The following is a 106,894-nucleotide window of genomic DNA, read 5'->3' on the forward strand; positions in this document are numbered from 1 at the left end:
ATCAGAAGAAATTGGAGACCTGTACACACATAAACTTTTTATTAACTTGTTTTACCTAACTGAAGCAATTTGATACTAGAAAATAAATTGGTATTTATTACTCAATTTCATAACCCTCGAAAGATGTAACTGCCGATTATTTTGACAAATGTGGTCATAAATTAGATTTATTATCTGCATACTGAATCTCACAAGAACCAAGAAATACTTCAGTTATGTCTAATAATAAGTAGCCTACACATGACAAAAACATTAAGATCTAAAAGAACTCACTTTGCGCATGGGGACAATGATGAAACACCACTGTCACTCATACTTTCAGCAACATTGCATGTGAAATCTTCAGTTGATGTAATGACCGGTTGTACCGGCAGACACCCGGCATAATCATGGTCACTCTGAACATTTTCCGCATTGATCCAATTTTGAACAAAATCATCTGCATCAGTTATACTTGTAGACATATCCTGGAGAAAACCACAATGATCACCAGTGAAAATGCCAAATATTATTGTAAAATTGAATTTTTTTTAACCAGATTAAGATAAAGCCACTAGTACCAATTTATGAGATATTATCAAATTACTGAATTATAGCACTATGCAGATATGTGGGAATAGGAATGCATAAAGGCTATCTGAAGATTGAAAAATCAAGGAATCTTTTGGTAAAACAAAATATTTCTAATCTACCTGAACATTTGTTCCATCACCATAATTGAAGTTTATATTGACATCAGCACAACCACCAAACAGTTCTGACAAGCTTGCATCATCAAGGTAATTATATTCGCCATTTTCAAGCAGATCTAGATCCATGTCTAGTACGGTACTAGTCTACGGTATCTGCGTAACAGCTTATGTTTTTATTTAAAGAAACTGCAAGTAATTAAAAAAAAAATTGTTTTTTATATGTCTCCTCACTAATGAGCAAATGCTGTAATGAAGAGTGAAGTTAACATTATAAAATCTCAGAATCTATACTATCTCTGGATGTTTGCATTTCAGCATTTAGTTGGTTTATTTCTGTATTTGTTGTTCTTGATTTTTGGTAGGTCTGAAGGTTGGTGAAAACATGGTTTATGTATACTGCATAATTCTCCATTTTAAATTAGTGTATTTCACGGTACCTGGCATACGGAGTATTCAAATGAACTACCGGTACCGTACTCATCTAGTCTACTTCACACTTTCCAGCTTTTGCTGTATCCCTGACTGCTGGATTGCATGACAATATTTCTTGTATACTGTACGTTACGCGATAACCTGATTGCAGGACTGCAATATCAAACAGTATACCGTACTGATATATGCCTTTCTTTTTAGAATGGAAATTGACGTACAGTGGATACTTGCACGTTAACCTTTATTCCAACTGTCCAACGGAAAATCTAAGTAACGTTATCTTATATAGAATTATAGCAAATATACCATTAAGGTTCATTGATCTTTAGCAGATACGGTAGATCTTGCTTTCGACACCTCCAAATATTCCTAAAGCAGTAAAGCAAGACCGTCTGTTGGCTATCAGGTTACGCCACGTCAACAGTAAATCTCGTGACTAAAGTAGTGTTACCCTACAATATAAAGCAGTCGGTATATTAAGCTTTAAAGATAGCATGAATATTTTGGAGAGAAAAACAGTGGATTACTAATACTATGAATGTAGCGCCAACCAGATATTCGTTTTCTTGCCAACTGAAAGCGAAGTTGGTGACATTCTTATCGACGGGGAACATAACAAAATTTGTTATCGTGACTAGCAGTGCAATACGAGTTTCAGACTTCCAACAACTCAAATTTTACGTCATAAAAGAGAAAATATGAAACATCCTACAAGAAACCGGAGTGCCAGAGTAGACGCGTAACCGGACTTTTAAATGGAAAAGAATTGATTTGGGGAAGGATCAAGCCCTCAAGAGCCAGGACAGATTATTTAAATATGATATTTAGCTGACAGAATAACTTCGCAAATTCGTAGTTTGAATCCAGTTATTTGACAGACGTACGTTCACAAAATTATCGATAACTTCCTTGACATAATAAACAATAAAATAAATATTGCCTTGAAATGCTGATTAGCCCCCGATGTAGTCGCAGGTTGCAAAAACAGTTGAAAAAGGGGGGCAGATTTGAACACCGATTTTCGTGATAATTTAGTTCAGTTTCATTTCATTTTGGATTTGTTAGTCCAAAAGGACCATGGCAAGTATCACACTAGCGACAGTTCTAGCCCCATTGAAAACGGCACACACGGCGTTTTCTGTAATCGATCTAGGATAGGCTATATTAGTTATGACAAAATACTTCTCAGTGATTTAACCGACATACTGAGCCAATTCAAATTTTCAAGTGTTCCGGTAGATTCTGAATAGAACGGAGGATATATATCAGTGGTTCTCATCCTTTTACGGCTCGTGGCCCCCTTCCGGAGGCATTTTGCACTCGTATTATGATCAAACATTTCGTACACACAAAAAAGTGAATACACCTAGTCACTGAGGTAATAAAACTGGGATGAACGGGGAATTTTCTTGCAAACGAAGTCGCTTTTTAATAAAAAATTATTAGCCTTGTGTCGTGGCCCCCCTTGAACTGCTTCCTGACCCCCTTGGGGGGCCGCTGGCCCCCGACTGAGAACCACTGCAGTATATAGAGAACTTGCACGGATCATGTGACTTTGTTTACGCCGCCATTTTGGACGGCAAAAAAATAAAATCTATCATCAATTGCCATAGGGTGTTGTTTTCCTAGTTACCAGGTAATCTATGGTACTCTATTATTTAGTGTGAATAGTTGAATAGATAACTCAAGTTTAACGCCGGTGGTCGTGCAAAAAATAACCAGAATTCGCCATCTAGGAATACGCTCGCCACCGCATCTTTGAAAACCCTGGTAGTTTCAGAGGTTCCAATCCCATGCGGGGATAGTTTAAGTGCGAGAGGATTGCAGGACTTCTCCGACTGAAGGTAATTCACGTAACCGCAGGTCGATTACGACATCCTCCACCATCAAGACCATGCTTCTGAAAACAAATAACTGGCTAACTAATCCAGTGATGAGCTGGAAAAATCATAACAACCGGAACGCACTTAATTCGCAAAAACGACGCAAACATTTACAGAAAGTTGTGTCTGTCCTAAGATAGAGCCGAAGAACTGCAAGGAAATATGAAGGAATTATCTGAAATATGTACGTGTAAAATTACAAGAATATTCGTAGCAATGGTACGTGGGTTCAAATGTACGAGAACCAGAATAAATTTCCATGGGGTCAATGGTCGGAAAAAAATATCAATTCATTTACGACTAGTGCTTAAAGGTTGGTTGAATTTGATAGTACTACCAAAGTCGGTCTATGACCTCTATGTGGTAGGAGATGGATATCTCACCACTTGATTTGTTAGATTTTATGAAAACTCCACAATTATTACAAAGCTAGTACAGGGTCATGATATTGAATGAATCTGTATTCATTATTTTACAGATATAATATGAATGTTACCATGAAATAGACGGGATGGCAAAGTATACGTTGTAACAAAACCACAGTGGAGAGACTCAGAAAGACCTCAGCTTGTATGGCTTGATATTATATCAGTATCCATTTCTTGATGCTAATCATGATGGCAAGTAACTCGTGATTGCTGTGGATTTGAATCGGTGAAGATAAAGTGTCCAATGTGCTTGAATGAATACGACTTCTAAAATACTATTTGAGAGGGGTGCTACATAAGCTTATTTGCAAATGGTATCCACGGTACCCAAATGTACCACACACTGTTAGAGTAATTATAAATTATATTTGAAGAAAAAAACAAGTCAAAAATGTATTTTTAAAAAACAATTGGTTTTATCTGCAGATGCCAGGTTTATATTGAGGTTGACCATTTCAAAGCTAAATTTTCCTGATTTGGACTTCCTTAGTCAAAAAGGCACACTTAATTCGCAAATTTTTGTAAATGCGCACAGTAGACTAATTCGTCTAATGTTTTGATTCCATAGACAGGAGGTTGTGGATAGGTACTGCTTTGGATGGGATATTTTTGCTTATAAATGCATATTACGCGTTCCACATAAATCTTTTTTTTGCTCAGATTATACGACTGTTTTCAAGGCTGCAACTTTTTTTTCTTTGGTAAACGCGGGAATTTTCAGTGTGGTATGCATGCAATAGAGTCACTAACATCAAAATCTCTATCAGCAAGAATAAGATCACCAAGAAATAACATTTCATAATTTAGGGTAAAAAATGTATCTACCTCCACAGCTTTTTCAAATGAAAGATAGGTTCCATTATCTTTGAACCCGCGTACATTTGAACCCGTACATCTGAACCCGTAATTTGAACCCAGAACAATTGCACCTGTATACTATTGCACCTATGGACATTCGCACCTACGGACATTTGAACCCATACATTTCCACCCATGGATTTTAGCACCCGCATATAGATTGAACCCGCGGACATTTTAACCCGTGTACGTTTGCACCCGCGTACATTTGAACCCATGTACATTTGCACCCGCGGACATTTGAACCCGTGTACGTTTGCACCCGCGTACATTTGAACCCATGTACATTTGCACCTGCGGACATTTGAACCCATGTACATCTGAACCCACGAACATTTGCACCCGCGGACATTTGAACCCATGTATATTTCCACCCACAGACATTTGAACCCACGTATATTTGAACCCGCGTACATTTGAACCCACGGACATTTGAACCCATGTATATTCCCACCCACAGACATTTGAACCCACGTATATTTGAACCCGCGTACATTTAAACCCACAGACATTTGAACCCACGTACATTTTCACAAAAAATGTTTGCCCCAACGGCAATTTCCAGTCGCAAATAATTTTTATGTTACAGGCGCAAGCTCAATATTCTAAATTTCAACACTGTTTCACTTGTAGTTAGTTTTGGTGTATATGCATTTACCCGCTTCTACGAAGCAAGCATTTTTGAGTGTCATTGTAGTCCGAGGGATAAACGTCTCTTAACGATATAAACAACATTGTTCTGCCAAGGTCTTTTTTCTTTTGCTGTTTTTTTTACATTGACATTTGTAAATCCTTATCTCATTCGTTAGCCGCGATCTCCAAAACAGACGATGACCTAGAAAGCGGTATTTCGTTGAAATACCTGAAACCAGGGCTAATACGGAATAAATATCTCACAGACCAATGAGGGTCTTACTAAAACTAGCTTTACAGTATTATTTTCAGTGGTCAACTCCTATAAATTTGTTCTGAAAATATTGCACCGAAAACGCCTACTATGATATCCCGCCCAGCATGAGATTTGGGAGCTCTGTGGCCACTTCATGTTTTCTTGCTAGCATGTTTACAAAATTGTTATATGTATGCATACACTACCACGCTTTACTGTTGAAAATTAGTGTTGTCTCAAATCAGGTTTTGCCATTTTTCCTAAAATCATTCTATAAATTGAATACTATTGTCTGTATATAAATAAATAAACGCACAGATTCTTCGTTTCTAAGAAAATATGAAATAAAGACAATGAAACTATGCCATTTTTGTAACAACATGTTCATAGCCAAATGCCAGTTTTATTGAAGTATTGTTTCATTAGAATGTCAGAACAAAACTATACATAGAAATCGTAAGTCATGTAAATATGTTGAATATTCGAAAGTGAAGAAGTTTTAAAATCATTATCGGGGCCAAAAATGGTTTTTGCTGTTTACACTATTTAGAGTAAATCGAACATATTCAGCATATAGGGTCTGTTAAATATGATATTGCAATTTACAAACGACGTCATAGGTTACGGATTACATTTATTTCAATATCTCAATAAAGTTATCACTCACAAATTTGTGTCGAATGGGCGATCAATTTTGAGATAGAGTAGCTATGGACGTTTTACAAAATGGAAATTTATCAATTATGATACAATAGTTAAACAACAAATCAAAATAATGACGATAAACGAAATTTTACGATATCACGATCAAAGTCAAAATCAAATAGACTGCATTTGAGCTATTGAATGGAGATACCTCAGCTTGTCGGTTTCAGTTCCATATGAAAAAACTTTAACTGACAACCTAACAGCAAGTTGTACATACTTTGATCTTTGGTGGGCCGTAACTCCTACATGCGCATTTGCCGCAGTCAGTTTGTGTACCGCAATGTCTTTTCGTAGGCCATTCAGCAAACCCCATATACTCGGATGTTTGCATCGGAACATTCCTTGTAAGGCGTTGTGAAATCCTTCTACAGCGTTTGTTGTTCTTGGGGCCGAAGGCATTATTTCAATCTCTTTGGCATAGTTCCACAATCGAGGGGGAAATCTTGCTTCTCTTGGACGTGAACCCACTTGAGGTCCACGAATGTAGGTAGATTCAAAATATTGCAAAAGTTGATTGCATTCGGGCGAATCTTCGAAGGTGTCGCAAAGCAAGGTGAAGACTTCGGCAACCTCGTCAATGGGAACAAAAGCCAGAGCTGCCAAACTTCTAATTTTCAGATTGAAAGAGGGTAAACATTCAAACTTCTCTCTTAATCCGATAGAACCAACTTTTCGAATTATAGCTTGTGACAGGTGAAAATAACATCCTTTAATATCGGCCAGAGGAAATAGTGCATGGAATGCATTGATAGCTGGTATTTCAAAATCAACAATGATTTTGGTGGGGTTAGCATTTGGGAAATTGATTTTCAACACTTCCAACATCTGAACGTATGTTTCTTGTCGCTTGTCTCGTAATAGGAAATATACGCATGGTGGATAGGATGCGCCCACTTTACAGTGAATTGTATACAACTGGAAGAAAATATCGGGCACCACATCAAATGTACCGTCGCCAAGATATGTGTCACTATCTAGATGTGCAAGTAGTGATCGATCTCCAATGGCCATTATCCGATGACGATCCTCCGGGCCAGTGTCATGCAAAATGATATCTAAATATTCGCTCGGAATATCAAAGCTTGCACTTGTAGGATTCGTACGTGAACAATTTTTCTGTCGCCTTACTCTGCGTATATTGGCCTCCAGAGTCGACTTGCCTGGCAAGCGCATTAGTACATCTGTTGATCTATTATTCAATACTTCACCTAAAATATATCTTGTCGATGTATTTGATGGTGTTGATGCTGCTTCTTTTAATGTTGCACGGATGATCCCAACTTCAGTCTTAATGCTGTCGCCAGAATGACTGTGATATCCTAGTTCTTTTATTACATTTTCACCGATCGTAACAACAGTCGATTTACATCGAAATTTCTTAAACTGACGGCAGCGCCAATGAGTAGCATCTGAAACCCGATCATTTCGCTTACAATATTCGTGGCCTTTGTAAATCAGTAGGTCATTTCCTCTCGTGGTCTTGGAAAATGTAGGCGCCATGTTTCCAACTTATTTTCGCAAAGGGACTTGTCATCTTCGCAGCTGCAACGTCCTGAAGAAACAGTTTGGAATTGTCTGCGAGGGAAAAAGGGCATTGATGCGAGGAAAAACTTTGCGCGGGATCGAACTATCTGCGAGGGAAAAAGGGCATTGATGCGAGGAAAAACTTTGCGCGGGATCGAACTAACACATCAATTAAAATCCTTGCTCGCGCTCTTCAAGAGTCGTCGACCGTTCAAAGCACAAATCATACTCCCCAATTTTGGCTCGCATTCTCCAGCGAAACATTTTGTCCATTGAGTCTTATGATATCGACAATTGCGATGACAATGACAGACGGAGTATAATATAAATATATAATATAATTTAAATATATAGAAAATAGTTGTAATAAAGCCTTCGAGTATATAATCGAGAATTCCATGGTGTTTTCGCAACGTATGCATTTGGAGAAAGAATCCTAAGTGTACCTTCCAATCCTATATACTATAGTATATAGAAGGGGTGGCCAACGTTCTTTCGACCGCGATCGACTAAAATCTTCAAAATAGATCGCGATCGACTGATCGGTAATAAAGTCCCACACAAAAACGAATGGGCGCTGGATATGCAGATAACTGCACACACGCATACAACAAATTCGCAAAATCGACACAAAATTTGTATTTTTTTTTTGTTCCATTTGAGTTGATTCAAATATTTTGTACCCGGAGTAAATGTGTTTCATTATTTATTTAAGATTTATTCAAATCATACAATTCAGATAAAAGGCGCGACTAATTTTTAGTCGTAAGTGTTGAAAATTCTTCAAGAAACCTTGCCAGGTATTATCCGAATAGCGAAAAATAAATATTCTCAAACCATGAATGTTACATGACTGCTCAAACTTCAGTATCTAATTTACAATTTCCTCCAAACGCGATTCTTCGCTTGCTTAGAATTAGAACAAATTGGGCAATAAAATTTATCACACTACTCTTGGAGTGAGACAATAACTTTCGCATACTGCCGTTATTGTAGAATCGTTTGTCAATCTGGACCAGGGTTAACAGATCCCAGTGATGAAAAAAAGCCAAATCAAGACAGAAAAAGCCAACAATTTTAACAAGTACAAAAACCTCATGATTTGAAACTCCTAGCACAATAGTGGATTTACACAGTTCGCAATATGCTGATTTAGAGCCAGCAATTGATTTAGTGAACCACATCAAATGCTAAATCCTAAAATTTATAGTTTTTGTTGCTATAATGACGATTTCCACCTCAGCAGTCAGCACGATCAAGGGTTTACAACTAAGAAGGATTTTTGAATGGCAGAATTAGAATGAAGGCTATATCCGGCATAATACAGTCAAGATGACATCTACATAAAAAATTTAGAAACATCAAAAAGCCAAACGGACATTCTGACGTCAAACGTGTTTCAAAGGGTGACCGTACATTTGAACCCATGTACGCATGGACATACAGGTGCAATTGTAATGGGTTCAAATGTACGTGGGTTCAAATTTAATAGAACCGTTTCAAAGAAGCCAAAATCGTGAATTTTGTCGAAGAAGCCATTATGGCAACCCTGGTCTAGACACGCGATATACATTTTTAAACCTTGACAGCGGAAAAACTTGCATTTGTCACGTGATAATATGCTTTAATGGGCTTGCTCAGACTCAAATACTGTATGTGTATATTGTATTTTACGCATGTGAAGTACTGTATTTCCTGTTACAAAACACACAACTGGTTCGAGGCAATTTTGGGGGATATTTGAGGCATTGTTTGGGGATATTTCAAATAAAATTCACTCAACATCAGACGCGATCGACTGCTCGAGACGTGGCGATCGACCGGTCGATCGCGATCGACATGTCGGCCACGCCTGGTATATAGCATGAAAGGATAAGGGTGTATATGTAAAGACGCTAATATCCCTAAATGCAAATGCCCATGGGTGTAGATGTTCATGGGTGCAAATGTCTGTGGGTACAATTGTACGCGGGTGTAAAAGTACGCGGGTTTAAATGCATATGTCCGCGGGTGCAAATGTACATGGGTTCGAATGTACGCGGGTGCAAACGTACACGGGTTCAAATGTCCGCGGGTGCAAATGTCCGTGGGTGCAATTGTTCGTGGGTTCAAATGTACATGGGTTCAAATGTACATGGGTTCAAATGTCCGCGGGTTCAAATGTCCGCGGGTGCAAATGTACATGGGTTCAAATGTCCGCGGGTGCAAATGTACGCGGGTGCAAACGTACACGGGTTCAAATGTACGCGGGTGCAAATGTACATGGGTTCAAATGTACGCGGGTGCAAACGTACACGGGTTCAAATGTCCGCGGGTGCAAATGTACATGGGTTCAAATGTACGCGGGTGCAAACGTACACGGGTTCAAATGTCCGCGGGTTCAATCTATATGCGGGTGCTAAAATCCATGGGTGGAAATGTATGGGTTCAAATGTCCGTAGGTGCAAATGTCCATAGGTGCAATAGTATACAGGTGCAATTGTCCTGGGTTCAAATTACGGGTTCAGATGTACGGGTTCAAATGTACGTAGGTTCAAATGTGCTGTCACCGAAAGATATGATGGCTTGAGGGTTAATTTATATCAAATTTTCACGGTGTTATGATGCTTCTAGTAAAAAATGGGTTTGGGCGGCTGCTTTTAATTAAAGCGGTAGGTCTAGTTGAAAAACACATTAAATATTAATGCTAACAACTGCAAAGTGATATTGCAACGCAAACAAGTTAACAGAATCTGTTGAAATTGTGATAGCAATGCAAGTTCTTTACAAAATAGTTTTAGAATATCAACCACAACTTTAAAATTTTGACTGTGGGCAAGCCAGTCGATGGAAAATTACAAAAATTTGAGTTTTTCTTTCAGCTGTCCAATTTGACAAATTTCCAACTTTACACATATCACTTCCACAGAATTTCTGTTGCTCATATTTCTGTTCCTCCTGTTTTTCATTTATTTCGCTAAGAATAGCTAGCTTAATTTTCCAACACCTCATCCCTGCCTTTTGCCTTTCTTCAAAATCCATCTTTTTTCTTTCAACTATTCTTTCCCCCTCTGGGAATGACAAACATTCAATATTGATGGGACATAATCAGCTGATAATGGATTATCGTTCTTATTTCCTGAAAATAAATTACACACTAATCATTATTTGTACAGTGCCAAGTTTGTGTATGTCGCTAAGAGCTTCTGGTTATTTTCTGCATGACCACTAGTGTTAAACTTGATCTATTCAACTTTTCACTCTCATTAATAGATTACAAGCTAACTAACGAAACAATGTCTTCTGACCATTGATGAAGATTTCTTACAAATTAGAAACGCAAGTATGCCTACCAATAACGATAGTTTGTCCTATGTTTTCCATTAAAATGACGGAGCTTATGAATATTTAAAGAAATCAATAACGGCACTTCATCACCCACCACCAACGAAGTGCTGTCCCCAAACGCGAGCGAGATGTCTGGGACACCAACCAGTTCTCCCAATAGATGATATCCACCTTGCGCGACGTTCCGGATCTTTTGAAAACAATGGAATATAACTGAAGATCCATTGCGTTGTTTATACGTACAGCTCAATACGAAATAACTATGTTTAACAGCCCAGCAAAACGGAAACGAATAACGCGACTTGCAACTGACAGGAGCGAGGTGTGGACGTTTTTGTTTTTTTGCCGTACAAATTGGCGGCGTAAACAAAGTCACGTGATCCGTGCAAGTCCTCTATAGTTGAATTTATACCACCCAGAAATGAAATATTTGGTATAACAATGCGTAGGCAAAGCTAAATTCTGGATGTAAATTATCTGGCATTGAGATTCCAAGTTATGTCAACTGTGGATATTTATTATGACTTCGGCAAAAATTTTTTGTTTATTTTTGTTTTTTCAAAACAGTTACACTCAGGGATATTTGCATCCACGTACAAAAATGGGTGTGCAACAACTACGTATCATGTTGCGATCTTAGTACGTTTTCCAACTACACACGAGTTCATTCATTACGCGCTCATACAAAACCTCGGTATTATATATCATTGTAACAAGACGCCAAAATAAACTATTTGAAAATAAATCAAGAATATGGATATCCTTGCCCAGTTTCATTTTTTGTGCGTTAACGTCAAGTACAAAAAGACTTACTAGTATATATATATATATATGGAAATTACTCGTTGGTGGAATTGATACTATCACTAAATACTGATTAGGATTTGCATCATTACTTAACTATAACAGCGTGAACCAGATGCGACCTGGTAACAACGAAAATTGGATTTTATTTGTCTTTCGAGGAGTTGTATTAACGTCAAAGCTGGGATTACTTAGGTTACCTTTCCCATTATCAACTTTTTAATGGAAATAGTTGAATATTCTCAATCAAATGGATACTTATGAACACGTGAAGCACAGAATTAGAGTCAGTTACACCAATGTGAATATATACAATCAGTAGGCGCTTCATTGGTTTTTTTTTATTGTCTTTCTCAATCTCTACGTCGGGTAGTTTTACGGTTAGTTGCATATAGAGAAAGCACATCGTCAAGTAAATAAAAAATTAACTCTGTCACTTCCGAGACAGTTGCAAAATGGGCTGTATTGAGGCCTTTATTTCTTAGTTTTCGTACGGTTTTGGGTTTCGAAGTTTTACCAAATGCAAAGTCTTAAATCCTCAACGGAAAGTATTGATAGAATAGTTGCGAGTTAGTCATTTGTTTCTAGTGACAAAGGTACAGTTAGCCACAGATCGGAAACAAATCATTGTTTTCGGGAATCTGTATAGGAGGAAAAGAACTACATAAATCAGAAGTTGTTTTGAGGAAAAACATATATATACATACATACAAATTTCGTTCAAAAGTAGTGATCTATCTAATGAAAGTAAAAACTTTTAGGGAATTATTGTAGGATAAGTCGTATTTTGATGATCTGGTTCCATTACATTTGAACCCACGTACATTTGAACCCCCGACAATTGCACCTGCATACTATTGTACCTATGGAATTTATTTTTTGTATTACGAATATAACCCTAACCCATGGGTTTCAGCACCCGCATATAGATTGAACCCGCGGATATACACATGGGTTCAAATGTACGGTCACCTGATGATCTATGATGTCTATGTTATATCCATAAATATACTCAAGCATCCTGAACAGTTGTGTGTTTACCCACGAGCAAACAACTCTACTGTTTTCCAAATTAGCATCTGCACATTTCTATCACTGTGTGCGTGTTACACACATCACGAAGCTCAGATGTCGCTCGATAGCTTGCAGAAGAGGGATGTTTTTATTTGCATCATGCGACCTTTTCATTTTAAGACCAGTGGTATGAATTACTGAAAAATGACATGGCATACTCAACGCAATTGGTGAAACAGTATGTTCTATATTATATACAATTGAATGACTGGTACCGGTGGCAATTAATGATGACACTCCAGTTGCCCCAGTTTATTTATCTTTCACTCTGTCCTGCTGTCCAAATTGGGTGTTACCATTTTATATTCACCACGCGTACCACTGGATAATGTCACAAAATTGACTCCTAATTCTAGATTTACATTTGCAACAAGATCACACAAACAGGAAAACTATGAAACAAAGCAAGTTTCCTTCACTGCAACCACCTCGGGCAAGCAATAAAAATAGACCATGCCCTATTGCTCGTAGTAGAGCAGCAATAAATTCACGCAAAAAATTGCCTAAATTCACGAAGCAAGATAGTCTCACATGTGTGCGGGCATTCAATAATGAGGGGTTGATAGTCATTATATATATATATGTTTTGCCAAGTGTCCGATCAGCTAGATCAGGGTGGTCCAAGGTTGCGAGGTTGGCGGGCCGCAAAAACTTTTGAAAATGTCTCGCAGAAAACCCAAAAGTACTTAAAACATCGCGAATTTACTCACTTTAGATATATTTAAGAATAAGATTTTACAGTTCTGATCAGTTTTCTGAGGAGGATATATAAAGCCTTTAGTTATTTTAAAATTGCTTGCCGATAAATACCGTGGTATATTCGGTATCTTTTCTTGTGTTTGGTTTTGTAATGTCTTGAAATTATTTTCTTTCGTGACAGATATTACTTGAAAACACACCAGACACTGTAGTTTAAAGTTGTTGCGGGCAAGGAAATACGTTTCCTCCCAGTTTACCTCGGTCACCTTTTTTCACACTGATGGTATGATGAACTGTTATATTTGGCCAAGTTTATTACCTGGAGCAGACCGCAGGTTCTATCGTCGAAGAACAACCAAGTCCGTCTAAATTGAGACTCCGGACCCAGCTAAGAAAATGGATCGCGCGGCGCTAAGTCAGCTCCGCGGTTCGTCACTGCTGTCAACATAGCAAACGATTGAAAATCGAGGAGTGTTTTTACTAAAATAAAGACACAAAACGTTTCTCCAAATGCGGAGTTACTTGACGCGAGCTTAAGGTTCTAAGTTTAGATGAAAAGCGCGACTCATCTCATCGGCTTGGTTCTGTCTGCACAAGACAATTCATTTTCCTGCTACCGATCACAGGTAGTCATTCCCCTATTGGCGCCGTCTTGGCGTTTATAGATACAAAATTGAAATCCCTTGATTTTAACAAACATTAATCCCGACATCGGGGTTAGGAAAAGAGCTATTCCTAGTTGAAATAGTTTATAAATAACTCAACAATTTTCTGCCAATAAATACAAATATCTGCCAATGATTTAGTGCACGCTAAAGTTGTTCTGCGGGCCGCAGTTTGAACTACCCTGAGCTAGATCAAGGATGCCCAACCCGCGGGCCGCATGCGGCCCGCCTGACTGTTTTTTGTGGCCCACCCCATAAGGTTGTAAGCAGACTTTTGATGTTTTTACTATGTTCCATATCAATATATAGGTTAAGTATGTTTCGTGGTTTTGGTGTGATTATTGCTGTCATCTATCTGCATTCGAATGCCGGTTCTTATTCTTACGTATGTGTCAAGTCTTGCACCCTGGTGGACATCAACGTAAGTTTTTCTTATTTCTCGCAAAACTGTGCGTTCTGTTCAACGAACTCGAAAGATATTGTGCTATCATTGAGGACGAACGCTGAGCGCAATTATAGTCACAAATCAGTATATATCGACTATTCGTTCAGAAATCTTCGTTATGTTACTTCATTAAATACTTGTATTGGTATTGGCGCGCATTATGTCATTTAAACATTAAAGCAGTATCATAGCTACTGAAAATGAATGAATAAAAATACTAACACTCAATTTCGACGTGGTGTGTGTGTTTCTTGCGTGGTCCTCAAAAACCCGCAAGTGTATTGTGTAATGATTGAATCTTTGAATCGGTCGCCCGCGAGTGTTATGTCCACGCCCTGTTTACCAGATTCGAATATCAAGCCGAATATTAGAATAGCAGTATATTATTGGAATATTCGGCTTGATATTCGAATAATTTGCCAGCCCTACCCAGTAACTGGAAAGCAATTATTAATTTGATTATGTTAATAAACTCGCCTTTTATGTATTATGTAATTACCTACATCGAAATCAGAACTTATCTGGTATTATTAATGTTTGGTACAAACGTTTGCGGCCCGCGATTGATTTCGTTACGCGAAAGTGGCCCGCGAGACGGAAAAGATGGGGCAGTCCTGGACTACACGGACAACTCACCAGGTCTATCTGTAGTCGAGTTGTCTCTGGTGAGTTGTCCATGTGTAGTCGAGTTGTCTGCCTCCAATTTCACATGTCTCGTGACAATGATCTACTCTTCTCCATTCAATTGCAACATGAATTGAAATACTTAGTAATCCGTTTCATTCCCTTCTCCATTATTGAAACAAAATTCAAAAAACAAGCCCCGCTTCTACCAGACAGCTACGAGTTAGTTCAGTGTCACCGCGCTGTGTTACGGTACCGGAACTGCCCTATCTTTAGAAGTTCCTATCTTGTGACAGCGTGAACTGAAATTGCAAGATGGTCCGAATCACAACTGTAGTAACACCAACGATCCGAGTCACTACTGTAATATAACACCAAGTACGGCACTATTCGCCATTCACCATCTCCAAATCTTAACAAAGCAAGGATTCCATTACGAACCACCGACGCGTCCGCAGAACGTTCGGTGACGTCATAGCAAACAAAAACAAATCTCACAGAGCCAACAGAAACATTTGAAATAAATAAAAGTAATAGCCTTCTGGAGTAAAATTTCATCTTCAACCACTAAAAATTTAAAAGCAATTGGTCCAGTAATCAAAGAGAAAAGCGACTTTTTAGATTTTCCACTAGGTGTCCAAAAAGTGTCAAAGAACAAGAACAACAACATAATATTGAAACGATCCATAGGTCCACTACGTGTCCAATAATCATCAACGACGAGATGCCCAAGTTAGAATATAGAAGTGAATCCGCAACCAAATATTTCTTGATTGAAAAAGCGGCATTATAAAATACTAAACATAAAACAGAAAGCGCCATGAGTTTTGTTTTGGGATGAACCGCGGCAGATTAAAAACCCTTTATTAGACATTGCAAACTTCATTAATTCCTTGGGCCTGAGGCACACCTGCCGTGTTATAAAACTACAGACTTGAAATAAATTTTACTCAGTGGGATTTTATCGCAAACTTTGATTTCTCTAACAGTAATTTAAAATTGATCGAGTTGTGATGGCGCGGAGTAAGAGTTGCAAGGACAGTTCATATTGGTCTAATTTGCAAGAATATAGATCTAAACAAAATGTAATCGGGAAGTTTACAACACATTTTTATGTTCGCGGATTGCCGTGTTTTTGGAGTAGTGTTGCTTTTTTTTATCGACGCAATAGCAAGTTAATTTATCACAATTAAATAAATAAAACGACCATTTTGAACATGTATATCGGTCATGCATTGAATATTTTATTCAACCATTGCAAAAACTATTACATATCCGCTGGAAAAGTCGCTCTTTTAACGAGTGACGTGATCTCAACAATTGACTCAGAAGCCGTACCGCGGAGATTCTAGGGAGATATATATGTATTTTTGATTTACTAATAATAAACTTCACATGCATTTCCATTGTACTAAATTAAATATACTTTCTGGGATTTTAAACCAGATCTTTCTAACGACGATAACGAATTCGCATGAGCGCAATATATATCAAAACAAAATATAACGTGGTATTTTAGATCGGTAATGAGTTCATTTTGGCGTGAGTCGCCGCAACCGCGTGTTACCTTGGACACAAATGAATTTAAATAGAGAGACATTTTCAAATTATTGTAGTTGTCATGGATTGAATATTACGAGACAGAAACATTTATTATACCGTGGAAATTTTTTCTTAACGAACATTAGACCGTTTCGGGAGCTGTTGCATGAAAATTTCCGATTTTGTTTTGTGACCTCTCACACTCATACTATATCCGGAATCTGGTATGCGTTTCGATGTTTGAATCCGCCTTTCCCGCTAACAGACAGCGAGCGGCCTTGCAGAGCTATGAGATGGTATTGATTTTGGGGGTTGAAACTAAAATTTCACCCATTTATTTCTTTTTTCTACTTCAGGCTTTCAACGGGACAAACCACTGTCTGGTATTTTTTTTTGAGCTTTATTCCACTGTGAAATATCGGCGACGAGACGTGTTTTCTTAATCGCGACGTGGGATTTGATTCCTATGGGGGAAAATGCACTGGGGTTCTGTGGGACATGCTCCACTGGGCAAAATGCGAAAATGTTTTATCTACCAAGTGCTATATATGCGAGTTCTAGAGATGCGTTATGTTTTATGTAATATAAGGGTATATATATATCTTTTGGCCCATGCCCCAATATGGAATATATCCTATAGATTCCCAAATATTTCGGAAAAGTGAGTTATTTGCTTTCGGCCGGAATTAGACATATTTCTTGTTAATTTATAAATGTTGGTTTTGTTGTTTTATTGGACGCAGTTAACAGCTTGGTGATTGAAAAAAAAATTACACTTCCGTTTTTTGTTCTTTTTGAACAGAACTCAAAACTCTTATTTGATGTTTATGGCCTTTTAACAAAGAATCGTCGAAAATGGAAGTTTCAAAACTCATTTTCAAATGATTGAAATTAGGCATAATCCAAAAGTAAAGCAATGAATTTATTTTAGATTTATTTTTAGAATCTGACATATTCAACAAGTAATTCTACAGTGCAGAATCTTTAGATACGCGTGTCTCGTGTACAAGTTTCGCCAAAATGGTTTTATTTTGCCAATGCAGAAAAATTGTTTAGGAATTTTTTGGATAGATATTTATCCTTAAATGATAATAAAGGGATCCTCCATTGATAAATACTCAATACTAAATAACAACCAGCTTGGCTTTAAAAATGAACATTGCGCATCTCACTCTATTCTAGATATTGTCAGTCAGTATAATAACATTGCGGAGTTGGATTAATAGGGTGCAGTGTGTGATGCAGTACTGTTGGATCATGGGTCGGCAACCTGCAGCCCGGATACGGCAAACAGGGCGAAATCATCTAGCCCGCGACATATTGATTAGTCATTGCAAGAATACGATTCGCTGTTTCTTCTTCTTAAATTGTAAATTTAATCATTTCATCTCGCGTTTTTATTATGATGAAATAAACCAATTTTGGTCAGATCATGAAAGTGTGCGGTTGTGAATCATTAGTTGATTATGAATCATATGTTTTATCAACGCAAAACTAGATTACTATAAACTTATGGATCATTACACAGGGGAAAATGCCATGTTTATACTGACACAATTTGTCACGAAAAGGTATCGCAAATAATATTTTCACTGATGAAACAGAGAAATTTTTCTCAGACACAAACAAAACTTGTGAAGACTCTATGAAATCAAGCTTTGCCATAAGTGAGATGATTGCGAAATTGTCGCGTCCTTTCGTTGAGGGAAGATGAGAGTTAACAAATCAGCCTTTCGCACACGACTAACGGACGAGAGTTTGTATGCTGTCTAAAGACCAGCAAACCAACGCAAAATAGGGCTAAATATCGAGTTTCTCACCGCTACAAAACGGTGCCAAATATCCAACACAAGTAAACGAATATGTTTAATGTCTCGCTTGGTATAAGATTCAAGGGTAATTTCAACAAATATATTCAGATTTACTTTGTTAATTTTTGTATAACAATTTTGTATATAATTTGTTAGTTTGCGGCCCGCGCCGTCAATAAATTTTGAAAAGTGGCCCGCGACATATTTTGAGTTGGAGACCCCTGCTGTAGTGCTACCGCTGTACGAATTACGTTTGTCGTTTTATGTCATAAAACAATTTTCGTCGCAATAAAACTGATGTATATATTAACATTTATTTCGTCAAAGAAAGGAAGGGTTAGCGTGCCTGCCCTATAAAAGTGGTTTACCTTTATTAGAGCGACCCAATTTTTTTTAAATAATAAATTTTGGTAAAAAATAATTTTGTTACTTCCCACAAATACAAATAATATTGAGTAGGCTAACCCTTGAATACTAAATATAAAATAACCAATACAATTTACCAAAATATAAAACCTGTAACGTTTTGATTTTCAGATTTTAGAATTTTCAGACGACCCGTCTTTAACTTTGCTTAGCTTAGATAATCAAAGGATTCTATTTTGGAGGTAGAACACTGAATCAGAAAAAAACATTCAGGCAAGCTCAAAGGTCGTGGAACGTTTTGTAAATTTCGAAACGTGAGACCAGGTAATAAAATATTTGTATCGTAAATATGAAAATTTATATAGGATATATATATATTTTATACGTGAGGGCGCGATAGAAATACAAACAGAAGACCGTCAACAATCGCTTACACGAAAGTTCACATACTAAAGTCTGCAATATTGTCCACTTGCCCATGCGTCGAAACGTGCATATATATAAGTTTTATGATCACATCAGCTTCATGTAATGTAAATAAAACTTCAAATTACTTAAATCTGGATAGCTTTCTCTGGTATGAAGTTCGTTAGCGAAAACTCGTATACCGCCCAGTACATTCTGAGCCCCACTTTGGTTGATGCACACCCAAAAGGGAACTGCGGTTACAAGACAGGTTGCGACACGTGAACATATATATAAATATATATATGAATTATACTGTTATGTCATAAACGTTGTAAGAGCAGCATATCATTGGTTCCTCACGACTTCCCTTCCCCGGTAAAAATGTGTTTTCAGTTTTGTATTTTGTTCATTTCGTATGTTATTTTTCACTGAATGGGAAAAAATAAACTTGACTATGACTCATCGATGAAGTTATCGATGAGCATACTGTTATATTAGAGCATATTGGTATATTATACCGTAGTACGATAGTTGTTATAGTATTTTACAGTGGCGGCGCGTGGTCATTTTGACAACCGGGGCAAGCTACTGCGGGACCAAGTCACCCCCATCTACGGGGACAGGATGAGCGCTGTAAGTTCTCCCATCATTTTATGAGTATAAAAACCATTCCATCGGTAACAACCAATCGGCAAAAGTGACAATTTTTAACGATAAGAAAGTGTCTTTAAAACCGGTCCAAGTCAAGGGATTAATAAATATAGACATAGTTTATTTTGAAACCTCTTTCAAAAGGAAAGGCAATATTTACCCAGATAAATACAATGACATATTAACAGAAACTTCGGGAAGGCAGACAAAACCTAAAATAAGGTTTAAAACGTTACTATGAAGAAAGGAAAGGTAATGCAAAGATAAGGACATGCGTCGCTCACTCATAGATATATATGCTGCTAGACTTCTACTGCTTGACAATATATGCAACACGCCGCGGTTTCTTGGAAGCAAAATGCTCAATAACGCGCTGATTAAAGTCATGCATCCCAGAAATACCGTCTCTGTGAATGGATAAAACAGCCAAGGAATTTAATCTATCTTGCTTCATTGTGTTTCTGAGATACGTTTTAATACGCTTCAGCGTGCTGAATGTTCGCTCTGCGTCGGCGGAAGAAATAGGCGTCGTCAAAATGATGTCCAGAATTTTGCAGACGCCGCAAAGGTAGTTTTATCTATGAGGAACCCATAGAGCGCGCAAGTTGATGTGATGTTCAAAAAAGTTTGATTGGTGTATATACATCGCAATTCATTTTCCAATTTACCCACGTTTATCATGGGGTAAAATTTGGAGACAGTAACCAACAAATGGATGGGAAATTGACGTGCAAATTTTGAAAAATTTTTGGGGTTCATCAAAGAGAACGCGGCAAGGTGTTCAGTGCGCAGACGATCGCCTATTTGATTCACCAGAATGTCACAGCATTCCTCTGCAGACAAAATCAAACGCTGCGTTGTTTGCCCGCGGCGTAAAGAAGCACTCCATGTGTCGTCGTATTTTATTGTTTCCCGGATACAGCATCGCAGAAGTCTGAAATACACGACTGCCCAGACGCTCCATCCATTAGCCTTGACTACAATGCGCCGTATAATACATCCACGTGATAGAATATTGTGGAGAAAAAAGCGAGAAAAAAGGGTAGAGAGGGGTATCAAGACACATATTTTTAATAACGAGGTTAAATTGGTGTGCATAACAATGTAAAAAATGCGCATGAGGAAAATCTTCTTTTATATAAACTTGAACACCATGTTTCGACCCACTCATGACTGCCGCGCCGTCATAAGTTTGAGCTATCAATTTTGACTTCGCGTTGTAAAGCTGTAACACTTCTTTCAGTACAGCCGATATCCCGCAAGCCGTGCGATCAACGATTGGTACAAAGCTGTGAAATCTCTCGGTAGGTTTACCATCTTTCACAAACCGAAAAATCACAATATCTCAATTTCCAGAGCCAAATGTTGTAAATAAATTTTATACATTGAGTCGAGCAAATCATTTTGGATATCCTTAGATGTCCCTTTTGAAACAGTTGCGGCATCAAGATGATCTCTCAATACTGTATCTAGGGATGCGGTGTATTCCACCATATCCAAAAATACCCCTCTATTAGAAGAGCCAGCCCGTTCATCGTGCCCACGGAGGGACAGCTCGTGACAACCAATGAACTTCAAAACATCTATCAATCGACCGAGAACATGGCGGTTTTTCTCGACGTTTTGGTTGTGCCGACGAATAGAAACCGCGCGTCCTTCATCCAACTATGCTGCAATCAGGGATGGCCATTTCCGAATACTAAACTATTCCGAATACATTCTAAAATAATGTTTTCGAATCTGGAATTCCGAATACATTCTAAAATCGAAAATAACACATTTTGGTTTTAGTTGATTAAAACCCAGTAAATTAGGAAATAAGCTTCAATAGAAATATCAAAATGAAGCCACAGACCAACAGTATATGTACACAAAGTAATTGATAGTTTATAGTTATTAATAAAAAATAATAGCAACTTGTGACACAGTCAGTTTATTAAAATTATTCACTTTGTACAAATGACCATATGAAAAGATAACCAAAGAGTTGTCTGACGCTTTCTATCATTGGTACCATGATATTACGATAATAGTCGAGTCTATTGACAAAAATACTACTTGTATTCAGATAACTGTGTGTATTTTCTGAGAGTAATAAAATTTATTGGCAATACAGGCAATAACAATCGAAAATCCATTATGCCTTTGAAAATTCTAATATTTAAGCCTAGAGTATTCTACTACCTACCAGTATATTTGTATATAAATTTATGTGAACCATATTGTTATTATGTGTAACATATTGTTGTGTTTGGAGTTAGAAATAAATTAGTAGAGAATAGATGACCACCACTGCCAGTGCGCAGCCAGGATTTTCGAAATCGGAAATTCTCATTGCCGCCTGTAACACACACCGCGATTCCGCGCTCGTTAAAAGAGCCGTCTTCTTGTCAGCGTATAATGATCATTCTGTTACGTAAAATATTCAATCCATGACAACTACGAGATTTTAAAATATCTATATATAATAATTTAATGTGTCCAACATAACTCGCGGTTGCTTCTTCTTACGTCAAAAAAACATTACTATTCGGTCCACGGCAATCTGTGACCTAAAATTACGAGATAAACTGCCTGATGTATTTCATTTTAATACGTATTTTTGCAATCTTGACAACTCGTTATCGCCGTTAGAAAAATATCAAATAATTATATAAAATCCTGTTAAGTGTAGAGAATAATTCATTTCATACAATGAATATACATATAAAGTTTAGCAGTAAATTAAAACTACATATTCATCGCCGCGATTATGCCACCTGTTAAAAGAGTCGACTTTTACAACAAATAATATAACAACGAATATATATTTTTCTGTCGTGCAAGGTGATGAATTCGTGACCGACACGGGCATATTTAAAATGTCTTGCTCTTATTAATTTAATTGTCTTCAGTTTAACCTGCGGTTGCGTCGACAATATAAAATCCTCACCACTCTTATATACCATTGCAATCCGCGGCCATAAAAATAAAAACGCGAGATAAACTGTCCGATTAAATATTGTTTTATCCGTATTTTGCGAATTCGGCAAATATTTAGATGTACTTGTTAACAGTGACTCCGCTCGATCGAAATGCTCAAAGTAAAATATCTCAGAGTAAAATTTATTTCATCACAATAAAATTGAATGAATATACTTTAGATTAATTATATTATAACATTCTCACAACCAGGGAAAAAGTCGCGTTTCAAACCCTGTATCGTGTTAACCCGAAAATATTCGACGGCAATTTAAAGTAATGGATAATCAGGCAAATCCCGCCCTCAATTAGTGACGATATGTTTCTAAACGCCGACCAATCATATATGTGTTTATTTTCAGTATTTTAAATTGCCGCTTTTCAATCAAAAAGTTGCGTTATCTTCAAAAACTCGCCGCCGATGAACGTATTTACCAGATTCACAATTCCTTGCGCGTACAAAAATAAGATGAAGGTTATCGTTATCGTGGAACAAATTTGTGGAAAATTTTCGTTTCAGAGAAAATAACACAATCGTGAAGCGGTTTACGGGCCTAAATAACACGTTACGCTGATGAGTGATGAAAACAATCACGCGCAAGTTTCTATCGAGAATGTTTTCATTCAACGGAAACGTCTTGAAAGCGGCGTTGAAAATGCGCGACGTCACACAAATATCCGATATTCTTATGAACGTGAATTCCGATATTCGAATGACGAGATATTCGAATACATTATTCGAATTGGCCATCCCTGGCTGCAATATTAACATTTCCGAATGTTCGGTATTTTACCGCATTGTCCAGATGCTCCATAGAAGATTGATGATCCCTGGCACGCTCAGAAAGATGTTTAAGATCTCTAAAACCAAATTTACACCAACGTGAGTCACGGGCGGTAGCAAAAAGTAGGCAATAAAAACAAAAAAGTGCATTTTTGTCCTGGCTGTAACACAACCATTCGTGTTTTTTATATTAAGTTTCTGCGCAGAATGTACGCCGACGCTTTCCTCCGTCATGGGATTGTTCCAGTGAACAACTTTTTGGTTGATAAGGCCCAAGACGTTGTACCTCTAATTTTTGTTCCAGCGGCAGCTGCGAAAACGGAGTGCGAAGTAGTGCATCAACCTTATTCATTATGAGGTCTAAGACTAAGAAATGCGAAGCCGGAAAGAAGTGAGGACCTCAAAAGGAATGTGGAAAATCGAAAGCAAATGGACTAAAGGTCTCTAACTGATTCAAATAGCGAAACAAGCGACAAAAACGAAGGCGAGGAAACCATCAACTCTTCAAGCAACCAACGAACGAGAAGGAATGCGTGAATATGTCAACACGTTGTTGTAAGAAACGTCGGCATTGTGTCGTCATAATTTCGGGGCTAGCCCCGATGATTTAGTAAAAGAAACAGAAAACAAACGCGGCGAGTGGAAGATAAAAGAGAGAATACGATATACAATGAGCAACCGGGGCAAAATCGGCGTCGCCCCGTCGACGTTCGGCGAAGGCTTTGCGAGCGAAAAATGAACCATGTCGGGAGAATATGGCCAGTGTAGACAGTCTGTGCAACCGATATTGAGGTATTTTTCGAATATTTTTTATTATACCGAAAAAACAACCGGGGCATTGCCCCGGTTGGCCCTATTGACGCGCCGCCACTGGTATTTTATTTGTATGAATCAATGTCGAATTTATTGGATCTTCGCTCTTGGGGGAAACCCTTATTCTCATTCGTTCTGTCTGTCTTTGTATCGAAGCTGTAGCGTCTTAACGGCTTGTTTCACGCGTGGGTTATTCTGTCACTCTAGGTATGTGCGTTTCACCATAGTTAACTGAATATTATGTTAACTATGGTTTCACCGAAAGTCCGGATCGATGTTTTGTTTCCACGGCAGCAGCGAAAAACGCGCCGATCGTTGATTTTCGACATTTTCTCGTCAACTAAGTCGAATATTAAAATTCCGAGAATGCTAACCTCTGCGGAAGGACCGTCTTACATCTCGATAGTCCCATTTTCCTATAAATTTTCGCCATTCGTCAACCAAGTCGAATATTAAAATTCCGAGAATGCTACCCTACCGGTAGGGCCGTCTTTCATCTCGGTCGTCTATAAACTGAGAAAGCCTTAGGAAGTTTAGTGAACATGTTTTATTAATTAGCCACAGCATAACTTTATAACTTCAAAATGAACTCGCAGTCCCGGTACAATGGCGTCTCTTTATTACCGGTTTGTGAAGTAAAAAGACGCGGGCCTCAAGCAATGGTGGAAATCCATACTGCCATACCGTCTTGTTATCAACTTTTATCACTGAAAGGTTAGCATGTTTTCATGGTCACTTTGCATCCGCGGGTCAATGGTTTGCCATCCCTGCTATGTGCTATACGGAATAACTTAGTGTATATTGCATCCTCTAAATGATTTAATGATGCAGTAGCAACACCTCTGTGCTGTAACCATCAATTGTACAGATAATAATAAGTATGTGTAGCGTACCGGCAGTCTATGTAATAATTATCCACGTTCAGAATATCTTCCAATATGATCTGACGTCAAGTTTCCTCTCAATATTCATTTCAATTTATACTATTTTGTTCTATTTATCAATTATCAATCTTAATAAAACCAAATACTCCAAAGAAACGGAAAGCATACAATAAAAATAACAAATACCAGGCAGTAAAATGTAAGAAAGCAATATACACAATAAAAACACTAAAAATAAAAACGGCCCCTGAAACTGAAGACAACTCTCAACAGAAGCCCAATGACCCCCAAAATCCGGCATATTTACCAGCCACCCATAACCTGCAAAACAGGCCGAAAACAACTCACGACAGGCATTCCAGAAGACCACAAACAAATTCCACATGCGAACAACACATGAACAATACCGATGACAGCCAACTCCACGACAAAACCAAAAACACAACACCAAATGAACTGCAATGGCACTGCACTCAAACAACAACATCAGCCCACTGCCCAGCACAAAAACATCCAACAAATCCCAATCCAACAGTCACAAAACCAAAAACAAACATCCCCGATAACCAACCGGAGACCAGAGGCACTCCCACAGACACTAAACACCAAAAATCCAACCGAAAACAACCACAACGCCGCAAACCACAGCACAGGCCAATAGGACACCCAAAAAGGACAGACCGACAGTGTCACAGCGCCCCCAATGTCAAAAATACAGCAATAATATAACAAGACATCATTTTATAGGGCTGGGCAAAATATTCGAATAACAAATCGAATATTAACATATTCGAATGGCATTTTACTATTCGAATATCGGGTACCACATAATCTGCGCCGCTTCACTTGGACACAGAACGTCTCTGAACCGATCGTGAATTGCGCGAGAATTCACTTACAACGCTCGCTAACAGACAATTTTGAAAAATCGTCTTTGCGTTGTGGTGTTATTTGTTTTCTTTGCGTTTCAATCGTTCATATCAATTCCCTATTTTGCAAAAAAAGGTACCGGACACCGTTCCCTAAATTTAGAAACGTCAAATCAGATCAGGTTAAAATAACGGTCACGGTGACGAAATCAATCAGCGATTATGACGAAATTAACCAGTAAAAAAAACGCTTTGTGGCCGATTTTTCAATGTCTTTATTAATTTTCAAAGGGAGTATCGACCGACGTTCTGGACCTCCTGATGTGTATAAAAAATATTCGAATTATACGATTCGAAAAAATATTCGATTTTGCCCACCCCTACGGATTTAAAAGATAAAATAAGGGTCGTAAGTCACATATATAAGATCGCACTTGACGTAACGAAGCATGCGCAACTGGTAGGGATCACACCACACGATTCACCAATAATTTGACGATATAAATCACCTTGAAGTTTCAAAAGCCGTCAGAGAGAAGCTAAGTTTTATTATTGAAATGTGTGAATACAAATATTTGTCCCAATGAATGTTTGTATTGTTATCGCTTCAATCCACTTTTGCAGAGGTAAAAATTTATCGGATATCATCACATACGCTTTACCTAGTTGCATTTCGGTTGCCGTTGATAAATACACCATAAACCGGGCTTAAGATTGTTGTTTCGCCATTGCCTTATCATCACTCGTCTTTTAGTAATCCCGCATCATCAATGACAAAACAAAGGTCATCTATATTCATCTTGTCGTCATCATGCAGATGTCGATGTTATGGTGTAACGCTGTAAATTTCGTTCCACAATCGCTCGTCATACAGTCATAGGAAGAAAGCTTAACTGGAGGTCAAGAAATAAGTATTTAACCTGAAATATGATTGTTGTTGAGTGTTGGCTGATACAGGCACCGTTAATGATTGCACATGTTACAGGTATCGATGCAGGCACGCTGTACTCCGCGCGAAATTCAAACGTAGTCTACGATACGTGACGCATTCAGTTACCGTCGATCAAAAGCTGGTTATCGATAAGCAAATAACCAAAAAAATACATGGGAAAATCGTTTCACATTGCAGCATTGCCGAATCCTACCTCTGTACGGTACTTCAGGATCCTTTCGGATTTGAACACTTGCAGACTCGGGCTTTGAATCTCCTGTAATATGAATTAAGAGGGAACCATTTTTTTCAGTCTAAATACTGGAATACAGCAATAGGTAATTTAGACTACTTAATATTCATTTTTGCAAGTTTCAGTGGAAGAGTGGCTATTTCTGTATTCTGGTATTTGCTTAATGATTCTGTTTGATGGTTTTCCAAAGCAATTAAGATACTGTTTTTATTGGCATCTTCAAGTATGCAAATATGGAATATCTGTTCTGACATAAAATAATTGCATACAATCGAGACTGAAGGAATTCAGAATTGTGGAATTGACATGATTGATTGCTTGGCAACGACGCATCCTTAGACCATCACATTACATTTCGCAGATTGAATGATTTAAAGCAGCAGTTCCCAAACTTTTTATTCATGCGGCGCCTAATTACTGAATTATCAGAGAAAAAACTGAGAAAAATTGCTGCCTTCAATCAAATAAATCTCAGTTTTGTTATCGGTGACGAGTACTTAATGCTTTTTAAAGTTTGTAAAAATATAGGCCCAAAGAATAAAGGCAATGTCAACTCTTCTTGCCTTTGAAATACTAAATAAATCACTCATGCTCGCTAAACTCGGTACCGCACATAAATAAACTGCAGCTCATGAAATTGCAACAAGTATTGTCTACCTCTATTGGTGTGTGACAATAGAGACAGACACAACATAACAGACATACAAGTCAATGACATAGGAAGGTAAAATAAATTCATTGATTCATCTGTCGACACAGCATTTAAAATAGGAAACACTTGAACATTTATAATTAATACAAGATGTAAAATATTCAATTGTATGTTAGTTACCGTATGTTTAACACAATTCTGTTAATATTCGGTGGTGCACTTCGATGGTTACCTACAACTTTGCTCAGAGACCACATTATTTTCTCCAGAGTATGTGCCCTTGAGCAAATTCCCATGTAAAAATATATATGTTATATAAAATTTTTAGAATACAAATATATAGGGTAGACTTGTGTTTTAGATTTATGGAGCATTCAAGACATGAACGCAGTTGGCTGGGACCAACAATTTTGTTGTGCAGCTATGGGTTTTTCACGTATATCAAACCATCAGAACCGTACATAACTCCATTTCTTATGGTGAGATTATGGTGCTCCCGAAGTATGCGAACCAAGTTGGCGGACATCGGAACGTAACACGGGTAACAGGTTAGGGTTAGGCGATAATATTTTTCCCATTTTCCCTTTTTTTAGTCCTATTATCAGTTCGAAGACTAGCCAAGAGCCTCTCGTAGTATTTATACCTTAAATTATGGCCTAACCCTAACCTAGTACACATATTACATTCCGATGTCCGCCATCTTGGTTCGCATACTTCGGGAGCCCCGAGATTATTTACTATACATGCTCGGGTTTAATTTTTATATGACTATTTCATGCATTCAAACTGACAAAACGCATCCACACTGCTAAATTCCAAATTTCCCGCTGATTGGTTAATCATCCTCAGTCATTACGACAATAATGAATGCTGGATAAAATATACATGTATCTTGGTTCTGATTATATGTGATTTGTCATATATGAATTTACATGGAATAGAATCAATGTAAACTTTTTAGAGATATTCAATATATACTGCCCTTCCAGATCCAGATACAAGACATTTTTGCAACCACAACTGTTTTGTAACACATTTAAGTTGTGGATCTTTTCATATGGCCACTCTTATGATTTATCATCAACTTGTACGATGAACATGTTGCTTCAATTTTCATTTTATTCAATTTTGTGATGGTTTGGATTCGTTGTGATCGTCCGAGTGGTCTTTTTTGCATCATTGAATTTTTGTTTTATATCAGATTTAGTTGGTTCTGGGCTCTTTTCGTACCAAATTTAATTAGTTTGTTGCGACATTCTTACAGGCATCATAATTTCTTCTGTCAAGGCATTAAAATGATAACACTGTGTAGCAAAATCGTGTTTCTTCCTCTTCATATCAGGAGTATGACTGGTACTTTTCCCAAACTCCTTATTTCAGTTTGATTTTTTATTTTTGTCCAGGGTCCGCACAAGAACCTGTCAGCAGAGGAAATTGTAAATCAGATTTATCCAGTTTGGTCTTACTCTTACACTGTGTTTCTTGTGCCGATATTTCTTCTGACGGATTATCTGAGATATAAGCCAATCATTGCTTTACAGGGTGTTGGGTATGCCTCACTATATTTAATTGACTATGGACAACTTTTTAAGTTTTACTTCATGCTAGGGAAGTTCTTTTTTGCTAAATATAAATGTTAATACTGATTGCCTAATGTCTAACTAACCAATATTCTAGGTTAATAATAATTACTACTTTTTCTTATTTTGAGCCATTGAAATGAATATTTTAAATCTTGAAATATATAGCTAATAAAATTTTTACTCATTACCCAAAAAAAATAAAAATTAAATGAATAATATGAAATATTTTTTAAAACTTCTAATCTCAACACAGATATCAGATTAATGTGGTGAAGGTAAACTTACGGTATCTCTTATTTCGTTCATTTTCTATATCTTCAACATGGTAGTATAAAACCTATTTTTGCCGTCCTGGAAAGAATGGCAATTTTTTTAATAAAACATAAAAAAATATTCCTAAGATAATATAATTTATATGTGCTGTCCTGGCATGTGATTTCAGATGCTGCTGCTATCTTGACTCAAGAACATAATATTATAAAAATCTATTTGCTCTCATTCACAAGCACTATGCTTATCTTAGGTATACTTTATCATGGTTTGGAATTCATGTGAATCATTGAAATGTGTGAAACCTTCAGGATAGATGCAAGCACAAGGCGGCAACCAATTCACTTTATTATAATATATTCTAAACTTAAAATGTATTTGATAATTCTGGTCGTCTCGGACGTAGTTGTTATTTTATTTTGTATGCATTGTAAATTGCAATATTATTTGGTCTTCTTTTGGCGGGACCCTCCGAATCATTATTTATTTTTTCACATAGTTTTCTAATGAAAATATAAATAAAATATATTCATTATGGCTTATAACTATTTCCCATATTCAAATTCTAGTAATATTAAAGTTCACTTTTACTAAATATTTGAACCCTTATGCCATGATTTTGAGTTCCGCTACCATGAAACTACATTTGGGCTGATGTTAGTTATTATACAAAAAAAAAACAATGACTGGCTCCTCAGCCTTGGATAAACTGATGTTTTTCTCATAATTGAGTGGATATTAATGAAAATTATTTGCAATTTTTACAGATACATAGGATGCTGGCTATTACTTGTTTTCTCTGGAGGAGTTCCTCTCATGCAACTTATGCAGGTGTTCTATGGTCTCGCAACTGCTTGTGAAATAGGCTATTATTCATACATATACAGGTTGGCAACTGCTTTGTAATGTCATATCTTGGAAATGCTTGCTTCGAATGCTACTTTTTGACCTGGGATGAAGCCCAGCAATTAGTAGTGACAGTTATTTATGCTGATATGTAAAATATCACAATATTCTAGTAAATGGTCAAACCTGTTGCAAAACAGACCAAATGTTGGGTAAGAAAATATTATATATCCACAATCTTCTACAATAATAATTTTGAAATATATCTAATTTACATTATTTCCACTCAGATTGGTGCTGCTAGAGACCACTACCTGCTTCTGGTGTGTTGCATGTTCGGTAATTAATAATTCTCAGGAAACTTTTGTCAGAAATTTTTATTTTGTCACAGCGTTGTTGATGCCGAGCATTATCAGAAAGCAACATCATATGTGAGGAGTTCAACTCAACTAGGTCTTTTTCTTGGATCCGCACTTTCACAGATCCTAGTTTCAGTAGCTCATATCGATTATATTTATTTGAATGTAATTTCTTTGGTGAATGTTTCTATTGGATTCATCATAGCTTTGTTCCTGCCATTTCCAAAGAGAAGTTTGTATTTTTATCGTAAAGCAGAGCCTGTTAAAGCCAGTGTTGCTGAGAATGTGGACGAAATCGATGAAGGTGACATTACTGTGATACCGCCAGTTACTGACAATACTCAAGTGAGATATACCTTATATTATAACTTCAATGTCTTTTTAAAACCTTTCGGTTGCATACCGGTAAATGTTATATTTGACTAATAAAATATGTTAATATAGTATTGATCATCTATTGTGTAGATAATGACCTAATATTTTGTTTCTTATCAAATCAACGAATGCTTACTGATACCGAAAACTTTTAGCCTGATTTTGTTGAACATGAAGCTGATGTCCAGGAGTTATCGTCAGCACCTTCAGGATGTTCTCGTTGGAAATCTGTAACGTATCTACTTCTTGAAGACCTCAAACATTGTTACTCCTCACCTCAACTCTTACGTTGGTCTGTATGGTGGGCTTTATCAACTTGTGGTTGGATTCTCGTGGTTAATTACATTCAAAATTTGTGGGAGTTAATCTCGCCAAGTCAAGGACATGAATCTGAAGTATACAATGGTGCAGTAGAGGCTGCTGCTCAGATTTTGGGTTCGTTAAAATTTTGTGGGTCTAAGATTTCTATTCAAGATTACGAACGTACATATTATTCACTGAATAACAATTAGTTTTGATTTCCTTCTGCCAAAATAGCAAAACTACAGCTGTTGTTCCTCAGATTTGAAAAACATTGTCTATGGTGTGACCTACAGAACAGTCTGATAAAATGTATACAACTAAAAAATTGGGCAAAAGGAGATTATTGAGGCAGAAGGTATAAATAAAGGTGTAGGAAAAATGTAACACTACATTAATCAAAGTTTATTGCTGTTTTTCCATTTATCATTTTTACAATAGTGATAAGCATGAAAGCACAGGTACATTTAATTGAAAGAAATAGAAAACTATCATATTCACTTGCATGTTTAAACTTGTATAATTTAAACGCATAGGGGGGGGGGGGGGTATATTGAGCATATGGGGTTAATTGAGTACAAGGTATAAAAACCTCGCTAACTTTTTTGTATGTTGAGTGAATGGTTTGTACTTTGTAGCAACAATAGTTCATATCCTATGCTTCCATTTCATTGCGTATAACTCACTTGCCTACTAATGATAAAATTGTTTTAGATGTTTGTATGTGTAATTTTTTTTGTTCACGAAAAAAATTGTTTTGGAAACTTTCACGTGACACTTTTCTGATAGTATATTTTAAACTTTTTGTGATGCCTTTTAGTACCTTAGTAAAGTCTCTCTTTGCCCCAGTAGATAATTTTTGTGTAACTCATTGACTTTTTGTTTCATTGATGTTTGAAAAAATCGAGGTAAATTGAGTCTGTCGGAAATTTACCGTGGGGTAAATTGGGTATATGCATAAATGGCCTCTCCCACTGTAATAACACAGGATTATGAGGTTCTGTGTGACTATTTTGAGCCCTAACACTTTTTTGTAGCCTTTATCATGTCAATCTTTCAATATAGGCTTCTATTTTTCATGAATATGAGTGTAAATCCACAATGGGCAATCGTAGGATTTTGAAAAAAGCAGTTCTTTTCTTGTAACTAAAAAAAAATAGTAAAAGAAAGCTGTGGACAAGCCAAGCACAGAGTCCTACTCCACCAGTAAGCTTAGTGCATTTACAAAGGCTTTAAGTTGACGTAATCACACTCACTGTCATCTCCGAAAACATGTAGTAATAATAAAAAAACAGCCGCCCCAGATAAAGAATTCAGGCGAAAACTATATAATGTCAGTTGAAAGTATATACCATTATACTGATAGGATAGACTTAAACGGATATGATTGGTAGAAAAAAGAAAAGCAGCAAAGAGAAAGATCATAATATTAGTTCAGAAAAGCAGTAACAGAGTCAGAATTAGATTGGGCTTTATTGACGATGAGACAGAATATGAAACAGAATTCTCACATTGTACAGCTGATTATAACAGAGGACTAACTATAAGTAGCATATTCTGACATTAATGAAATCAAGACCTTGACTGGCTGGTTGAAATACGGGGAAAGGGAATTCCCTGGCCAAGTTGTCCTCACCAATGTATATAAAATGAACTTTGTATGATACCAATGTATGAAAGAGCTCAAAGATTTTGTGTTAGATTTAACCCAAAATAGGAACATAAAAAGTATCTCTATCAAGGAAGTTGTTGGCCAAGTCAAACCACCCATTTCTAGTCCATAGTGAACTCGTATTTAAACTAAAAGCCTATTTGTGGTAAAAAGTTTATGGAAACCATAATCGCGATCTATCATACCAAGTTTAAAGTGATGTCAGATAATTATGTTCCAAGGTTTTTGTAATTACTATTTTTTAAAATAAACTATATGTACCCAAGTTTCTCATGAAGGTCTTTGATTTGGTTCTAGGGCTTTCTTAGATTTGATTTAACTGGTAGATGTCAGTATACTCAATTATCCTCGAAAAATGAGGTAAATTGAGTATACTGACTTCCAAAAAAAAATTGCATTTTAAGGTGACTTGAATACATTGAATAAGACTCAAACTGTTATGCAAGGAAGTACAGGGTCAGAATGTTACAATGAAACCATAATTTCACGGAGAATCGATTTCACTCAGATTTTACATCGGTTCAAATGTCAAAAACTACTCAAATAGCCCCCCCCCCCCTACTGGGATGATGAGAAAAATGATCAGAATTAAAAACATTAATCCATGCAGTAATCCTTCACGTTCATTTGTTAACCTTGGCAGCAGCAAAACTTGTCGTAATGCTATGCTCTATTGGACTTTCCCAGACTCAAATACTGTATGTGTATATCATATCTTGCGCATGTATCGTATTTTTTCTGTTTTTAAACACACAACAGGCACTGCATGAAACTGATTCAAGGCAAATTTTGGGGGTATGTTAATAAATACATCCAGCATTAGATGCAGTCAACCCGTAGATCGCGAATGATGTGTTGGCCACACCTGTTCTATATGATATAACTGTGAGATCTAGAACAATTATTGACATAGTTTTGTCAGATTACCCACAAGGTATCTTTTTAGTGAATAAGATTTATGTCAAATTTTGGTGGGTAAATTTAGAGAATTGTCATGCAAATTACTATGGGATTGTATTGTATATATACTATGGGGTTCGCAAATTATTTCAGTGCATGTGGCATTGTTATCATTTCGCTATTTTTAACATTATCATATTTTTCAGGTGCTGGAGCTGCTTTTTCTGTTGGTTATATGAGGGTTGACTGGAAAAAATGGGGAGAGATGTTCTTGGGGTGGGGTTCCGTTATCAAGTCTGGTCTTCTCCTTATCATGTACATGACAACTGATATATGGATTTGCTATGTTGCATATATTATTTTCATCGGACTCTACAACTTTGTCATCACTATTTCTCAGTAAGTATGAATGATTCAGTGTATGTTTTATTCATATTCAATCATTTACTACAATATCTTTTTTAGTTCAAAGAGTGAACTAATTTAGGTGCTGTTAGTTCATTCATGGTATTTACTCATTTCCTGTTATTACCGGTACTTATCGATCTTGATCGGTAAGTATGTTGATAGCAGTGTTAACTCTAAGCGAATTATGAGTGCGAAAGTGCTTCGCAGTCGAAAAAAAAAGTGCGAAAGTGCTTTTGCCGATTTTAACAAGTTAGGTGCTCTAGCCTTTCATATAACCCATTTAAAATGGCATAGATACTCGAAAATGCGCTCCTCCGGTTAATATTATGAATTAAAGAGAAGCCTTTCCGTTAACCGAGTTCCCTTTAAGCGAATTCATGTTTAATTAAAACAAGCGAATTCATCGGCAACAAAAGGACATCTGCTAACACCTGCCGCGAACAAAATTTTCATGCAATGTATCATGGTGTCAGTTTCTTACTCGCGTGAACAGCAAAGGCTTTCACATTTGTTACTCCTTCCATCTAACAGACAACGACGTAGGCTGGAAACCATATTAGTTACAGGGTGGATCATTTGCACAAATCCCCGAAAAAAAAATTTAAATAGCAATCAACTAATTAGGGTTAGGTGCGCTGGAAATTCAACTTTTCTTTATCCCTAAACCTAATCTGATAATTATTAATTTGTGATTTTGAACCACTTTGAAAGTCGCTACCCGCTGTTTTAAAAGATAGGTTAACCTACGTTCCCTCCCAAATATTACGCAGGATACTCCCCTGTTTTAGGAGATAGGTTGACCTACTTTCCTTTCAAACTTTTTTCTCCGAAATATTACAAAAGATCACTTTGAAAATCCTCCCTTTCATGAGCTAGCGTGACCTAATTTCTCATTTACATTTATATTATACTATTTCAGAGCTTACCCAAAGACAAGTAATTTTTAAATGTCGACATGCCTTGGTTTGCGTGCGAGTTAGTTTAAATCAGGCAGAAAGCATCATATATTGGCAAAATGTTTGGTAATGCCATGCACTTTCAGCATTCATAAATAGCACTCTTTGTAATGCTGCTGACCTAGTATCAAATATTCGCATCACAACGCCACTTGCGAGGTTTCCATATATTTCAATTACACTAATAGGAACGATGACAAAGAGTTTTCTTTTGCGAAGGTACACGAAATATAACGAGGGTGATTCTTGAAAAAAACATGAATATAAAAAATAAACGAATGATATGATAATGGATCCCAAATAATTTTGAGAGTGTCTCGAAAGACCAATCCATTTGATAACTAATTTTTATTCGACCACATGAACGCTTATATACTCATTCTCAGATATCGGACAGCCAGTCGCGATATTCAATCGTTCATATGCACAAATCTCACATTAATAGTAATTGCTACCCACGTTTGTAAAGTTTAGAAATCAACAAACAGAAAATAACTTATCCTAAAACACAATTAAAATTCAGTCGGCAATAAATTCGTCGCCAAGACGATGCCATACAAAACAAAAAAGATTTGGTCCCGAGATTTACGTTAGACGACTGCAAAACGACATTGTATTTTAAGCAGAATGTAAAACAATCAAATTAAAAAACGGGAGTTACGACGCCATTAACACATCGTGTGTATTAAACTTCCCTGGTAAGTACTTTGGTAAGTACTATTATTATTGTACTTATACACCTGTTGGAGTATTTCGGACAATTTCGAATTTAAAATTAATGAAAACCCGGACATATAATAAAGACGCAAAAGTAAAATGAACATTTATTGAAGAGGTTATTATTTAAGAAAGACAACATGATCGTACAATTCCGCCCAAACTTCGATGTTCGCATGTGAGATGATAAATAAATACTTCCCTGTATTCGATCAATTAACTTAAGCGTATCGTTGTTCTGCCAACAAACAGCCGTGTGCAAAATATTTCCGTGATATGCTCACAAATATTCTCGATATTATTATCATACCCTCGCGTATGTACTTTCTATTAGCTCTTTAGTGATCCCTTCCATCCTTGGCCAAGTCATGTTTCGAATATGTGAACATTTTATTCGACCATACATGGCCGGCGGGATGTTAAAATTGTAAACAAGAGAGAGGTAAAATCAATCGCGAATTTCGTTATAACGGCTCGTTTACGAATTGTTGCGCCTGTTATCGTCAAAAATGATTACATTTGTTGTATTTTGAGGCATTTAAGCAGTAATAATTAGGGCATGACATCATCAAAATCGTCAAGTGAGATCTTGAAATTGCAAATTCCGTAAATAAAATTGTGAATTACTCGGTTACGAATTCAGCTTCAATGACCGTCGGGGTATTGTTCTGTTGAAAATTATAATTATACCGATGCGACTGCAATTTATATGGCCGCACTTGGTGTGGCGGGTTTATTAATAGTGTAAAATAAATTAAACGAATATCAATTATAACCAAGCCTGTCAGCGTGTTTATTTTCTGTGGGCAAGAATCGTAAAATACCATCTTGAGACAAATTCACTTCCATTATAAAATCTAATTTTTCAGTTATTATCGTCATACAAATAACGTGTGGCAACTTTTTAATTTATCGTCGACCAAAAAACCGCCCCACACTCGTCCAAACGTATGTCAAGCTTGACCGACAGGAACAGATACATCGACGACTTTAATTAGGGAAAATATGTATTTTATCGGGAATGCAAAATAAATGTAACAAAACGCATTTTTTTTTGTGATATAACTTTGTAATTTCGGAAACGGATTGCCGTGAAAGGTAAAATTTGATCTAAATTAATCGCAAAAAAGTTTTATTTTAAATGTAACAAAACACATTTTGCGATATAACCTTGTATTTTCGAAAACGGGTGTCCTGAAAAGTAAAATATGATCTAAATTAATCGCAAAAATGTTTTATTTTAAATGTAACAAAACACATTTTTCGCAATACAACTGTATTTTCGGATACCGGGTGTCATGAAGAATAAAATATGATCTGAATTAACCGTAAATAATGTTTCAATCCAAATGTATCAAAACGCATTTTTTGGGATATAATTTTGTATTTTCGAAAACGGGGCGTCATGAAATATATTTATCTAATGTTTTATCTATCGTCTAACTAACGTCTGGTACACATCATTTTCGGGGAGAACTCTAGTTCGCGAAACGTCATTTAATTTAAAATAGAGAATGTTCCACGCATTCCAAAACGGAAAATCACCAGTAAGTCGACAGGGATTGAACCCTCCGGATTCAGTATTCTATATCCCCGTGTCAGAAATTTCTGAAGATTGGAACAAAGAACCCGTCAAACCGCCGCGGAAGAAGGGGAGTATTTTTTGCACTAATAATTAGGGCGTGACATTATCAATATCGTCAAGAAACTGGTGAATTTTCAAATTCCATAAATAAAATTGTGAATTGCTCGGTAACATTTTAGCTATAATTATCGCCGGGGTATTGTTTTGTTGAAAACATGTTGAAACTTGAGGGAATCAGTTACAATTAGCGCCTGACCTCTATTAGGCACTCGAGCACTCGAAAAAAAAGCACTCGAGTCCAATCTTTTTAGCATTAAGTCGCTTACGTAAAATATCCTGTAAAAGAAGTGCTGTTCATTAACCTCATCTCGTCTTATGACCACGCAGAAATGCCTTTATTGCCGAATTATTCAATCACTATTTTAAATCAACATTCAGGATTGGCACAATTTCAGATTTGTGAAGTTTATCACCATAGAAAAACATGAGAAAGTTAATTATCGTCTTAATAAATATCAGCATCACGGTATCGACAATAATATTACCATTCGCATAAAATTGGGACTGTAAATTTACAAATCTTGATAGGTAATATTAAAGCCAACGCAAATGTTAATTTGAGTCCTCAATGTCTTCAACAGCTGTTGCCGATGTGAACAAACGGATAAACCCGAAATATAAAACTTCGATGTCCGCCGACCCGCAAGAATTTATATTTGTAAAAAAGAGAGGGCGGGAATATAGATTAACAAAACCTGGATATCGCCGCCAAAACGATCGGTGACAAGAACAATTAGCGATTACAACGGAATTAATCAGTAAAAAGGCTTTGTTGCCGATTTTTTAATGTTTCCACCAACGTGTTTCCACCAAAAATATTTGTTATTCGTTAAAAATATTCAAATCAATAAAATATTGAATTTTGCCCACCGGTACTCGCATATCAATGAGAAATAGTTGTGTAAATATCGCAAAATGTCACATGCTTTCAACATTGTGATTACAATAAAATGGCACTTAATGGTATTTTGTGAATTTGGTGATTTTGCAAATCTGTGACATGCTGCTAAAAGTTTCGTCTGATTTGAAAATCGTGCACTTTGGTCACAATACATCCAAAGTGACTATAACACTTTACTAACACTTTTATAGTCATTTTGAATTCAACGATATCATTGATAGTCACATGACCACTCTCGTTGAAAGAAACGCACTGTGTAGTATTCCAACATCTGGTTTTAAAGACGCCGAGCGTTTTTGCGGGAGAAGCGGAATCGGTGTGCTTGTATAATAATCATATTATAAACAAGAATTTTGCCCTTAATGCAAAAGCTTTATCTCCTATGTCTGCATCTCATAGGTTAGAATTCCGGTAAATATCGTTATGATATGCAGAATTGAGTTACAAAAGTACTAGCATGTTACTTATTTGTCACTTTAATACTCGAAAATATTTGTTAACTTTGAATTTTTATTCCATTCAAAATCGGAAAAAAGTGCTATTTCTCTTCAAAATCGGAAAAAAGTGCTATTTCGCAGTCCCTAAAAAAAGTTGCGAAAGTGCTTCGCAATTTTCGCAAAAAAGTGCGCTAATAGTGAACACTGGTTGATAGGTATTTGTCTGTCTGTCTGTCTGTGTGTTAGATGCACGCGATATCTCACGAAAGCGAGGTTCAATCTGCTCCAAATTTTTCATGTGCATTCATCTTAGCTCGGATCAGAAGCCTATCGATTTGGATGGATTATGTCGTATAATTAGCGAGTTATTAATTAATTAGTGATGGGACGCACGGTGTCACTATGGAGTAAGACCACTGTTTTGGGGGATCCCCTAACCTTCGATCGATAAGTCTTCGGTTTCCAACCGAATTCTAGTTTTGAGCTTAGTGAGTCGCACAAGATTACTTTTATAATTGTTCTTATTTACTTCTTAAACAGTTTGTGTGATCAACAAATGATGAGGCAATCAATTGTCAAGTTCTATTGTTTTTTCTGCTGATGTCATCCTTTTTGCTTACTTGACATACTTATACAATTGTGTTAAAGATCAATTGCTCATAGAATTAATGTGCTTGCTCATTAGAAATTCAATTCTGTTCATTCATATTCATATATATATATTGAAAAGTCAATTCTAGTTGCATTACCACAAGATACGTCAAATACCAGTTTGCCGAAATACACTTGAATGGTGATTGGTGATTTACTTATGGAAGATTATTTTAAATTTTCACTTTCCGTTATTTTTTTCTACTCAAATTTCGGGAAAATTAGCATTATATTGAAGGGTCGAATAATCTATTCGAATAGTAGCATGTACTGGATTGACAATGAATTTTGTACTATCCTGCGAATCTGCATCACTCAATTTATCTGGCGCAGATTATGACTCTCGGGCAGGGGTGCACAACCTGTGGCCGTGCTGGTGTGTGTGTTACCTCAAAATAATTTGTTTTATGTTGGCTCTTGACTGCTGGTTATGGAAAATCATAGCAGTACTTGTGTCTGAAATGGAAATAAATTAGCAGTATAATTAGAAATTAACATTTGTAAATATTCTTTCATATCTCTAAAGCGGGATATGATCAAAAAAGAAAATGTTCTTCAATTCGAGATGAAATTAGATTTTTTTTCGGCGTTCATGTAAAAAAAATACTATTGTTCGAAACCTGATCGCAGTGACGTGACTAGTTGAAAACAACGTGTGCATAAATATTTATTTCAACATCGGTAATTGTGACGTATCTTCCAGAAATTTAATTGTTGAATTTTGATGATTCACGATATCCAATTTTTTTTATCTGTCGCGGAATCGTGAAACAAAAGTCACGGTGATAATACTTGTAAGACCTTATTCGGTTTTAGTATTCACTCGTATTTGATGACCACATCAAGCTTACCAAAACAATCAATTTGGATAAAATTATCCCCGCATAATTATTGTCAAAAGTACGAATACTTTAATTATTCATGAAAAGTCCTGTTGTCGATGATTTCTTAGGAACTTGAGCGCGTTTGTCTGATTAAACGGCACAGTTTTGCAAGAAATGAAAAAATGCTATTCCGATGTTCGCTACGGCGAAAGAATTATTGATAGTCGTGATCTGCGGGGCGATAATAATCAAATGCCTGCAAAGTAATGACGAAACGCTGACGAAAAACATCAACAATTATAATGTGATAAGCAAAGTGAAAATTCGTTGCGCTTTCAAAGTAAAAAATCGTTGCGCCGTCAACGACCTCTTTGGCTTCACAGTAATTTCCAGCGGAAGTAAGTGTCGACCCTGAGTGCACTGGCTTCCTTCCGACTGTATATGAAACCCGAATATCCCACATTCATTAAAATTATCCGGTTCGATAAATGTACTATCCACTAAAAAAATTTATATCTTAGATTTGGTTGAATTTTACCATTTCATGAAAGTTTCAGACGCAATTAAATGACATCAGCTCTAAAAAGACCTTGATCCCATTGGCTGACGTATACCTTTTACAAAAGCGTAATGGCGGTGATTTATACACGAATATTTTTTATTTCAAAATCTGAGTCCTTCAAATTTTAGAGGTTCAGATAGCCGTTGTCTTCCAGAATATCTCTTCCATAATATTAAGTTACCGATTTTTTAAATTACTTTAGATTTCAAATTGCTGTCGGATTATCCACTGAACGCTTCGCCTTGGTATTCGGAATGAATACATTTTTTGCAGTCGTGTTAAACTCATTGTTGACCTTGATAATTGTTGACGATGCTGTATTGGGACTGGATGCCAAAACTCAATTTGTTATTTATAGGTAAGTTTTGTTGTTGAACTTTCATATATCTTTATAATATACTGTATACATAGACATCAATATAACAGAATGTTTAGTTGGCTGATAATTTATTTGGATGAAGTAATAATGTGAGCCAGTTTTCTTCATATATAAAATGAAGTTTTTATGGCTCGTTTCATGTAAAATAGTCGAGGTGCTGTTTAGATGAATTTTAATGTAAGCTTTATGACAATCTTATTCAATATTTGTTCGCCCATTTTACATCAAGTTGTGTAAAGGAACTGAAACCTATGGGCAGGGGGATATTTACTTGGCTAACACAGACAGTCCCCGAACTCGTAATAAAGCTAAAATGAGGAAAATCGAAATGAAATTATGCCCTAACCCAGACATGGGCAAACTGCGGGCCAAATCCGGCCCATTGGGTAATTCAATCTGGCCCGCCTGATGCTGTCAGAACCAAACTAAAACCAAATTTTGCTGTTTTAGCAAAAAATAGATTAAGGAATTTGTTGGGATTGTGATCAAATTGAGTTTTGGCATGGGGCTCATCGTTTTCCTTTGCATTTGTAACATCATAAATATTGTCCATAAAATGTAACTTTAACTTCATACTTACATGGCCCGCCAGTCTAGATGGGCAAAATTTTTGGCCCCCGTTCTGAAAGCCTTGGTCATCCCTGGTCTAACCCTAACTTCTTCTTCGGGAGTAACAATTTATTTATATGCATTCAAGTTTTTTCTCAATTAAATCTTATATACAGTGGTTACTTCGGTGTCATTGCCATCACATACTTGAGTCATGGCATCTATGATTTATGTTGTAAATCAAGACAAGATACAGAAGAGGAACCGGTTTCCAGTGAAGAAATCGAAGATCGACTGTAAGTTGAACATCTTTACGAGGGTCCTCATCCACATAAACTTTCTTTTACAATATGATTAATCCTAAATTGCTTACATCTACATTTATGCTCTTTTAATTTGACATTCTGATTATGCCAAATTTATGAATGGATAGTCAATAGTGAAGATTTTGATTCATAATGACCAATAGTGACTTTAATGATTTTCCATGACGGTATTGTCGAATTTGGGCCACATATTTAAAATAATTAGTTTAACACAAAGAGTTCATTCAGACATTTTGATGTATGTGGAGGAAGATACATTTTGAACGATTTGAAATTGAAAATAACCCAATTTGTATCATAGAGAACTGAATATCTTCATACAACTTCAATTTGTTGATAATACAATCTTTATTGAATGAATATCATAAGTTTAGTCGGTTTGCTTTTTAGATTGTCAGCAACCGATTAACCAGCAAAAATACCTTAAAGAGAGGTTATGGCCAAATGTTTGGGGTGCAAAGATCTGCATACCAAAATGTAGGTATGGCCAGCTATCTGAACAAAAAACGATATATTGGCAAATGGTTGACGTTAAATTCAAAAGTAACCGTCAGTATCACCACTTTAGCATTATTGCAATGCTCATTTACCAAGTGTACTTTTTGTATATTCCAGAAGCCCAACCTTATGAACTTTTGATTGAAAGGACCATGTGCAATATTATTCAGAGTATTGAATAATGAGTTTCTCATGGTGTGTGTTACTAGATCGCTAATAGCTACGTCATATAGCACATTTTTTCCTCTAGATTTTCACGGCCATATATGATTATTTTATTGATCAACTCTGAAAATAACCGTCAGTATCACAACTTCAGCACTATTGCCATGCTCATTTATCAAGTGTTTTTCTTATTTATTCCAAAACCCCAACTCTATGAACTATTGAAGAGATCATGTGCAATATTATTCCGAATATTGAATGGGGTGTGTTACGAGCTCGCTTTGAGCGAAGTCGTAATGCACATTTATTCCCATTTTTTTTTTCTTTAGACAATATCTGATGATTTTATTGTTTACATAATCTGTGATCGATTTGTTCCAACGTACTAGTAGAATTGCCAAATTGTCATCTCTGTTTTTCTTATCTTGTTATTAGAATGTGTTTGGTAGCAGACGAGTAGTGATTGTTTGTCAATAGAATGCTTAGTCCAACGTTTCCCAACCGGAACTCTTTTGGGGATGATTTTTGCTTTGTATTCGTTGTAGTGTTACTGATATTCTTCAGTTTTTATTATTACTGTAATCCTTAACGGTATTTACGCATAACACAAGCAAAGTATACAGTTTATGCATGCTGCGGAATGAAAGAATTCCATCAAAGGCAAAGTGAGGAATTGAACATAAAAGGTTGGAACCAACTGACCAAGGCCAAACACCTTTATAATATATTGATAGTTCGTTAATGCCTTTGTCATTTGCTCGGCATTTAGTGGAATTTTAATCCATCGATTGCTACTGGAATTATTACAACCTATCTCGTGCATATACAAACGGTGCTCAGTGTAAGATTTTTAGGTGTTTTGCGTTGATGCCTTTTCTGATCTACATTTTTTGGAGATTAATGAGCTTGTATTATGTTTTTGTCTCTTGCCTAATATTAAAGAATCAACACTTTGAACTCTGAAATCATGAAGTTATCCAGTTGGATATGTCAGCAATTAGCCATTATCAACGATATCGTGGGTAGATAAAACAAGAGCGCGATGCTCTGATATAAAGACACTGATGGCAAAACAATACCGGTATTTGATTATCAATTCGCCATGAATCGTGTGTGTTACAGCAATGACATTAAACAACATGATAGGCAACTCTGACGTCACTCCATAAGACTACAGGCAAAACATTGTATTTCATGATACGCTCCAATGCACATATTTCTCGTCGCCTTTCGCGTCCGTTTTCCGCTCGCTTTTGCTACTCGGCGTCTTTTTTACATGTAGTACCTGCCTTTTTGCGCCTGTAACGAAACAAAATAATCTCTATATCTAAGAAGTTTTGCTTACTTGGAAAGCTGGAATAACAGGCAAGCTGTAAAGAGCAATTCTGGACATCATAAACGTTTTTTTTATCAGAGAAGATTACAAACGCGATAGCGGAAAGTGGAACATTTTGCAGATAATGACAAAGTTCAAAGTTAGTAATTTTAATGTTTGCGCTTAATCATTGAAATTTCATTTAAAGAGGGTGTCATACAAAACTGTGCTGCGATACAATTCCATAACACAAAGTTTGCACCTATCGAACTTGCTTTTGTAGGTGAATTTATTAGACATATTACATATTCAGTTAATCGTAGGTAACATTGCTGGTACATAATGCATCGTAGATAGGTTTGTTTAAATTTAGGAATTTAGCTCATAGCCCACTAATTAATATTATCTTCTATGCAGGAGGTTGCAGGGCTGAATTCAACTTGCAGCCTTACCGATCACCTGACGATGCTCATTTAGTTTGGCTCGAGCAAGTCTTCTTGAAATGCTTGTGTGGATGGAAACTACCTATATTTTTTGCCTTCCTCCGATTTTAGACAAATTTATTCTGAGGGATTTCGCATATAATTCTCACTGATTGTTGGCTGTTTATAATTCCTATTGATTGTGAATTCTGATTATAACAATGAGTTGAAAATTTTTTTACCTAATTTACTGGCACCTTTTTCTTGTCAATACTCCAAGCTGAGGTATTAAACATGACAATACATTTATGTCATCTGGAAGCAAAATATGCACACTAATTAATAGTTTGGCACATTGAGATAATACATCATGACAGAGAATACAAGTTAAAGATATGTATGACCATCACATGGTAATTAAAATTAAAAAAAATTAATAGGGGCTGTGGAGTATGGAAAGTTCAAGACAAAGAAAAGAACAAATGTTCATAGCTCATGAACTCTCAATTTTGCCTCCATTGCTTTGTGAAGGCCAATATATTTCGAGTGGCTGAATTGGTTTACCTTTATGATACCAACGATTTTGTATTTAATATAGCGAGATTATTTCAATTTAATTGAAGTGATATAATTTCCCAAAGCAATGCTTGAATCGTCTAGAATAGATCAGTGGTGTCAAACTCATGGGTTTTCGAGAGCCGCATTGCATTTTGAAAATTGTAAAAAGAGCCGCAAACAGTTTTTGATAATGTATACTTAAAAGATATTTTTAAGATAGTTTTAGTTTGTGACATATATTGTGATGCAACTAAACAGTTGGATTAAGTTTTATTATTTTCTTCAATTTCAAATGCAATTACATATTAATATTTGCATTCCACTATTATTGCAACATTTGCAAGTTACAGTATTTATTATAAAAAATCGTAAAATTCTATGTACAACCATCAAAATCATTTTTGAACAAGCTTTGAATAAGGAAAGAATAATACATACACTAAAAATAACTTAATCTAAATTTATGAACCTAAAATTAACAAAAATACTACAGTATAAACTCAATGTTTTAATAATTACATTTGTCCTGGCGTTTGGCATCTTTTTTGTGTCACCAGCATACTAAGGCCAGTCTGAAATGATTTTATAGTACCAACTCTAACTAACGAGGCCACATGATCATGGGTTTATCTGGATCTTTACGAATGTTTAATTAATTCCAGTAACGCAAAAAAGTTACTTTTATCATTTCATGTATAGATCAGTAAAAAAAACAAATGACAGATTTTTTCGACAAGACATTTCGCACTACATTGCGTGGCATAGGATTGCTTGAATTATTATTGATATTGATTTTTAGTAACTAAGTCGTTGTATAATTATATTAATATACAAACACATGGAAATTTTCTGTTCGAAGTTGGTCTTCGAATTTGTCATATTGACTGCTGAGCTTATTGTGTTTTTTGATTGTATTGACGGAAATATGACAAATTAAACAATGTGCTTCAGAATTTTGTGAAGAGCAGAAATGTTACAACTCCCAGTTTCTTCGAAAATGCCACCTTCTTCATGTACTTTGCGTTTAATTTAATTACTCAAGTGTTTTATTCAAGTATTCTTTTGCTAGCTTGATGTGTATTCTTAATTGGGTCAAGATGTGGACAAAAAAATTAATATTCCAAAACTACTTTCAGTAAATTGTTTTCTGTGTGAATAATCAATTTCACTTTAGAAGGTTTGAAAAATCTATTACATTTAGATAAAAAAAAAAAAACTTCAAAAATACTATTACAATTATTGTTAAGCGTTCGAGGGCCGCACTGGAAGTTCTCTGGGGCCGCGAGTTTGAGATCCCTGGTCTAGATTGAAGTTGTTCAAAAAATATATGATAGTATTTTATCATGAATGATGATTATACCCCTTCCGGAATTTCTTCTATAGTACTACCAAAAGTTGATGAACCAAATATAACACAGGTGCATTGAGGTACCCGTAATCCTCATTTCCAAAGCTGTTTTAAGTATGTCTGGCGTGTTTTGTGCCTTTTTACAAATAAGACCGCTTATGCAATCTTACGCTTTGGAATTTTTAGTTATTTTCCTCAAGCCCTGCAGGATGTGGGGGCCATACACAACTCTACCGGAGGGTCAAATGTCTTTGCATGCCTCCATAGGTTGTTTTTCTATTGCAATTTTCTATTTTCAATTGCATTATATTTCTTGGAATCAAACTGTCACTGATATGTCGCCAGACTTCTGATATCTCCCCGTCTGCTATAGTTGTCCTGTGAATAAATAATAGGAAATTGAGATTAGACGAATAGTTGAAAGTTTTGCTTTATGTCGGCTTAATTTCTTGATTGATATACTTACTATTTCTGCTATTGCCTCTTGTGCTGCAAGAGTCTCACAATGCTTAGACAGGTTTGTCCACAACTTTCACATCTGAAGAAAGAGAGGAGATTTATTAATTTTCGTTAAGAATAAATAAAGCAGTCTATATGATTCAGAATGGAAAAGCTAATAAATCCAATATCTCATGTTTTATTTAAAAAATATTTTACTGAATTTGGTATATAAACCAACTAATAAAAGGGTTTAGTCATAAAATTACAAGCATTCGTGGCTCCAAATACTTGAGAAATCAGACTATACAATATAGACCGGTATGAGTGAAATGTTAGGTGAACTTGTTAACACTTTGATTCAATACGCAAATAAAAGTGAATGCGTAATAGTATGTTACAATGAGCAGCAATCAACAATGAGTATATATCCTCACTGATTAAAAAAATCTAACTGGAGGTGCATGAACTATTTGAAACCATAAGGGGTAAGTAAATATGTAATTTCGGCAAATGGGCAACTACGTGCCGTACTGAATTAATAACTTCGTAGTATTTGACAAAGGCTGGCTTTCCCACATGTACTTAACAGTGCGATGCCCGGGTGTGATATACAACAATAGTATTCACCATACCTTTTACCGATTTCTTTTTACCCCAACTTTCAAAAATATCATTAAAATCGACAACAACTGTCAAAGCAGGCACGAACACCATTCGTGCTACGCCTTGAAAGCAGCACACATCCGCTCGTTTTCGTCTCGTTAAGTATGTGCATTGGAGCGTGCTATCGAATACGATCTTCGGACAAAAATGCCGGAGTTGCGCATCATGTTGTTTAATGTCATTGGTTACAGTAACCTATCTGTGGCTGTGGGCCTGTTTATTATTTGCTGTTATTGTTTATTTCTGAAAAATCTGGTTTGTTGAGAACTGATTGATTTCATGAACGGGAACAGCTGTTTACATCTATATTTGTTCCCAAGCAGTGATAAGATGTAGCAGGCAAATTTCTAGGGGGCCGCATGGGCCTTTAGTTTTTGCGTTATTTTTTAACGTCCTGTGTATTTTCATTTGTATTCGGATCATGACGTCATTTATTGAGTATATCGTGGAAAACTGATCGAAGCTGATGATAACATGGACAGTCAAACGTCAGATCTGACGGATATTTGATAATGGATTTCATTAAAGGGGCGCTCAGTCGCAGAGTACAAGTTCACAAAGCACATGGATTTTAAAAAAACTCCATGTTTGTTTGTTGTATTCCACGCTCGTTATTTTCTTGTATAGATGTAGTAGAAGTTGCAGTCTATGTTCAACCTCCACACCGAAGTATTTGCGCCCGAATTATCCTTAGTGTATTTTTTTTTCAATTTTCTTCAAAGTGTTGTTTGGGGTATCTGGGCACGTGCATCAGCACGTTTTAAATCTTTTTTAGGTTTTGCCCACTTACCTGAGTTCCCGTTTGTTTGCTTTGCCACGTAGTGCGTCATTGTTTTGTTGTAACAGAAAATCGAAATGAACTTACTTTAATTTTCTGTGTGATAACATCTCTGTGGCGTGGTTCCGTGGCCGCATTTAAGCGATCTCGTCAGACTACCTGTCTAGTTTCGCTTTCATTCTATTAGCAGCAAAATGGTTAAACAGCTAAATACGACAAAGACTTGACCCAATTTAAGCCTTCCGTATCAAAAATGCTTATATGTTTTACAGTATATCTGCACTATTTGCAGTAGTTTTTAAAGGAGTGCAAAACAAAAATTCCGTTTAGGTATCATATTATATATTCATGAATGTATCGCAAAGAAACGATTAGTTGTGAGCCTAACGCCCCTGCAATTAAAATTATTATCTTCTTTGAGTTCACTTACTTATGTGGACATGGGTTTTCTACACTTGACTGCACAAATTGATCCGGATCCCGAGATTTAAACTCCTCTCCAAATCCCGATGTCGAAATGATGTTTGTTAAAATCTCGAATTTTGATGTATGTATAGGCTAAACGTCAAGAGAGTGACAATATTGGAATGACGTCCCGTGATCCATACAAGGAGAGGCAGAACCCAGCCGACGTGAGACGAGTCGCGCTTTTCATGTCAGCTTCGCATCTTGAGCTTTATGTATTTATTTTAATCAGGACACTCCTCCTTATAAGCATGAGTCGTGTAACAGTAGTGACAAAATGCAGAGCTGACTTGGCGCCGATCGAGTTTTTTTAACTGGTTCCTGAATCCCAACTTAAACTAACTTGGTTGCCTATTGACGGTAGCACTAGGCCTGCTTGCGCTGCAAAATATAAAATTAGTGAAATTTGATAATTCATCACAAAATGGATGTCAAGAGAAAAGTGACAGACATCTTTCTTAAAAAAAAACACCCATGTAATATATCAATAGGTTGATTAGCAAGGTGAACTGGGGTTGCCAACTATGAAAAGTTTCAATAAAGGACATAGGGTGCTCCCGAAGTATGCGAACCAAGATGGCGGACATCGGAACACAACATGGGTAACAGGTTAGAGTTAGGCGATAATTTTTTTCCAATTTTTCTTATTTTAGTCCTATTATCAGTTCGAAGACTAGCCAAGAGCCTCCCGTAGTATTTATACCTAAAATTATGGCATAACCCTAACCTAGTACACATATTACATTCCGATGTCCGCCATCTTGGTTCGCATACTTCGGGAGCCCCGGACATAGATTACCGTCGTCATTTATTTTGTAACTTGCAGGAAAGAACAATATAAAACAATGAGATAAAAATTAAATACAAGCTAAAAAGATATATATATATATTTAAAAAATCTTCATGTGTTTTTTATTCAATAGTTATTTAACATTGACCCAAACAAGCTCTAATTTTCCAGTTGCATTAGTTTATAGTTGTTGAAGTTATATTTCTTCTAACTTTATGCTGACTTAGCAATTGTGGATCACGTTTTATTTTTTCCGAAAATTCACGACACGTGTTTTTCAAGTTAACCGCTTGAACCCGGCAAGCCGGTTTACCGGCTTGTTTGAGTACGCTCTGTGCCCCGGCAAGCCGGTTTACCGGCTTGTTTTTCGTGTCGGAAGGAATCAACTTTATGATCTCGTATCTCAAGAACCACAATGAGTATTTAAATGAATTTTATATTGCATGAAAGCTTGTTACTGGGACTAAATATATTGTAAATATCGGTGCTCTAATATACGATGTTTCAGTAAAATTGGCAATTTGAAAGTGCTTATGAAATTATTGTATGATAACAAATATTTAATATAAAAAATTTCGACTTCCTGCCTAAATAGCCACATATTCAATCGGCAATATATGTGGAGAATTTGAATAGCTTTTTATATACGTATCCAAAACGATTTTACGATGAGCCATTCAAATTTTATGGCCAAATATATTAGATTATCTGTAGATTTAACAGCGACGCTGCGTCAAAATAATGTTCTCATTGAAGAGAGGCTACGTCTCGTCACGCACAACTTTACGTATATTACGCAAATGCAACTAAACGTGACGATATCCGCAATTACGTTACGTCGAGGTGTTATTATTTAAATGTCCGCAGGAAGTAATTAATTAACCCGATGCTACGCATTCAAAATTCGCACTACGCCTTGACTGCCCGCTCTATCCCCATTAAGTTGTGGTTACATATACGCAATATGAACAAGATTGTGATTTTATTAGCAAATAACGGAACAATAAAGACCATGAAAAATGTATGTACATAAAAGTCTGCTTGCTAAAATTTTTAAATTGAATATTGCACTTTGTTGTGTCCGGAACAATGAAGAACATGAAAATATTATGCAGATAAAAGACACATTCTAAATCCAATATTGCACTTTGTTGTGCCAGTTATAACAATGGTTGTTGGTTTCGTTACCTATACATAGGTACTCATTACAGTATTTGTACTTATATACTGTCTCGCATCGTTTCAGCAACGCTTTGTCTTTAGCAGCTGGATTAGTTTTTTGGCAGTAATGTAAATTTTGCTGCATACGACGCATCTATTATTAGAACTGGCGTTTTGCGGTAGGGTATCTAGTTCTGGCGACGCATATGATCTTGTTGGAATAAGAGTTGCTCTTTCTGCATTATTAGTTCTCTCATATATTGATCCATCCACATGCTTCGCCTAACATTCGTGCAATCAGATATTTTGATCTGCAGAGCAGGCAAGTACTTCTTTTGGTTGATATTTGAACAAATACTGATGGGCGAATAAAACATTATCCACGTGAAATATTATATGACGATATTAACTTCCCTTCGCTATTACTGCACGCATTACTCGAGGTCGGTACTTCAATCCATACAGGGTTAATATCATATCGAAACTCGGCGACCGATGTCCCGCTGAGAACGTCGTCGTGAAAGTTATCTTGCGCATTTTGCCACGCAATACGTTTCGAACGTACTTATCAACATCTTCATGACGATAGTCACGTGATCGGCTTTTGCGTAGCTACGTAATCAGTGCGTCATGGCCGTTTATCGAAGTTTTTCACCCGACACAATGATACACAATTAAATATTTAAATATAAAATTGGTTATATGGCAGCCACAATAGTAATTCGAATATCAACAAAAAGCTTATAAAAAACTCTTTATGAACATCAAATATTGGTAGTATATTTTGTACCAAAATAACAAAATTTCAAGTCAAAACTCACATACATGCAGAAAAATCACTGTTAGATTAGGGTCAATTTTATTAATTTTGAGAAAATGTATTTCGAAATGTAAAATACATTCTGAATGCAGGATAAAATTTCCTCTCGATTGAAATGTCACACAACGTGCTACCTATAATTGGTAAAAAATTATAAGCGTGCCAAATAGCCAGTATTTAGACTTATTTTATTGTTCTACCAATACGGCGCCGCGAACCTTCAGGGTGAGCGAGTAACTTCGCTCAGAGCCGTCAGAGTTCAAAGAGTTAAAGTATACTGAAAGCTACACTCTTCATTAGTTGTATCTAGCATCTGTTCTTTTCACTGCGCCCTTTAAATGACATTACACTAAAAATGCGTTCACAATAAGCTGAGGTTCCGGGAATTGAGAGCGCAAATGAAACTATTTTGAAAACATTAACACACTTAAGATTAAAAAATATTTTCAAGATAAAGTGCAATTTACTGCTTCACGTTTCGCATTCTGTAAACATTTTAGTGCTTTGAATCGTGCCAAAATATTTTTGAATGAGTGCAACTTCATTAAATAGGTTATCCATATTCAAATTAAATTTGTCTTTTAGCTTCATTTGCGCTACAATTTTTACATGTGTCTGGTAATTTGGAAAAAGATTATCCAAATAGGATAAATTTCCAAATGTTGAATTTTCATCAAAATCAACTTTTTTTCAAAATACGTTATTGCACAGTTGAGAAATAATTTAAAATCTTTAGTTGCCTCTTGAGCTTCAGCAGCACTCACATTTGCAAGAAGTCGGTGAACATCACACCCAAAAAATTCTTCATCACATCGAGATTGGTAAGAATAATGCTGATTTTACATATTGTGCTACTGCTAAAGCACCCATGTATTCATTAGTAAAAACACTTTCACAAGTGATACATTTTGCCTTCTGTGGATTACTAGTTTCTCTCAACCAATCATAGTCTTTTTTCCAGTTTTTATTAAATAAACACATATATACGTGTATTTTCGTAGAACGAACGTATAATTTTCAGTTATTGAACTAGAATTTACTCAAATCCTGGAGTGTTGCCATTTTTGGAAAATTTAATGTAAAATATTCGAAATGCAATCAATAACTGAATAAATTTGTGAGCATTAGGGATTTGTTCAAAAAAATTGTTTTAAAACAATTGTTTCGAATCAAGTTTTTTGCCTGTTTTGTTCAAAATATTTAAATAGAAAATTATTAAATAGATTGGAACTAAAAGAGCTCAATTTTTATTTACTTTAATTCGTTCAATTCGACCGAATAATAAAAGTTAAAACTTTATAAATCTCATATTTTTTGTTCAGATTAAATTTTTCGTTTATAAATGTAAAATATAAAATAGGGCTGAATAAATGAATTTGTATAACTTAAAATTTTTTTTTTTATATATATATTTATGTATCTTGCCTGTAGCTAAAATTTTGTAATTCCGCAAACTTGAAATGTACTTGTGCCGTAATACATAAACTCAAAATTGTTACAGGGGGCCTCACAATTAACATCACAGCCTGGGGTATATCGTTATCTAAATCCGACCCTGATTCGAACCTTCATAGGTTGGCGCCGATCTGAGTTTATTATCTATTATTGCATTATCGCAGTTGTTCAGCCGAGATTAGTCGGTGAGCGGGCCGCTTATCCAACAGCTTTTGGATCGCAGTAGTGACCCTTGAGTTATGTTTCATGATTTTTCTTGCCTTTTTCATTCAAAGCGTATTAAAAGCATTTTGACGTAGTTTCACGGCGATGCAAGGGGTTATTCAATCGAAAATACAGAATATACATCCTTGTTTTTAAAACAGGCTGTTTTTGAAATTAATAAAAAAAACAATACTCTAGTGAACAGGTGGCCAAAACTCTTCCACCAAAGCTCCCGAAAATCGGCGGAGAAAAAAAAGGAAATTTTTGAACATTAAGCGACGGACGATAAATATTTAAACTACAAATAATGAGTCATTAATTTCTTTTTTGTCAATTCAAAGACCTTCGCACCATGCCTGAAAATGTCTCTTGGCACCCAATTTAGGCACACGATGCTAGTAAAAGTGAATTATTAGCCAACAGCCCACACAGCGTACCTGACTTTGGTTTGTTTGTTATCATAGCGGTAGTCGTATACGCCTCAAGATTGCAACTGATGCATACTTATATAATATAGATAAGTAAGTGTATTTGAGTGTCTGCTGAATAGTTGAGAGTTAATTTGGTCAGAGCCACTCTTATGACTGCGTACCGGGTGATTACATATTGATCTCCATACTCTAAGAGTATATAAAAGCCCTAAGGGATCTGCGATGTAGATCACGTTTCACTACGGTTACAATAAAATCTAAATCTAATAAGTTTTATTTCTCATACGCTTTCAGCATGGTTGGAAATCTTAATGTAACACGCAGTTTTTCAAAGAATATTATTAGCTCTGGCAAACAACTTTATATATAATATATATACATGAGAATATCGAATACCGACTGAACTTTGTATGAAACGACTCGCACAGAGAAAAAATCTATATACAACTGGAGCGAATCCAATGAAAACAAGCATTAATGTAATTATCTCGGGACTGGCTGTCCGGCAAGTAGGCTATTCAAACACAACTTAGATTGGAAATATCAAGTATATATAAAATAATTACATCTTCAATCTACGTAGCGGCATATGAAACGGTATCAAATGCAGAGTATTTCTTTTGTTTCGTTCCCGGCTCAGGCGTAGTTATATGATAGCACTTAGTTTGAATACCCTGCAAAAATCCAAATTGCAATTACTTGACATCTTTGGAAAAGAGGGCGTTATCATTTCATTCAATTCTAGTATTCCTAAATATTGCTTTTGCTGGAACGCCTATCCATTATATATGTTCAAGCGGGTGGTGCAATACGGTATTTAAAACACGTGAGCAAAAATGGCATCGGTATTCTGTAAAAGAAACAAATTGTTTTCTCGAGCTTTACTGCGATCAACACCTTCTCATGAAACAAAGCGCAATCTCTTCCAGTAGCGTGAAGTGAGACTAAAATGTTGGAGGAATTCGTCCATCCGAAGTGCAAATAACGAGCAAATTGAAGTTGCGTTATTTTTGGCCTGTCCTTGTCTTTACTCTAGGAAAGGATGATTTCATCAAGAATTTCATCCGGTATGCTATCACAAGATGCACCATCACAATCTTTTTTCGAAACAACATGCTGCTTTCGTCGTCGATGCTTGTTGTTTGATTTTGTTTCTGTTTCTAAATAAAGAAAATAAATTCTAACTAAAAAAGAAAAGTAAAACAACCGCTAACGTGAAAAAATTGAAGCGGAAAGGTATGTATCTTGAATAGTATAAAAAGTATATGAACCCTTGTCTGGAAATTCCCCATTTGTCTTCCGTTCCATTTTTGTCAAAACCCGTTGTATGACGCTTGGGTCCATACGACCGTCTTCATTTATGCTTTCCAATAAAATTCCATACATTTTCTTTATTTCATCTATCGAAAAAAAGGTAATTGGTTATACATGTCAAAAACCTTTTTAGATGCAAAACTTCAGTTGCTTAATGAAGAAATATTGAAATTGTCCTGTGCAACGGTCGGTTTCTAACAGATTCATGCTCATGATACCATTATATAGTATCCTAATATATATATTGGATATGGATCTTTAACAGAGATTTAAATCGTATTATGATTGTATACCAGTAACAAGATCTCTAAGATTCCACTAATCTTTGATTGTAACTTCCGTTGCATTCAGGAAAATAGCAAAATACTTTCAAATCTTCTTAGTTTTTATAGTTATACATAACCTGGAGATTTGTAACTACGTGACACAGAAGTGGAACAGAACAAGAAAAATACACCCTTGTCAGGAAAATTAAGACCAACTATTTTAATTATTGATTTATTGTTTAATCATAATAAGAAGCAAACAAAATATATACTCTTCTTTTGAAGGTATCAATTAAAAATATATTTTATAAATAAAATTATTTATACTTTCAATCAAATCCGTTGCAACTTTTTTAGCTATACGCTTGACTGTTGATTTTGAAATAGTTGAACACTGCAAATAAATATAACACATTACTCAAATTAATGTCTTTTCAAAGCTACGATGCCATTTGGTCGTCTGAAATCTGAGTTTGGAAGCGACAAATAAAAAATTTTTTTCAAACGTTGTTTAGATACAAAAAATTAATATTAGTAGGTTTTACTGTGTTTGGTATCACAGTGAAACCTACTAATATTAATTTTTTGCCTTCTTTTCATAACTTCTTTCCTGCAAAGGAGAGACTATAGGCATATTAAATTGATCCAAGCACAAGACCGATGCCACCTGCCTATATATACTACTGTTCTAAGTATGAATTATATTACCTTCGCGGGACACTTTCCTGGTGGTCCACGAGGCCCAACCTTGGCAACTTCAGCTCGACGCAAAACCTGTGAAGATGGGCCCTAAAATAGAATGATGTGTCAAGTTTAGAAAATATTAATTGAGTATCCGGATTTGAATACAACTGCTGAAAATCGGAACGCTAATTTTACTAATCGTAATAAAATGTAGTTTTGAAGTAGGCTTTGCGCTGTTCATAATACTATTACAAAAACGCAGCACTTAGACCCCCAATCACTCGCTTTGCTCTTAAAATCTGTATCAACTCATAGCAAAAATTGCAAAGCATAAAACTTATGAATACGAGCGCTATCATCAAACACTTCTCTTACATACCAGTCTCAAATATGAGATCTTACCGGCGGTCCTCGTGGACCGGGTGGGCAGTCACATTCATGTGTTTCATCTTCGTGCTTCTTTTTGTATTTGGCGTCCTCGTTTCTATCACACTGTAAAATAAGATCTAGAATATTAAATCAATAAACAAATTTTATGTAATTTGGTATCCGAAAGTGGTATATACAATATTCGTTGTAAGTCCAATATTTACCGCCGCTCCTTTTAGTTCGCAGCACTGTTCTTCTACAAGAGAATTGCATTCAAGAACTGCTTCTTGCACGTCAACGATTACGTGATCGTCTTCTCGATATTCCGATGACACAAGAGTACCGACATACAAGGATGACGTCACAGAAAATGGTTGAAAAAGGTTTCTCCCGATAGTAATGCAATCGACTTTCACAGAAACCTGTACAAAATAGGCCATGCAGATCAAATATTAGGAAGCGAGCATTTTAACATCGCAATCGCACAGATTAAAACATCACTGATACAAAATCATAGAACTCGCTTTAATATAGGAATGATAAAGGTTCGATATAAGATTTGCCCCCTTTAATACAACCTTGCCCATGGACATCAAGACGGGCACAAATTACATGTAGCCCAAGTTCTTGTTCGAAGGTTCATTACGAAAATATTGCTACAAATAAGGTATTTTGTCACTGAAAGAACTAGCAAGCTCTTGGTCTATAAAGTATTTTACGTAATAAAGTGGTGAAAGCTACAATATTTCGATGCACCAAGTTTTATGATTAGTATTGGTTTTGTTATTTGAAAATGCCAATTATTAAATATTTAGTATGATTTAGATTTGCCAATGCATGTTTCATTAGCATTTCACATTGTCTTATTAGCACACGTCACTAAACCGTAAATAGGGTTATCCAGACGTACAAAACGGAAACGATTGAAATCCAGAAAACCAACCCCGAAAAAAATAAATTAAATTAAAATGTTGACAGAAAAGCGTTCCACTTACCTGGGAATCATTATTTGAAGAAATTTCTATTTTATGAAAATTTTTATCGAACAATTTCTTTGCTCCACCACCCTTTATTTCTATGTGCTGAACATCATCCCCGTCGTTGAAACGTAATTTTAATGAATGATCATCTCCCTGAATGAAAAATAGACTCATAATATTTAATTGGATCCAGCGTATTATATTGAACTTGTCGAACAAACGAAATTTCATAACACACACATTTAATGCGACAGAAAATATTGTTGCTCCACTATCATCTGTTATGTTGATTAAAGTCCATTGCATTTTGGTTGTTGCGCCGTGCATTCTGAACACCGATGATATTCTCCAGGATTCGTCAAATAAGTTAGATATCCCTTGGCTGTACAAAAAAGGAGATGCTGACAAAATTTGACAAAAAAGAAACATAATTTGCGGTGAAGTATTGAATGGTAGTCATTTGCTAACATTCTGGATTGTCTGTTTTGTTTTCTGTTTTTGCACTGTTCCAATATTATCGCAAAACTATCAAGAAGTAGTGGTATCAAACAGTGTTGATAGATGTCCCTATACGTGGAGTAATGAGCGAGTCAAGTCCAGCCACGATCCATCCGAATCTCGACTCAAGTTATATATAGTCCAAGCAAATGTCAAATTTGGAGTCATGGGATTTCTCGAGTTTAAATTATTCTAGGTTCCATGACCAACAGATTTATTTTTTTTTAATCTCAGTTCAAATGTCGGCCAAACACGCATGACATTTCTGATTGCCTCGTGTTCGAACTTCGTAGGCATAATCTTTTACGAGAAGATTACTGAACTCCTCACTATTGTAGCCTGATTCGCGCAACCGGTGGTCGGTTACGTCTTCCTCCACCATCAAGCCCATACATCTGATATGGATAAGTAATCTCACAAAACTATTTCCAGATCCGGCATGGACCATCCGAATTTCACCACCATATAATCGAGTATACCTTAATGGCCCTATTAGAGCAACTTTTGAAGTTACACGGAATGAAGTGTGATTTAAGCTGCTTCCTGGTTTTATTCTAACGGCTCGAAGTCGAGATGGAATTTCAACAAATCTGTTCAACAATGTGCTGCGTTTTGGTTTGATAGAGACTTTTTCTGAGCTTCTTTTATGAGGTATGATTCCAACCACACGTAATAAATTCCAACCTTAAAGCACGAATCACGTAACATTAAATACAAATAAATTTTATTCCATTTATTATACTGAATTTGTACGTAATCGTACGTTTGAAATCGAGAATGTTCAACTCAGAAAAATTTGAATGTTGTTGAAATATTGCATTTTGCTTATTTAAAAAAGAATCACGTTTCATCAATTCGAGTTCAAACAAAATTTGGATCTCCTGAAGTATGCGCACCAAGATGACGCACAGCCTGAACTCAGGTTGTGTACCAGGTTAGGGTTCAGGTTATGCGACATCTTGGTGCGCATACTTCAGGAGTACCCAAAATTTATTACACTATTACAACATGACAGTTCATTCTTGAGATTATGTGAATATGACGAGAATCATACCAAAAGATAAAGAAAGTCAATCATTCACCAAAAATTCGAACACAATAACGTAGTCTGGAGAATAAACTGGGAGAACATATGAAGTTAACCAATAATGAGTAAAAGCATTTGGAATCGAATTAACAAACATGAATACTATTTGCATATATATATAACATGTTGGGATCCAAATAAGCCACACCAAATAATTTGTTGTAGTCACTAGTAAATGATCTTACCAGTAGTTACTTCCTTATTTTCGCGTTTTAATTTTGGACAGTTTATTCCATCAACATCCTTCCTACGAACGCCGTAGGGAACTGGAGATCTTGAAGATACTAATAATGTGAAAGTATGCAAAATAAGTCTATTTCATAGCTGTTTATTATACTAATGAAACCGTGTGTATTTATTAAGGAATAGAAATTATGTGGTTGTCACGTTGTAGTTTGGGCACACAGTAGAAAGCTTGTTTTGCCCATTATTCAACATCAGCAGGGCTAACTACGAAGACATCCAAAATGACTTGTGTGCTCGGTAACTTTATCTAAGATAGGCTACTTCAGAAATTTATAGTACACACTATTGTCTTGTAGTGATCCCGGTCCTATACTTCGATTTTCCTTTGGTGAGTGTTTCAAACGTTTATCTAATGCAGGATCCACAAGACCAACACGTCCCGTTTCATTCACTGGATAAACATCGAAGATTTCTATATAGAAAAGGCTTGAATGAAACTCAACTGTCATTAAATTGCGATATCTGCTAGTGTGGAACAATAGTAAGTGGAATCTAATTGATCATTTGAAAAGACCGATTAAAAATATTTCAAATAATAATTGGAGTCGAAATGTTAAACTCCATCCAGAACATAGCATTTGAGTTTTACACTGTGCAACAAAAGACCCAGTTTTTTACATAGATTTCCTGTTAGCTTTTGATATGTATATACTTCAATAAAATCACATTATTTCTTTTTAAATTTTGGTTTCGTGAAAATGGAGAGGATTTCCCAAAATCGTGTTTTTGTGGAAAAATGTAATATAAAACAGCATAAAGCTTTTATTATAATATAGTCCGGGGATATATTTTAGTGGTATTAATATCCAAGGATGTATTTCTTGCATTCTATGTAAGAAGTTTTGAATAAATCAACTCAAACACGTGTTGAATAACTTTTTGGCAACAAGAAAGACTTAAAAATATACAAATCAAAGTTTTTTCCTAAGATTTCCAACTGTAGTTCACGTCAATTTCGTGAATGAGGGAAAAAATAGTGAGTGACCCATTCATCACTCATTGTTTTGTCAGTGGTAAGGACGTTTATAATCCAATTGTGCCGCGATATGCCGTGTGTCAAGAAGGGAAATTTTAAATGCAGCATTGCCATCAATATTTGGCTAGAACGAGTTGTTGGGTCCCTTTAATGTCGCATTTACCGCTGTAACAATCAGTTCTTTTTAGTCCTTTGCGCCTTGAAAAAGGTAAATTCGCCAGATTTGTCAGGATCACCAAGAAATGAAAACGTTATCAAGACGGACTTTCTTTTTTAGAACGAATGCTTCTGTCATATTCTAAAATTTTTGGAATGCTATTTGGGGTCCTAGTTATCTCGAATGGCACACACTCGAATTCACACTTATACAACAGGCCCAAATGACTGAAAAGACCTAATTTTTTTTAGTCGCAATAATTTGACTTGAGCAAACCATGTTCAGTATAACGAATGTTGTTGTTTTTTGCCTAAAGAAGGATGAATAAGTGATAGATACATTCAATCGAGTAGGAATAGATGTTGGGGTCACTTGAAAAAAACAATTCCAAAAACAATGAGTTATCATTATACCCTTATTTTTCTATCAACAACAATCAGATGGGCAGATTAAGTCATGTTAGTGTTAGGTCTGTAGACGTAAGTCTGTTCAATGTATTCTGTTTATGTGACATTAATTGCTTTGTAGATATTATTTCATGATGATAATAAAACATTATAGAGGTATTCTTATGGTCTTTACTGTTATATCAAATTAACAGCAATTCCAGTTCGAACACGTAATCTATATTTTTCCCTTATATTATTGGAGTTCAGATTAGGAATTTATACTATATTGTATATTCAGTTAGTTATTAGTAGATATAACACAAATTGTAATATAAGTCGTTACAGCTTCCATCGCAAAATCCGTTATTTGCGCCACGTTCTAAAACGGACAACATATCAGCCATAATAGCATTTGCCTACCTAGAACGTATTACACGGAAGAACTCGTAAAGATATGACGCAGATAAAAGCACTATTCAACGACAGTAATCGTTATAATAATGTGAGTCTCTAGTAATATAAGTTATTAAAGAGTTGCATCAAAATAGCAAACTTGCTTTGGTTCACATTTATTCACAATTTCGGTCTAGTGGTACAGTTTATATAAAGTCGCTTCAGTTTAGCACATGCTAACAAGGAACAGTCTTTGTGAGTAGCATCAGTTGCTCTCTTGTTGAGTTCAACATGGTCGTCATAAACGTTTATCAACACATCGCTTGGATCAGTTATATTGAATCTCACAAACACTGAAAAGTCTTTCTTGTGCACACGAATTCTCTCCAACGCCCAGAAAAGTCCCATTGGTGCCACGCCAGTAAAGTAACCCCCTGTTGAAGGCGTAATTGTGAGATTTACTTCCCCTTTTTCGTCAGCCTCGTAATGAGCGTAAGCGTGGAAATCAACATCTTTTTTGCTGGCCTGGTACAATTGCATCGTGATTTTCTGCTTCTGCTTGAGGTTAATAACTCTTATAGAAACTGGTTCACCTACACATGAGCATTCCGGGTTAATTATAATTTGCTGCTTCTTTTCCATATTGAACTAGGATGAAGACATACGTTTGACGAAACTTCGTTTGAGCAGAAGTTCTGCGTGTCCACAAATCGTTCCTTTATTTGATCATCCTCGAGCTATTTTTGAAATGGCCCCAGGCTTCCCTCTCTCTCCCAATGACGCGGAGTAAAAGCAATTATATTTATTTTTATGCAATTATACTGAATAATAATTACTCACGATATTCTCCTCGTATGATCCGAACAGGCGCTATTCTAATAGCTTAACAATGCACCCAGTGTGTTGTCTGTTGTGTCTAGTTTATTATAAATAATCAGTATAATGCCAGCTCAAACCTAGGGTAACGCAAACTTTTTCTTTAAGTAGAGGCATGCATGAAATAATCTGAAAAGTGGTTGTTTTTCATCAAGACGCTTTTCAAGACGCATCATCAAATAGATGTATCAAGATAGAATATCAACAAATTAGGTTGAACGTCTCACACAATAAAGTTCAAAGATTTGACAAAGGCGTATTGTTTTGTTTCAAAAATTCTATGATATCAATCCAAGCATTTATTTGTCCTTCGTAATGTGATTTGGGCGAACCTCCGTAAAGCGCCACATTTTTGGAGTCATAGAAGGATTCCTTCACAAGTGGCGCGACCGGAGGCAACAAGAGATGTCCTGTTCCTTTGTATATGTTTATTTTATAGTTTGTCTTTTTTGACTCGGTGAAAATTTCATTAATCAGCAACACATAAGATCGCCAGTCCATAAATGAATCCTCAGATCCATATATGAAAAGCATTGGCGCTTTGGATTTGCTAAAATTCGGAATGTGATTAAATAAATCTTTCAATTTTGGGATTTGAACCACTTTCTCCAAAATATGCGCACCATCAACATCTATGGCAAGATTCCTGTTCACTTCAACTGCTTTCCATTGCCGACCTTTATATCTGTAATGGAATCCTAAGTTAGCAACGATAGGTCCTACAATGTTCACAATACATTTTATATTTTCCAAGCATCCTGCTGCAGCCATTGAAGCGGTTCCTCCGAGAGACATTCCAACGAGGGCCACACCATCTTTCTGCACATTATTGTGACTAAGTAGAAAATTGATCCCCCTTTCTATGTATTCCAAATCTATAAATGAAATTGTTTTTGGTTGATCATTTGCTCCAAAAAGACTAAGACACATCACAACAAATCCGTGATTTGCCAATAATGCCCCGCGGGATTCAAGAGAACCACCAACTGCTCCATTAATATCGATTACTCCTAAAAAACGATTTTTGCTACGTGGGACGAACATAACTCCTCTGAGATCACCCGTTTGTACAAGAACACGATCGATTTTTGAATCCAAAAACCTCCGTTCGAATGTAGTCGAAACTAAACTCAGAGGATATAAATTTCCTGTAGCAAGACTCGCGTCAATGTTAACATGTCCATCATACAAGTTAAGCAGCACCACACTTGGCCTCTCCACATTCATTTTATTCAGCGAAGAATAACTTTTCTTTGAAATTGGTATTTTTTTCATAGACCAAAACAAGCCTATGGGATCTATTCCATGAAAATAACCTCCGTGGGAAGAGGCGGTTTGAAGATCGACTTCTCCGTTATCGTCAGCTTCGAAATATGCATATGAATGAAATTCCGCTCCACTATCACTTGTTTGGCAAGATTGTATTGTGATCTTTTGACTTTTACGTAAATTCGTAAATTTTATGGTAACTTGTTCATCTGCTAGACCATTTCTTGGGTTCACCACAATTTGAGACATTTTCTCTATTACAAAAGTCAATTTCTACAATATTCTGAAAAATATAACATATTGAAGGTATATCAGCTCAATTAACCCCATATCTGCCTAACACTCAGTTTACATAATATATTGTAAACTTGAAAGAATTTGCTTTCATATTCTTAATCAAAATACAGTTGAAAAAAAAAAGCTGAAAACGAAGATTTTTTAAAAACTGCTCAGTCTAGTTCCATAAATATTTTCCATATATATAAAAAGCTCATCAAATTACCTTATCTTCCCATCCCGAATAAATACAATATTTATGGACGCAATTGTAGTTGAGATGGAATTGCCTGGGGCACTACCATAAAACCGACCGTTTCTTGCCACAGGCATTTTATAAATAATAATGAAAATTATGTTTGGCAAATCACAGAAGATAGGAAAGTTGGCAACAATTTCTAATCCGTATACTTGTAGCCTTAGTAAATTTCATATGCTATACGCCATATTTAATTTGACGCCATGACTTTAATTGTCACCCAGCCATAGCGATTAAGTGGTATGTAGGTTTGAATATTGTACAGTGCTTATTGGGGTGAATAGGATCCTTGGTCTCAGCAATTCGTGACGACAACTTGGCTCGAGGTGTCGTCGATTATATATTATAACAACACAAACTGTGTATGAAAAATAACTGAACTAAAATTCAACCTTTAGGTACTTTCGATCAATTTTCATCTTTATAAAACACTAATCGCGTTTTTTCACCTATATTCATTCACTTAATTGAATTGCTTCCTACGGTTCCATATTTTATGCATATCATAAGATATTATTACAAATACGGATTATATCTTTTCTGTAATGACAGAATGGCTGTAACTGTAACTTTTTGCAACAATGCATATTGAGTTTGTTTTAGAGAGAATAGATCAGTTTAGATAACCTATAAATTTATCACAAATAAAATTGTCTAGTTGACATTCTTTGTTAACTCTAACTTATAAGAGTGACGCAGACGTGCTTAACGTTTGCCCGTACAAACCTCTATATACCAAAATGAAACAGCTTACTTACTGTCTCTAAGTTTAGCAGTTCTGTGGTCATCACCAAGAATATCGAATTCTACAGATCTATGAGTATCCAGTCCTTCTTCTCCGTCCGAACCTTGATCACTAGTGACGTCAACATTAGCGGCAGAGTTGTCGTTGTTTGAGACAGCAGTACTATTTTCGGCATCTGAGAAGACATCAAAATGAATATCAGGGACATCCGTTTCCAAAGCCATGCCTTTCCTCTCCGAACTAATACCCTTTTCTATCTCGACCAAGCGTTCGGTGCATATCATGCGAAACAGACGACCTTTCAAATTTCGTGTCGATTCGAAGTCATCTGCAGTAAAGAAGATAAAAATCGTATTGAAGCTTATTATGTAATTTTAATATTGTTTGATTTTGTAGACTCATTTATACCATGCACAAAAAATTCACCTGCGTGAAACACGTGATCTAAAACCGGTTTTGAGGCCAGAATGTGAAGTTCCGATAAGGTAGCCTGGCCTACTCCTATAGCAAACACACGCCATCCCGCTGCTCTGATCGCAGCTGCAGCCTGAAATTAAATATAAATTTATATTTATGAAATGATCAGAGAGGCCTATTCATGATTTTAAACACGCCCAATTTGGTGATGAAAATTAATGAGAATAAATAAAGCATATTTTGTACGACACATGTCATCTACTTAAATATTTTATTTATGTATTTTATGTTTTTCATTTAAACTTCACGGTATCTCCGACTTACTTCATTGATTTCTCTGCTGTCTTGTGGATCACCATCTGTAACGATGATCAACATCTTTGACACATTAGATCCTCTTGCGCCCGCTTCCGGAGTGAGAGCATATTGTCGTGCAAACCTTTTAAAGACAGAGTTTTTTTTCAATTTTCTTTTATTATGTTGAAATTAAGTTGAATATCGGTCGATCTTTTCAACATAAATTAGCATAGTTTGTGCTTTGCAGTTGACATGTCACAACGTGGTGGAGCGTTTTATATATAAAGCTTTGTTGAGTGAATTAAGTTAAGTGAACTTACACACCAGCAAAGTATATTTTTCAGTAAGATGTAAAAATTCAGATGTACAGAATATATAAGCCAAATTACCCGAGGGCTTCGGCTGTATGCGTATCACCCATCATCCATTTTAAATTCCTAATAGCACCATGTAACGCTGATGAGTCATTATAGTCCTTCAATGCAAATTCTATTCTCTGCTGAGAGGCGTATTGAACGACTCCAACCTGAACTGCATTGGGCCCAATTTCGAATCTGCCCGAATAAAAGTGATAAGATGGCGAAACTCAAATGATTAAGGCTTTCAAATCTCAATTCTCAGCAATAATAGAATCAATGTTCGATATAAAACGTCGAAAAAAGCATAAACAAACCTCTGTGTAATATTTATCATGAATGATTTCACAACTTCCCAATCACTGTGTCCTACTGAATATGATCCATCGATCAACAATACGACATCAGTTGCATTTTCACGACAATCTTTGAAAACACATTGATGGAATTTAGAGTAATAAAGATCACAAAAAAAGAAAAAATAAATTGGTTCAAGTAAACTTCGTAGGTATATATATGAGTTCTAGTAATGAAGCAATCAAGTTGGATACACATATGCTCGAAAATTAGTATTGAAATATACATAATCACTGAATCGATCAAATGGTATCTATATCTGTATGTGTGTGTGTGGTATTATTTCACATTCGTATCATTATTTATTATGATGAATAAATCAACCATATCTTAGCAAAACTGATGAATACAAAAACAATAATCCAACGTTGAATTTGAAACGGCACGATTGCTCCCACGGCCTCACCATCCACCATGATACAATTCCTCGAGCGTTGGTAGCGTTTGGAATAAACCGTCTGGAACGTTTCTATCAAAGCTACTCAAAGACCAAACATATGTACTTCAACAAGACGATAGTCGAATACTATATTTACCTATCTGAACTTTCTGACACACACGACGCACAAGACTGCTATGTATGGTGGAAATTGCATCATAATTTTTTACATGGAAAACGTTCTCCTCTGATGAAGAAATTGATCTCAGTTCGTTTTCATCTGATTTTCGTACCCCAACTGCATACACTATGACACCTATGAATGAATACTAATATTATTATCGCAACAGACATTCCCAAGTTTTATAACTGAATCCTTATCGATTCATGTTTTACTCCATAATATTTAGGATGTGGTAAATATAAAATTTTTGCATAAATGTGTTTATATTTTCCGGACAAGACTGCATAAAACAATAAGCACAAAAACTAAAATAAAAACTTACCATCGTCGTGTAGAACCTTAGCAGGTATTTCTACTGAATCGCTTGATTCGCCATCCGTTAATACGATAACAACCTACCAATGTGTAAAATTTCATTGATTAGGTAAATAGGAATATCTCTTAGTACTGGACTGAAACTGGTCTTCAGAAGTTTATATATGAAATTGAATTTATGAGTTCACCAGTAAGTACGAACGTTTTTCTATTAATCTTTTTAATGAAAAGAAATGGATGATAGCCCCAACAAATTGAGCACTGCGTCTAAAATCTGGGGTTCGTGATTAGAAAGTTCAAATTGAAACAAACATAAATGCTAGTGTTGTTGCATATTCAAAAGAGCACTTCAACCTTAGGAGTATCTCTCCGTTCTCCGTTCTTGTCGGAGAATCCTTGCTCCCGAACGTATTCCAGAGCAGATCCAGTAAAACTTTCTCCAGTTAAAGGTTTTAGATTGACTATTGCATCGACCAGCGTTTTTTTATCCGATATATATCGTAAATCGATATCAAGACGAGATAGATCAGCGTATTGTATCTAAATTTTCAAAAAACTAATCAGATAGTTTACAAGAGCAGTTTAAACAAACTGTAGTAACAGAATCAGGTAGAGTCAAAACTCAATTGCATCAGTGAATCGATGGTTTTAATCCATTTTTGTTGGCTTCTTATTAAAATTTGTACAGTTTTACATGTCAGTCGTGACGCCCCTTCACGAAAAGTACTGACGTATAACGATAGAATAAAACTTTTTTTGCATTACTTCATGCGACCCTGACCGAACCTATGAGGACGCTAAACTTGTTCTAAGTTGCCTCATATCATGTAGAGGTAAAGTGCTTCCACTATGTGAAATTTTCATGAGATTAATCCAGTGTGTTGCTCATAATTGTTATAAATGAGCCAATAAAAGCAAGAGCAATATAAATTCGAAAGAAATCTTTCTCAAATCAGATTCAAACTTGGTTTTACACAACTAATATAACATCGGGTTATCTTACTAATCCGATTTTGCTGTTGTACTCTCCGATTTCGAACTGCTGCACAAACGAAATCAACCATTCTTTCACAAGTTGAAAATTTTCTGGTTCAGTAGTCGTTGAACCATCCACAAGAAATATTAAATCCATTTCCGCTTCTGGGCATTCTAAGAAGTTGGGGAAAATATTGTTACTTTTGTTGTTATGGTGCCCAGTAAGCACAGAGTCAAATTTTCATCGCGAATCACCCGAAAGGGGAGAATTCCAAGTGATATGGTGTGTCATTTTTAGCCGAGAAAAATAATTTAAAAAAAAAGAAATAGTTTTGTTTTAATAACATCTGCAACGTTTTAGCGCTCGTTTCAAGGATTATTTTGATAGTCCGAAAGATAGCTCTCGAAAAATGAATTGCATAATCACATTGTTGGTAAATATATCAAACTTATGCTCTTAGGCATAAACTTAGCGTGAGAATAAACAAAAAGAAATATTCTAACAATGAAAAATAAATTGCCGAGCAACAAACCAGATTTTGTTTCTCTGCAAATCTCTCCGACAACCTGCTGACGAATCGTGTTAATAGCATCATAACTCGACGACTCAGTAACATGTGTGACAACGGGTTCGGTTGCTAGGTTTTCAAGGAATGCCCGATTCGTCTGTTTTCCGGCCCCTGTTATGTTAAGTAAGGTCATTTTTTAGAATAACAGGCTGGATAAAAAAAATAACTCATTTAATCCAATTACGTATGGGGATGGTTTGGTTTGATGGTCCGCTGAGTTTATTTGAAATTAGAAGCATACTTGACTGATATTTGATTCCAAATCCTTTCAGACAAAAACTTGAAAAAAGTGAGTAGGATAAGCATTTTGTTTTGCTTAAAACAATTTGCTTTATTCATGATGTAGAGCTGAGCCTTATCAACAGAATATTGAGTAACTATATTCTTGAAAATGGTTTGTGATTGACTGATTGCTATGAACACACGCACACGCGGCGTTGTCCCCAAAATCTTGTATATATATTAAATAAGTGAACGTTTGCCATCGTTATGTTCATAGGATTTTTAATAGCAGCCTACATTCCGAGTAAACAATTGGGAATACGCGCTTAATTCCCATCTACTGACTGACTAAAGCCAGAACTCCAGACTTAAAGTCCATCATGCTCATTTGAAAACTACAGATCACCGCTATGCACTGTTTTTCAAATTTCGTGCGCTAAAATAAAAGTTGCTGAAACTAATAAAATTCTGATTTGAATTAAGTTGGACATAGAATTCCAATTTTTTAATTTTTCTTTCAACGACGAACGATTAACATATCTGATCTGACAATTGCTTGCTAACAGTGTTTTTCACACAGATATTTCATAATCAGTGATTTCAATTTACTTACCAACTGCAAAAACGCGAATTCCTGATTCGTGAATTTTATTGATTTCTTCGTCGATTGAATCTTCCGAGTTTCCATCTGATACAATCACCAATACCTAAAATTGTAAAAAATAACAGCTATTAAATATTTCCACTGATTCTCCTTAGCAAAAGGTTTTAGATTGGTGTCTTTCTTTATTTAATGAACTTAGATTTGAATTTTTTTAAATTATTCTGGAAAGCGACGAATATACATAATGAGGGATTATATGGGATGAAAGCGTATTTGTAATGACTGATAATTTGGAGATTAGAACCTGGTATGCCGTAACCAATATTACGTACTTGATGTTTAGCAAACAACCTTATTATCACGTTATGGTTTGTAGACAGCTAGCTTTTAACTAACAAATAACTAATACTCAGATACCATGCATAAGTGTTACTAATAAAACGGGAACGTTTCGTAGTTAAGATGCGTGAAAAGAAGGCTCAAATTCTGTTCCATCCTACTCATATGACTTTTATAACAGTAGCCTATAACGCGTTTGCTATAATATAATATCTGACACATATTAAACCGTCATAAATGATTGAATTTACTTGAGAGATATTAACTTTTAATTGCTTATTACCTTCAATCGAGCGCAATGAAAATCACACGATTTGCCAAATCTCATTCAAGTTGAGGATGCCATTAAGGGGATTCAAGACTTTCGTTGTATAACGTTGTCACAGGAAATCCCATGTACTTGGACTAACGCGATAACCACAAAGCTGTCACATAGGCGCCACATACCTTTGAAGCACCATCCCTTGATCCAGCAGCTTCAGCAAAGCTATGATTCATTACGTATTGTAGAACAAAATCAGTTTTTAACATTGTCCCTCCAATAGGCGTGATTTCTAATAGGGCATGCTCGATTTCTCGCCTTGTTTTGTAAGTGTTCATGTCAAATTCGTTCCGAATATAAGTGGAATATTGCGTAAAGCCTGCGAAATTCAAGATGTGGTATATATTTATTATTTTTTACAGTGCTGCATATTTTATAAATGAATAAAACAAAGCGTTACTGTAATATTTAGTATTCCATAAATGTCTGACACAACGACCATCAATCTAATATTATTCTATCTTTAGATATTGCTGAAATTTACTCTCATTTAGTCGAGGCTAACTAACATAAAATTAAGAAACGGTTTAATAAGAGAAAAATCACTTTACCAATTCTCGTTGTGTAAAAACCTATGTCAAACGATCGAATAACGTTGCGAATCCATCGTTTAACTTTTTCGAAATCTTCTAGTGTTATGTTATCTGAAGCATCAACAACAAATTGCAAATCAATTTCTTGAACGGAGCATACTGAAAATACAAAAAACTTATATGAACGAATTACCAGTATTCAATTTTGTCCAAAAATATCCAAGTTATGATGGGAAGGCCATTCACAATATGATACTACAAAATACAACTCATATCATACGTGTCTAATTCGCGTACCTAAACCAAAAAGAAACAGCGCTTCCGTAAAATTCATGTAATATTTCAATAGAACAAAAAATATAAATTTGTTGCCTAAAGACATTTGTCTCACCAAAAAAGACGTAACAATATAAAACATTCGCCTTTCTATAGTTATGCGATTCGGTCGATGAATAATATTGATTATTCACATGATATTTTGTTACAAATAAGAAGTTTTTTATTTTAACCTCTTACCCTTGACCTTAAAATATATTAACTTATTATCAAGGTACATATGAAGAATAAAATTGTATACTATTGAAAACAAACAACAACTTTTCTGAAACTGACTCACAATTTTTTTATTTACCAAATCCCACATAGGTCAAAATCTCATTAAATACGTCAGGTAAGCGTGATAAACTTGAAATTTGAATGAATTCATTAGCTTAATATAAAAAGTTAAAAGACAATAATACTATACTATGAAAATTTGAAAATATGACAATAATACTGTGTACTTTTAAAAGGCAATTGGGCATATTTTACGATTGAAGCTCATCAAGTTCGTTTTGGACTTTTCTATTTTATTTTATTTTTAACAGGAACACTTGATACAAATTGTTCCTATAACTTATAAATATCATCTATCCAAGCAATTCAATATCATAAATGTTTTATGATAACCCAAGATTACGTAGAATCCAATTAAAAGTAACAACATGGCACTTGTTTCGTCATTGTCAGTCCCAAATAATTCTTGTATCGTTTTTTTCCCAATCTGGCTACAGTTTGAGTTAATTCAAACATGATTATGAAATAAACAGAAACGCTCTTTCCACTCTGTTATATTTCAGTCATGCAGAAATAAGAAATAGTACTTTAAGTAAGTTCAAGTATAGAGATTAGCCCGGGTGAATGGGTAATGACCCCCACGCAAACCACATTATGTGAACTGGGTGGTAAATTATGATGATGTAGAAAAAAGAACATAATATCGGAAAAGTGTTGAGAATATAAAATAAACGTCTGGGCGCGTTGTTTGTGAACAATTATTACTCAAAGTTATGTGAAGTGACGCGAGCGACCGCATTTAACAACACCCAATAACGGAAGTTATACCCCGAAATTATGTTACCGCCCACAACAATAAAGTATAGAACCACCTTCGACTGGAATTTCAAATATTAGTTCAGCTATAAACCCTTCAATGCATGTGTGAATATGTGAAAAATTTATAACGAATAGAAATGTTGAAACTCCATACTTTCTACTTTGCATGTTGGCAGATACTGATTACTGCATTTTCCCTAATAAAAGAGGACTGGGCTGAACTGAACGATACCCGACTGTTGGGCCATCATTATCCAATATATATATTTTATTTTGTTTATTAGAATATCCAGTCTAGAATTATAGAATATTTAGTCTAGAATTTTTGGCGGTTTTGAGTTTTTCATAAAATAGGTATTTATGTAATGCTGCGCACCTGTCTGTTAACTCAGATTTTATTTTAAGAATTCCGAAACCCATAAAAATAGAGATTTTGTATGATATGCAAATTTATTCAATTGTTTCGTCATAATGAATTATCATTGTTAACGCAGGACTATTGTGACGTCACAAAGGCAAAATGACCTCGGCGAAGGATTTTCGAGTTTTTGCATCTCAGATTCTAGCTTAGCGCTTATAAATTTCAATTTAAACTACAGTATAGGAAGGCGTGCACTTGTGATATTCACTGTCTGAATCCAATTCACTCTGGTTGGCTTTTATATAAGGGTACATAACGTACATTGCTGTTTTATTCTTTATATTTAACTTTAGTCTTATTTCGGTGGATGTGCAGAGCGTGTTATTTCGATGAAATATATATTTTTAAACATAAAAAATAATGTAATTGAAACAGATTAGCTATTTTGGGGATTAGACATCGTATATACTAAGAATTACATTCGTTTTTGGATTGTTTTGTTTTCAGGACTGGTACATATAGTCAAGTTGCAAAATTGCGTATGTTCCCTAGTCATAGACACATTTCTGCTTAAGTCACAGTGCGCCATTATGACGTCACATGACTGCGTCATACAAATTAACTTGAATCCGGCTACGATCGAAAAATTGAACTATGGCAAATTATTGACTCTCAATGGCATAGCAATATCATTAGGAAGTTTTTTACGTTTTTCTCAAAACTGCTAAAAATGACTTACGCAATTCGGTTATTAGCGTGACGATATGGCATATATGTCGACACAAAACTTACATTGCAGTTTATTAACAGTTTCAAATTTTTACTATTATATGATGTAAAATGTTATCGTGGGATCTTGGCTAATCAGCATCCGTATATTATATTATTATTAATTGTCGTACTTGGTTCCGACACCGCACATACAGCTGAAATGAATCCCCCAAGTTTTCCTCGAATTCCATCGAAAGTTTCATCGTGAAAAACATGATTTTCGGAAACCGCTAATCTCTGCAGGTTATCTTGGTTCACTTCACCAATTCCGACAGCAAATATGTCGATCCCAGACTGTCGAGAAAAAGAGACAAAATGAGGAATTTCATGACACCGCTCTTTTTATGAAAACCGTTTGTGCGGGTGAGATTACAACGAGTCCAAAATTTGATCAGAAAACCAAATCACACCCCACGATTGTGGTACATCCTGATAAAGCAATTCCTTTATGATTGTTACCTGGCCAAGCTTAAAAAACAAAGCAAAACATATGTGAATAATAAGAGAATCATATTGAACAGGTCCTGTGTGTTATTGGTGACCAATTCAAAATTTCCCACGACTATCTATTAATTGGAACTTGTTTAAATCCAATGTAGCAAATATTGAATTGGGTACTTTCTATAGAAGCAAAACACAGCATATAAATCGGTATAATATAATTATGATTTATGATAAAAATACTAATACTAATCGATTATGCTACAACGCTAATGTTCTCACTTTTCGCGTTCGTGTTACAGCTGGAACAAAATCATCTTGAGAATTTCCTCCGGATAATACAACAAGAAATTTGGGAACATTTTTCCGTGCCTGACCAAATATTACTGATTTCGCATAATCGATTGCTCTTCCAGTTGCTGAAAGTTCATTCGTATCTCTGAAATTAGAAAAGATAAAGCAGGTGCATAGCGTATGCATTAATTGTTCGATTTCTCAGCATAGGAGAGATAACTAGTTGATGGAAAGATTTCTAGTTTTGTCATTCACTTGTTGTTTTAGCATTAAAATGTGATTGAAGTTATGAAAATAAAAGCCTAAATCAATGTAATGAAGTAATAGCATGGATTGAATCAAACTTACTCTGTTTGGTAGTTGAACTGTCTCGATATTGCATTAATAACTTGTGAAGTACTAGAATGAGATGACAATCTGAACAATACATCCGATACTCTACCGTATCTAACAAGACTTATTCTGCTGTAGTGTGGTCCAACCTGTTGACAAAGACTGTCTATATAAGGGTGTCGTAAAGAGAAATTATCACATATTACACATTAACTTTAATAAATCGTTGGGTAAAATCCATAAACTTCACCTCTAAAGAATCCACGACGCTTTTAATCCAAGTTTTTACATTTTGAAATGTATTTTCTTCTCTTATCATCTGATTATCGACAAGGAATACGATTTCCGCTGCAGTATGCGGACAACCGGGCTCGGATTCAACGCAAATTTTCTGTAAAATGCATTGCTTGGTTAATCAATCACTCTGCATCTCTTAACGCTCCAGAGGTAGTTGCAACCTATTCCAGTAATTAGTAACTCTCTTAATTTAAAACAGTCCTCGGAAATATATAAAACACATTTTGTAAACATAAAAGGTAATTAATTAATGTATGTGTTCCAATTTATCCTGCGCCTAATATTGTTTTACTCAATTAAATTTGCACACAAGATCATAATTTTACACGGATTAAAAATTATATTTTGTAAGATCACAATCATCGATACAAAAAAATCCGAATTTGCCTACAACCTTGATTAATCCAATCCTTTGAAGGTCAATTTGCTGAAATCCGTTTGCTAATATCACGTGATTTTCATCAGGATCAGAAGCAATGTCCTTTATTTCCTCGAGACTGTAATGATCTCCAATACCCATAGCATACACTTCAATACCAGCCTGAAATATATAAATACTCGAAGGCAAATTCGCTAAAAATGTTATCGTTGAAATAGTTGAATAAATTATTTATTAAATTACTGGTTTCCGTAGTTCCCAATACATACACATACACAATTTATAATTGGATAAAAGAAATAGTTCATCCAATACCAATAAATCTATTTAACGAATGAATGAAAGGAATTACTGAATAGGTAATATATTTATGGCGTTCAGAAACGAATCAAAGTACATTCGGATAACCTCAATTCAAATTTATGAAACTAATAGATGTAGGTGTACTTGGAGGAAAAAACGAACAAAATGCAAAGTGGTCGTAATCGGAAACCAACAAAGTGAATATGAACAATATTGTGATGCTTTCACTGGGACCATTGATTGATCACAGATGCCCTCAAGCTTATTACGCAATAAAAGTTTGCAAAACAAGTCATCGGTAATGAGTCAACTTAGCAAACTCTATCATCGAAATGTTTGTAGTGCAGTAACTTTTATTTGTTCCCATTGTTTCAATCATGCTAAAAAAAAACTAAAGTAACCTAACGCTAAAGTAACGATAACGTTTTACTTGATTTCAGTGTATGTAGAAATTAGATTACAACATCATTTAAGTCTCATTTATAGCAGAATATAATTATTACTAATTTTGTCAATATGTTCACACACATATATATATATCTACAATATTGCATGGCATTCCTTTTCTCTCTCATTTTTCAAAAAATCTTTCACTACTCAAGCACACTTACGTCATGTACAAGCTTCGCTGCGTGAACTACGTGTTCATGATCTTGAGCTTTTCCATCAGTCATTACAATGACGACGTCAGGCACATTGTTACGTGACCCGTATGTGTCCGCAAAGATTACTTTCTGGAAAAACATGTTTATTTGTTGGCCAAATCATACCATTAATTTTTCTAAAGTATGGGATTTATTCGCATTAGCCAATACGACAAATAAGTCCATTTTTACTTCAAACTTGATCGAGCTTGGCACATCAAATCAAAGAGTTTCTATTCATGCATGGCCAATAGGCCTTTGCGTGTAATATGTCAAAAATTACCCAGTATTTGGCCACAAATAATCCATCCCTGACGTTAATTAGTCGTGTGGTTTGGTTAACTAAATGGGGCATGCCATTCAGGTTCACGACCTTGTAATGTTATATGGGGTAAACTGAATCTTTTATGAGTTCATTTCCCAATTTGTTTTGAACTAGCTGTTCAGAACGCACTAAAATTAAGTTGTTAAATTATGAAATATACATAATATTGACGCCAAATTTAGGTTTACTTGTTTCTTATATAGCTTACCATACAATATTCCAACGCATGTCCGGTATGCGTATCTCCGATTAACAATTGCATTTGTCCAATTTTATCTAGAACTTCTGCTTTTGTCAAATTATCGTTAAAGCTGAAATAGAATAAAGAAATTGTGCAATGTAATACCAAACATTTAAAGTAGTGTATATAATATTTCACCAAACCCTTGTTTTCACGTCTTTCACGTTGCACGTTACATCCGAAGCATACGTATGTGAATTGTCTAATAAAATTTGACTCGAAGAGAAAATCAAGCGTCGATTTCAATGATTCTGAAATAAAAATAATAAACATCGTAAATATTATACCTGATTTCTTCTTGAACGTCAGTACTATATTGTAATACTGCAACACGAGTCGATTCCGGGCTGACGTGGAAAGCTTCGACCATTCGTTTCATCCACTGTTTTACCTAGGAAAGATGGAAATAAACTGGAAAATTAGATAACAGTTGCGTTTGTCAGTGTAATTGAAACAAGACAATATTGTCCAAATGACAAAATAAAATGGGAACACAAATGTGATTAACGATTAAATCTATAACAAAAATAAATGTACTTTCTCAAAATTGTCGTATCCGATTGTAGACGATCCATCTATAATAAAAGCAAGGTCATGTGGAGCAGTTGGACATTCTGTGAAAAAAGAAATCAAGCGTTGTCAATAAATGAAACAACTTTTCGTTAAATGAGGAATATAAAATATTCTTTCAATCAAAAAGGAATATTCGAAATAGGATTCGACTAAAAAGTAATATAGTTGGAAAAATGAAGTACAGTATCAGTTTCAGTAAAGCATATGGTGCATCCCGCAAGACTGAAATAAAGTTAAACAATGTGTTGCACGTTAGCACAAATATAATACTGTAACATAAATACAAGTTGAGTTGTTTGAGAAAGTCTGACTTTGGACAGACAAAACGTCGAAGATATATATATTTATATATGAATATGAGTCCCTCAAAATATTTATTTTTGCTCTCATTTCAGCATCCGTATATTCACTATAGCAAAAGCATAGAGAAAAGTAAGTAGTCCAATCGATAGCAAATCGGTATTGAGTCCAAACATTAATAAAAGACGGAATTAGTTCAAATCAAATATAAAATGGGGTCTTCTGAAAAGAAATTTTCATCGTAACACGACAATATTCCCGCTAATTTTTGGATTAAACTACGGATATTTTCTTCAATGAAGAGCTTAAAGGGAAAAATAGTTTTTCGTTTTGCAGATTCGACAAACTCCATTAACTCGCTGTTTCTGGAAAATTTAAGTTTCCACAACGGGCAAATAACTCGCGAACAATAAATCAATTGTTTCTAAGTGGAGTAACATTGTTTTTTATGGCTGTGCAAAACGACTTGTGTGATCCCGATATTTTTGTTACGTTCCAGTCAACTGAGCCACAACAATATATACTTCTTGCCATTGTAGAGTGACTAAGAGTTAACGCGCCTTGCATAAGGGCGCTACTAAATATATTTTTAAATTGCAGTTTTGATACGCGATACAAAACATATAGGACATGCAATTTTTTCCCAAGCCACAATTTCAAAGTTTTATTATTTTTCCAATATTGTTCAAGCCAATATTGTTTCTAGAACGAAGCCTTTTGTTTGTGCTGAAAAACAGACAACTTAATTTTGAAATGATATAACGCACAAAACTGGTCAAGTTTCTGCTATAAATTCGTACATGTTTCCACACTGACCTTGTATCGTGGACTTGCAGATTTCCTGTAAAATCGAATGTTCTAGCGTGCCAACGTTGCGAAGATTTTGCACCTGTGGTATAAGAATAATACCATAACGGAAATGCTACGAAAACACTCGGCAACGCCAGAAGTTAAAGGTCATTAACTTGAAATTTTGGATAAAAAATTCATTCGGACACACTTGAGATTTAACATAGTTTCTACATTATCCTTGATATACCTATGATCAGTGAATAAAAATCAAAAATATATCCTCGCCATTTTATTTTAATGTCGATAATCTTTTTGCGTACGGGATGAAATAAGAGCTTATAACTTAACACAACTTTCACGCTGACTTACACCAACTAAAAACTGGATATCCGGTTTGTCACAATTGTTATATGAAATGAAAACATGCGGAAACACATAACGGAAACATATCTTTTACGGTCATATCACATGCGCGTCAAAGGTATCTTGGCTTCACATTTCTTACTACAATTCTAAAGCATGATACTATATAGAGCTCGGTGAATATGGGCCAAAGATTAGAATAATGAAGGGAATGAGTTTTAAACTGAATGTACAATCTCTGGTAGATTTCCGTAGATTTATTCCGTACAATTGTTAAGGTCACGACATTTTATTCGTGTTTAATAACAAACCTCTAAGAGTCAAACACCCAATCTTTTCTCTCGTAAATTTAATGTCGCAAGTATTGTGACAAAGTGACTACACGTGATGGATTTTTGTGTTAACAAAATATTTCGCTCAACAAATCTCCTCTGATGAATTCAAAGGTTACACAATGGATATATATAAGCATAGAAATAAAACACTTTTAATTCGTGACTGTAAGCTTTTCGGTCAATAAAATGTGTTCGTCATTTGTAATTCATAAACGAACGAACATTAGGATGAAACATAACATTAATATATACAAATCTTTTCAAACCACAAACAAGTGTCTTTGCATCGGGTCACTTGCGATCGTTTTCAAATATTCAACGTTGCGATGATCAGCCATACTTTCTCCAGCTCCGACAGCAAATGTTGTTACTCCCATATCATGGAGCTTCTCTGCGGCGCGTCGAACCTGCAACAGTTATTGGTAAAAGTGTTTTATTTTTTATTTCTTTAAAAAGGTCTGAGTAGAGTAAATAAACAACAAGGTGCAAAATGTGCATAAGAAATCTAATTGAAACAAAAAGACAAACTAAAAGTTTATTATATTATGGATATTTATACATAAATCAGTATCTTCATAACAGGAGACCAATGCTCAAATATCTGAACACGAAAGATAAAGCGAAGTGGTGTCAATTGTTTTTTTTTACCAGTACCGGTAGTCACCCTTCCCAACCTCGCTAACCACGAGATCGCTAAAATACGATCGCTGAAACGACACATGGTGCACAATTTTCAAATTTGATGACGTCATCATTTTCAAAGTGAAAAACGAATACCATAGAGCCCCGGGAAATGTTTGAAATAAATAAAAGTAATAGTCTTCTAGCGACAATAACAATCGTCAATAACAATCAAAATGTCAAAGCAATTGGTCTAGTAGCTAAATAAAAATTTTATTTTTTAACAACAACAACAAAAATACCAAAAAAAAGAATACTAACAACAACATAATAACAAAAAGATCATTAAGTCCATTTCGTGTCCAAAAATAGTATTTTGAAATACGATTTGTGGGTAATTACGCAATAGCGTTCTAAAATTGAAAGATGAAATATTTAGAATTGAAAATTTAAAAAGTGTAAATGATAAAGAATGTGTTAAATTCTATGATATCTTGCAGTCAGATAATAAATAAAATTATTTGTATTAAAGTAATGACTAAGCTTACGTCTTTGTGTTTTCTAATAATTCCGTCACTCAACACAATAAGCATAACTGCTGCGCCTTTTCTAGCGTGGCTGGTCACGTGATCTTTGACGTAACGTAATGTATCGCCTGCTGTACTGGTCCCTATATAAAAATGAAAAGTAATGATAACAACTTTTAATTGATTTGTTATTTGTGAGTCAAATCATAATTTAACAAAACACATGTGTATTTGTATTTATTAGTAATTTCCACCCAGTTTGTTGAATTTGCTGTCCAATACCACACACTATATAGTAAAACTTAAAAACGCCGAAACTATTAAATAAATATTCCATTCCATGCGAAATTATATAATATAGACTACAGTAACGTCCCTACGCCGTCATTGTTATTCAGCATGTTTGATGCAAATCAGGTGAAAAAAGTCCTGAACTATGTCGTGAATGAAATGTAGATATATTTTGCACAAGGTCGGAAAATAGAGCTCCATTATATATAGACAATCATACATCGAAAATCTGAGTATCACTTGTTTGCGCTGTTATAATGATAGCACAAACTGTAGCTAACAGAACTGTCTATGAGAAATGTTCATCATGCTTGAACAAATAAATTTGCATTTGGACGAAAATTTTTAGTTTATGAAAGGATCTTGTTTTAGAGAGATAAATATCATGAAAATAAATATCCTGTCTGTGAGACTATAGCTACGTACAATCAATCATATATAACTTATGATTCTGCAACGTTATTAATAATAATATATTCTGTTACAAATACGGTCAAGCAATTGAGCTATAGCTGATACGTGCATTTTCTGAAGAAGTTTTGAAACGTCACTAATACAGAGGATCGGTATATTATAGATTTGTGTATTTGTGCAAATATAAAATATTGTTGTAGCCTATTCAAGATTTATAACGTATGCCAATTAATTCATTTCTATAAAGAAAACTTCAATATATAAGGAATATTGTATTCATAACTCCAAATATATACCTGCATAGTAAACAAACGAAAACTCAACCAAATACGTCAGTGAAATACGAATCATATAAGCTGAGTGGTTTTGTCAAATTAAAATATTCCTAATATAAAGGCTAAAAAGACTGACTTTGGGATAAAAGTCAAGTATAAGTCATTCAGATCCATAATGTACAAAGCCAAATATGTTGTGCTGATTGATGTCATTCATGTCTGATTGTGCATGCGAAACAACATCACAATCAAGATGCGTTGCTAACCGTTCGTAACGTTTGAAAATCATTTGTACGCAAGTTACATTGGGTTATTCGTAAACACCATGTGTACTGTTGAGTCATATTAAAATACCAATAACAGAACTATACTTACGCAGTTTTTTAATAGGTAATACCTCAATCAGTAAAAAGCGAAAAATAGAATGTTCATTATCAGCGTTTTTCAGAACCACAAGGCCCCATTTACCATTTAAATCATTAGGCCGACAATAAGGAGTAGCATCATTGCAGAAAAACAAAAAAAGCATTGTTTCATTGTTTCACAGAGGCGCAACCGTAGGCGTTTTGCTTGACTTAATAGGGCGTATTTGACGCGATTTCACGCCGTAGTAAATAAAGTTCGCACAATCAACCGCAATTATTTGTCGCTAAATATGATTTAGCATATTAGATGATAATTCGTTTAATCATTTCACCCAAATTCTTCGATAATTACGGATCAGGTTAGGTACATAACTCTAGATTTGGTACATAGTGTTGCAGAGAAAATTTGCGAAATTCCGTTCGAATTTATTTTTTCATAATATTAGGTGTATGTTAGAATTGATTTAGTACGTTACATACGGTTATTTTAAATGGTGATTCCAATATTTGGGATCTTGTTTAAAAAATGGTAATTTCAGCAAATCTTAAGTGTTTACCAAAACAAAATGAACATATCAACTATTTTGTTGGTTTTATATTTTTCCTGTTATTTTCAGCGTGTATATAAATCCGAGCACGCAAAGGTAATAATATACTGATGAAATACCACCACCAAGTATTCCACTTTTTATGAAACTTCAGGTAAAGCCCTTATTGTCCACTCAACTTTGTTTGAAAAGGAACGGATTACCGCATTACGGAGTGCCAATACTAAAAATAGAAGCGGAACATAAATGACGTAATCCTGATTGATGAACGAGATATTGTATTTAATCCTAAACAATAATTCCGATCAAATCATATTTTCGAAATCATTCTCAAGTCATTAGCAACGCCCTATTATCTTATGCAAAATGAAAAATTTACTTTATGCATGGATTTATCAAAATACAATAACCACATGGATTTATATTATTTGCGTTTGTGACTTGAAGTATTTTGTTATTCCTCTTGTTCAGAATATGACGACTTTATATCTATAAGGCTAGCATAAGGACCATTATTTCTAATTTCCGAAAATTGTAATGTATGGCCCGTAGACGCAACATTATATTTTTGATTTGTAGTCGATCCGGTGATCGGTGGTAACTGGTCATCGGATCTTTGATGTCACTTAAAGTTCTCACAAAACTTAAGATTACTGTTTCTTACTGTTCAATTGCTGCCGAATACAGAGCACGACGTGATGTTATTACAAGAAAGCTAGGATCAGAAAACCATCCCATCGTAAATCTACCTAATAGGATTATGATACAGCTCACAATCTTAAAGTGGAAAGATTTTAGCTAATTTGATTACGGTACGCTCATATCTAAAAGTAGAGAGTTCATTTTGCGAGTGCAAGTGAAAGAAGCATTTAGCTATTTTTCGCATCCAGCAGTGAACGTGTCTTGATTCTACTTTTTTGATCGGTTATGTTACAATTGGACTGCTTTTAAACTCTATTGTAATAAGTTGTGTTTATTACTTGCAAATAATGACAAAATACTGTTTTCCTGACTAAAAATTTATGAATATAAAATAAACCCTTTTTTGAAGAGGTGTTTCAACTCAAGTTTCCGAACACTCATTTAGAATTATTGATAATATGTGATATAAGCCCACAACACCAAGTTCATTCTGAGAGCAATAAACTGGGATGGATGTCCTAAAAGTGACAATTTTGGTATCACAATACCTTGTCCATATGTAGGCTACTAGGGATGTACTGACAAAAAAAATTCTCCGATATCGATCCGATACTAATGAAAAACCGCCGATTCCGATACGCTGATATTTGAAATCGCCGATATCAACAATATTCCAATAATATGTAATTAACATCAATGAATGAACATTGTTTTTGATTGTATGGTATAAAATATTTGTCTGCTAACAGTATTCACACAGAACATTATTCCATTATTCCAAATAGAAGAAACTTCAAATCCGTTCTTGTGATTCAAATTCATGAATTGTATCACTATACGCTCACTACTAACGGTTTATTAAATTACTTGAACTAATTTCACAGTAAAATGCATTTTAGCTTTGTACGTCTGCAATTCCATTAAACAGTTTATTCCAAACGTTTCGTAGTGCACGGGCGCTATAGGAACCGATGTGCTAGATTAGAAAATTTATAGCGGGCCGATTTCCTTCCATGGTAAAATATATGTGTGCAGAGTGTGCTCATTCATTTTAAGAGAAATCACCCACTTATACCAACTGTGAAGAGCCTAGGAAGTTAACCTGCGTGCAGGTTCCAATTAACTTCCACTTCAAAGAATTCAAATACCGAGACTAATATATTGGTACATCTATAGCATGTACATATAAATGAATATATGGTTTCGAAAAACGCCATTGGAATAACCCAAACGGAACTAGACGAAACATGCGTTACGAACGGATACTGAACTGGAGTAAACTCACGCGCTTGACTTTGAATGCAAATTAAAATAAAATCTGATTATGAACAAACGTCGGTCAGTAAACTTAATTCCTTTCTGTACGCAATGCCTAAGCATTTGGTACCCCTATAGTCATCAAACGATAATCGACTGTTTCCACATATACTGCTGAATTTTGCTCGTGTTTCCGATCGGGGCGCATCCCATTCGTGTATTGGACGAAAGCAATTAAGCAAATGAAACCGCTTAGTGGTCAGATCGGAAATACAACAAATCCGTCATAGTTTATATGCCAGAGTACGGTTTGGGTCTCCAAACATCGTTTTCTAGTAGAGACTTCTTGTGTAATATTACCTGGTTTCATATGAAAGGGTTCGAAACGTTCAGGTAAATCATCAAAAGTGTTCGTGACACTGAATGATTTGAAACAACTATTCAGATCATGATTTTTCAGTGGTTGATTGCAACATTACTATTGTGAAGTGGCCAAAGAAACCAGGGTAAATATTAAAGTACGTACGTACCAGTTCCGAATTGTATGTTATTCACTGCTCCTAGAACCTTGTCGATTGAATCAAAAGCTTCAAAATCAAACTCTGTGTATGGAGTATCCCTGTAAATTATACATATAACATTAACTTTATATAACGTATAACATAAAACAAAGCCCGAATAAGTCTTCAATACTTTAAATGCATGGTTCATGATTGGTTGGTCATGCATGGTTCATGGTGGCAAATCATGCTAATAAATATAGCTTGTATGAACATTATGCCACGTCTCGACAAGTTTGTTTATGCTTGAGTCATGCGTATATATACATGGTTTGGGACTCAGTTTTCCTCACTCGAGTTTTAACAGATTACCGTATAACTGACTGAATATCAAACGATGCAACATTGAATTGTTGTGAGATTTATATCAGAAAGCTGATCGGATGTTGCTATCAGATTAAAATTGCATTTCATCGCTGTACAGGCCGAAGTACTTGTTTTTCCTTATATAAAAATACAGTATCGATGTAATGAATCATTTGAATATACATCTTAAATAGATCAAAGTATGAACAGATTTTATAGATTATTGTTAAGTTGGTTTGAAGCTACACTAAAAGCACTATAAGTAATTTTTCACATTTTTGGTATTTATCGTGACATGTTATATTTGTTGCTGTTTTCTTCGAAATGGGTCCTTTGACATTAATTGTTATTAGATATTTCTTGTGTGATGAATTTTCGTTCCAACATGTACCGCGTAATCAAAGACGATCGTCTGCTGTCTTACCACTAAATATTTTGCGGCATGCGACGACTTCCGTAGAAGTCGGAGTTTTTCAACCAGCCAAACGTTGTGTATTATAAATATTGTGGTTGTCTTATAGTTAATCGAAAGGTTACGAATGGATGTTTAGACAAGATATAACTGTTACTGTATTGGAAAGATTCATAGAATACGAAGATTCAATGCCTAATTGGAGCAGTGTAATAAGAGTCGTTGTGGATCAAATCAATCGAAATTATGACATGCATTTTCAGACTGGGTACCAGACTGATGTCATTGCCAGCAGAGTGAGTTTGGTATATTGCTGTCGGTAAAAAGCGTTTATGAAAAACAGTACCCTATCCGGCCTATTGTATATTGCTGGAAAGATGTATACGTAAAACTGGCATTTATTGCTGAACAGGAAAAAATTCAACTCAATATATTCGGCGATCATGTATAAATATTTACTGTATAGCCACGTTCATGAACAACATTACACCACAAAATATATTTTGATGTTAGATCTGTATGCTAATAAAGGCTTGCCAACGCATAAGTTTTATTAATGTTGGCCAGCCTTTCGTGGTAGATGAGAGAACAAATTAGGAGTTGACAAAAACAAAATTAATATGTATACGTTGTCATCCGCATACCACAACGAGGATAAAGTTAACGTAAAAGTTGATTATATCAGACCACACAAGTATCTGTTCTCTGTATCAGATACTTCGAAAATACCAGAAGGTTTGACTAGACAAATTGCGCTAGAAGATTCGGGATGATAGTGTGTATTGGATTTTCAATTTGTTCGACTGATTTTTATTGTATAGTTGTATTTTGTAACCTTTCATATGATCAAGCAAAAATTGCGCACGGAAAAACAGCCAACATCATGAAATTACTATCCGCCACATTAGAATTAATTGACATTATTCATAACACTAATATTGTACAACTCAAATACTTCATAACGCACTGAAATCTAGTATCAGTCAAATTAAAAGTAAAAATTGAAAAATTACTATACATGTGTTCGCTTCATAACCTTACATCATGAAATACGATCATCTCGTGACGAGACAATATACGATAGCAGAAGTATAAGATAACACCCTACTGCATATCGTTACTAGTTTGAGGTCTTATACATTTCGTTCATGTTCATTTTCTCACCAACAAGTACGATTTAACACATGGAATGAGAAGTTATCTCTTTGGGTTTCGTTCCGCGCACGAAGTACCATCTATGGCGTCTGCTTGGAATATTTTACAAGATTATCAAACTGCATAATTGACACTTGAGTTAAATTTGTGCCTTGGATGGGCCGAGTGAATATAATCAGAAAGTTATCTTGTCTCGTCCTGTCGGAAATCATCAAAACAGAATACTTGACATTTCTCGCCCCAATGCAAACCTTCCATATCGCCATCAAGGGTAAATTACTCTCGCCGGGAATTAACAACGAAATCTTTACAGAAAAATTTTCTAGGAAATACAGGGCTAGTAAACTAGGTAAAGCAGAGCTAGGTATAGATTTGAAGGGTACTTGTTATTTTACTTTGGCCGCAAATAAGAAAATATAAAGAATCGATGATCGATTATTCAAAACAACAATTTTTGAAAAACCAAATATTCATATTTTAGTATTATGTTCACGCTAAGCCGAAGAAGTAGGGAATCAACTGAATTTTCACGAATAAAAATATTGAAACAGTAAAAGTCGAAATTCGAGAGAAAGATGTAATAAATGGCTAGTAACAACTTAGCAAATTACCCGCTCTGTACTACAGCAATTCTTGTTGTAAACGGACTGATATCAAAATGCGAGGTAATATTTTGTATCCACATTCGAACATAACCAAAATCATATTGAAAATCAGGAGTTGATCCGTCCACCACAAACACTAGATCAAGTTTTGTCGCTCTACATCCTGTTTAAATAAATGATTTAGTTGAAACTTGAAAAAAAAGATGAAAAGTGTGTTATAAACTGCCAACGCGCCATTTAAAAAATTAATTTAGCTGTTTAGTTGTATACCTATCAGTATGAGAAATAATCATAATATTCAAAACAATAGTATTCTTGTATAAATGTTCTTTTGTGCACACATAGCATGAAATCCTTCAAAATATTCACCGTCAATCTTGATAACATATTCTAAATTTTAGTAATTTTTGAAACGACCATTGCGGGGTATTGTGCATACATCAATGATATACTGGCATTGCGCGAAATGTCACGTAAGGGGCGGGTAACACTTATAACTAAATTACCAAGCTGATGTAAAGTCACGTTTGCTGCGTTATTTCACATTTCCGAATTATAATCTTCAACACTCTACCAGACACGGGAAATAGATGAAACGGATAATAATAACTCATTCTTATTCTATTCAACAAGAACATTGGAAATATGCATCCGAATGTTTTGAAAAGGTTTTCCGCAAACAAATGTGAGATTTAAAACGTGTCTTACCGGATATTCCAGCAAAGTCATTTGCCGATACAACAAACATCATAGATAATGTAATGAAAAGAAATGCCGATATCCTGATCACCATTGTTTTCTTAGAAGAACATGTAATCAATGATGAAGCGATCAAGTTATTAGGCAACTTTTAGAATGTTATGTTAAATATAAAGCTATATTTTCTAGAAAAAAATAGAAAGCAAAGTTTCATTTTGAACAAGAATATAATCAAAAAACAAATCCTCGAAAATCAGCTACAGCAGCAATCATTATTTTATCTATTTTTAAAGAAATTGTGGAAATCATATTCCCGTTTTGAATTCCGGTTAGGTTTTTATATTGCAATGGGCTTTTCAGCAAGTTTCTAGTTTAATTATACATCCCGATCTTCTCTAAAATATCTCTGATACAGGTAGGTGCTGAAGCTTGTGTTTTATCTATTCAAAAGTGTGAAGAAATAGAATTCTACCGGTCCGACCTAGTCTAACCAACTTTTTCATGCTCAATATATTAGTGAAACTGGATGAAAAATAACATAATGTGTAATTCGAAAATATATACAAATAAGTGGCATGGCAATTTGCTTAGTTGGAAATTCTTCGGTCGAATGTTTCGTCTTGAAATGTTTTATCAACCAATTAAAACCTCGAAGTGTTCTTGCTACGAGATTTGTAGAAGATGATGATTTACCCCACCTTGGCGGATTAACGGTTAGTGGTTTCGATGACAGAGCTAATCTATTGAAAGTAGCTGCAAAAGAAATAAATTTCATAATAAATAGCAATTGTGGAATTTTAACGATCACTAATCCCACTCAAATGAGTTTCGGGGAATTTGAATCTGACCCCATGATAATAATAAAAACATTAACACAAATTGTATAAAACCTAAACAGGCATATCCCAACAAAAATACAGAATTAAACTTTGCAGCTTAGTTAAATATATGTACAAGTTGTCAGGGCGCCAACCAAACCTGCGAGAAAAATTGAGCGATAGCAATTATTGAGTTCATCCCGTGGACCAGCTTTGTCCCGTTAAAGTATCGTTTAGCCAATTTGAACAACTTCTAACATTGAGTGAAACGATATTTCAACATTTCACAAATCTAATGTATTCTGATTCCATGAAATCCATTAATTTTCGTTTTGGATCTGCTTATTTCAAACTGTTTTTGACCAATAGATTCATTGTCAATTTTATCTTATAGCCCGGGTTACACCTACCTACAGCCAAAAAGAAGCACGGGTGTCAAAAAGGTATTTTTGGGTGTACTTAACAACGGCAGAAACGCAGTATAAAAATGGAAAAGAAATCACACAAGAGTCTCTTCCGCTCTCCAAATTTTTCATCCAGTTAAGTTTTCTTACATTAGAAGTCGCTTCGATCAAGAAATACATGGAAAGGCACGAAGTCACAACCACACGCAACTTCTAAAGCGGCGGTTCCCAACCGGAGTCCGTGGCCCACGTAGAGGGCTACAGAGCAGTTGGAAGGGGCCGCCATGCCAGCGCAAAACGGCTTTTACGTTTCACCAAAAAAAATCCCGTTTTTCCTAGTTTCATTGCTTGATAAGGGTATTTCACGGGGTGTTTTCACTTTGTTGAGCATGAATTGTTTGAACACAATGGTATTAGAAATCAACCAATCAAGATAACACTATTCAATGATAAACAAGAGTGAGCAAGTCCGAGGCATGAGGTTACGGTGGAACGTAGTTAATCGATATGTCACAATAATAACACAACGAAGCGCGAATACGCGTTAGGTATAAGGATAAACATCGTCCCTTGTTTCCACGGAAGCTTTGTACGCAAACATGAACGTGTCATGCATGTTCTAAGACAAAATATGAACGCAACTCAAAAATAAGCACTTTTCTTTGAAATAAGCACATCGTTAATTTATAAGACGCGGGCCAGATAATATGCACAAATCTCAGAAATAAGCACGATATGGTAACCCTGCTTATAGCACATGATAAGCAAATAAGTACAGCACATTCCTAACTACTTACAGTTTTCACCTATAGCCTGAGTCGTGAAAAACGACAATCCCTTTTGTTCAAACATTATTTCAGTTTAATGTTTGTCCTAACAGGCCACTGAACTACGCCTGAACTTCATTAACCATGACGGTACTCACTGCGGTAATTATAAATAAAAATTGAAGGAAGAGATCAACTAATTATATAAAGGTAAACTCTAACGTTTGACCACGATTTGCTTTAATATTTTCAAGTTGACAATACTTGATAAATTCCAAAATAAATACTCTACCAAACATAAGATACCATACCTCTATGGCCATGTCTGGATGAAAACACATCAACTGCTATCAATGAAGGCCTTGAAGTCACATCGATGATGTATCCGAATATAACTAGTTTTACTCAAAACATTGATAAACTACTCGATCATAGTAAACGACGTCTAGAAAGTGAAGCGCGTCTGTGATGTCTGCGATTTAAATTTCACTGATTTATTTTTTCTTCAAATTTGGTAGTTTCGCCAAGGGTAATAAGTTATTGTTAATCCCAATTTTTTTAAAAAGATTGTATGGGTATAACCTATGCTGACGCAATCAATGCCACAAATCGCTACATAAATATAAAAGCACACAATTAGTAAGTAGCTTTAAAAAAAAATCTTTCATATTAAATACTTTCTTGAAATTTATATTGTCATATTATTGATGTCATAGTAATTTATATTTATATTTAATATTTAAATTTAAGTATGCCAGGGAAGCTTTTCTGTATTATTTTGTAGTTCAGAAATTTGTGCTACAGCTATACACTCATAAATATTCATCGATCGCTAATCTTATAAATATTTGTTGGCTTAAGAAATTGAATACACAACTTACACAATAACCTCACTAACTAAACCGTTCTTACCTAATCATGGATGAACTTCATAAATGTTGGGTCTTAATAGAACAATATTTTCAAATGTCCATGAGTAGCTGACCATATATAATTCATATTGTTTCTTTTCTGCGATACAGATTGCTAATCAACCATACGATGAATCAAAAATTTGTATGTGGAATATGACATAGTACAAGAGAGCTATGCTCAAATATATGGACACGTAGCGCCACCCAATGGCAATAATTTTGATGACGTCATAGCGAAAAAAAAAGTAATAGCCTTCTGGAGAAAAATTTTATCTTCAACCACTGAAAATTTCAAAGCAATTGGTCCAGTATTCGAAGAGAAAAGCGACTTTTTAAAAACGTGTCAAAGAACAACAACAAGAACAAGAACAACAACAACATAATATTGAAACGATCGTTATGTCCACTACGTGTCCAAAAACGACAGCTTCGAGTAAATAAGGCAAAGTTTAAAATACCAGTGGCAATAAAGAACGATTTCTCAGATGAAACGTAATGCATTGTATAAGGTAAAAAAACATTCTTCATAAAAATCTTTATCAGACTATCCAGAAAATGAAACTGAAGAGAAAGCATTAATACCCACTGGTATTTGAACCCACGCATATGATACTTGGTATATCAGTATATTCTCGGTCATTCAACTATCCAAATATACCAAAAACTTGCAGCTTGTATTGTTTGCCTATTTTTTCATAGTAAATTCATATGCATTGTTTTGTGTTTCTTGGCGACTCTTGTTTATCACTGATTTGCCTAATTGTTTTTACGTTTAAACTATAGGGCCATTGACCGTAACCCGAACGCGAGTTGAAACAAACAAAATAATTTGGCAACAAGGGAGAATATGATTGCGACCTGCCGAAATCTGGGTCATGGTTTGCGGCAAAGGTGCTTTCTTCAATCGAGCTTCACCGCATGTATCACTGGGACAACAGCTGTCGTGTTTAAGTATAGTCGTGAACGAGCCGCGAATATACCATTTAAAATCAATTTGTATATAGAAAGCATTCCATGTCTATCTTCAGATCATTGCGGTCTGCAATAACTTATCAATCTGTCATTTTGTAATTTATAAATAAACCCGGTAATCTCTATCACTTAAAGCACATCTTAGGTCAATTTTCATAAACACAAGCCACATTGCAGCACGGAGTACAAGCATATTTATGAAGCCAGTATTCAATTATTGGCCATGCCTCATCACTGGCTCATACCTGAATAGAGGTTGTTAATAAATAAAGGACATTTACTGTTAGTTGATATTCACAGCAAATCAAGTTGTTTTCTACTGATGATTTCTATAAAAGTATGCATATGAAACCAAAAACCATGTATATATACTTACGGATACTATTGAATTGCAATTACCTGACTCTTGGAGTATAATTGTTATCGTTTTATTTACACGAATAAACAAGGGGATTCACCTATTCGCATTTAACCCCTACATGACCCTTCACGAAATGCTGTCATTACATGTAGCCCAATAATGACCCGCCAATAATATTGCACTTAGTCCAATTGTAATATTTAGCATGTCATCCCTATCCGTAGCCAGACAACGAATCACTATTCACAATAATATTCATACTGACATGGCTCGTTAGATACACCATGTCATTGTGAAAACTTGATCGATTAAAACAAACAATTCGATGACTACAATCTCGCACATTGACCATCACTTTCTAAAACATCACAAGAGTTTCAACGTTCACATGTCTAGTTTAAACGGATTTTTCCTAAATTTTTCAATTACTTGCGACCTTGTTTAAAAACTTCATCTCATTGCAGATACATGCTTTTGTCGAAATGTCAATAAGCGCACGCTTTACACAATAATTATAATAAATTTTAAACAAACCTTTGTTATTTGTTTTGCAACGGCCGAAATAAATCTATCCACATGTCACGTGAACAAGCTGGTAATGTATTCTAGGAGAGTTCTTTTACATTTCTGTCCTAGAGTATACAATGCTTCAGTTTGAACTCACCATATAGAGTACACGCATATAGAACCAATATCTTAAATGATATATCTTATATAAAGGATCTTAGAATCGCGAAGAATACATTTGACTGACTATAGCTTTAAAATATCATTTATTTAGTATTATCAAAATTAAAATTGAGCCATAAAGCGCATCTCCAATGATTTACAATATAAATTGATTAAATTACAATACAAAGCTATAGTGTTCATACCATACAACAATTAATATACTCGCCGATATATATATCACGAGTACTTCCCGATAAAACAGCGGCCAGTGTGATGTGACACTTGTGTTGACAGAAACTGACGAGATCTGCATAAACATCGGAAGTGCTGTGTTATAGGGAAAAATCTGAAATCTAAACAATCAAGTCATTTATAAAAGCGTCATAAATAAAATTGAATGTTCGTACGAACTTACCCAAGCTTCAGTATATATGAAAACAAGAGAGCTATGCTCAAATATATGGACACGTAGAGTCACATAATTTTGATGACGTCATAGCGAAAAAAGAAGTAATAGCCTTCTGGAGAAAATTTTTATCTTTAACCACTAAAAATTTCAAAGCAATTGGTCCAGTATTCGAAGAGAAAAGCGACTTTTTAAAAACGTGTCAAGCGGTACTGAGTTAGCAGTCAGGCAGCATCTTACCTGTACACTGTAGGCCATATACGGTAATTGATCACAGAACAGTTGTTCCCTTGCAAATTTTATGTTGTTTACACTTTAGGACAGATAATTGATCACAGAACAATTCTTCCCTTTCAAATTTTATGTTGTTTCCAGTAGACTCTCATCAAAATAAACAAATATAGTAGGCTACAAGTGCTACAACGCTTGCATTACTGCACTGGTAGGACCGTGAAAGAATAAGTTACGGTAATTTCATTGTGGTAAGACACCGGTACCGGCACCAGTACCAGTATCGTACTTACGTACTGAGCTACCAGTACCGGTTAGCAGTCAGCCAGCATCTTACCTGTACACTGTAGGCCATATACGGTAATTGATCACAGAACAGTTGTTCCCTTGCAAATTTTATGTTATTTACACTTTAGGACAGATAATTGATCACAGAACAATTCTTCCCTTTCAAATTTTATGTTGTTTCCAGTAGACTCTCATCAAAATAAACAAATATAGTAGGCTACAAGTGCTACAACGCTTGCATTACTGCACTGGTAGGACCGTGAAAGAATAAGTTACGGTAATTTCATTGTGGTAAGACACCGGTACCGGCACCAGTACCAGTACCGAACCTGTAGGTCTGATATTCCGTTCCGCATACGATAGGCTATAAAACTTGCATTGCAGCATTAGTAATACCGCGGAAGGAATAAGTCAATTTCACTGCGTTACGGCACCGGTATGGCAACTTACCAGTACCGACCTACAGTAGCTGTAGTACTGAGCAAGACAATCGATCGCGAAACCGCTTGAAATAAGTGTAAAATAGTGTTCCCATGAGTAAAAATAAATACCGCGAAATTTTGTATGAAATATCATATCTCATAGGATTCATATAAAATTTAAGAATGAACAAAAGTAATAGCCTTCTAGCGAAAAAATTAATCTTCAACCACTGAAAATTTCAAAGCAATTGGTCCAGTATTCGAAGAGAAAAGCGACTTTTTAAAAACGTGTCAAAGAACAAGAACAACAACAAGAACAAGAACAAGAACAACAACAACACAAGAGAGCTATGCTCAAATATATGGACACGTAGCGCCACCCAATGGCAATAATTTTGATGACGTCATAGCGAAAAAAAAAGTAATAGCCTTCTGGAGAAAAATTTTATCTTCAACCACTGAAAATTTCAAAGCAATTGGTCCAGTATTCGAAGAGAAAAGCGACTTTTTAAAAACGTGTCAAAGAACAAGAACAACAACAAGGATAACAAGAGAGCTATGCTCAAATATATGGACACGTAGAGTCACATAAATTTGATGACGTCATAGCGAAAAAAAAAGTAATAGCCTTCTGGAGAAAATTTTTATCTTTAACCACTAAAAATTTCAAAGCAATTGGTCCAGTATTCGAAGAGAAAAGCGACTTTTTAAAAACGTGTCAAAGAACAACAAGAACAACAACAACATAATATTGAAACGATCGTTATGTCCACTACGTGTCCAACAAGAACAACAACAACATAATATTGAAACGATCGTTATGTCCACTACGTGTCCAATAATATTGAAACGATCGTTATGTCCACTACGTGTCCAATAAGATTTTTCTTATAAATTTAATTCAACCTAATCAGACACTCACTAGTGGTGTCATTGAAGTCTGAAGATAACTATATGTAAGAAAAATTATAATTTTGGATGACCCTGGAAATATCGACTAAGATTTCAAACAACTGTACTCATGAGCTTAGATGCCTGATATTAATTCCCCGATCTAGCAAATCAAATCAATGGCATCAATGTACGAATAAATTATGTGCAATTTGATTCGCCAAATTCATGAAATAATGATACTGATAAACTGACAGTATATATTTAATACGGGCATGTTTCAATTTTGGTATACCGCCAATCTTCTACAACACCTGTTTGAGTAGAGGTGTCGTGTATTCGCGTCGGTGGTATTCCTCAGGTGGATCGGTAGCTCGTAGGATTTTGGCCCCGAAGGGATTTAGCATATATGACGTATTTGTTTTGTATTTACTTCGTCGGAAAATTACAAAACCACTATTCCTAATCTATTATACTCATCTGGTTTTTATCTAAAGAACTAAACTTTAAAACTTTATTAGCAATAGTAAACTAGACGTAACGATGTACGATATCAAACCATGTAATAGAAGTTCTTTCGCAGGACCAGTGTAGTTGTCAAAAAGTTTAAATAACATTTACTAACAAGGTGCAAATATACCTCATAACTGGCAGTGATATGTTTTCCGACATCATCGGTTTCAGTTTAACAAAAATAAATACCTCTGTCAAGCACATAGAATTTTCCGTACTCTCCAAATAAAAGGTTTACGATATATATTTTCGTAACTTCAAGTTTTCATATGGATCGATTTTCTATACTTTAACTCCGCTACGCTGTGGATTGATAACACTTAATACATGCAATATTTAGCTTTCAGTGCGACTAATCACTAGTATCGTGCTTAATCGTTCTTTACATATCTTAATTATTATTATATACTCAAAATCCTTTATTGCTTGTCTGAATCATTTTCGTATAAATATTACAACATGCCAAATCTCCTTTCTATTATGAAAGCTGAAAGAGAAATATAACACAAAACTGTACTCTTTTGATCCAGAAAAATTAAATGGTTTGCAAAAGAATTCGAGTTAGTCAACATAAACAAACAACATCGCATCAAATTATACAACCTTAAACAAATCTTACGGTATTTTTGTTACATTCACAATTTAATTGAGTCAAATACTGTATCACAAGATTGAGGAGAGCTGGAACGGGATCAGGTTTACTAGCGCGGGTTACCAAAGGCGAGACTAGGGCTAGGCATTTTCGAATACCTGATGATTTCAGAATCGGGTCGAATATTTTTTCAAATCGAATCTCTAATTATTCAATTGTATATGATTTTTTTTATTGCGATGGGTCCCTCCGAGCACATAAATTACTGAAAACACAAAATTCATCATCACTCAGCGTTTACACACAATAAGAAATATGTTTCCAATAATATTCCATTCGGTTCGAAATGTCAAGCCTTAGTCTAGAGTCTAGACTAAGTCTGGATGAAATCAATCACCTGAAATCACCGCGGTGCATAAGGTACACTGAAGCCTAACTTAGTTATTTGTTAGACACAAGAAAAATGAATGGCTGATGCGCAGGAACCGAATGCTTTGATCTGTGGAGCATGTAGACCCCACCAAAAGTACGTGAGTGCAAATGTTTGTGGATGCAAATGTGCAAATGTGCAAGTACGTGGGTGCAAAAATCCATCGGTGGAAATGTACGTAAGTGCATATCTCCAGTGGAGCCAAAGTTTTGTGAGTACAAATGTCCGCGGGTGCAATCTACAGGCGGGTGGTAAAATCTGTGATTGCAAAAAAGAGATGCATTCGCCATCGCAGCCCAGATTACCCTTCGCGGGTTTCATAACAGCTGGCCAGTTATGGCTTTTTCCACCATCAAGTTAATGCATCTGCAACAACTAACTCGCGAACCAATCCCATCCTGACTTGGATTGGTAACCCGACTACAGACCGTGGTTCGCCGTTTAATTAAGCCGTCTTGCCGACTTTCCTCTCCCCGGAGAAAATACGAAAATCTTATCCTATATGTTTGATGTAAAAAGCTAGTGTGCAAATTGCCCGCAATGCTACTCAATAACAAGAGAGCAATGCTCAAATATATGGGCACGAAAGCCAAAACGAAATATTTTTGACCACAATTTCCCTCAAAATCATATCCTGGGCGAAGCTGAAACTGTAGATCACCGTAACTTAATAGTACCGGACCCTAGCTTTACCAGGTTCTGTGACAATGATTATTCATGCACTTCGTGTCGACGTGAATTAAAAATGCTGAATAATTCGACTCAAAAATGTAGTATCAAATAATTTACGGTCCTTCATCTTTTGCAGTAACTTACCGTACCTAGTCTACAGTGTTGATGATGGCTAATAATGCCTTGTCGAGTAACGTCCCTAATAATTGATTGTGCTATCTGTCTAGTGCTAACGTGTCGCAGTTGCGTCACTCGTTAGTATGTTCTGTTGCTGTAAGCATCTTACGTTGTTTGTTATGCTGGTGTAATAAAGGAATGCAAGCGTATTCAGTTGAACCCTTATTCTATAATAGCTTGGGTGTAGAACTTAACATATAACCAAGACATTATTAACATACAGTGCATCACCGATATCGAAAAACTTGATGTATTACACATGTTCATGTTTTCCATTTGGTTGGTGGAATTCCTTATGAGGGTTGCAGAGAGTGTAATATATTTCCTGCAATAATTAGTGTAATTTAGCGAGCTATATTGGGTTCTCCCCTTCAAGTTTTAATTTGTCGTGGTATTCTATGCTTTGTGTGAACTGAAGATTTTTCCTTGGTTGAGGTTTTGCTGTGAATTCAGGACAACGTGGACAATGGTTAGCTTGGTTTGACCAAGATTGAGTGTTTTTTGCATGGTTTGTAAACAATTACTTCCGTGTCCCAAAAACAGTTTCCTCTCAGGTCTTTCAACTAGCAGTTTAATGATGAATAATTAATGATCAATATTCGCTTAAAACAATAATTTTTTCTCAAAATAGTAGAGTAGACCTTTGTTGTTCCATAATCTGATAATATACAATCATTTAACATTCTAGCACAGTGACTGCCAAACTTTTTGAAAATAATTCCGAAATGGACCCCTTGCAATTTTTTTAATGATTCCCGGCCTTGTGCATTAAAACAAAATATTCACAACAAAGAATCAATGCTCCGTATAGTGAAAAACATTGAAACGAATGAAAGTATATGACGAAGTTTGGTGCTCCCGAAGTATGCGAACCAAGATGGCGGACATCGGAACGTAACAGGTTAGGGTTAGGCGATAATTTTTTTCCAATTTTCCTTATTTTAGTCTTATTATCAGTTCGAAGACTAGCCGAGAGCCTCCCGTAGTATTTATACCTAAAATTATGGCCTAACCCTAACCTAGTACACATATTACATTCCGATGTCCGCCATCTTGGTTCGCATACTTCGGGAGCCCCCGAAGTTTAATGAGATGGGTGCGCTTGTTTTGTTGTGAAACAGCATTTAGAAGCGAACTGGCATAACTAAACTGCCTACAGAAACTCCCTCCTATACCAACAAACATGCGAAAAGGCTACATCTCTGCAGTTAGATAACTTGCAATGGCGGCAATTAAACTCGCTCTGTGCAATGAGCATATATACAATGAGTGGAAACTTGCAAATATTTGCTCATTGTGGCATTGTTCCCTGCATTTTTTACGTCGTCCAGCTAAATGGTTCGTTGCATATTAAGAAAACGCATTGCTCGCTGCCAAAATCCCTTGCTTCAGCCGAGTCGAGTGCGAAATTGGCCGTATTGAGGTCTTTAATTCTTCAATACATATTTGGTTTTGGGTTTCGAAGTATGGTACGCTGAAAGCATACAACTATGGGCATATGCTTATTGGGAATGCATATCTATTAGACAGAAAACGTATCTACAGAACAGAATACGAACCAGTCGCCGAGAGGAGTGCGGTTATTTATGTATTTATTAATTGATATAACATGGGATTTACATATTTATCCAAGGGGAGAAGAAAGCCGAAAAGAAGGCCTAAATATATGGCGAACCACGGCCTCTCTCAATCATAGCTCTGTGCTCCATATGAATCACATGGCTCTGCGAGCTATTCGTTTACTTATTAAAAATACTGATTTTAACTATAAATTACTCTGGGATATCTTGCCATTGAAAACAAAAGCCAGAAATTGGAAGAAAAGCAGGGAATGAAATGTGTGTATTATGTTATGGCGAACCTGAGTTTGTTTCACATATTTTCATGTATTGTAAATTTACAAAAAATATTTATGAAGATTTTGTTTTAGATATATTAAAATTGATTAGAATACATTTTGTTATCAATATGATTCTTGCATATTATTTAATTTTAACGATCCTTTATATAGTCATATAGATACTGTTGATTTGGATGCAATTATACTTTTGTAATCAATAGTGAGATATAAAATTTTGACCATGAGAAATTATAAAACACCACATTTTGCCTTTCTCAAAAAGGAGATAAAAATGGCCATAATATGTAGAAAAATATAGAGAATTATAGAATAAACAACTCATTTGAGAGGGAATTGAAAAATTTATGTAAAGCATTATTTTAAAAAGAAAATTATATATTTATGATATGTATTTTATATTTACTAATTTTATTTTTATTGTTTTATATCAATGCATTTATTAAAATAACCCAATTATGGTATGGATTACTACTGGAATTGAACAAAATAAATACTGGATCATGGATGCAGAATGGAATATGAACTTATTTATATTATATATATTATTTTATATTTACCGTAATTAAAATCACTCATTGAGTGAACGAATGAGCATACTGTAATGCTTATTGGGAATACATACTATCTATTAGGCAGAAAACTTATCTACAGAACAGAATATGAACCAGCCAAGTGGGGACCTGGGATATTGTATTCATTGATATAGATAGTTTATTTTGAAAAGTCCACAATCTGACAATACAAACAAATAAAAAATTGAGAGTTCTGGAGAGCGAGCAAAACCTTCAAAAAAGTTCAAAACACGATGAGTATCATGTGCCTGCTGTGTTATAGCAAGTAGTAATGTGTAATGAATTTAATTCACTGTGGTAAATGAATTGCCATCTTTTTATTTGTTATGAGCACACTTGCTGGAACTCCATAATCTATCATTTTATTTTTTTAGTAACACTTTTTATAAAAATATCAAATTGTTTATCATACTTGCATTCATATTTCGCCCTAAATTCCATTCTATGACACTTTCTCTGTATCCAAATATCTATGTACATGACCACATTATTTATTTTTTAGTAATACTTCATTTAAAAGTATCATAATGTTTATTATAATTGCTATTCTAGTATTTTATCAGTTTTTTGCCTTAAATTTCATTCTATGATACTTGCTCTGTATCCAAATATCTATATGTATATGAGCACTTTATTTATTTTTTAGTACCGATAATACTTATTAAAAAACAAGAGAGCTATGCTCAAATATATGGACACGTAGCGCCACCCAATGGCAATAATTTTGATGACGTCATAGCGAAAAAAAAAGTAATAGCCTTCTGGAGAAAAATTTTATCTTCAACCACTGAAAATTTCAAAGCAATTGGTCCAGTATTCGAAGAGAAAAGCGACTTTTTAAAAACGTGTCAAAGAACAACAACAAGAACAAGAACAACAACAACATAATATTGAAACGATCGTTATGTCCACTACGTGTCCAATAACCTATTGGGTATCATTGCTATTTCAGTATATTATCAATATTTCGCCTTAAAATTCATTCTATGTTACGTGCTCTGTAGCTGAATATAGATATGTACATGAGCACTTTTCATATATATATCTGCTGGAGAAGGGTCAAATCCTGATCATGTATTATTGTGTGTTACTATCCTCCAAATCACTTGCCAGTCATAAATCAAGTATTATAATTTGATGTGTTCAAATTATAGTGTATAAAGAAATCTACTCATGATTTCATTACTATTATCAAATGTTTATAATTAAAGTGCTATAATAATAGAATTTTCCCCATCTTTGCTTATAAAAAATCCATGTCCTATTACATTCATTTTTAGTAGACAAATTTTCCAAATAATAGGTATCCTCGCTAACCCATTTTTATGCAGTTGATATGCAATACATGTCAACTTATCAGCTGAATAAATGATGATCTTAGGACAAAACATGATTATTCAGTACTTTCCAAATCAAAAATTCTTGTGAATAATGTATATAGTGAATAAGGTATATGAGAGGTATTGAAGAATTTAACACCGAACCTGTTAAATGACCCGAAATGTTGTAACGTTGTCTCCCAGTCAAACACCTGAGCATCTGTTTTTTTTATTTTTTATTATAATTTATGTATGCTCATGGTTTGACAAACGAAATAAACTCTCTCTCTCTATTAGTTTAAAATACTGACTTCTGGACTTGGCTAATTTTATGCACATCAAAACTTGTAAATATATCAAAACTTCCAATCCATGTATTTTCCACTTGTTTTTCCAATAAAACATACTTACGCCTTACTACTGTTATTTGTAGCTTATTATTGTTAGCTAATTATTTTTGAGGTGGGGCGCAAGACTTCACAAATTCTAAAAAGGGGGTGCGGCTTGAAAAGTTTGGGAATGTTTGTATGTAGTAGACCCTAACCTGGTACACATGGTTCCGGTGTCTACCAACTGGGTTTACATACTTCAAGAGTACCTTTTTGTATTACAGTTATTACAGTATTACAGTATTACAGTAAAATGTCGGTCTTATTCCATCTGAAAAGTTACCAAAAACTCCACAAAGAATGAACAATGTGTATTATCGATGAAATGGAAAGTGACATATAAAAAATACAGAAGCTGTAGAAAATATTTTGCATTACAGAAAAATTAGTTCACATATTAAATATTTTACATTACAAAAAAAAATGGTGCTCCAGAAGCATGTGTACCAATATGAAAGTAACTAATTTTGTTCGCCTACTTTATATCAAGTTGTGTAAATGGACTAAATTCTATCGGTAGGGGGATATTCACTTGTGTAACACAGACAATTCCCGAACTTTTAATAGAACAAAAATAAGGAGAATCGTAACCTAACCTGGTACACATACTACGAGTATCGAAAAAACAGCCCACATAGTAAAAGCAGTTATGGAAATACTTTACATTACAGAAAAATTAATTCACATAGTAAATAGCAGTCATGAAATATTTCTCACTATTGATTACAAAAGTATAATTGCATCTAAATCAACAGTATCTATACGACTATATAAAGGATCGTTAAAATTAAATAATATGCAAGAATCATATTGATAACAAAATGTATTCTAATCAATTTTAATATATCTAAAACAAAATCTTCATAAATATTTTTTGTAAATTTACAATACATGAAAATATGTGAAACAAACTCAGGTTCGCCATAACATAATACACACATTTCATTCCCTGCTTTTCTTCCAATTTCTGGCTTTTGTTTTCAATGGCAAGATATCCCAGAGTAATTTATAGTTAAAATCAGTATTTTTAATAAGTAAACGAATAGCTCGCAGAGCCATGTGATTAATATGGAGCACAGAGCTAAGACTGAGAGAGGCCGTGGTTCGCCATATATTTAGGCCTTCTTTTCGGCTTTCCTCTCCCCTTGGATAAATATGTAAATCCCATGTTATATCAATTAATAAATACATAAATAACCGCACTCCTCTCGGCGACTGGTTCATATTCTGTTCTGTAGATACGTTTTCTCTCTGATAGATATGCATTCCCAATAAGCATATGCTCTTAGTTGTATGCTTTCAGCGTACCATACTTCGAAACCCAAAATCAAATATGTATTGAAGAATTAAAGACCTCAAGTCAAGTTAATACGGCCAATTTCGCACCCGACTCGGCTGAAGCAAGGGATTTTGGCAGCGAGCAATGCGTTTTCTTAATATGCAACGAACCATTTAGCTGGACGACGTAAAAATGCAGGGAACAATGCCACAATGAGCAAATCTTTGCAAGTTTCCACTCATTGTATATATGCTCATTGCTCTGTGATATCACAGGCAAACAGCTCCGTGACATCACAATGGGGCAGCGTGATCGAAAGTGAAGAACCAGTGTCTCCAGCAGTGATTGCGAAACAGCAAAATGCGACAAACGTGTATTTGCAAATTTAGGCACTAAATTTTTGTATTATCAAACTATGAGCCATATAACAGATTTCTTCCGCGGACCCGCCGAAAGTAAGTCACGGACCCCAAAAGGTCCGCGGACCCTAGTTTGGGAACCACTGTATAACTAGCAGATTTATTTCTCGTCTTCAAGGTCGTTTCGAGATGATCAAACCGATGCAACACCTAGGTTGTCCAACAATAATGGTGTCAACATCGATGAAATTCGCAAATACTGACGATCATCTATGATAAATTTGAACTGACCTAGTCGATAATCGATAATTTCAATTATATTTCTTGTCTAAAATCCATGATATGAATGGGAAAAACATGCTTGAATCAAAATTCTAAACCTATCTATACATTTCACTTTTTGGCAATCCTTAAAAAATTATTAATATGGTGTGGCAAAATTTTATTTTCTGTTTTTTAATTTGTTTGTATATTGTAATATATCATATATTTTCTTATTTTTCTCTCTCTTCTGATTTTATTTCATCTGCGTGATTGTGTGTGTGCGCATCGTTACCTTAACAAGAGAGCTATGCTCAAATATATGGACACGTAGCACCACCCAGTGGCAATAATTTTGATGACATCATAGCGAAAAAAATAATAATTACCTTCTGGAGAAAAATTTTATCTTTAACCACTGAAAATTTCAAAGCAATTGGTCCAGTATTCGAAGAGAAGAGCGATTTTTTAAAAGTGATGGAGACAAATAACAACATAATATTGAAACGATCGTTATGTCCACTAAACGTGTCCAACAATGGGTCAAAATGACCAATGTCCCACCATTGTTATAAAGCAGATAGCAGACGCTCCCTCATACCACATTTGGGTTGTTCACAGCCATATTAGATCCCTACTTCGCGCGGTTGATTGTACATGTCAATCACCGGCACAGAATACTTGATCCAGTTAGCGCCGATTGTGATTTCATAGAATATTAGAATTGTATGTATCGAACTCAAAAGTAAAATACACGTCATGAAAATATATCTCCCAAGGATCAGTTCAAGCTAGTTTTTTTACTGCCGAGTCGATTATTTTCAAAATTATTTGATTCTACATAATATGAAGTTGTCCAGCATACATTAATCGTGCGTTGGTGGTGCACGATACATGGTATATTTGATAGTTAATTATAGAAAGTTTGTAACTTCTGCTCAATGGATAAATCTTGAAAAATGTCTACATCTACGTCGTATAAATCGGTTAATCCTCAAATGATGAATTTCTTTATGATTTCCGTATCTGAAGACTTGCAAAATACTTATCTTAGTCATGATTAACTAGAATTTTGCATACTATTCCGACAGAAAATGCTATAAAGGAAGGTTCGATTAGACTTGCGTTCCAATAAAGATATTCAGTGACACGGCCAAGATTTTCAAAGAGGGGTGGGGAGGTTAAAATCAGAATTAGGAAATTTCTATGTAATGGATTCCGAAACAGTCGTCGCAATTACGCGAGTTTTCAACGGATAATGATTTTTCCGTTATGTAAAATATTCAATCCACGCCGATGCGAGCATTTTAGGAGTCTTGTCATATTAATTTAATTGTGCTTAAGGTATCTTGCGTTTGCGACTTCCGACAAAATAAAAGCATTCACGGCCAAGATTATTTAAAATGTCTTGCTTTATTAATTTCTTCGCGTACAATGTAACTAACCTGCTGGTGCGCAGACTTACGTAAAAAATAAGAGCATTACTATAAAATATCACGGCAATCCACGACCATAAAAAATCTGAAAAATTGCCCGATTTTGATTCATATTTTTGCGATGTTGTGAATTGTACAAATACCGTATGATCTGTTTCTGCAACACCGGCTCCGCTCAATGAGATTGCACCACTCTACCACAATGCTACCACTCCGATTATGGGACACGTAGTGGACCTATGGATCGTTTCAATATTATGTTGTTGGACACGTCAGTGTACATAACGATCGTTTCAATATTATGTTGTTGTTCTTGTTATTCATTTTTTTTCCAGAAGGCTATTACTTTTATTTATTCCTAAATTTTCTATGAATCCTATGAGGTCTGATATTTCATTCAAAATTTCGCTGTTTTAAAATTTACTAATGGGAACTCTGTTTTGAAACTTGTTTTAAGCGGTTGCGTGATCAAGCCTGCAAGTACGGTCACGATCTTACTATTGCAGTAATGTATGTTTTCTAGCCTACTAGTATTTGTTAATTTTGATAAGAGCAAATTGAATCGAGTGCTTATATTCCAGAGAAGAACCGTTCCACGGTCGAATAGCAGGCCTACATACAGCAACAGGTACTGGTAAGGTACCGCAGTGAATTACGCTCTCATCTTTTCGTTACAGTTCTGATGTAAACAACATAAATTTTGTAGCCTATCTTATTCTTTTTATTTGATAAAAGGAAATGAATTGAGTTCTTATGTGACAAGGAAGAACCTCTCTGCGAACGAATTTCAGGTACTGGCAAGTTACCGTACCGTATATGATTATCGGGGAATCGATATTTTTTTTTATTTTGCCCTGGTACCCACATAGGCCTAATGCAAGAGTGTACATACACATACGGATTGCAGTGCAGGTGACATGTCAAACGTAATGGAGAAGTGACTTGGATCACTTGGTATTTCAATTCACGTTGAAATTGAAAGTGGGACAAAACAGGCTTTCAGTAATCGGAGTAGGCTACCTGTCAATCAAGTCATCGATCTGGTCATACTAACTAGAGTGATTTTGGCGTTTAGAGGCCGTTAATCTCCGTTCTCGGAGCGGGAAAGCGTTTGCCCGGACATTGGGATTTTGGGAAGTGGCATTGGGGGTGGGGGCAGTGCATCCGGCCCCTCAGTGGTGAGAAAACGTGACACTAGAACAGTGCTCTTCAACAGGGGTTCCGCAATACATGCAGTGGGGTTCCGTGAGTTTATAGGGTTCCTTAGGGGTTCCGTGTTTTTTTTTCTTTTCTGGGAAAATCATTTCTTGCTTCAGCATGTTGATGCGTCAATATAAATATTATTCTTAGACCACCGTGTCTCATTCAAACTCCGAGTAGGCCAGTTCGTGAAACCGGAGGTTTAGTCACAGTGCAGTTAATAGACAAACCAGAAATATTTTCGGTTGTTGTGTCACTTTAGTCATTGTTATGCAACTAACAAGAACGCTATTGTTGCACCATAGTTACATGATGTTGCTCGGGACTAGACAGAGTATGTACTACAAACTAGAGTTGTTGTTCAGCTTTTGTTGGAATATAGTAAAAATAGTGTGGAACCCAACTTCTTAATATTCAGTCAATACAGATAAAGCAAAACGGTATATTTTCTTATGTGAGGCGAAATAATAACAACGGTGAAGGTCAGGACGGCAAAGAGCAAAGTTGTTAAAATGCAAAAGAGGCACCTGCTCCTCCTTCGAAGTGAACCAAATGTAATTCAATTGCCAAAGTTAGAAAATGGGATGAAACATATTTGAAATACGGCTTCTTTTTTCCGATGACCAGATTCTAAATGCAGCTCCACAGCCCGAATGTCTGATTTGCTGTAAGAGACTTTCTAATTCTACACTAGCTCCAGCTAAATTACAAAGACACTTCCAGAAGCCAGCCATCCTTCGTACATGACAAAGACTATATCATACTTTAAACATATGAAAGTGTTGTATCATGATTTACAGACTTGTTTACGTTGACTTCCATTAAAGTGATTATGACGCAATAATTGAGAAGTGACGTGAGGCGGAATACGCTTGTCACTGGCTTCTTTGTCTAGGACTGCTGTCTATTTAGCTGTGTAATAATATCGTACTGAATCTTACTGTATACTGTTTAATAAAGACCGTTCGTCCGGCTGATGAATATTTGGATCAAGTTTATTGTGTGCATAGAACCTCGGTCTAATCCTGACAACAATAAATCTTGACAAAAAGGCGGCGCATGCCAGCAAAAAGATTCTTTC

General features: G+C 35.3%; 3 protein-coding genes and 1 long non-coding RNA gene across 9 annotated transcripts in view; 1 reads left to right on the forward strand and 3 right to left on the reverse strand.

Moving 5' to 3' along the window:
* The window catches only part of LOC120346208 (uncharacterized), a 3,479-nt gene extending 2,588 nt beyond the window's left edge, over window positions 1-891 (reverse strand). Inside the window, exons 1-3 of the mRNA XM_039415895.2 lie at window positions 693-891; window positions 274-467; window positions 1-19 (exon numbers count right to left, since the gene is read on the reverse strand). The exon at window positions 1-19 is cut by the window's left edge and continues 424 nt beyond it. Coding sequence (XP_039271829.2) covers window positions 1-19; window positions 274-467; window positions 693-818 — 339 coding nt within the window. The 5' untranslated portion in view covers window positions 819-891. The remainder of the gene's footprint in view (window positions 20-273; window positions 468-692) is intronic.
* A 25,910-nt stretch (window positions 892-26,801) lies between these two features.
* On the forward strand, window positions 26,802-44,257 carry LOC120346210 (thiamine transporter 2-like). 6 transcript variants are annotated; one of them, XM_078115000.1, is made up of 11 exons: window positions 26,802-27,040; window positions 27,127-27,410; window positions 28,339-28,456; window positions 29,381-29,526; window positions 30,598-30,717; window positions 31,068-31,380; window positions 31,566-31,845; window positions 34,489-34,681; window positions 41,586-41,741; window positions 42,488-42,607; window positions 43,028-44,257. In XM_078115000.1, the coding sequence occupies exons 3-11, from the start codon at window positions 28,343-28,345 to the stop codon at window positions 43,044-43,046; spliced, it is 1,461 nt and encodes a 486-aa protein (XP_077971126.1). In that variant the 5' UTR covers window positions 26,802-27,040; window positions 27,127-27,410; window positions 28,339-28,342; the 3' UTR covers window positions 43,047-44,257. The 6 variants fall into 6 exon arrangements, with proteins under 6 accessions (XP_077971126.1, XP_039271833.2, XP_039271831.2 ...); XM_039415899.2 differs by having other exon boundaries at window positions 26,802-27,410; XM_039415897.2 differs by lacking the exons at window positions 26,802-27,040; window positions 27,127-27,410 and adding an exon at window positions 27,439-28,049.
* Window positions 44,258-45,593: 1,336 nt separating this feature from the next.
* LOC144425742 (uncharacterized) lies at window positions 45,594-48,236 on the reverse strand. Its single transcript, XR_013477617.1, has 3 exons — window positions 48,017-48,236; window positions 47,410-47,481; window positions 45,594-47,321 (listed from the first exon to the last, which is right to left on the reverse strand). It is a non-coding gene; the product is annotated as an uncharacterized LOC144425742 (long non-coding RNA).
* A 6,171-nt stretch (window positions 48,237-54,407) lies between these two features.
* LOC120346184 (collagen alpha-6(VI) chain-like) lies at window positions 54,408-87,808 on the reverse strand. The gene is made up of 39 exons (XM_039415860.2): window positions 87,617-87,808; window positions 86,915-87,071; window positions 84,401-84,489; window positions 80,100-80,221; window positions 79,197-79,337; window positions 78,257-78,329; window positions 77,105-77,181; window positions 76,855-76,958; window positions 76,535-76,637; window positions 75,969-76,091; window positions 75,070-75,216; window positions 74,629-74,769; window positions 74,394-74,527; window positions 74,034-74,190; window positions 73,442-73,604; window positions 70,823-70,963; window positions 70,397-70,590; window positions 69,620-69,713; window positions 68,749-68,895; window positions 68,244-68,389; window positions 67,595-67,780; window positions 67,248-67,320; window positions 66,899-67,057; window positions 66,323-66,431; window positions 66,039-66,203; window positions 65,677-65,791; window positions 65,362-65,482; window positions 64,949-65,263; window positions 59,879-60,007; window positions 59,535-59,633; window positions 58,742-58,946; window positions 58,005-58,146; window positions 57,780-57,917; window positions 57,009-57,206; window positions 56,818-56,907; window positions 56,440-56,520; window positions 56,059-56,125; window positions 55,423-55,551; window positions 54,408-55,311 (listed from the first exon to the last, which is right to left on the reverse strand). Exons 1-39 carry the CDS (start codon window positions 87,699-87,701, stop codon window positions 55,184-55,186), a joined length of 5,187 nt encoding a protein of 1,728 aa, XP_039271794.2. The 5' UTR covers window positions 87,702-87,808; the 3' UTR covers window positions 54,408-55,183.
* Between the last annotated feature and the right edge of the window lie 19,086 nt (window positions 87,809-106,894).

Source organism: Styela clava, chromosome 8, assembly GCF_964204865.1.
Source record: "Styela clava chromosome 8, kaStyClav1.hap1.2, whole genome shotgun sequence".
Classification (NCBI taxonomy): Eukaryota; Metazoa; Chordata; class Ascidiacea; order Stolidobranchia; family Styelidae; genus Styela; species Styela clava.

Coding starts and splice junctions, on each gene's coding strand:
- LOC120346184 (XM_039415860.2), bottom strand. CDS start 87,701: ATGGTGATCAGGATATCGGCATTTCTTTTCATTACATTATCTATGATG. Junction 87,072..87,616: donor TGACTTTGCTGGAATATCCG/GTAAGACACGTT, acceptor TTATTTAAACAG/GATGTAGAGCGACAAAACTT. Junction 56,908..57,008: donor GCGAACTAAAAGGAGCGGCG/GTAAATATTGGA, acceptor CTTATTTTACAG/TGTGATAGAAACGAGGACGC.
- LOC120346210 (XM_078114998.1), top strand. CDS start 28,286: ATGTTATATAAAATTTTTAGAATACAAATATATAGGGTAGACTTGTGT. Junction 28,457..29,380: donor ACATAACTCCATTTCTTATG/GTGAGATTATGG, acceptor ATTTTTGTCCAG/GGTCCGCACAAGAACCTGTC. Junction 34,682..41,585: donor TTTGTCATCACTATTTCTCA/GTAAGTATGAAT, acceptor AAATTACTTTAG/ATTTCAAATTGCTGTCGGAT.